This window comes from Schistocerca piceifrons, chromosome 3 (assembly GCF_021461385.2).
Source record: "Schistocerca piceifrons isolate TAMUIC-IGC-003096 chromosome 3, iqSchPice1.1, whole genome shotgun sequence".
In the NCBI taxonomy this organism is placed as follows: domain Eukaryota; kingdom Metazoa; phylum Arthropoda; class Insecta; order Orthoptera; family Acrididae; genus Schistocerca; species Schistocerca piceifrons.
The window spans coordinates 733,532,878-733,677,056 of NC_060140.1; the positions used below are offsets into that span (position 1 = coordinate 733,532,878).

At 42.3% G+C, this 144,179-nt stretch overlaps 1 protein-coding gene across 1 annotated transcript; it reads left to right on the plus strand.

The window, feature by feature from the left end:
* The first annotated feature begins 66,863 nt into the window (after positions 1 to 66,863).
* LOC124789016 (UDP-glucosyltransferase 2-like) lies at positions 66,864 to 104,406 on the plus strand. The gene is made up of 6 exons (XM_047256302.1): positions 66,864 to 67,049; positions 70,527 to 70,711; positions 76,839 to 77,298; positions 89,493 to 89,715; positions 89,808 to 90,027; positions 104,027 to 104,406. The coding sequence occupies exons 1-6, from the start codon at positions 66,864 to 66,866 to the stop codon at positions 104,301 to 104,303; spliced, it is 1,551 nt and encodes a 516-aa protein (XP_047112258.1). The 3' UTR covers positions 104,304 to 104,406.
* Positions 104,407 to 144,179: the final 39,773 nt, after the last annotated feature.

Sequence of the window (144,179 nt, forward strand, 5' to 3'; positions counted from 1 at the left end):
TATACAAACGTTCACTTAACAAATGTAAATAAGTACTTACTTAATCAAGTGAAAATAACTCCTTATGTAAACATGAGATCAGCCAACTTATTTTCTCTACTCACATAAGAGAATTGAATAGGAAATGCTGGGGAGTGTAGTCTATTTCCAGACCGAATAGCGAGCAGCATTTGTTGGTGGTCTGAGTCGACTTTCCCGGAACAACCATATAACCGCCATACAGGGTGACTAAGAATAAATGTGTCCTCTAACAATGTAGAGCAATTGCTCACAGATAATTTAACAACATGCATTTCTTGCTTTAGTATTGTTAATAACTCATATGTCTACTCCATGTAGTGTCAATGCACTTTGTGGAAAATAAACATACGCGAGGCGTGTTTTGCACACTGCGCCGCCATGAATAACAAGGCGAGCTCTGGAAGGGTCGTTATGACTTCGTTAAACATCCTGAGTTACTCTCTGTGACGTATTGAGGTAGAGAGAATGGGGATTCGCGTGATGACTCTCCAGTTTGCAAACCTACGACGGAAGGAAGCGCATGACCACAACAATCCGGCAGACCACCTTCCCTCATGCGGCTACTCCGCTCCCTTTTCTCCAGTCTCTCCCAGGCTGCCACACACCGTTCACCCACATTACTTAGATGAGGTACACTCACTACATATTTGTCCTTCTCACTTCATTTTACAGTCAACTCAGATTTAGCAGTCTTGATAATCTGCTTAGAATTTATATCTAAAACAAGGAGCTGCATGTCATGATCTGATAGTCCATTTATTATAGGTTTTATGATATGATTGTCTTATTTGCGGTGGTTGTTGTTTTTGTACTGATTTAGAGATACAATGACAGAAGAATGAATTTGTAATTACTTTGCTTTTAGAGAATTTACGTCTTTAGTCGTTTTTGGTCAGGTTTTTAAACGTTTATAACTCGGAAAATTTAGGCCTAGATCACGTCTGCCTAACTAGTAAACAATACGAAATGTGTTAGTTAAATACGATTTAGAAACGTTTAATTACACTTTCATTGCGACAATAGACATTGATGAAACTAGTAGCTATCTTTTTTAAACGGATTTTGCACTATCAAGAAAACTTGAATAGAATTTTTTGTGTTTATATCACGCAAAATTTCGGGTTACGTCGCGATTATCGGGACTTCAGCTAAAGAACAAGGTTTTTCAAGAAAAAGCTCTGCTGGGATGCTAATATTCAGTTGTGTGACAAGAACGGCCACTACAGAAAGTATACAAAACAAAGAAAATTTAAATTTGACACTATTTCCTTTAAAAAAAGTTAATACCTGAGATCTCACTCGGCGTCCGTTTCAGATGATTTCAATGATTCTTGACTGCCTGTTCAAATGCCTGTAAGTTACCGATCGCAGGTGACAAAATTAAGACCTTCAATGGGTTCCTTTCCAGGTAAATATTGATTTACCATGGATCCTGCACGAAACCGAGCGTTCGTGAAGTGTGGCCGAGTAGTGTGACGTCACAATTTATTTGCTGGGCCCGTATTTCTCGTTGGCCCCGGCGCATGTCGCTAGGTGGGCTGTAAGAGTCAACCACTGCAGTCCGCCAGTCGTGTCCAAACTGCCAGTGTGAGCACAGCAGTCGACAGGAAGTGTCGAGACACATCTTTACGGAGAATTCTAGACGGGACACATTACTTCGCAGGTGCACCAGCGGAAGATGTCACAACTCGGACAGCAGTACAAGCCAACTTGCGCCTTCGTAGCGATCGTTGGCATCCTGCGCTACAATCTTTGGCATCAGAAATGACTTTTTGTCCTAGTTCTATGGGAGCCTATTGCCTCGGTGAAATACATGACGCAGGACAGTTTCCAATAGTCTGGCTATTGCTATAGACCTCTTAAACTTTTTTAAAATCGATTTGCAAATTGTAAATAATATTCTGTGTCGTATTCAAGTCCAGTATCAGGATTTTCTATACATTCAGACGTTATATACGGATTATGATCGTTTTTATACGGATCAAATGCGGAAACAGTGAGTGGAGCTTTCCTTTTATAATCCATAGCTTTGCTAGTTTATTTACAGTTCGTGTAACTTATCGACCGCTTAGTTCCACATATTGGCTCCTCACGTCATCTGGGTAATACATTGCTTATGTCGCTGTTACGTTAGTTGCGTGTGTGAATTCCTAAGGGACCAAACTGATGAGGTCATAAGTCCATAGACTTACATACTACTTAAAGTAACCTATGCTAAGAACAGCACAGACACCCACGCCCGAGGGAGGACTCGAATCTCCAGCGGCCGGAGGGAGCGCAATCCGTGGCATGGCGCCTCAAAGCGCGCGGCCACTCCGCGCGGCTACGTTACTTCTAAAGTGGCTAAATGTACGCCGTTCATGACCAACTGTGAATCTTACGTATTTCAGAGCTTTGACCTAAGGACTGTGTTATAGACCAAAACCAGTAACCAAAACTAAAACTGATAGTGATCTAGACTACATTTTATAGAAATATTAACTACGATCGTTGTGTTACATAATGATTGGAGTATGAGAGTAAGTTGAACATAAAAGAAGTAAAAAAAATCATGCCTGCTTACCATTCAGATAGGTCGTCGAAATGTTTTCGTGGCATGAGAAGTAACCTATGACACGTGTTACATGCACCCAGGTTAGCCGAGAGCGCTAATGTGCTGCTTCCTGGACTCGGATAGGCGCGCCGGCCCCGGATCGAATCCGCCCGGCGGACTAACGACGAGGGCCGGTGTGCCGGCCAGCCTGAAAGTGTTGTTCTTGGCGGTTTTCCACATCCTACTAGGTGAATACCGGGCTGGTCCCACATCCCGCTCCATTTACACGACTCGCAGACATTTGCAAGACGTTCGCACTATTTCATGATTTACACTAGACGCAGACAGCTGGGGTACACTGATTCTGTCCCAAGGATACGTGGTGGCGTCAGGAATGGATATCTGGCCACCCCTTCGAATTAACCGTGCCAAATCGGTTTGTAACTGTGCCGACCCTGCGCAAACTGCGGAACAAAAGCTCAAGCAAAAGAATAATAATAATAATAAGAAGAAGAAGAAGATATCACAAGTATTCTTTTAGCCCAGATAACGAATATCAGAAATGTCGAATGTAGGGAAACAATCGTGTAGTCTCCAATTTTTGTACAGTGGTAGGGGGTAGCGCCACGTAACACACTAAAAATCCCGACCGGTGAGATGTGAGTGGGGCGTTTTTAACGGTCCAGTTTTTGCCTTGAATTACTCGAAAAGCGGGCTTCTAGCGAACGTGTTTCCCGATTAGAAGTTCAACTACATTAAATTTTCTACAAAATACTTCCTGCTATTTCTTCTATAGGACTAATAATTTCCGCTTGCAGGGATGGAAATATCGCAGGTCATTAAAGATATTGTTTGAATTGTATAAAATTAATGTTGGCTGCAAAATGAAGTGAGATGGACAAATATTTAGTTTGTGTCGTCTTTTGTTTACACACTGCCAATCTCGCGTCCTTGACAAATTTAAAACATTCTTTAAGCTTAATTACTCTTCTAAACTGACCATGAGTGAGAAATGTGCGCACTGTAATAGGGTAGTGAGTAGAGGGATTTGTTGCCAATCTGGTAGGAAATGGAAAAAAGAGCACATTGACACCGGTGTGTCAGACCCACCATACTTGCTCCGGACACTGCGAGAGGGCTGTACAAGCAATGATCACACGCACGGCACAGCGGACACACCAGGAACCGCGGTGTTGGCCGTCGAATGGCGCTAGCTGCGCAGCATTTGTGCACCGCCGCCGTCAGTGTCAGCCAGTTTGCCGTGGCATACGGAGCTCCATCGCAGTCTTTAACACTGGTAGCATGCCGCGACAGCGTGGACGTGAACCGTATGTGCAGTTGACGGACTTTGAGCGAGGGCGTATAGTGGGCATGCAGGAGGCCGGGTGGACGTACCGCCGAATTGCTCAACACGTGGGGCGTGAGGTCTCCACAGTACATCGATGTTGTCGCCAGTGGTCGGCGGAAGGTGCACGTGCCCGTCGACCTGGGACCGGACCGCAGCGACGCACGGATGCACGCCAAGACCGTAGGATCCTACGCAGTGCCGTAGGGGACCGCACCGCCACTTCCCAGCAAATTAGGGACACTGTTGCTCCTGGGGTATCGGCGAGGACCATTCGCAACCGTCTCCATGAAGCTGGGCTACTGTCCCGCACACCGTTAGGCCGTCTTCCGCTCACGCCCCAACATCGTGCAGCCCGCCTCCAGTGGTGTCGCGACAGGCGTGAATGGAGGGACGAATGGAGACGTGTCGTCTTCAGCGATGAGAGTCGCTTCTGCCTTGGTGCCAATGATGGTCGTATGCGTGTTTGGCGCCGTGCAGGTGAGCGCCACAATCAGGACTGCATACGACCGAGGCACACAGGGCCAACACCCGGCATCATGGTGTGGGGAGCGATCTCCTACACTGGCCGTACACCACTGGTGATCGTCGAGGGGACACTGAATAGTGCACGGTACATCCAAACCGTCATCGAACCCATCGTTCTACCATTCCTAGACCGGCAAGGGAACTTGCTGTTCCAACAGGACAATGCACGTCCGCATGTGTCCCGTGCCACCCAACGTGCTCTAGAAGGTGTAAGTCAACTACCCTGGCCAGCAAGATCTCCGGATCTGTCCCCCATTGAGCGTGTTTGGGACTGGATGAAGCGTCGTCTCACGCAGTCTGCACGTCCAGCACGAACGCTGGTCCAACTGAGGCGCCAGGTGGAAATGGCATGGCAAGCCGTTCCACAGGACTACATCCAGCATCTCTACGATCGTCTCCATGGGAGAATAGCAGCCTGCATTGCTGCGAAAGGTGGATATACACTGTACTAGTGCCGACATTGTGCATGCTCTGTTGCCTGTGTCTATGTGCCTGTGGTTCTGTCAGTGTGATCATGTGATGTATCTGACCCCAGGAATGTGTCAATAAAGTTTCCCCTTCCTGGGACAATGAATTCACGGTTTTCTTATTTCAATTTCCAGGAGTGTATTTTCGCTGGGGGGATGCAGTGGGGAGAATGTTTGGAGAACAGAAGAGGCTCGCTCCCGGAACTGCAGAATATTCAATAGGAACATTTTGATTGAGGAACAGGAAAGGAAAATCTGTGCCCTTCAGTCACAGTCGGAGGAAGCAAGGAAGGAACTCATAATGCAGCACACTTCAACCAAGGCCAAGAAGCCTAGGAATGTACAAAGTGTTGGGAAGAAGAAAGTGCTGCTACTAGGTTGTAGGCGTGGGTGAAGTGTAGGCCATCAGTTACAAGAAAGTTTAGGGGCAGCGTACCAGGCCACCAGTATTTTCAAGCGAAATGCAGGGCTAAGTCACGTGATATAGGACCTAGGGTCTTTATGTAAGGACTTTACAAAAGAGAAACATGTATTGATAGTGGGTGGGGCGGGAAACAGTTTGGACAGTAATAGGGCATATGACATAGGTGGTGACCTGGTCAAGATAGCTTCCCTGACTCATGGCACCAACGTACACATTTTTGAGCTGTTCTGGCGTCATGATCGACCACACCTTGATGGAGCTGTGAGGCAAATCAGTGTGGGTTAGGGATGGTTCTGAGGACAGCCAAATTTGTTTTCTCTGGTGCTCATCAGGACTATCAAAAGATGAGGTTTCACTAGGCGTGGTCTACACCTGTTTAGGGCTGGGAAGGGAAGATTGATACAGGTGATTCATGAAAGTATAGGGGGTGGTTCTCGGGTCACACATGGTTAAATAACTTGCTGTCATAGGTAGGAAAAGTAGGTCTTTTTTAGGATACTTCCAGACAACAGGTTTCCCTGCCTAAAGAATATCTCCAGCAGTTTAAAAAATACTGAAACAATCACTAAAAAACAGATTTTAACACTTCAAATATCACATATACCAGATGTTACAAAGAAAAACAAACCATTGGAACGAGTAACATGGGGCATTTCACTGGCTCAACAATCCTACATTAAAACATGCAATCAATAAAAAATAAAATACAACTATTAGAAGTTGAGCTCCAATCTTAGAAATTCACAGTAGTTTGTATTACTGAGCACTAGTTTAGAGCTACAGAAATCCAACATGTATTACCATTGTATGAAAAGGCAAACTTTTACTGCAGAACTACTTCAAGGGGTGCAGGATCATGCATTTATATCAGAAAAGGAACACAGTTCAAATAGAGACATGACCTCAGTACAGTAAGTGAAGACAAACAGTTTGAAATCTCAGCTATTGAATTAATAGGGCTTGATATCACCAAAATTAATCATTTTGTGTGTGTATAGATATCCCAGTGGTATTGTGGACACTTTTTTGAATAAGTTAACGGAAGTTCTAGATAAAGTCTCAAGTACAAACGTCAACATAAATCTGTGTGGGGACATTAACATCAACACTAATATCACAAATGAATCCAGCAGCACCTTCATAAACATCCTTCAAAGTTTTGGCATGTCCCTATTGGTCAATAGTGCAATAAGGGTTACTAGAAATCAGTAATTGACCATGTGGCCACAAATATGGACAGGGAAAACGTGATGTAGCTGTAAAAGACCTCGGACTATCAGCCCATCTCTATCAAATAACAACAGTAAAATCAGGCTACGAATCACTCCCTAAACTACAAGCCTTCAAATGGCATCTATCAGAAATGAAAATAAAAGATTTTTCAAAAGAACTAGAAAAATAAAGCTGGGATGAAGTGTATAAGGAAAACAATGTGAATATGAAATTCTCTAAATTCTCCACATTCTTTAAATTGAAATTTGGAAAGGCTTCTCCAAAAGGTATGCATGTCTGTATCAACATCTCACAAATACAGATGGATAACAGCAGGTATTAAGAAGTCCTCCCAAACACTTAAACATCTCAATTTCATGAAAAAGATTTGCAATGATCCAGTATCTTTAAATTTCTATCAGAGATACAAAAATATCTATAAGAAAGTGCAGATTGGTGCAAAAAAGTCATTTAATGACAAAATAATATATAATGCAAAGAATAAAAGCAAAGCAGCCTGGGATGTTATAAAAAAGGAAACGGGGAGAGGCAAACAAATGCAGAATAATATACTGCTAAGGGAGGAGGATAAGGTAATAAATGATCCACAACACTTAGCAAACTCTGTAAACTAGCATATTTCAAGTATTGCAGAGAAGTTACAGCAAAAATTCCCTAAAACAAATATAACACCTGTAAATAATTTTGCACTAAATACAATGATATTTCTTCCAACCACAGAGAATGAAGTCAACAGAACTGTTCAAAAACTAAACAATAAAAAGCCAGTAGGCTCAGATGAAGTACCAATGTGTGTACTGAAAGAATGTGTAGGGATTATACAAATATAATAAATGAATCCTTCACCTCAGGGACATTTCCAGAGAAGTTAAAACAGGCAAGAGTTGTACCTTTGCTTAAGAAAGGTAATGCAGAAGACAAAGCAATTATGAAAGACAGATTAATGAATTACCTGAATAAATACAATATTTTAAGCAAATCACAGTTCGGTTTCCAAAGTGGCAAAAATACTATGTCAGCCATAGTAGAAGTCACAAAAGTTATACTTGAAGCTCTTGATAAAGATGAATGTGTCAAGGGTATATTTTTGGATCTTTCTAAGGCCTTTGATACAGTCGACCACAAGATTCTATTAAATGAATTAGAAGCATTAGGAATAAGAGGGGTAGAAAATGATTGGTTCCGATCATACCTAACAGATAGGTTATAAAGAGTAGAGATAACACATGCTTCAAATAGCTCAAAACATTTAGTAAAACCCTTATCAGAATCAAAATTCATTAATATAGGGGTTCCGCAAGGTAGCATATTAGGACCGATACTGTTCACGTTAAACATCAATAATTTTCCCAGTAGCGTTACTCATGGTGAAAAAATTCTCTTCGGTAATGACAGCAATATTATAGTCACTGAGAAAACAAGTGAACTCCTTTCTGAGAAAGCAAATGAAACTCTCGAAGTTTTGATTGGTCAATAAGCAATAAAGTGACTTTGAACATAAAGAAAACTAATGCTATGAATTTCAGTTTGAAGAGGAAAAATGACAATGTTAAATTAAATGTAGATGGCACATCTATAGACTGTGTAACAAAAATTGCTAGGAATGAATATTGATTCTCAGTTGAAGTGGTGTGTACACACAAAGGTACTTGCAGACAGAATGTCATCAGCATTTTATGCCCATAAAATCCCATCATCAGTGTGTAACATGCAGTGACTTTTAGTTACATATTATTCATATGTACACTCAATTCTAAGCTATGGCATCCTTTTTTGGGGAACAAATGCACAAAATATGAACACAATTTTCATACTCCAGAAAAGAGCCTCAGAATAATAACCAAAAATACCAGACGAGTTCATTGTAAAGATCTGTTCTAAACACTGGAACTTTTAACTGCTCCATGTGAATACATTTACCAGTCAGTCGTAAACATCAAAAACAACATTGGTAATTACTGCACAAACAGCTCTGTCCATGACCATGCAACAAGAGATAGACTTAACTTACATTTACCAAGAAAAAATAAATGTAAAACTCAAAATAGCATTTTCTACCAAGGAATAAAACTGTACAATAAATTACTGAAAAAGATTAAAGGAATTGAAAAAATACACTTATTTAAAAAGGCAGCTAAAAAGTATCTGTTATGCAATACATTTCATATGTTGAAGGATTACTTAGATAAAACAGAGTAAGGGTTTCATAAAGAAATGTGATACAAATAAATAATAATAATAATGATTATAAAACTTCCAACATTCCACATAACACCTTCACTTTACTTTTTTTCCCTTCTTTATTCCTTTCAAGAAATACTTACCCCCAAGCTATGCATAGCATAAAACTAACACCTCTTCCTCTTTCTGAGCTCAACATGTCACTCATTTTGGAGGGATGCTGACTCATTTTTTCGGGATAGCAAATGGGAAGTTGCTGTACCGTAAATGGCACAGAGATCACCAGTATCTGTGTGTGTGTGTGTGTGTGTGTGTGTGTGTGTGTGTGTGTGTATGTTTGTATGTGTGTGTTTGCTAGTGTAGTGAGTAAAGTGTTACGAAACAATGTGTGTATAGTGTGTGCAGTGATTGATAGTGAGATGTGAGTGAACAGTGTGGCATTACATTATTTAATAATTTACTCCTAGCTCCACGCCGAAGACGTCTGCCGGCACTCATAAGGCCTAAAGTGTCACGTGGTGTGACGTACGCGCCACGGCCTGTCTTTGTCGTGGGTAGTTGCATGTGTAGATCCAAAAATTTCAGTAACATAATATATTGTAATCTGACTTGTTCCACATCATACCGATAAAATAATCGTGAAAATGATCAATGGAACATGACATAACTAAACTAAACTAACGTCACAATGGAGGTCGCACCAGCCTGCTGGCCCTCCGCCACCATTGCATTGATTGTTGGAGCATCCCCGCTGCAGCGCCGATTCCCGGCGGCTACCTGAAGTGACGCGTCACACAGATATTCGCACGTGAAATCACAGTCACAGTCCTGCCTGGATTCAAAATAATTGGGAAGCTTTTCATAGCTACGACAACCAAGCTTCTCTCCTGCAGGTAGACTCCTATAACGTGGTTTTCCCTATGATATTCATAGCTGACCTACTTTCTAGAAAATAAAAATCCAATTAATAGTCGCAAACAAGTTTTCCCCCTATACGTTGAAATCTATTTGTTGATGACAGGTATTTCCTTGTTCCATAGATTGACGTCACGATAAACATTTTGATGTTGACACACATCAACTTAACAAATATAGAACGCGTACATATGACACAAAAAGTATAAGTAAAAATAATTTTATTTGGCTAAATGGTGGTCAGTTGCAACCTTTTTAAATAACTTACTGTTTCCGTTCAAGAATTCCTCTATGGTGTAAATGGCTTTTTTTAATCGGAAACCCCTTTAATCGACATTTCAAAATACTTTGATATCCGTGTCATGCATACAGTATTAAGTTTTATTATTGCTTATTTCATCACTTTCTGTGCCACAGTGAGATTCATTAAAGAGTAATGCAGATAATTTTTTCCTTTGATATTGGTTATAACTCTACTACTCTCCAACTTAGATGGGTTATTAATAACTAATTTCACAAATGAACAAATGAACTTCGAGCTTGCAGTTGATATTCTCAGCTACCTAAAGAGATACTTGAAAGGTGTACATGTGTGAACTGGAAACATAATTCTAATTAATTTCTTTTAGGCAATGAATTCTTTTTGCTCAAGCGATGAGTTATCCCAGAATATTAGCCAACAAGATGCCAATGGCTGAAAGCATGCGAAATACATAAATTTACTGATGTCTACATCACTAAAAATAACCATTATTCTTATGGAAAAAGGAGCAACACTACCATTTTAGCAGGTCTACTATGGGTTTTTTTCCAGTTATGTATAGTATGTTTCCTACGCTGTTTGTTACTTCTTGTTGGTATACTAGTTTAGTAGGAAGTTTTTTTTATTTATTTATTTTTTGGCAGTACAAAACCGAATGAACAGCGTTTTTTCAAAGTTTAAAGCTGATCCATTTGTGCGAAACCATTTAGTAACTTCCAAAAAGCGTCATTAAGTGCATTCTCTGTTGATTTTATTTGTTTAGCTTCAAAACAATAGTTGTATCATCTGCGAAAAAAAAAATATTAAGGTAGTAGCAGGCCAACCATCTCACCCAGCTTACCATGCAAATGATGTGGCATTCCTGTTTGCATTACTCGAACAGTGTAAGGTACCTTCTTGCATTTTGTTTCTTAAATAAGAACTAAACCAGGCATTTGCTGAACTACTTAACCCAATAAACTTAACTTCTCTAATAGAATATAATGAGTGACACTACCAAATGCCATTGGTAGTCCATATAAGATCCCAGTTGGTTAGATATTATCATTTAAAGATTCTTTTATAAGCTCAGTACATATATATATATATATATATATATATATATATATATATATAGCCAACAAGATGCCAATGGCTGAAAGCAGCTCTATATATATATATATATATATATATATATATATATATATATATATATATATATATATAGATAGCTGACTTAGTAGAATGACCCCATCTGAAATCCGTACTATGAATAGTTAAGTATGTCATTACTACACTGGTGGGTGACAGCCCTGGAGTACATTACCTTCTTAAAAACAGCAGAAAATGAAATAAGAACTGACAGTGAGCGGTATTTGTCATCATCTGGGGAATCACTATTTTCATAGAGGCCTATTCTGTGTGGGAAGAAACCCTGAGTTAAGGATGCATCGTGACTAAGAACATTACATAATATAATTTCTCAACTTTTCATTGTCTTGTTGGAGATATTCACCCAATGAAGAGTCATAAAGATTTTCTATATTCCAAAGCAGGAAGTCAGTTTAATTTTTAATTCACGTAATGTCCTCAGTTTTGTTTCGTTTGTACAGTTTACTGTTTTTATCTCTCCTTTGAATTTTTTTGCACAATTTTACATCGTATTTTTAAAAAGTAATTGCTGAAAATACTTGCTAAACATGAAGGTTTTACAGTGCTCCTATTTTCCTTAACACACATAAAGTAATGTTTTATGGCGTCCTTCCATGTTTTATTTTAACAATATTTAGTAATGACTTTATTTTGAGATCTGATCTCTCTCTTTTGGACAATATGTTCATACTGTTGGAGTTTTTATGACTTTTATTAATCTGTTACAGTATTGTTTATAACATTATTTACTCAACAAGAATCTGGCATAAGAAATCACTTAAGCACGCTGTTTGTGATCCATAGGTATTAACTTCCATGGGACTGCAGTGTTATTGATAATTGGCCTACGTTTCCTCAATACTATTACCGAAAGTTATTCAGTCGTCAGGAATGTGAAGGACTACTTTCAAGTAGCAGAGTTCTTCTGCATATGTGGTTACATATCCCACCTCATCAAATGTAGCAACACAAATTCGCTTTAAAAAATCCTCATAAAACATTCAGAGTGACAACTCCCCTATGCCTGAAGCCAAAACACTGTGTAAATATCAAATTACTGCACCTGCAGTCCCATCAAGCAGGTTGATTGAAAATAGTTTCAGTTATGGTTTGTATGTACGTGAATTTCTTCGTAATAAAGGAGGTGCAATACATTACGACTACACACACTCCTCAATGTCGACTGACATTTTTATCAGTAAATGTCAAGTATCTGGTTTATGAATGTTATCAGGTGACACGAGTTTGAAAGTGAAATATCTCTTTTCATCTGTTTTCAACCACCATGCGTTGAATTGTTCCCCTCAGTGATGCCATGATGCAGTCGCTTCTGATGGAGGTTACTTGAAAAAAAAATGAAAGCTATAATATTATATTTCCATTCGTCCTCATTTTATTGGAAATCTGAAGATCTGATTTCCACGTCGCTTCTTTGAGTTTGGTTGTTTCGTCGTAAAGCTACACTTGGTTTTTGAAGAAGTATCCCAGGACAAGTACTAAATTTCTGTTCGGGTAGTGAGATAATGTTTCAAGGAATTCTCCGAGAGAGTCACTCTTGACAAAAAAGGCTGCTGGCGGCATGATTAAACCGAAAGCTGTTCTACGTACGCGCGGCGCCGTGACGTAACGCGCTATCTAGATAAGTGATAGTAAGAGAGGCAGCTCTGTCTATGTGTGCTCGCTACCTGCCCAAGCCAGTAGTAAGGCTGGGAAGCGATACCACGAGCAAGTCGTGGGCGCAGGGGACCTAGTAAGAGTGCAGCACGATTTCGTCGGACGCTCGTAAGCAGGTAAGACAGATACTTAGGTTCCAACAGGTGGTTTGTTTGCTTAGTCCCATTTGAGTTTCCAAAATGTGTGGTGCAGTTTTGCTTGTCTATTCTGTAATTTTTTCTGTATGTTAAATTTGTGTTGCCTAAACACGAAGTCTGTTCCTTTTAAATGTGTAGGGGATGGTTTTAACTGAACTTCTGTAACGGTTGAAGTTTCGTTAATAGCTGGTACATGGCGTAGATACCACAACTAAACTGATATTCCTGCACAGACAATGTTGGTTTGGAATGGAAAGCGGGACTCGGCGTCTTCCTATCCGGGAGAAGCAGTTTTGAGTTAACGGTGAAGGAAGACGCTCTGTTTGCGATGAATGACTTAGGATACTATAGTGTCAGTAATGAGACAGTTTTCGCATACGGCAAGGGATAACTGAGACTACAAAGTGATTCCTGAACATAAAACGTAGTGGACTGTTTTCAGTGTTTGCTATTAGGCGTAATTCCTGTGAATTTATGCAGAGGTATAGAAGGTTTGAGGCTGGTAGCAGAGCAGTTAAGAATCTGCACAATGGTTAGAACTCGGTGCAATATCAAGGCTCAGTGCAGCGGCGCCAGAAGGCGACAGAGCTGGTCCGCGGCTAGCAGCGAGGCTGCTAACACCATTTTTCGATTTGTAATGATTCTGGAGTTCGGGATCTAGCGTCCCCGGTGTACCTCCGCTCGTCCTGGCATCAAGCTACTGCCACACATTAGCCTAACGACTCAATTTTACGCGAGATTTTTGCGGTCGGGATCAAGTAAGACAGGAACACGAGTTTTTTTGGATAATAGTGAGGAAATTTAGAACAAATTGCTCTCTGAGATCTTGATTGTAACTCGTCGTGAATGAGGATGTGCAGTATATATTACATATTGATGAAATGACATATAATATTCGGTCATAGTGTCAGTGAAACGCCCATTCGAAATCAATGGCTGGTAAAGTGAAAGCGAACCAATCTTCAATATATAAAATCGTATATGTTAAGGAAACTTCATAAAACACTGTTGTGTGAACTGTTACGAACTCATGTTTTGAATCTCCATCGGATTGGCCTGACACAAGATACGAAGAAGGCTAAAGGCGTGCTTGTTACATGTGTAACCGGTTCTCTTAATCAACACGATTATGATACAGAAACAAGTGCACATTTACAAAGGTGATCTAAATTTTCCTTCTGCCTGTAGCTGTAGTACGCCCAGTAGTTGAGACAGATGGCAAGATATTTCTGCTGCTTGCATCGTATATTTTAGCTGTGGAGCAACATATCAGCTTGTGTAGAGACTCACAGGGACACAGGGACGATCAATTCTTCTCAGTCCATTCACAGAGTGACACGAGAGAAGAGGTGATTAACAGTAATATAAGAAATTGCTATGCAACTGGAACACGTAAATAGGTCGCTGACATGGTGACCTGTTGTAGCCAGGGTGAGCAGATGAATGTGATCAATGAACTAACAGTAATGAGTAATGCTACAGGGCTATGTATTATCATTATTATATTCTGAATGAATATAATGCGCCTTGTCAAAAGTAGGCGGATGTTCGATTAAAGAATGGCTTTGCGAACACTGAACAAGTAATCGAACTGTCTGCTCAACACAAAGTAAAAGCTCCATCACACGGTCGTTTTTATGAACTACAAATATTCCCTGTCACCTAAATGAAGAGTTATAATTAACAATAAGGTAAGATTAATCTGAAACTTTGTTACTTTTTGTATCCCGGTCTAAAAAATGGTTCAAATGGCTCTAAGTAGTATGGGACTTAACATCTGAGGTCATCAGTCCCGTAGGCTTAGAACTACGTAAACCTGACTAACCTAAGAACACCACACACATCCATTCCCGAGGCAGGATTCGAAGTTGCAACCGTAGCAACCGCGTGGTTCCGGACTGAAACGCCTACAACCGCTCGGTCGCAACGGCCGGCTCCCGATCTAACAACTGAATCACTCAGTCCCATTAGCAATACATCGAAATCAGCGCAAGAAATATGGTGAATCACAAGCAGCACTGTCTCGAGGGCTAAATTAAGGATCCAGTTTTGGCTCCAAAATCTCTTATCACTAAATATATAACACCTCCAGGTGCTTTAAGGAAACTAAGTAAAAGATAAATCACTTACCTCAGAACTACATCGAAGTAGGTACTCCATTCATATAACTGACGTTGTACCATTATCTTTTCAGGATGTCAATCACTGTTCTTGAAAATATTCGAAAAAAAGAGCTTGAATCCGAAATTAAGTTTCTGAGTTCAATGTCCTCCGGCTTTAAAAGTCAATATTAGTTATATGTACCCTTTCAAATAAATTGTAAACATTAACTAATTTACGTGTACAGCAGATTTGAAATGAAAATCAACACACAAAAATCGTTTCTTCTCGTTAAATACGTTTCCCAGGAGATTAATTAAATCTTATCGTCTTTTTCTGACTGGGGACAGTTTATAAGACACTGGTTTTGTTAAGTGTATGAGCATGAATCAAAATTCCATGTTAATTAATGATATAGTACATTAATATCCCTCGGACTGTTCAAATCACGACCTCATAAGGTTGAGACTTTTTCCTTACCTTTCAACTGATGTTGTTACTAGCTTTAATACATTAAGATTTTTAAACGAATTACTTGGGATAGAGCTCTGCAGCATCGTCGACAGGGCTGATTGCGGACTTTTGGTACAGAGCCGAGTGGAAGGTCTGACTCAGAGGCTCAGACGGTTCTGCGACGGTGTAGGCTGCAGATTCCTCGACTTGCGCCATATGGTGGTGAGGTTTCGGGTTTCGCTAAATAGGTCGGGTGGCCATTACACACAGGAGGCGGCTACACGGGTAGCAGGGGGTAGAGGTTATACTCAACAGCCTTGAAAAAATAATAATTGGCTCCTTCTACCGACACCCCGATTCAGATGATATAATAGCTGAACGCTTCAAAGAAAACTTGAATCTCATTACAAATAAGTACCCTACTCATGCAGTTATAATTTGTGGAGACTTCAATTCACCCTCGATTTGTTGGAGAAAATACAAGTTTAAAGCCGGTGGTAGACAGAAAGCATCTTCCGAAATTGTACTAAATGCTTTCTCTGAAAATTACTTAGAACAATTAGTTCATGAGCCCACACGAATTGTAAATGGTTGTTCTAGGCGGTACAGTCTGGGACCACGCGACCACTACGGTCGCAGGTTCGAATCCTGCCTCGGGCATGGATGTGTGTGATGTCCTTGGGTTAGTTAAGTTTAAGTAGATCTAAGTTCTAGCGGACTGATGACCCTAGAAGTTAAGTCCCATAGTGCTCAGAGCCATTTGTAAATGGTTGCGAAAACCCACTTGACCTCTTAGCTAACTCTGATCTAATAGAGAGCGGCATGACGGGTACAGGGGTTAGTGAACACAAGGTCATTGTAGCGAGGCTCGAAAGCATATCAACCCAAACCACTAAAAATAAAGGCAAAATATATCTATTTAAAAAGCAGATAAAAATTCGTTTGATGACTTCCTAAGAGAGAGTCTCCATACCTTCCAAACCAATTATGTACGTGGAAACCAGATATGGCTCAAATTCAAACATACAGTATCGACAGCAACAGATAGACGCATACCGCAAAAGTTAACAAGAGACAGGACTGATCCACCATGATACACAAAACACGTCAGAGCGCTGTTGCAGAAGCAACGAAAAAAGCATGCCAAATTCAGAAGAACGCAAAATCCCCAAGACTGGCTAAGTTTCACGTAAGCTCGAAATTTAGTTCCTAGTCCAATGCGAAATTCTTTTAATAGTTTCTGTTGTGACTTGGCAAGACAGCCAAGCCACTATGAGATAGCCGAAAGGCACGCGTTTAAGCTCACGCAGGCTGACGTGAGGTCTGGAACAGTTAAAGGAGTTGAGTCTAGTAAACAAAGTACGCAGCTTCTGGAATACTTAACTTTAATCCATAGTTGGTGAACATCGGTCTGACGGTACATGCATCACAAGATAAATAGCAAATGATAATGGCGCCTTGCTAGGTCGCAGCAAATGACGTAGCTGAAGGCTATGCTAACTATCGTCGGCAAATAAGAGCGTAATTTGTCAGTGAACCATCGCTAGCAAAGTCGGCTGTACAACTGGGGCGAGTGCTAGGACGTATCTCTAGACCTGCCGTGTGGCGGCGCTCGGTCTGCAATCACTGATAGTGGCGACACGCGGGTCCGACGTATACTACCGGACCGCGGCCGATTTAAAGGCTATCACCTAGCAAGTGTGGTGTCTGGCGGTGACACCACAGTTTCCACTATGAAAAATTGTCTCAAAATATGGCAGAAAACCCAAAGAGATTCTGGTGGGACGTAAAGTACACCAGTGGCAAAAAACAATCAATACCGTGAAACTTCCTGGCAGATTAAAACTGTGAGCCGGACCGAGACTCGAACTCGGGAAGGTAGGAGACGAGGTACTGGCAGAAGTAGAGGTGTGAGGACGGGGCGCGCGTCGTGCTTGGGTAGCTCAGTTGGTAGAGCACATGCCCGCGAAAGGCAAATGTCCCGAGTTCGAGTCTCGGTCCGGCACACAGTTTTAATCCGCCAGGAAGTTTCATATCAGTGCACACTCCGCTGTAGAGTGAAAATTTCATTCAATCAATACCGTCACTGCGCGATAGCGATGGAAATGTTACCGATGATGGTGCCACTAAAGCGGAGTTACTAAATACAGTTTTCCGTAATTCCTTCACGAAAGAAGACGAAGTAAATGTTCCAGAAATCGAAACCAGAACAGCTGTTAGCATGAGTAACATAAAAGTAGATATCTTAGGTATTGCGAAACAACTCAAATCACTTAAGAAAGGCAAGTCTTCCGGTCCAGATGGTATACGAATTTGGTTCCTCTTAGAGTATGCAGACACAATAGCGCCTTTCTTAGTAATCATATACAACCGCTCACTTGACGAAAGGTCTGTTCCTAATGACTGGAAAGTAGCACAGGCCACACCAACATTCAAGAAAGGAAATAGGAATAACCCATTGAATTACAGAACCATATCACTGACCTCAATTTGCAGTAGGATTTTGGAGCATATACTGTACTCGAACATTATGGAACACCTGGAAGAAGATGACTTATTGATACATAACCAACAAGAATTCATAAAATATCGTTCTTGTGCAACACATGAAGTAATGAGTGCTGTCGACAAGGGATCTCAGATCGATTCCATATTCCTAGATTTCCAGAAGGCTTTTGATACCGTTCCTCACAAACGACTATTAATCAAATTGCGTGCATATGGAGTATCATCTCAGTTGTGTGAATGGATTCGTGATTTCCTCTCAGAGAAGTCACTCACAGTTCGTAGTGATAGACAGTAAATCATGGAGTAGAACTGAAGTGATATCTGGCGTTCCGCGCGGTAGTGTCACAGGCCCTCTGCTGTTCCTGATTTATGTAAATGATCTAGGTGATAATCTGAGCTGCCCCTTTAGATTGTTTGCAGATGACGCTGTAATTTACTGTCTAGTAAAATCATCAGACGATGAGCTCCAATTACATAATGATCTAGAGAAAATTTCTGTATGGTGCTAAAAGTGCCAATTGGCACTAAACAAAGAAAAGTGCGAGGTCATCCACATGGGTACTAAAATAAATCCGATAAATTTTGGGTATACGATAAATCGAACAAATCTAAGGGCTATAAATTCGACTAAAGACCTACGATTTACAATTACGAGCAACTTAAATTGGAAAGACCACATAGATAATATTGTGGGGAAACGAAACAAAGACTGCGCTTTGTTGCCAGAACACTTAGAAGATGTGACAAATCCACTAAAGAGACAGCCTACATTGCACTTGTCCATCCTCTGCTGGAGTATTGCTGCGCGATATGGGATCCTTACCAGATAGGATTGACGGAGGACATCGAAAAAGTGCAAAGAAGGGCAACTCGTTTAGTGTTATCGCGCAATAGGGGTGAGAGTGTCATTGATATGATACACGAGTTGGGGTGGCAGTCACTGAAACAAAGGCGGTTGTCTTTGCGGCGAGATCTATTTACGAAATTTCAATCACCAACTTTCTCTTACGGTTGCGTAAATATTTTTTTGACACCCACCTACATAGAGAGGAATTATCGTCATAATAAAATAAGGGAAATCAGAGATCGAACGGAAAGATTTAGGTGTTACTTTTTCCCTCGCGCCGTTCGAGTGTGGAATGGTAGAGAAGTAGTATGAAAATGGTTCGATGATCCCTCTGCCAGCCAATTAAGTGTGAACTGCAGAGTAACCATATAGATATAGATGTAGATGTCTACCTATCAGCATATGAGCTTTCACCTTCCTGCCTTAAAGCTACAGGAAAACTCACGGAACGTTGAGAAAAAGAAGACCAAAAATGCATTTGGAATTCAGGATGTAACTTTCCATTTGAACTTTCAGTTGCCTACATACGGGGCCAAGGGCAAAATATGCCCCCTCCACTTCATTGCTTCCATCCCCCTCCCATCTTCAAACGCACCTGCCGCACTCTTCTCCACTCACCAGTCCTAAGTTATACCACTTTCTTGGGACTAGGCCAATCAGAGAACTTGTAAATCAATACACACACACACACACACACACACACACACACACACACACACACATACATACACACATACACACACATTTTGCTCTCTCAATCACAACCCAGTATTTTTGTAGCGATTAAAACGAAACAGTGTATACTCCAAAGCCGGTCATATTGTTTCCTTGTATCCTAAATTAGCACTCAGATACGACTATAATTCGATCTTTATTTCCCACTTGATGTCAAGGTACAATGGACCCTCAAATTGCATATCACAACGTTATTTTCACATCTAAATTGTCTGTATTATTGTTCTATGAAAGTACAAATATCCTGTAGTAGCCGGCCGCGGTGGCCGTGCGGTTCTGGCGCTGCAGTCCGGAACCGCGAGGCTGCTATGGTCGCAGGTTCGAATCCTGCCTCGGGCATGGGTGTGTGTGATGTCCTTAGGTTAGTTAGGTTTAAGTAGTTCTAAATTCTAGGGGACTTATGACCTAAGATGTTGAGTCCCATAGTGCTCAGAGCCATTTGAACCATCCTGTAGTACCCGGTTCCCCAGATGGGGTGAGCCACAGTCGGCCGTCTCAATGCACTTTCGTCTGTTTGAAAGTGCCCATGATCACACAAACGACCAAAACGGGCTTGAAATATTGCGTGATGCGGGTGGTGTCTGTGAGGAGACTTGTTTTGGTATTGCCGTGATGCTTCTCGACCGTTTCCATCTGCTAGGCAGCACACAGACACTACCTCGGCTTGTTCCCGTCGTGAATACCGAACCTTACTGCTGCTTACAGTACGCTGCGTCAAGCACACAGCCTGCAACAAGCAAGAAACACACGGCATGTGGTCAGAGGAACTTTCATTCGTCAGCGCCATCTATCCTGTAACGATACATTTCCAGACACATGTTCGTAGGACTTTTCTTCATCCATTTCCAGTCAGCAATCCGTCCCTGCACTTAGTCGGTTATATTAATGTTCACCTTATATGTGACTCCCTTATTAGCACAACTGATGTAACTTACAGGCTAAGGAGCCGGCCGGAGTGGCCGTGCGGTTCTAGGCGCTACAGTCTGGAGCCGAGCGACCGCTACGGTCACAGGTTCGAATCCTGCCTCGGGCATGGATGTGTATGATGTCCTTAGGTTAGTTGTGTTTAATTTGTTCCAAGTTCTAGGCGACTGATGATCTCAGAAGTTAAGTCGCATAGTGCTCAGAGCCATTTGAACCATTTTTTTACAGGTTAAGGTGCATTTCTCAGCAACTATAGTTCGACCTTTGTACCAAAGTTAAATAGCACTTTATTGAAACCAAAAACTGTCTGTAATACTTATCAAAACATGTAAAGATTAGTTCTGTCACAGTACAGAACATACATGGCTCACTTTATTGGCATTAATTGTGTTAATTACAGTTTAAGGTATTAATGATGCCTAAGGCACGACACTAGACCCTCAATTTAAGTGCCACAATGTTTTTTGCACGTCTAAATTGTCTGTAGTATTTGTTGAAATATATAATGATATAAGTATTTTAGTCTTAGATCCTCTTTACGCTATGTTACTTGTGGTAAAAAGTTCGAACTTTCATCACCCGAAATTTGTAGAAACTTTTCAGTAATGTATCACTTTACCATGCACCACTTCATGGGGGAAAAACTTAATAAATCATGGTAAAACAATTCACAGATTAATGGCCAGATGGCAGCGTACATAATTCACGTTAATGACAGTGTTACTAGCTTTATATTACCCTTAGTTCCACTTGTGAGACAAAAAAAGAACGTTGACTACTCGACAATTTGTTAGAAGATTTCCAACAACATTTTACCTCACTGTCAGCCATACAAGGAGGGGTAGAAGATTATACACGATGTGCTACACGAGGAAGACATAATTGACTCTGTTGACTGGCTTTATATCTGCTGCACTTCGTGCATGGTTCAGTGTACTTCATATCTGAACAGGCATGGACTATGGTTACCATACTGAGGAAGGCTATGACACTTACCAATCGGAGTTGTGGTAATCAAAGATCTCTAAAACGCCTGCAGATTATACCACCCTTCCTTATAACCACTAAATAATAACAAGAGCTAGATCCAAGAAAAGGGCTATGGCATCTTTAACCACTGGCGTCACATGAACCAATACTTTAGCACAACAACCAATACTAAAAATGACATGTAATTTGAGTGATGTTTGATGCTGTGTATAATCAACTTAAACCGCACATTTTCGTAATACGCAAGTATAACTACTAAAAACACTATGTACAACATGTTAACTTAAATGACACTTAGATTAACACGGCAGCTGCTTGATTGTAACAAAAGTCATGCTATGCTTCTATGAGTCTCAGGAGTTGGAAAAGTTCCACGCAGAGGTAAGTTTTATCTCTGATCGCAGAGGAAAATTCGATTTAGCACCAAAGTAAAATAACAGTTTAAAGAAATCAAAAATTGTCTGCATTATTTTCAAAATACTCACATCAAAAAGGTTTTGCATCACCTTGGTTCCAATTGGAATAGATATCAACATAATCATCATTTCCGCCCTTTTTATTGCTCATGAAAAACACACATTGCATGTTGTACTACCATGCAGCGAGACCTTCAGAGGTGGTGGTCCACAATTTTGTACACACCAGTACCTCTAATACCCAGTACCACATCCTCTTGCATTGGTTGTTGTTGTTGTTGTGGTCTTCAGTCCTAAGACCGGTTTGATGCAGCTCTCCATGCTACTCTATCCTGTGCAAGCTTTTTCATCTCCCAGTACCTACTGCAACCCACATCCCTCTGAATCTGCTTAGTGTATTCATCTCTTGGTCTCCCTCTACGATTTTTACCCTCCACGCTGCCCTCCAATACTAAATTGGTGATCCCTTGATGCCTCAGAACATGTCCTACCAACCGATCCCTTCTTCTGGTCAAGTTGTGCCACAAACTTCTCTTCTCCCCAATCCTATTCAATACTTCCTCATTAGTTATGTGATCTACCCATCTAATCTTCAGCATTCTTCTGTAGCACCACATTTCAAAAGCTTCTATTCTCTTCTTGTCCAAACTATTTATCGTCCATGTTTCACTTCCATACATGGCTACACTCCATACGAATACTTTCAGAAATGACTTCCTGACACTTAAATCAATACTGGATGTTAACAAATTTCTCTTCTTCAGAAACGCTTTCCTTGCCATTGCCAGCCTACATTTTATATCCTCTCTACTTCGACCATTATCAGTTATTTTGCTCCCCAAATAGCAAAACTCCTTTACTACTTTAAGTGCCTCATTTCCTAATCTAATTCCCTCAGCATCACCCGACTTAATTAGGCTACATTCCATTATCCTTGTTTTGCTTTTGTTGATGTTCATCTTATATCCTCCTTTCAAGACACTGTCCATTCCATTCAACTGCTCTTCCAAGTCCTTTGCTGTCTCGGACAGAATTACAATGTCATCGGCGAACCTCAAAGTTTTTATTTCTTCTCCATGAATTTTAATACCTACTCCGAATTTTTCTTTTGTTTCCTTTACTGCTTGCTCAATATACAGATTGAATAACATCGGGGAGAGGCTACAACCCTGTCTCACTCCCTTCCCAACCACTGCTTCCCTTTCATGTCCCTCGACTCTTATAACTGCGATCTGGTTTCTGTACAAATTGTAAATAGCCTTTCGCTCCCTGTATTTTACCCCTGCCACCTTTAGAATTTGAAAGAGAGTATTCCAGTCAACATTGTCAAAAGCTTTCTCTAAGTCTACAAATGCTAGAAACGTAGGTTTGCCTTTCCTTAATCTTTCTTCTAAGATAAGTCTTAAGGTCAGTATTGCCTCACGTGTTCCAGTGTTTCTACGGAATCCAAACTGATCTTCCCCGAGGTTGGCTTCTACTAGTTTTTCCATTCGTCTGTAAAGAATTCGTGTTAGTATTTTGCAGCTGTGACTTATTAAGCTGATAGTTCGGTAATTTTCACATCTGTCAACACCTGCTTTCTTTGGGATTGGAATTATTATATTCTTCTTGAAGTCTGAGGGTATTTCGCCTGTCTCATACATCTTCCTCACCAGATGGTAGAGTTTTGTCAGGACTGGCTCTCCCACGGCCGTCAGTAGTTCCAATGGAATATTGTCTACTCCGGGGGCTTTGTTTCGACTCAGGTCTTTCAGTGCTCTGTCAAACTCTTCACGCAGTATCATATCTCCCATTTCATCTTCATCTACATCCTCTTCCATTTCCATAATATTGTCCTCAAGTACATCGCCCTTGTATAGACCCTCTATATACTCCTTCCACCTTTCTGCTTTCCCTTCTTTGCTTAGAACTGGGTTTCCATCTGAGCTCTTGATATTCATACAAGTCGTTCTCTTATCTCCAAAGGTCTCTTTAATTTTCCTGTAGGCGGTATCTATCTTACCCCTAGTGAGATAGGCCTCTACATCCTTACATTTGTCCTCTAGCCGTCCCTGCTTAGCCATTTTGCACTTCCTGTCGATCTCATTTTTGAGACGTTTGTATTCCTTTTTGCCTGTTTCACTTACTGCATTTTTATATTTTCTCCTTTCATCAATTAAATTCAATATTTCTTCTGTTACCCAAGGATTTCTACTAGCCCTCGTCTTTTTACCTACTTGATCCTCTGCTGCCTTCACTACTTCATCCCTCAAAGCTACCCATTCTTCTTCTACTGTATTTATTTCCCCCATTCCTGTCAATTGCTCCCTTATGCTCTCCCTGAATCTCTGTACCACCTCTGGTTCTTTCAGTTTATCCAGGTCCCATCTCCTTAAATTCCCACCTTTTTGCAGTTTCTTCAGTTTTAATCTACAGGTCATAACCAATAGATTGTGGTCAGAGTCCACATCTGCCCCTGGAAATGTCTTACAATTTAAAACCTGGTTCCTAAATCTCTGTCTTACCATTATATAATCTATCTGATACCTTTTAGTATCTCCAGGGTTCTTCCATGTATACAACCTTCTTTCATGATTCTTAAACCAAGTGTTAGTTATGATTATGTTGTGCTCTGTGCAAAATTCTACCAGGCGGCTTCCTCTTTCATTTCTGTCCCCCAATCCATATTCACCTACTATGTTTCCTTCTCTCCCTTTTCCTACACTCGAATTCCAGTCACCCATGACTATTAAATTTTCGTCTCCCTTCACAATCTGAATAATTTCTTTTATTTCATCATACATTTCTTCAATGTCTTCGTCATCTGCAGAGCTAGTTGGCATATAAACTTGTACTACTGTAGTAGGTGTGGGCTTCGTATCTATCTTGGCCACAATAATGCGTTCACTATGCTGTTTGTAGTAGCTTACCCGCATTCCTATTTTCCTATTCATTATTAAACCTACTCCTGCATTACCCCTATTTGATTTTGTGTTTATAACCCTGTAGTCACCTGACCAGAAGTCTTGTTCCTCCTGCCACCGAACTTCACTAATTCCCACAATATCTAACTTCAACCTATCCATTTCCCTTTTTAAATTTTCTAACCTACCTGCCCGATTAAGGGATCTGACATTCCACGCTCCGATCCGTAGAACGCCAGTTTTCTTTCTCCTGATAACGACATCCTCTTGAGTAGTCCCCGCCCGGAGATCCGAATGGGGGACTATTTTACCTCCGGAATATTTTACCCAAGAGGACGCCATCATCATGTAATCATACAGTAAAGCTGCATGCCCTCGGGAAAAATTACGGCTGTAGTTTCCCCTTGCTTTCAGCCGTTCGCAGTACCGGCACGGCAAGGCCGTTTCGGTTATTGTTACAAGGCCAGATCAGTCAATCATCCAGACTGTTGCCCTTGCAACTACTGAAAAGGCTGCTGCCCCTCTTCAGGAACCACACGTTTGTCTGGCCTCTCAACAGATACCCCTCCGTTGTGGTTGCACCTACGGTACGGCTATCTGTATCGCTGAGGCACGCAAGCCTCCCCACCAACGGCAAGGTCCATGGTTCATGGGGGGGCTTGCATTGGTACATGCACGTATTCGTCGTGGCATACTATCCACAAGTTCATCAAGGCACTGTTGGTCCGGATTGTCCCACTATTGAACAGGGATTCGGCGTAGATCCCTCAGAGTGGTTGGTGGGTCACGTCGCCCATAAACAGCCGTTTCCAATCTATCGATAGGGTTCATATCTGGAGAACATGATGACCACTCTACTCGAACGATGTCTTTATCCTGAAGGAAGTCATTCACAACATGCGCATGATGGGGTCGCGATTTGTCGTCCATGAAGACGAATGCCTTCCCAATATGCTGCCGATATGGTTGCACTATCGGTCAGATGATTGCATTCCTGAGCGTTCCATTCGGCATGTTGTTGGGCCAAACTGTACCGCGCTGCATGGTGTCGTGGTTACAAAGATGGACCTCGCCATGGACGCCGGAAGTGAAGTTGTGCATCATACAGCCTATTGCGCACAGTTTGAGTCGTAACACGACATCCTACACGAAAAGCATTATCCAAAATGGTGGTGTTGATGTCGGGTTCCCTCGAGCCATAATCAGTAGTCAGCGCTCATCCACTGCAGTATTATCCCTTGGGCGGCCTCAGCGAGGCATGTCATCGAAAGTTCCTGCCTTCTCTCTATATCTCCTCCATGTCCGAAGAACATCGCTTTGGTTCACTCCGAAACGCCTAGGAACTACCCTTGTTGAGAGCCCTTCCTGGCACAAAGTAAGAATGCGGACGCGATCGAACCGCGGTATTGACCGTTTAGCCATGGTTGAGCTACAGACAACACGAGCCGTGTACCTACTTCCTGGTGGAATGAATGGAACTGATCAGCTGTCGGACCCCTTCCGACTAATAGACACTGCTGATGCATGGTTGTTTACGTCGTTGGGCGGGTTTAGTGACGTCTCTGAACAGTCAAAGGCACTGTGTCTCTGATACAATATCCAAAGTGAACGTCTGTCTTCAGGATTTATGGGAACTGGGGTAATGCAAAACATTTTTTTATGTGTATAAATAATTTTTTTTCTAAAACAGTACGAAACTCACTGCCACTACCAATAAAAGCTCCAGATTTAGGTACACTTGGCAGAGAATACAGTTCAATCTTTGTACCAGAGTAAAATATCACTTTAAAATGATCAAAACACTGTCTATATTATTTTTCCGTAACAGTAAAAAACACATGTAGCTTGCTTATTGGTCCTATTCATCTAACAGATAGCTGTACACTTGGTGATGACTTATGTATGTTGTCACGCAGCTGAAACTGCTTAACACTTCACTGAAATAACATATTAAACAGTAATTTTCACATCTGAATTTAATGCAGATTCATGCAGTAAGAAATGAGGGTTGCTGTGCTTCCAGCTATCCACTTTCAACTGCCTTTCAATGTCACACTAACACTGTAGTGACCTTATACTAGGTCATTAACTTTATTTTGTAATACAGATCATTTATCACCTCATGGTGATAATGCTAACATTTGCTGTTGCAAAATGGAGACTGCATGAATCTTTACTAAAGAGCGCACTGTATATTAGTTTTAACATCTGATTGTAATACACTTTTGCTACGGTTTCATCTAGCCTCTTTCAACTACTTTTCAGCCAATCATCATAGTGATCGTTATGCTACCGTATTAACTTAGCCGGCCGGGGTGGCCGTGCGGTTCTAGGCACTACAGTCTGGAACCGCGTGACCACTACGGTCGCAGGTTCGATTCCTGCCTCGGGCATGGATGTGTGTGATGTCCTTAGGTTAGTTAGGTTTAAGTAGTTCTACGTTCTAGGGGACTGATGACCTCAGAAGTTAAGTCCCATAGTGCTCAGAGCCATTTGAGCCATTTATTAACTTAATCTTGCAGTACAAATCGTTTATTATCCTCTGCTGATCATTCTAACTCATGATGTCGCACAGTGGATATAGGCATTCAATAAACTTCGACAGTCTTCCACAGATCAAACACGCCAACCATTCAGTAGTTATAAATCATAGTTTCCTTTCTGATAATACCATGTTCTTTAACCAAGAAAGACGTTAAAATTCAAGGACCCTATATAAAATCGTTGAGATGTACCAATGTCGTTGCTCACTCCTGAGTTTGTGATTTGACATAAAAATTTGTTAAACATCTTTATAATTGGCTATCCCAAGTGACTTGCTGTTGTTCGCGATCACATTGCTGTTTCCACGTACCAGCAGCCATCTGCCTCTAAGTTGTCCGATTTATAGCATGTAGTACAGAGCTGCGTAACATAACTATGTCGATGAGTAAGAAACAGTATGCTGTAATTGAGGGTTCGAATTCGAAGAGTTCGTCCCCTCACGGAGCTTCCTTTCCCTAAGCATGAAAATATCAGACTATACACGATCGCTGCGACATCTGCAACAATCTGATGCCGTGGATTCACCATTGGCGATCATTCACCATACCGTTCCGACTTCGCCCTATCCGAATTTCATCTCTTTCTTTAACCTAAACAACACCTTCGAGGTCTTCTCTTTCATAGAGGTGAAGCGCTACAAGCAAAGGTGAGGTTTGTCTTCGTCAATAAACATTCTATAGTGACGCTATCAACAAATTGCTCTCTCGTTTAGAGAAATGTGTTCATCGCCAGGGGACTGTGTTGAGAAATAAACATGTAGACGTGAAGAATAAAGATGTAGGACGTAAATAACGTTTGTTTTACTTAAAAAGCTTTTAAGAGTTTAGACGTAAAATGTTCAGAGGCATTAGTTTCCAGCACGTCCTCATACATTATGTTAGCTGTAAGTCCTATACTGTGTGTCAGTATACGAGAGAAAATTCAAGTGTCTTTGGACACGTTTGTATTTTACGTAAAACGTATTCTCAAGGAGCTGTATTTACAGAGTTGTTCTCCGTACACTCCAACACTTAGATTATTAGAATTAAACATCCCAGTTAACATTAACTAGGACTGTGTTGACATCTACCAAAGAAAAATTTGCAGCTAAAAAGATGAACATGTCGTAACTGTGGCATAGTTAAGACAAAAGACAGAAGAAAGTCACAGTTCTCTGTCAGTCCCTTCATGGACAACGGTTTCATGCGTCAATCATGAGTAGAGTTCACTTAAATACAGCCATTTCTTTATGCAGCAACAACAGAGTTCGCATGGCAATGCTGTCGATGTAGTAACTAAATGTTAGTATTAATTTACGCCAAACATCCACAGTAGCAGGAAAGACTTTATCTTCAATAGTTTCTTAAAGGTGGCTGATTGAACGCTTGTTAAAAAAAAAGGTAGATATGGCTCTAAGTACAGGGTGATTCAAAAAGAATACCACAACTTTAAAAATGTGTATTTAATGAAAGAAACATAATATAACCTTCTGTTATACATCATTACAAAGAGTATTTAAAAAGGTTTTTTTTCACTCAAAAACAAGTTCAGAGATGTTCAATATGGCCCCCTCCAGACACACGAGCAATATCAACCCGATACTCCAACTCGTTCCGCACTCTCTGTAGCATATCAGGCGTAACAGTTTGGATAGCTGCTGTTATTTCTCGTTTCAAATCATCAATGGTGGCTGGGAGAGGTGGCCGAAACACCATATCCTTAACATACCCCCATAAGAAAAAATCGCAGGGGGTAAGATCAGGGCTTCTTGGAGGCCAGCGATGAAGTGCTCTGTCACGGGCTGCCTGGCGGCCGATCCATCGCCTCGGGTAGTTGACGTTCAGGTAGTTACGGACAGATAAGTGCCAATGTGGTGGCGCTCCATCCTGCTGAAATATGAATTGTTGTGCTTCTTGTTCGAGCTGAGGGAACAGCCAATTCTCTAACATCTCCAGATACTGTAGTCCAGTTACAGTAGCACCTTCGAAGAAAAAGGAACCAAAAACTTTATTGGCTGAAATGGCGAACAAATGTCCAACTAAATGAAACTTTATAGCTCCCTTAATTCGCCGACAGATAGAGCTTAGCTCTGCCTTTTGTCGTTGCAGAGTTTTAAATTCCTAAAGTTGTGGTATTCTTTTTGAATCACCCTGTACAATGGGATTTAACATATGAGGTCATCAGTCCCCTAGACTTAGAGAACTACTTAAACCTAACTAACCTAAGGACAGCACACACATCCATGCCCGAGGCAGGATTCGAACCTGCGACCGCAGCAGCAGCGCGGTTCCAGACGGAAGCGCCTAGAACCGCTCGGCCACAGCGGCCGGCTACGCTTGTTGGTTAAACACTTGACTGACAGGGTGGCACTATAACAAATGTGGTAACACAATAAGAAATAACAAATAAAATTTATTAAGAGTTACAATATAGTACTTACGTTTAGTACAGTTGGATGTAATATACCTAATACAATGATATTTACATGGTTTCGCTGTCTGCGACAGTGTCACTGCAGTAATAGCAGAGCTGCAGACACTGTGTCAGTGGTCCCAGTTCTCTGTAAATAGCGACTGCTAAATCGGAAGCTAGCTTTTTTAGTGCTGTACTGAGCTGGCTGTCAGCTCTGAACTCAACTGTCTAACTGCTGGTTTTAAGCTGTGTGTCTTGGTGGGTCGTGTTTTGAAGTCTATCGGAAGAAGAATTCCCATATTCATTAGGGCAAGGTGGAGTTAGTGTAGTTTGTGGTTGACAATGATCCCTTGATCAGCTGTCCGCATCAGTGTACATATACAACGCGCAGAAAGTAGGATGGTGCAAGCAGGAAGGTGTCCACGTTTGTGAGTGCCATCTGGAGGATGCTGCATGGAATCGAGGGGCACCAGGAGAGTGGTTGTACCTGTGTGGTGGCGACCTCTCGCAGTATTGGTTATATACCTCTTGCTTGGTACATAGGACCTCTCCCCTGGGGAGAGAGGTAAAGTGTTGAAGCCGACCAGCTTCATTAGCTTCCTTCTTCCTTACTTGTCAGCATGTGTACATATATTACTCGCCTTCCAGTTGTCTGGGACTCCTTGGGAAACCCAAGAAAACCATGGTGAAAGGGTGACCAGTCAAGTGATCGCTACTTCGACGTCCACAGACTGGTTTAAAGTGGGAGGCGCCATGTCTGCTTCCACTGGTTTGCACAGGCTGGATGCGTCTGAGGCCCCATGCTGGAGGCTCTGGCAGGGATGGTTGCTGGCTCAATCGGAAGGTCCCTCAGGTGGAGGTTGTACACTACTGGCCATTAAAATTGCTACACCAAGAAGAAATGCAGATGATAAATGGGTATTCATTGAACAAATATATTATAATAGAACTCACATGTAATTACATTTTCACGAAATTTGGGTGCATAGATCCTGAGAAATCAGTACCCAGAACAACCACCTCTGGCCGTAATAAAGGCCTCGATACGCCTGGACATTGAGTCAAACAGAGCTTGGATGGCCTGTACAGGTACAGCGGCCCATGCAGCTTCAACACGACACTACAGTTCATCAAGATTAGTGACTGGCATATTGTGACGAGCCAGTTGCTCGGCCACCATTGACCAGACGTTTTCAGTTGGTGAGAAATCTGGAGAATATGCTGGCCAGGGCAGCAGTCGAACATTTTCTGTATCCAGAAAGGCTCGTACAGGAGCTGCAACATGCAGTCGTGCATTATCCTGCTGAAATGTAGGGTTTCGCAGGGATCGTATGAAGGGTAGAGTCACGGGTCGTAACACATCTGAAATGTAACGTCCACTGTTCAAAGTACCGTCAATGCGAGCAAGAGGTGACCGAGACGTGTATCCAATGGCACCCCATACCATCACGCCCAGTGATACGCATGATACGCCAGTATGGCGATGATGAATACACGCTTCCAATGTGCGTTCACCGCAATGTCGCCAATCACGGATGCGACCATCATGATGCTGTAAACAGAACCTGGATTCATCCGAAAAATAACGTTTTACCATTCGTGCACCCAGGTTCGTCGTTGAGTACACCAGCGCAGGCGCTCCTGTCTGTGATGCAGTGTCAAGGATAACTGCAGCCATCGTCTCCGAGCTGATAGTCCATGCTGCTGAAAACGTCGTCGAACTGTTCGTGCAGATGATTGTTATCTTGCAAACGTCCCCATCTGTTGACTCAGGGATCGAGACGTAGCTAGAGGATCCGTTACAGCCATGCGGATAAGATGCCTGCCATCTCGACTGCTAGCGATACGAAGCTGTTGGGATCCAGCACGGCGTTCCTTATTACCCTCCTGAACCCACCGATTCCATATTCTGCTAACAGTCATTGGATATCGACCAACGCGAGCAGCAGCGTCGTGATACGATAAACCGTAATCGCGATAGGCTTCAATCCGACCTCTATCAAAGTCGGAAACGTGATGGTACGCATTTCTCCTCCTTACACGAAGGATCACAACAATGATTCACCAGGCAACGCCGGTCAACTGCTGTTTGTGTATGAGAAATCGGTTGGAAACTTGACTCATGTCGGCACGTTGTAGGTGTCGCCACCGGCGCCAACCTGTTGTGAATGCTCTGAAAAGCTAATCATTTGCATATCACAGCATCTTCTTCCTGTCGGTTAAATTTCGCGTCTGTAACAAGTCATCTTCGTGGTGTAGCAATTTTAATGGCAAGTAGTGTATACACAAGTAGGTCTTCGGACTCAGTAGAAGAAGAAAGCCTATTAGTTCTGCCTAAATGCATGCGAGAGTAGTGTGACTTGATTAGATTTTTACGGCACATTATCTTTTCACTTGAACACTGAATCTCAAACATAACAATGCCGAACTGCCGGATACTATGCCTGGTCCCCCTTTCCTTTTTCCATAGTCTTAAACTAAAATGAGAGCCTGATCATTCAGTTGGGAAAAAAATTATATCGAGTGTTGTCGAGGCTTGGCAAGTGGATGCAGGAGTGGCTGTAAAATTGACGTTAAAGTTCAATCCAGATGTCCGTGGAGTTTGTCCGCTGGAGATTGTGCATCGTGTGAAGTGGTTATGCACTGCGGTAGAAAGGTCATTAAGGCATTGTCTTTATTGTATTGTTCTACCAAGTTCGTAATGTGCTCCTTGAAAGAGCATATGTTTCTTTCAGAGAGTCTGTTGGCTTCGGAATCAAATTGTGGAATCCGGAAGTGATTTCACAAAGTTGTTTAAATCCCTGAGAAGAAAAGTGTTTGCTGGTATCAGTAGCAATAAATTTCGGCGTTCCTTCAATTTGACAAAGCCTGAATAGACCTTTTGCGGGATATCGGAACATTTGGATCACAAATGCAAATTTGGAGGAACCGTCGATGAGGACGAACCAGCAGCTTCCGAGAAACTGTCCGGCAAAATCAGTATGCAGACTTGACCTAGTTTCTCATGCCTGTGGCCACGGAGAATATTGTCGAGGCGGAGCTGACTGGTATTTTTGACATAAGCGTCATGTAGCCTATATCATTTCAATGTCTTTGTGAATATATTACCAGTAGCAATTCTCTTTGGCTAATCGTTTGGCACGAGCTATTACGATTAGACCAGATGGGTTTGATCTTAGAAAAAAATGAGATATTTAGGCACACGTTGGGCAATTAAATTAGAGTTTTTGTGTACTAGTTTAGTCGTGAATCGATAAATGGAATGCGTGCTTTGCAAAATATCGGCACCGCATTCAGCTTCAGCGTAACAAGTGATTTATAACTTTTGATGTTCCTTGTTGCTTCGGAAAAATATCAAATTTTTGCAATAGATTATTCAACTTTCCAGACGGGACGTCAGCAGATTCGCTCCCTTATCGATGGTGAAGTCGGAAGCATTGACGAAATCCGATTCGAATAAATTCGTTGCTTTATTTAAATTTACACTTACAAATGTCACATGTGTCGTAAATTGTTTACCCTTGCAAACTGATCTTTCACTCGAATCTCCAGGTTGCTGTAACTCCAACTGGGAACTTTGACATTCCTAATTTTGGGCGCTCCTGGAGCTTAACGATTGAAATTAACAACCCCCTGTCGCTTTCAAAACTTATCGGCATTTTATTAAGTCGAAGAAATACATTGAACACCCTTTTAAGGCGAGCGAAGATGGCATTCACTTGACGTTTCGTCTGTGAAAGTTTACATTTTCATATGTACATTTTAAACAGTAACTGACTTTTCACTATTAAGCATTGTCATATACTTGAGAGTCTGCTGGTTTTGTCTCTTGTGGTTCATTTTGCACACCTTATCCTTTAGTCCAGCCTTTTTACAGTAATTAAAAAGTGCGTTGCTATAGAAATAATCGTCTCATTTGTGGCTTGCACCACAGCGTGAACAATATTCTTATTCCGGATTATTATCAGGCCGTTGTGACCGAGCGGTTCTAGGAGCTACAGTCCGGAACCGAGCGACCGCTACGGTAGCAGGTTCGAATCCTGCTTCGGGCATGGATGTGTGTGATGCCTTTAGGTTAGATAGGTTTAAGTAGCTCTAAGTTCTAAGGGACTGAAGACCTCAGCAGTTAAGTCACTTAGTGCTCAGAGCCATTTGAACCATTTTTGAAAAGGATTAATTAAACTTGTTTTCTGACTGTAGCGTGCACAGCCTGTGTTTTCCGTATCTGGCTCTGTAGATTGCTTTGCCGTGCCGGCTGTTTACAAATAATGGTTCAAATGGCTCTGAGCACGATGCGACTTAACATCTGAGGTCATCAGTCTCCTAGAACTTAGGACTACTTAAACTTAACTAACCTAAGGATATCACACACATCCATGCCCGAGGCAGGATTCGAACCTGCGATCCTAGTGGTCGCGCGGTTCCAGCCCGAAGCGCCTAGAGCCGCTCGGCCACTCCGGCCGGCTACAAATAATGGATAGTGAGCATAGTCACACTATACTGCTTCAGCAGGTACGTGCATTTCTTTACATGCCCAAATCATGGACAAACAATCTTGTAAAGAGGGGTCTGTTAGACTAAGCAAGTCCTTCTTTAATCTGTCAGCGGAGTCCACGACACGCATGTTGCAGATAATTGAGTCTGTAAAAGATTTCTTTCGCTGATCTCTTTCACAATAAAATTTACGTTTCCGAATCACACCCTGTGATTAAGTAATCCACTCTTCACAGCTGTGATCTGACTTCTCAAAATATCTCTTGAAGATCAGGGTAAGAGGAAGCCACTGGTTCACAAGTAGGCGACAATTTCTGAAGAGGTTGAAATACAGTGGGGCCTGCATATGCTAATAAAAATGATTGTCATTCTACACCATCAGTTATCTGATGCTTGAGATAATGCTGCTACAGCCGCTGGATAAGGTTGTTACACGTCTCAACGTTTCGTTCGAATGGCGGAAAGGATGCGGCGGCAGGTTTAATGACAGAGGTTTTCACTGCTGGTCGTCCTCCTTGCTTTCTTCAAGTTAGGCCAAGTGCGTCACCATGAGCTGCTCTGCATCTGACAGTTGCAGCAGTAAATGTAGTACCGGCTGAAGGAGGAATTGCGGTTGACTCATATATGAAATATATGCTCAGGGCAGTTAACATAATTCATAAAAATATTCATGGAAAGGGAACGGATTAGCAGTTCAAGAAAGTAATAATCAGAAAAAGAAGCCACGCAGTGTTGCCACAAAATTAACACATCTTCTACTGGCAAGCGAGTTTATGTTGGACATGTTATTTCCCGTCATGGACTGTGTGGCTTGTCCCAGCGGAGGTTCGAGTCCTCCCTCGGGCATGGGTGTGTGTGTTTGTCCGTAGAATAATTTAGGTTCAGTATTGTGTAAGCTTCGGGACTGATGGCTTTAGTTGATAAGTCCCATAAGGTTTCACACACATTTCAACATTTCATTGTTATTTACCACATTGAAATAGAAATAGCCAGCACGAAAAATTATATTAGATAAATAAAAAAAAATACATCCATTTCAGTGACATAAATACGACCATTTCAGCCAACGGTATATAGGAAAAGGTGCAAAGCATGTCTCTGGCGTAGTTGCCAGATTACGAAAACGATCATTGGAATTCTAAGGAAAGTAGATTCAATTAGGGTCCCTTCAATCTCTTGAGCGCAATTGACCGATTATTGGATACAGGCAACAAAGGCGCGGTGCTGCGCGTTTACCAGCTTCGTTGGCTTTGGCATGTTTCGCTGCAGTGCCCCTTCATTCCGTGTCTCGACCCGTTCAACAATGCCGAACAGTAGTCTAACTGGCCACTAATTGCTTGTTGCTACTTCTAAAGATCGGAGACGAGTAAAGGCGTTGCTGAGGTCCACCGCTGAAAACAAGAAGTGTTCACGACGGGGAAGGAGCACTTGGTACTATGAAACGTGCCCTTGGGAAAGTCACTGAAACGACAGTGACCGAATGTTTATCTTTTTTCTATTAACTTGCGCTTCACTGTGTCATGTCATGCACCTAAGCCGTTCTCAGTAATGTACCAATCCGTCAAAAACTGACAAGAATGTCGTTTTGAATTAAATAGCAGTAGTAAGGTCCAGCAATCATTTCTTATTAAAGTTATATTTAATAAATGATAGTATCTATTCGTGAGAAATTTGGTACCCAGATACTACAGAACGTGTAGATTGTTTTAGTAGCTCCCCTCGTCCTTCCGCAGGTGGGAATATACCTAATTTATCAGATTAAAGTTTGGTAGTTAAGTATTTAATAATAGCTGCAACTACACAATGTACCGGCAAATCACAGTTTTGTATCGAAAATCGTCTGATACACCCTAGTCTTTGGTCCGAGCATGATTTCTAACACACTCCCCACTAGGATCTTAATTATTGTCTTTTGAACTTGTATAAGGTCACCGATGCTGTTGCCATATGCCGACTCACACCGATCTTCGTTTGCATGCTACAGTTGGTAACCCCCTACACAACGTGGGAGTATATTGTGCGCTCTACTTACCATGTATCACTTAATAACGAAACAACTGCATCGTCTCATGGTAATTTTCCAACAGAACAGGTATTTAGAGAATTCATCGTGCACTGCAGCCAAGGCGGGTTCTGTCTTTGTAATACCACGAAAAGACGGTGGCACTATCACAGACATTTTGACGTACTTTAGAGGAAATCCGTCAAGAATCGGAACTTTTTCGTCCCTCGGAATGGGTCTCTCATCCACCGGCGAAGCTCGCACTGGTTAAGAACGATCGCTGCCGAAGCAATCAAAGATGATCTCTGTCACGGGGAACAAACTGCACACAAAATTCCAAGTCAGTGTCGAATAACGTATACTGGGCAGACGTATCACTTTGGTACAAGACAACTGTCACGAGAATTATAGTCACACGCACGCCTTCGCTAACAGGATAACTCCAGTGGCAGTGTACTCTGTTAGTACGTATTATCACATAATTACGTAAAGAAAATTATACCCTCAACTTTCTCCTTCAGTAATTGCATTAAAGAAAGCGATATCTGTGTACACGACTGACAATCCCTTAGCAAGGAATTCGAAATTCCGACACAGTACAGCTTGGACTGGGCAGACGTATCACTTTGGTACAAGACAACTGTCACGAGAATTATAGTCACACGCACGCCTTCGCTAACAGGATAACTCCAGTGGCAGTGTACTCTGTTAGTACGTATTATCACATAATTACGTAAAGAAAATTATACCCTCAACTTTCTCCTTCAGTAATTGCATTAAAGAAAGCGATATCTGTGTACACGACTGACAATCCCTTAGCAAGGAATTCGAAATTCCGACACAGTACAGCTTGGAGCTCAGAGCTTTCTACACTGAAGAACCAAAGAAACCCGTACATCGGCCTAATATCGTGTAGGGCCCCCGCGAGCACGCAGAAGTGAATGGACTCGATTAATGTCTGAAGTAGTGCTGGAGAGAACTGGCACCATGAATCCTGCAGAGCTGTCCATAAATCCCTAAGAGTACAAGGCGGGGTGGGGGTGGAGATCTCATCCGAACAGCACGTTTCAAGGCATCCCAGATAAACTAAATAATGTTCATGTCTGGGGAGTTTGGTGGCCAGCGGACGTGTTTAAGATCAGAAGAGTGTTCCTGTTCCTGTTCCTGTTCCTGTCTCTGGATGTGAGGTGGGTCGCGTTGTCCTGCTGAAATTGCCCAAGTCCATCGGAATGCACAATGAACATGAATGGATGCAGGTGATCAGATTAGATGCATATATACGTGTCATCTATCAGAGAGTCGTATCTAGACGTTTTGGGGTCCCATATCACTTCAACTGCACGCGCCTCACATCATTTCAAAGCCCCCACCAGCTTCAACAGTCCCCCGCTGACAAGCAGGATCCATGGATTCATGACGTTGTCTCCGCACCTGTACACGTCCACCCCCTCACTACAATTTGAAACGAGACTCGTCCGACCAGGCAACATGTTTCCAGTCATCAACAGTCCAAAGTCGGCTTTGACGAGCTCAGTCGAGGCGTAAAACTTTGTGTCGTGGAGTTATCAAAGGTACACGCGCGGGCCTTCGACTTTGAAAGCCTATATCGATGGTGTTTAGTTGAATGGTTCTCACGCTGATACTTGTTGACGGCCCAGCATTGAAATCTGCAGCAATTTGCGGAAGGTTTGCACTTCTGTCGCGTTGAACGATACTCTTCAGTCGTCGATGGTCCCGTTCTTGCAGGATCTTTTTCCCGGCCGCAGAGATGTCGGGAGATTTGATGTTTTACCAGATTCCCGATATTTACGATACACTCGTGAAATCGCCACTTCATCGCTACCTCGGAGATGATGTGTCCCATCGCTCGTGTACCGACTACAACACCACGCTCAAACTCACTAAAATCTTGATAATCTGCCATTGTAGCACCACTAACCGATGTAACAACTGCGCCAGACACCTGTTGTATTGTAAAGGCGTTGCCGATCGCAGCGCCGTATTCTGCCTGTTTACATATATCTGTATTCGAATACGCATGCGTATACCATCTTTCTTTGGTGCTTCAGAATATAATCAGATATCGAACACAAGTTTTTGGCGCGAAGACAATGTAACAGTGGAGAGTCCATGCAACAGCCGAACATTTTTGGTCTCCCGGCCATAGCAATGCCAAGCGGCAGCAAATCTGACTTGAGTTGTGTGCGGAAGGCTTCACATCGATTCCAAATTGGGACCCTCAATACGCCAAATTCACAGTGTGGAAAGTGCTCAGTTCCAGGGTCGTGTCCGTTGTAAGTCCGCCTTGGCCACCACCACCGGTGGTTCAAACTTGTCAGCAGTCAGCAGCAACTGCCAGCTCAAGTTCTCCAGCACTTACATCGAAAAAGAATTATGAAAATTAAACAATACGATCCATGCAGGACTGAGAACCTCTTTTTCACTGGAGTAATGCCAAGGTGAAGTTTAAGATTCAGTTAGTTATCCCATGTACCCTGCTAATCTTAAACATTCTTCTGTCGCGTTTCAAAAGCTCCGCTTCTTGTCTTGTAGAAGATTACAATCAAAGCATAACACCTTCCGAAAATACTTCTTAACATATAAACTTTCTTTAAAGTGATTGGACACTGAATTAAATTCAATGCCGACAAGTGATAATTTGTGGCGAACAGGGACATGCACTCAGATTTCCCGTTTTACTCGAGCAGTCGTTTTAACTGCTTTTTAACCGATTCTCTCGAGCTTCTAGTCGCGTCAAGTGGTTCAAAACCCACGAGTTTTCGGCCGAGTACTATTCGGGAATTGTGAAGTTGTGACTGTTTTTTTGTTGTTGCTACCGTGCTTATACAGCCGTTTACCTTCTGTAACATCACTTGCGCTTGCTCCAGCACCATATAACGTACTGTTTTCGTTGAGCGCCAGCTGCGCTCGCTTCAGCCTTCCAATGACCGGGTCCCAAGCCGTGCTTAGCTACAAGACCGTCGTCTTTATAGAGGGTGTTGTCACAAATTTTTATCTCAGTCTCTTCTTTTATTATGCTATCCCAGAAACTGTTAACCCGTGTGGTAACAGATATCTCTTCGAATGCAATACAATGTCTGTTTTCTAGAGCATGCTCTGCGACCTTTGGTTTCCCTGGGTACCGAAGGTGCAAACCTCTCCCGTGATTTACTCAGCGCTGTTCGATAGTACCCACAGTCTTTTTGACATAAAACTGTCCACACCCAAACGGTATTTTATATACTCCTGGCTTTATGAAACCAATGACGTCTTTTACAGGCCTCGTGAGTTGTCGAGCTTTTGTTGGAGCGCCGAAGAACAAATGTATTTTGTGCATCTTTAGAAGGTGGCTAATCTTTCCTGTTACTGAGATACAGAAGGGAAAAAACGCAAGTTTCTTAGAATCTTCCTCGGGGTCCTTCTACTTACGTGTTTTTGGAAAGGTGGCTTGTGAAATGTGGCGGTTGTTTCAGCCGCTTTCCTTGCATATTTTGCGAAAGCGGCTCAGTTTCTTCGGCAGTTTTACAACGATTGAGACGGCTTCCACTAGATGCACCAGAGTCATCAAAACAGAACATTTCTGCGACAGATGGTGGTAGCTGTCAGCGTGCAGGTATCAATCCGTGTAGGTGGGCTTTCATTAAACAGTGTGGCTGAGACACCCATTTGCTTTCCGGCGTACAAGGGCGTCAAGGAAAGGCAAGGCACCATCCTTCTCTTCCTCCGTCCTGATTTTGTAGGGATAGGATAGGATATGTTGGAGTGGGCGCACGACAGCAATGTCTTCAGCCCCTACGCAAAAACAGTTTGAGACGAGTGTCTGTCAAATGCACCAAACAAGAATGTAAAACAGCACGGAAAATGAAGGTAGCAAAAGTTAGAAAAGTATGTGCATAACCACACAGAAACACGGGACGCCAATATTAAAACATTGACTAAACAGGAAGATAGTGATATAAGGAGTTAAAACAATATAGCACATGACGTGCCTGACTGACGCCAAGAATAAAAAAGGAATGAGCCAGCCATTCTACAACACACTAAAACCTCCAGCCTAAAGACTTAGCCCAGAATTCAGACACATCACAAAATTTTAGTCACACTAATCTCATCATCAGCTAACACAGAGGGCAGATCCCCACTGATATTTGCTTCTACCCTTGCATCACGGTATAAAATACACTTTGTTAAAATATGTCGTACACAGATTTGCATGCCACAAGCAGCACAAAACGAAGGATCATCTTCCCTAAGTAAAAACCCTTGTGTAAGAGGGCAGTGCCCAATTCTAAGATGAGTGGGGGTAACTTCACCCACCTGAACAAAAGCCAGGAGGAACGCCACGGCTGGATAGTTGACTTCACGAACCGCAGCTTATTGTCCGTTACCGTCAGTCATTCCTCATCCCACAACTGCATGAACTTCCAATGTAGTGCAGAAACGGCAGCCTGAATGGAAATACGTTTTCCCTGCCGTTGGAGCTAGTATAGTTGGTCATATATCAGCCCTGCCAACTTCTCAGCTGGGTACACATACTGTAACGATTGTAAGGCTATAAGGCAATCGGAGCAGATGAGAAACCGTTTCTCCTGAATACGTCACATCTGCTCCATTGCCTTGGCGATCACGTGGAGCTCCGCTGAAGGAAAGGTACAGGAACGGTATATTCATCACAAAGGCGAATCCTGGTCAGAGAACACGATAGAGCAGCCAAGGGAATTCCCTTGCTTGGAGCCATCAGTGTGTGATGCATAGCTAAAAGTTTAAAAAACATAGTCTGAAATGTAAATATGGAGTATTCTCTTTCTTAAAATTGGTCAAGTGGATATAATACTTCTGGACTTCGGAGGAGCCAAGATGGAAATCTGCTCCAATCACCATATACAACATTAAGACCGGCCACAACCATCTCTTAAAGGCACTGCTACGGTCGCAAGTTCGAATCCTGCCTCGGGCATGGATGTGTGTGATGTCCTTAGGTTAGTTAGGTTTAAGTAGTTTTAAGTTTTAGGGGACTGATGACCTCAGATGTTAAGCCCTATAGTGCTTAGAGCTATTTGAACCATCTTAAAGGCAGTCCTGTGAGCGAATTCCATAGGGCCCCGTTGCCCCTTGCCGGTATCGATAACGCTTTTCCGTTAGACGCCGAGCAATGATATGGTATGCAGGTGTGTATGGTGTGGTCAGTATTTTACACTCATGCTAATAAATTAAGGATAATCCCGATATTTGGTGAAACCATACTCTGGTGGGCAGTTTGTGGGTTTAATCACCTCGGGGTATGACCATGCGCTGCATTTGATCTGCGGTCGTCGCATGGTGGCGCTGGCAGCAGTCCACATACGCAGAGATGTGTTGGTGCATGTCAGAGTACGGTGCAGCGAGTAGGTGTGCAGACGTTTTCAAACGTGCTAATGATGACTGTGTGTTGAAAATAGCTCAAAGAACACATATTGATGACGACGTTATGAGGGGTACAATACTGGGGCGACTAGAGGCTGGTCAAACACAGCAGATCGTAGCACGGGCCCTCCGTCTGCCACAAAGTGTGATCTTGAGATTATGACAACGATTCCAGGAGACAGAAAACGTGTCCAGGCGCTACAGTACGGGATGTCCACAGTGTACAACACCACAGCAAGACCGATATCTCACCATCAGTGCCCACAGACGGACACGGAGTACTGTAGGTTGCCGTGATCGGGACCTTACCGCAGCCACTGGAACAGTTGTCTCCAGACACACAGTCTACAGACGACTGAACAGACACTGTTCATTCACCCGGAGACCTGCAAGGTGCATTCCACTGACCCATGGCCACAGGAGAGCTCGTAAAGCCTGTGTCAGGAACGCAGTACACTGTCATTGGAACAGTGGTCCCACGTTATGTTCACGGACGAGTCCAGGTACAGTCTGCACAGTGATTCTCGCCGGATTTTCATCTGGCATGAACCAGGAGCCAGATACCCATCCCTTAATTTCCTTGAAAGGGACCTTATGGAGGTCGTGGTTATGATTGGTGCACGTACATCCCTGCATGTCTTTGACAGAGGAACTGTAACAGGTCGGGTGCATAGGGACGTCATTTTGCACCAGTGTGTCCGCCTTATCAGGGGTGCAGTGTGTCCCACCTTCCCCTTGATGGATGATAACGCACGGCCCCACCGAGTTGCCATCGTGGAGGAGTGCCTTGAAACAGAAGATGTCAGGCGAATGGAGTGGCCTGCCTGTTCTGTAGACCTACACCCCATCGAGCACATCTGGAATGCTCTCGGCCGAAGTATGGCTGCACGTCTTCATACCCGTACAACACTTTAGGAGCTCTGACAGGCACTGGTGCAAGAATGGGAGGCTATACCCCAGCAGCTGCTCGACCACCTGATCCAGAGTATGCCAACCCATTGTGCGCCCTGTGTACGTGTGCATGGTGATCATATCCCATATTGATGTCGGGGTACATGCGCAGGAAACAGTGGCGTTTTGTAGCACATGTGTTTCGGGACGGTTTTCTCAACTTATCACTAATACCGTGGACTTAAAGATATGTGTCGTGTGTGTTCCCTATGTGGCTATACTATTAGCTCCAGTTTTGTGTAGTGCCACGTTGTGTGGCACCGCATTCTGCAATTATCCTTAATTTATGTACTGTGGCTAAGACATTTTAAAACACTTAGAGCCTTAGGGGACCGTTTCTTCAGCTCATTAAGTTGTGCCAACCATGTAAGTTTTTTGTCAAATATGTGACCCAGAAACCTCACAGTGTCTTTAAAATTAAGAACAGTGTTCCTCAGTCTCATCTCAGAAAAGTTTGGAACGAGAACGGTTAAAATAAACACGCACAGACTTATCGGTTGAGAACTAGAGCACTAGACAGGCCTTTTAAGTACTGCTTTTAATAGCTACGGCAAAGACAGTCACATTGACGGACATCGTTCTCCTGCTCAAAGCGATGAGACATGTCGTCAGCGACTCGGTATCGAAAATACCGTTGCGAGAGAAAGGACGAAATAAAAATGAGAAGTCGTCCACAAAAACCACACTCGTGAAGTTGCTCGATGACAAGATGCCTCCAAATAGTATCGTACGCCTCCATGATGTCAAAAAATATACCTAGAAAGTGACGCCAGCGCAGGAAAGCCTGTTGTGTAGCCTCCTCCAGGGGGGCGAGGTTATCAAAGGTAGAGCCATACCTCCTGAACCCATACTGATAGCGACTAAGGAATTGCCTCAATTCTAAAATCCAGACAAGGTGGCGGTTGACTACCCACTCCAAGGTCTTTCCCACACAGCTAGTGAGGGCACCACTATGGTAACTACCCGGGCACGTATGGTCGGGAAAGTGACCTAACACGCAAATAGCTTTAAAAAGTGCGAGGAGGATATCTTTGTTTCGCCTTGTGAGGTGCCACAGTATACGGTAATTGATACTGTCGTGACCAAGGGACGCGTCACGAGCCGCGGATAATGCATGATCCTGCTCCCAAATGGAAAACTGGCAGTTGTAATCTTCATCAGTGGAGGACTGGAAGTCCAACCTGCTTCTCTCAGCTACTGCTCTATAGCGCTGTAAGCTTGGATCCTGATTGGTGGTTGCAGTAACTGTGCCAAAACAACCCGCCATAGTCTAGGTAAATGTCTTGCGGATTGGTTTGGACGCCATTCCCCATTACAGTAGCCATGGGATTTATCCCTCCTCTCCCAGAATTTGTCATGATGGCCTCCCATACAACAGTGTTCAGGAACTATTGCCACGAACTCTTCTTGCTCTCTTGAGTCTGGCGATATTTTATCCTCGCCACCCGAAATGCTGCCAAATTCTCTGAAGTCAGCCAGCACTTGAACCTACACAGAGCAGCATGCCTAGTCTTGATTGCAGAGTGGCATACTCCATCAGCGGTCAGGCTGCCTCTTTAGTTGCCCCATGGACTGTGGAATGAATGCTTCAGCGGCGTGGTGGATCATTTTGGTAACATGATCCACCCATTCCTCGCCAGTGACACGATGTTCAAACTGGGCTAGCTGACTATAAAGTGCCCAGTCTGCTCTACTGAGCACCCATTCCGGCGTTTCCTTTCAGGTTCCACTCAATCTGGAAGGTGAATCCAGACTGGATTCCCATTAAGCAGTGTGGGCAAGGGCTAGAGAGCAAAGCGAGAGGTCAGTGGCAGAGAACGAAAAGCACATTGTGCGTATTAATGTCACCACAGAGGATGAAGGGGTGGGAGAGCAGTGTAAGAAGGTTGTTTAGAACCTCTTCGTTGAGCGCATCACGTGGCGGCAGGTAAATGAAACATATTGTCAACGGATGGCCCACCTGCACTGATATTAAAACTTTTTGTAAGTTCTTTGTGAGAGAGGTGAGGAGTGGTAGTCGGTACTGACGAAAATACCTCCTATAGCTCTCTCTCTACTAAGTTCGTCCTTTTTGTGGAGTACATAACCTCGTAGTACAGGGGTGTACGACTAATTGAAATTAGTCTCCTGGAGATACAGTGGTCTATCCTGAGACAGTTGACGAAATTCCTCCACATGCGTCCTGAACCATCGATCACAGGGGTAGCACCTTCATCCTGTCTCTCCCAGGGTGGGCAGACTGCCATAGGTGGAGTTCAGTTGTGGAGTGAAATGACTCCCTCACACATACCTCATACTCCACCAGCTCTGTCGAAGAGTCAGATGAAGCATCGGGTAGGATCATAGTCCTACAGTTTACTACTTGATTTTACCTTCTGTTGCTGCTTTATAGTACCTCTTCTCTGTTTTGAGGGCTTTGCTGGAGCTGGAGAAGGTGTGGTAATCGCTGTACTGGGCTTCTGAACAGCCTCATCTATTGGAGGTGCCTGGGACTCTCCCACGTTGCCCACTGTACCTTTATCTGCTATTCTAGGGGGGGGGGGGGGGGGGGCTGTCTTCGAAATGTACTGACACATGATGCTGGTGTTAGTGTCGACACTCGCCATCTCCAGCTGTATGCAGGCACCAGTTTTCAGATGAGAATTCTGAAGCATTGATGCAAAAGATGTAGTAAATTTGAGAGGCTGCATGGACTTGTAGATCTTTTTGGTCTCACCATAGGGGTTGCGCTTTGTTGTTTTTATTTCCTGTACTTTGTGCTCCTCTAGAAAGATTCCGCACTCCATACTCAAAATAGGGTGGTTTCAAAGTAGATGATGCATTTGGCAGGAGGCAAGTAACTAACTCCTTCATGAGCGCCCTTATTGCAATTCCCACACATTACTTCTCTCTTACATCCTAGGGTTGCATGAACTTGATGTTGGCATAGATATTGTTGGTGCAGTCCAAGAATTCTCCCAGATTTTCTTACCCATGAGACCAGACAAAGAATGTGTCGTCGACGTAACGATAAAAGCAATTAGGCTTTGCAGAAGCAGTGTCCAGGACACGGTCCTCAAAGTACTCTGTAAATAATTTGGTCAATTTGGCTATAACTGGAGCTAACGGGCTCCCTGTTGTGACGCCGTCTGTCTGATTAATATATTCTCCATCATACAAAAAATACGATAACGTAAGACTGTGCTTAAAATTAATACAGAAGTGTCGTCAAATAACTGGAAGAGGAGATGTGTAGAATCTTTGATGGTAACACGCATGAATTATGATGCATTTATTTATTTATTTATTGTTCCATGGGACCAAATTAAGGAGAAGTCTGCATGGTCACGGAACAAGTCAATACATGAAATTATAACACAAAAGTAGAAACAGATAAAATGAAATATAAAAAACATATTCAGGCGACAAGTCGTAAGTTTAAACAAAGAAAATCAACAATGTAACACTAGAATTTGCTTAATTTTTTAGCTCTTCCAGGAGCTCCTCGACAGAATAGAAGGAGTGAGACATGAGGAAACTCTTCAGTTTAGACTTAAAAGAGTTTGGGCTACTGCTAAGCTTTTTGAGTTCTTGTGGTAGCTTATTGAAAATGGATGCAGCAGAATACTGCACCTCTTTCTGCACAAGAGTCAAGGAAGTGCATTCTACATGCAGATTTGATTTCTGCCTAGTATTAACTGAGTGAAAGCTGCTAACTCTTGGTAATAGGCAAATATTGCTGACAACAAACGACATTAAAGAAAATATATACTGTGAGGGCAATGCCATAATTCCCAGACTATTGAGTAGGGGTCGACAAGAGGTTCTCTAACTTACACCACATATAGCTCGAACAGCCCGTTTTTGAGCCAAAAATACCCTTTTTGAATCAGAAGAATTACCCCAAAAAATAATACCATACGACATAAGCGTATGAAAATATGGGAAGTAGACTACTTTTCGTGATGAAGTGTCACTTATTTCAGATACTGTTCTAATGGTAAATAAAGCAGCATTTAGTTTCTGAACAAGATCCTGGACATGAGCTTTCCACAACAGCATACTATCTATCCGAACGCCTAGGAACTCGAACTGTTCCATCTCGCTTATAATAAGCCCATTCTGTCTGATCAAAATATCGTGAGCTAGAAACTGTAAAAACTGAGTCTTACTGTGATTTAGCATCAAATTATTTTCCACAAGCCACGAACTTATTTCATGAACTACATTATTTGATACTGTTTCAATATTACACACAAGATCCTTCACTACCAAGCTGGTGTCATCAGTAAACAGAAATATTTTTGAATCACATGTGATACTAGAAGGCATATCATTTATATAAATAAGAAACAGCAGTGGTCCCAGCACCGACCCTTGGGGAATGCCCCACTTAACAGTGCCCCATTGGGACTGAACATCACTAACACTCTCAATATTGCGGAGAATTACCTTCTGCTTTCTGTTCTTAAAGTAAGAGGCGAACCAATTGTAAGCTACTCCCCTTACTCCATAATGGTCCAACTTCTGCAGTAATATTTTGTGGTCAACACAGTCAAAAGCCTTCGTTAAATCAAAGAAAAAAACCTAGCGTTCGCAACCTTTTATTTAATCCGTCCAAGACCTCACAGAGAAAATAGCATTTTCAGTTGTTAAACCATTTCTAAAACCAAACTGAACATTTGACAGAAAATTATGTGAATTTAAATGCTCCAGCAACCGTGCATATACAACCTTCCCGATAACTTTAGCAAACACCGATGGCGTAGAAATAGGTCTAAAATTGTCAACATTATCCCTGTCTCCCTTTTTATAAAGTGGCTTCACTACCGAGTACTTTAATCGGTCAGGAAACCGACCACACCTAAAGGAAAAGTTACAGATATGGCTAAGTACTGGGCTAAGATACATAGAACAATACTTCAGTATTCTGCTAGATACCCCGTCATATCCATGAGAGTTCTTGGTCTTTAGTGATTTAATTATTAACTCAATCTCCCTCTTGTCAGTATCATGGAGGAGCATTTCTGGTAACAGTCTCGGAACACTTTTTTCTAAGAGCGCTATATGATTCCCTGTTGGGACTAGGTTTCTATTTAGTTCACCTGCTATATTCAGAAAGTGATTATTAAGTACTGTACATATATGCGACTTATCAGTAACACGGACATTCCCGCTATGCATTGATTCTATATCCTCGACCTGTCTATGCAGACCAGCCACTTCCTTTACGACTGACCATATGGTTTTAATTTTATCCTGAGACTTAGCTATTCTATTTGCATACCACATACTTTTTGCCTTCCTAATAACATTTTAAGCACCTTGCAATACTGTTTGTAATGGGCTGCTGCATTTAGATTTTGACTGTTTCTAACGTTTTGATATAATTGCCACTTAGTTCTACAAGATATTCTTATCCCTCTAGTCAGCCATCAGGCTGCCTGTTTGTGCTAGTGCCCTGTTTTGAACGTTCTAACGGAAAGCAACTTTCAAAGAGCACGAGAAAAGTCTTGAGAAAAGCATTATATTTATCGTCTACTGTATCAGCGCTATAAACATCTTGCCACTCTTGTTCCTTGATAAGGTTAACAAAGGTCTCTACAGCAACTGGATCAGCTTTCCTAAACAGTTGATGACTATATTTAACACGCGTTGCAGCACAAAAATCCTTTAGAGCTAAAATTTGAGCATCATGATCTGAAAGGCCATTCACCTTTTCGCTAACGGAATGCCCTGCTAGTAATGAAGAATGAACAAAAATGTTATCTATGGTTGTTCTACTGTTCCCTTGCACTCTAGTTGGAAAGAATACGGTTTGCATAAGATTATATGAAATAAGGAGGTCTACCAGCATCCTTTTCCTTGCACAGTCACTTATACAATTAATATTGAAGTCACCACATATCACTAACTTTTTCTTCTTCTTCTTCGGTTATCAACCCACAGGTTGGTTGGCAGCAGCACACCATTCCGTTCTTTTGTCAACTTTCTTCTTCATATCTGCATAGGTCTGACACCCGATGTCATTTATTACTTGTTGAATGTAGCTTAATCTAGGTCGTCCTCGGCGAGTTCTTCCTTCAATGATTCCTTCTAATATTCTCTTAATGAAATTGTTATGCCGTAAAATGTGACCTATGAAGGTTATTCTTCTTTTCTGTATATTTCGCCAAAGAGATCTGTTTTCTTTCACTCTTCTGAGGACATCTTCGTTTGTAGCCTTGTCTCGCCAGCTGATTTTTTCCATTCTCCGGTAGCACCACATTTCGAATGCCTCTAATCTTCTCTTTTCTTCTTTTCCACAAGTCCAAGTTTCACATCCGTAAAGGGCTGTACTCCACACATAGGTTTTCATGACTCTCTTTCTTACGTCTAAACTAACATTTCTACTCGTCAGTAAGTTTCTTTTTCCATTGAATGCTATTTTGGCAAGTTGTATTCTGTTTTTAATGTCACTTTTGCTCCTTCCATCTGCTGTTATTTTGCTACCTAAGTAGTTAAATTCTGTAACCTGCCCTAGTTTCTCTCCCTTTATTGTTATTCGTATGGGTTCATTGTAGTTCAGGGCGCCACTCACCATCACTTTAGTCTTTTTCTTATTTATTTTCATTCCATACTGTTCTTTTAAGGTGTTTTCCATTTCATTGAGTGCGGCTTCTAAATCTTCTTTCCTTTCTGTAATTATGGCGATATCATCTGCATATCGCAACATATCTATTTTCATTCCGTTAAGTTTTATTCCTACTTCAATATTCTCTCTTATTTTGTCTATTGCTTCTTGGATGTATGCGTTGAAAATTACTGGAGATAGTGGGCATCCCTGTCTCACTCCTTTCCTTATTCTTGCTGTTTCTTCTTTGTTTTCCTTCTTAACTAAGGCTGTTTCATTTTGGTATATTTTAAAGATTATCCTTCTATCATTATATTTCAGACCAGCCTTCTTCAGAATTCTAAACATTTCTGGCCATACAACATTGTCAAATGCCTTTTCGAGGTCTACGAAGGCTATAAATACTTGTTTGTTTTTGGAAATTTGTTTCTCAATTATTAGTCTTAAAGATAAGATTGCTTCCCTCGTCCCTACACCGCTTCTAAAACCGAATTGGTCTTCACTTAGAGTGCTATTCAATTGGTTTTCAACTCTTTTCAAAATTATTCTTATTAGAATTTTTGATGCGTGTGAAAGAAGACTGAGTGTTCGATGGTTTTCACAGTCCATAGTAGATGCTTTCTTAGGTATGGGGAATATGATGCATTTCTGATAGTCTTCAGGAACTTCACCTGTTTTGTATATTTTCTGTATGAGTTGCAGTAATGTAGCTTTCATTTTGTCTCCTGATTTCTTAATTAGTTCAGAAGGTATATCATCAACACCTGCCGCTTTCTTATCTGGTAGTTCTTTTAGTGCTTTTTCAAATTCATCTTTCAGAATTGTGTCCCCTAGTTCTTCTTTCTCTACTTCTTCGCTTAATTCTATCATATTATCTGTTAGAGGGTCTCCTTGATATAGCTCTTCAATGTATTCTTGCCATCTCTTCAGCGTGTCATATCCAAATAGTACCTTGCCCTCTTTGTTCTTTATAGTTCCTGAAGATTTTACTTTCCGTTTAGCAAAGTTTTGTTTTATTGTTCTGTAGGCCAAGTCAGTTTTTCCTTTAACCATGTTTTCCTCCACCTCTTTACAAATGCTGTTGAGGTAATTTTCTTTTGCTTTCCTAGATTCTCTGTTTATTTGGTTTCTAAGCTTTCTATATTTGTTTTCGCTTTGCTCGTCAGAGGCATTTTTGTATAGTCTTCTTTCTTCCATTAGACAAATTATTTCAGGTGTTATCCACTCTTTCCTGTTTACCGGTTTGGCTTTCCCAATAAATTCTTCTGCTGCTTTATGTATGCCTTCTTTGATTTGTTTCCACTCCTCGTTAGTACTCCCGGGAATAATGTTTGATGCCATCTCATCAGTTTTCCGTGCATAAGGGATCACTAGTTCTTCAGACTTTAGGTTATCTCTGTTCCATACTTTGTTCGTTTTTCTCTCTAATCGCTTGAGTTTGAGTAAGCATTTCATCATTACAAGGTTGTGATCACTATTAATATCCGCAGACGGGTAGCTTCTGCAATCCTTGATTTGGTTTTTAAAACGCGATTTTACTAATATATAGTCGATTTGGTGTCTTCTAGTATCTCCTGGGGCTTTCCACGTGTACCTTCTTCTTTTATGGTGGTTGAAAAGGGAGTTCGCTATGACCAACTTGTTTTTGGCACAAAATTCAATTAGCCGGCTTCCTCTTTCGTTTCTATCTCCTGGACCATATTTCCCTACAATTCCGTCAACTTTCTCTTCTCCAACACTAGCATTCCAATCTCCCATTATAATTAAGTTCTCTTCACCTTTAACATAATTTATAACTTTGTTGATGTCTTCATACACTGTTTCTATTACATCGTCTTCTTCTGCCGATGTCGGCATATAGACTTGTACTATTACCGTGTTCTTTGGTTTGGTTCCAATTTTGTATTTCCTATAAAGTGAACCAAGTACCTCCTCTGGCTTTAGCGAAAATGTTGTGAAATCGGAGTCTGGGGATCTATAAATAACAACAGTTAGAAGTTTAGCTCCATTAAATTTAACCACACCTGCACAACATTCAAACAGCTTTTCAGTGCAGTACTTTGAAACATCAATTGACTCAAATGGGATGCCGTTTTCCACATACATGGCTACTCCCCCACACCACAAAGAGCTTCTAGAAAAGCTGCCAGCAAACCTGTATCCTGGTAAAGGAAGCCTCTGAATTATCTCCTTCTTTAAGAAGTGTTCAGATATACCAATAATTTCAGAGTCAACATCTATAAGCAGTTCACTAACTTTATCTCTAATACCTTGTATATTTTGATGAAATATACTAATTCCCTCATTACTCGGATACCTAAGCTTTGTCGAAAGAGGTTCCTTTGTTAGAGAGACTTCCCTTAAGCAGGAATACCTATCAGCTGACTTCAGTCTAAAAAAGGTGCAACTCTAACACCCACTACTGCAGGAATTTTCCCATGAGTGATCCCACCAACCCCACCTATGCTGTCACCTATAAGCTTTTCCAACCTCCTCTTCCCATACCTGTTGAGGTGCAGGCTATGTCTAGTGAAACCCGTCCTGCTGATAGACTCCACCGACACCACTGAAATGTGACCCATGCTTTCTGTCAACAGCGCACCCCCAAGTCTCATGTTATTACGTCTGACGGCTGTATTAAGATGAGGCCGATAGTGACGCTGAAACAGTTCCACGAAATGCACATTCGTGTTGCCAGGCTGAGTGGCTATCTTTTCCAGGTCACCATCTGTGTCATACTCCCCATCCCTATCAATACTATTACCAGCCCCACCCACAATCACTACTTGATCCTCTTTAGTAAAAGCTGATCGGCATACCTCCTTCTCCAAAACGAGGCATTTAATTCAACTGACAAGGTCTGTCATTTTCTTGGTGTGATGCACATGTGGAGTAAGAGATGGGCAAAATGTTTCACGAGTCTGTAAGTCGGCGATACAATGGTGCTGATGATGGGCTGAAGAGATGTGTTCTTCTTGTGAACCTTTGGCAGGCCATACAACAGAGGTGGTCGAGGCACCCGAGAGAAGACATTTTTAATGACAGTCTCTTCCAGTGAAATTTTTAATTACAATCTCTTCCAGTGAAGACGTCTTGAGAAATTTCTACATCTTCCTCATTATTCTTGTTGATGAGTCCCTTGATAATTTTTGATATGTCTCCTCCTCCAGCATTAACCAGATCTGACTGTGACATTGTCCTTGTGAGCTGGCAGAACTACAAGGAGAGGATCATTGCAAAGTTCATTAAGACCAACTCTTGCCACCGCCAAGGTTGGCAGCTTGAACGAATCCAAATCTTAATTATCATGGTGACGCATTAAGCAACTGCTCTAAGCTGTGCATTGACCACTCCGAGACCACCCTCTGTGGCAGGGGCATAAGCCACTCGCTGCTCGAATTTCGGAGACTGCAGCAAGTTGTTGTGGTGTTGTGGACATTTGTACATAGGCCTTGTAGCAGAGGATCATAGGTAATTTGTGCCATCTGTCGACTGTCACACGTAAGTATGCCCCCCCCCCCAAATATTTGACTGTATCTTGGATTTGATATAGGGCTCAGGAGGCCATAGATAGTGACCATCGCCCCTGACTTCAAGTTCACACAGCTTCCTGCTGCAGCACTGTATCAGGCAACCCATTCCCGTGAACTTTGGACTTCCTATGGTGTATGCACTAAATATACCACATGTGGGTGGCAGACGAAAGTATGGTTGCTCAACATAAGTCCCTACAGCTGGCACCACAGTGCACGTAACAGCAGCTGCATGGCAAGAGCATACGTAACAACTGAAAGGGGGCAACCTTGGCTCATAGAGCAGGCCATAGTGTTCGTGCCAGCTGGTCATTGATCTTAACACGTGAAGTCGCGCCATGCAGAAGGTGCAGGCGCCAGAACACATTAAGATGTTCTTGACGTACACTATCGGAAGTGTGGTCAAATATCATCAACACCAAGGCCTCACGCACACAACATGTTTCTGCCAGTGCAATGACACCACGGTAAACATTAAGTGCTGTCTGGATGTTACTGTTACCACCAAAAAAACGTCTGGTCATTAGAGACAACTTGGGATAGGACTCTCTGAATGCGGACAGCCAAAATCCTCATAAAGATCGGTAGCAGTCTACTCCCACCAAACTGTTTGGGAACCCATACAAGGATGCCATCGACAAAGACAGATGGCAACTGCACTGGAGTCACCAATCCTTGGTACATCATAACCAATGGGTCAAATGAAATCATGGAATGTACAATAAAACTCTGGAACGTATGATGAAACTCAATGGGAAACCTTCTTGGCCCAGTGATTCGTTGGCTGACACTTCATGGGGGGTGCCAGAGACGTACCCCATTGTTATGGGGTCCATGAGGGTTGGCACTGCATCTCCATCGAGAGTCCGAGACAGCACGGGGAGGACTTCATACATCTCCAGAGCATCAAAGTATCACGGTATCCTGCATTGTAGAACCACATATAATGATCCAAGAAGGCATTGGCGATATCCTCTTGGGCTGTCAGCTGTCGGCCATTTGGAATATCCAGCACGAGAATCAATATTGTCTGACATCTTCTATGGTCGCAGTTAATGTGCTGATTGACTATGCATGTGCTCAACTGTACACTCAAGACAGCAACATGTTCACAAGGTGATCTTTGCTTGCAACTGTCAGCGCAAAGTCCTGGCTATGGCGGCTGCGTGGACATCTTCTGTAGTAGCACAAAATGATATTCCATAGTGTTCTGTTGCCAGCACATTGCTTCTCGACCACAGAACATCACTGCGTGCCACAGAGCACCTTCTGTGCAATTGGGTGGGGCCAATTGGCGTTTCCTCCATCACTTTGGAGCCCGTTGTTTGCGGATATGAGCGCGAGTATCTGGTAGTAAGTAGGGGTCATGGCCGCTGGGGCAAAAGGATTGGTCCTCACCACCAAGTCTGCTTTGGCCAAATTCTCTTCCAGGGCCTTTCCCCTTCATGCTGCAAGGCCAGTGCCAGAGAGTGCTTGTGCAGTGCAGACTTTTCATCGGTAGTGCCCTGCTGCTGCTTTGGGGATGGTCAGAGTCGAATGAAGACGTTGCTTCTGTTGACAATACAGAATCGCTGTCAGATCAGGCCACATCTTCTTCTCCCCTAGCAGCGGCTGCACGATACAACATTGCAAACAGCTAAATCAGAGATGTCCCTCTTGCCCTCAGTCCAAACATGTCTTTGCCTTATACGATAGTAAATTATGATGGCATGGCATCTGCCTGTGTTCAACAGAGTACACGGTAACGTAAGCCCCTTTTTCAGCCTTATGGGCTATCGTGGAATCATTGGGTAACAAAGCTGTGATCACGATCTCTGCTGACACCTCAGATGGCAGCTCCAATACAGGGACCGTCCTCTGACCGAGACATGGATGTTCGACTTTCACAGGGCCAGTGTGTCAAGCCGAATGTCTAAATTGAAGGTAGCTCATCTAATTGAAGAAAGCCGCATTGTCCACCAGTTTCACATAGAATGCTCCACTCACGATGCAGAAGTCAATCCCTACTAGCCCACGATAATAAATGCGACAAATGTCACCTCATAAGAAATGGTCAGTTTCCAACACTTTTGGTCACGCATACTCGGTCGTAATGCTGAACTCTAACGACGATTTGATGATAATGTCATGGTGCGACAAAGAAGTAAATTGCATGTTGACAACCGTAAACCACAACACCACCACATGCACGTTATCTCAGCAGGGATGCAGGCAGGACATCTGTGCTGCTCCCTTGCCAAAGGCAGGGTGAATGACTTCTGCTATCCAGACACACTTCCATGCGTATAATTTAAACCTTCATTTGATCTTAGCAGAATTCTCATTTTCAGGACTACATTATTTTCTGCATGAAATGTATTCGCAGTTGCGAATGAGAAAAACCATCAGCTATACAAGGGAATTAAGGCAATGAAAATTTATTCCAGACTGGGACTCGAACCCAAATTTCCCAATATACGGTAGCAGTCGCCTTTTTTAATCACTTTGGCTATCTGTGTACAACTCAGGACCAGACACACACTTCCATACGTCGTCGTTCATACGTCACAACCCGCTCTCATACACATTACGTAATTCCTGTACAGGTTCGGGACAATTTCATTGAAACTCTCTGCCTGGCATCGGCTGTGAAACATGATATTGCAGTGCCTGTGTTGTTAAGAAGTTCGATGCAACGTGCCTTCGCCCTCGTCGAACACTGCATCGTCCTCAGTTTTGCCTTTTTTGCCCTACATTTTCCTGAAACCCAAACTAATCCACCCTAAGATCGGCTTCTACCAATTTTTCAGCTCTGCTGTAAATAATCGGCATCATTATTTCCCAATTGCGATTTGTTAATCTGATGGTGTGGTAGTATTCACACCTGTCAGCAATGCAGCTACCATATTTGGATTGAAATTATTAACTTATTTTTAAGACTGAGTGTCGCATCACGGAAAAAGTTTGATATGGATGGCTCTCCCAAGAAATACATTAACTCTGAGGAGATGTGGTGTATTACAGGGGCATAGTTTCGACTTAAGAAATTCAATGCTCTGTCAGATCCTTCTCACAGCACTATATCTACCACCTCATCTTCATTTACTTCCCTTTCACCTTCTACAGTATTGTTGGCCCTTCTTCATAACACACACAAACACATTTTTAATTTTTGTCTCTAAGAATGGTGTGCATTACCTGAGAAATAAATCTGAAATAGGTATTTCTCTCAGGTTCTGATCAAGGCTTTCACAAGGTATCCTCAGTCATAGGACAAAAGCCAAAACTGGAACACCCCTCCCAAATGTTTTCAGTTGGGTTTCCCTCTGCCTCCCTGCCAAACCGCTGGAATCTTTAGCCTAAAAGAACCGCGACTCTGTCATGTGCCGGATGTTAAGTTGCCCTTTCTGTTGATTGGGAAAAGAAATGAAAAGCGTAAAAACAGAGAAAAGTTCTGTATCCTTGCCATGAAGTTCATTTCACTTGTATAATCTACCTTCTTCTTTTAGTTTTCCTTTTCTTTCCTTAGTACTTGCATGATATCTGAACTCTTGATATTCATACATGTGCTATTATTTTCACCATGGGTCTCTTTTACTTATAGGTGTATAGGTGCATAGCTTCCTTCTGCAGCCCTGCTTTTGTCTTTGAATCATTTCTGGTCAACCATTTTGTACTTACTGTCGATCTCATTTCTTAGATGTCAATGCAGACACGTTGACGTAAGGCAGACTTAGGTTTATAGCATTTGTAGATTTGGGGAAATCTTTCAGCAGTGTGGACTCGTTGAAAGTTTGAAGATAACATAAATAAAGTACAGGGAGCGAAAGGTTATACGCAATTTGTACAGAAACCAGCCTGCCACTACAAGATTCTAAGAATTCGGAAAGGAGGATGTAATTAAGATTGGAGTGAAACCATAGTGAAGACTGTAGGGCGATATCAACAGTAGCAGTAAATGGTGTAGCCGAGTTAGCATTTGATATACTTAGGAAGATACGGTAGAGAGTGATTCACTGTGAAAAGATCAGTGATAGGATTGCTCTATCTGAATCGACAGCAAACCAACACCGACAGCAATAGTTCAAGTACACATGTCGATGACGCAAGCAGAAGATGAAGAGATAGTGAAAGCATTTGATGATATCGGACAGGTGATTCAAGATGTAAAGGGAGATGAAAACTTAATGAACATGAGGGACTGGAATGAGGATGCAGACGAAGGAGTAGAAGAACTATTGGAGAACATGTGCTTTGTAGTAGAAATGAGAGAGGAGAAATGATAATTGAGATCTGCAACACATTTCAGCTAGTACTAGCGAACACTGTTCAAGAATCACAACAGAGGAATTATACTCGGAAGTAGCCGGGAAATATGAGATGATTGCAATTATATTACTTGATGATCAGGCAGAGATTTCGAAGTCCAATATTGGTTTTTAAGGGGTACGCAGAAGCAGATATAGACTCAGATCCCAATTTAGCAATGATAAAGAGTAGGCTGAAGTTGAAGTTCAAGAGTATTGTAATTATGTACCGCATTGTTCGTTTTGGACTGTAGTGGATTATTTACAACAAATTTCGTGAGGGAATAGATATACTGTGAAGCAGTAGTGAAAATGCCCAACTCCTTAAACTGATGTCTGCAAGACGATCGTGGGTAAGCACGACATATTATTCTTACAGCAAGTTTTTCCGCTATGCAAACTTTCTTTCCTAAAGATGAATTACCCGAGAACATTACTCCATATGACATTATTGAATGAAAATATGTAAAATATATATTCACTAACTGATTTGTCTCTCACCAAGATTTTGAATGATTCTAAACGCAACTCTGGATGAACTAAGTTGTTTTAGGAGTTACAAAATGTATTTTATTTTTCAATTGAAATACTCATCGATATGGATCGCTAAGAATTTTGAAATTTCCATCGTATTTATTATTTCCTCGCCATGTGGTACACTTACCACTCTAGATGTGCAGAACTGTATATGTTGTGTTTTTCTATAATTCATCGTGGAACCATTTGCAGAAAACCAGATACTTTAGGAAATTTGTTTACCATTTCTTCTGTTTCTGTGTGTCTGCTTCGATTGATTATGTTACTAGTGTCATCTGCAAGATGAACTAATTCTGTTTGTTATATATTAGAAGATCGTTTTCATATACGAGGAACAGTAGTGGACCTATGACTGAACCTTGGGGAACCTCATATGTAATTGCTCCCCAGCCAGAATTATGTCCCTGGACTATATTGCTTGAATTACTAAGTACAACTTATTGCGTTCTTTTTGTTGACTATACCATTAATCCCATATAACGTGATTTTATCTAGGAGACTAACATCATTCACACAGTCGAATGACTTAGAGATGTCGCAGAAAATAGCAACAGGTGTTATTTTATTATTTAATGCTCGCAAAATTTGGTGGGTTACGCGTAAATGGTATTTTCAGTAGACCAACTCTTCTGAAACCCAAACTGTGTTTTGCTAAGGGCACTATTGTTGTTAAGGTGAGACACTATTGTAGAATACATCAACTATTCAAAAATTTTCTAGAATTAAAAACGCAGTGAATCAGATCGGTAGTTATTGACATCTCTCTTATCACCTTTTGGAAATTTGGAAATTTTTGGTAAAGTGTTATGGGACCAAACTGCTGAGGTCATCAGTCACAGTATATTTCAGTTTGTCTGGATAAATGCCTTGCGTTATTGATGCATTACGTATTTAGATTGGGCTTATTACATAGGGACAAATTTTATTACTCTATTAGGAACACTATTAAATTCGAAGTTCCCTTTTTTTTGCTGGAATGCGTAATTTCCATAATTTCAAAAGGAGAAGTTGGTGATACATTCGTATGATTCAATTTTATGGGAGTTACATTTCCATCATACTGCTGTGACTTTTTTCTCTTGAACTGTTTATCCCTAGGCTTCCTTCTACAACTACGAAATGAGTATTAAACACATTTGCTACCTGTGCCTCATCATTGCTGTTAGTAATGAGGAAAGACTGAAGGAAAAACAAGACAATATTCATAGTATTTGTCGACCTGGAATAAGCATTCGACAGTATGAAGTGCTGCAAAACGTTCGAAATTCTGAGAGAAGTAAGAGTAAGCAATAAAGATCGACGGGTGACGTAGAATATATACAACGAATAAGCGGACAGTAAGTTTGGAACCCCAAGAAAACAGTGCTCGGATAGAAAAGGGTGCAAGACAGAGATGTAATCTTTCGCCGCTACTGTTCAGTCGGTACTACAAGAAGCAGTGAGGGAAATTAAATAAACATTCAGGAGTGGAATTAAAATTCAAGGTCAAAAGACATCAATCATAAAGCTCGCCTATGACATTGTCGTCCTCAGTTAAAGTGAGGCATAATTGCAGGATCTGGTGAACGGAATGAACAGTCGGATGAAAAGAGAATTTCGATTTGGGATAAAGTGAAGAAAGAAGAACGTAATGAGATGTAGCAGAAATGAGAACAGCAAGAAACTTAATATCAGGTTTGGGGATCATTAAGTGGACGAAGTTCAGGAATTCTGCCATCTAGGCAGCAAAATAATCCATGATGGATGTATCACGGAGGGCATAAAAGCAGACTGTCACTGGCAAAAAGGGAACATCTGACCGAGAGAAGTCTACTGATATCAAATATAGGTCTTAATTTGAGAAAAATTTGCGAGCATGTACGTTTGGAACACATCATTGTATGGTAGTGAAATATGGACTGTGAGAAAATCGGAACACAAGGAAATAGAAGCATCTGACATGTGGTGCTACTGAAGAATGTTGAAAATTAGGTGTACTGATAAGTTAAGGAATGAGGAGGTTTTCTGCAGAATCGGCGAGGAAATGAATTTATGAAGAACAGTGACAAGAAGAAGGGACAGGATGATAGGACATCTGTTACAACATAAGGGAATGACTTCCACGGTATTAAAGGGAGCTGTTGAGGGTACCTTCAGTAGAGGAAGAGAGAGATTGGAGCAAAAAGAGGAGAAGGAGCGTAAGATCTGTGTCCTTCAAATGCAGTTACAAGACGCAATGGGGGAACTAGATAGGTTGAGGATGGTGAAGGATGCTGGGGAATAGGAAATTGCATTTGGTAATAAGGCAGCTAGGAGGAGGAGATATTCAGACAATTGTTCTTGGCGCATGTGCAATAGATTTGACCAACTGTCAGAGTCGAGTGGAGAGGAGCCTCTTGTAGATATGCAGGAATAGGAAACATGCAGCAGTCCTCAGCAGTTAGGGAGCCAAAGTCAGCTGCAAACTCTACAGAAAGAAGAAGGTTCTGCTGATAGGTAGTTCGGATGGTAGAGGTGTGGGCCAGTAGTTGTAAGAATGTTGAGGAAGGAATAAGGTCACCAGCAATGTGAAACCTAGTGCATTTTTGGCTCAGGTGTCTGACAGCATAGTGGAATTATGTAGGAATTTTACAAAAGAGGATCAGGTAGGGATCGTAGGTGGAGCTGGGAAAGGTCTTGATAGGGACAGGGAATATGATGTAGGTGATGACCTGGTAAAGAAGTCCACTAATGTGCATTTCATGCAGCTGTTTCAGCGTCTTTATCGGCCTCATCTTAATGCTGCTATTAGGCGTGTTAACATGGGGCTGGAGAAGGCACTGATGGTGGAGGGCATAACTCACATTGCAGTGGTGTCAGCTGAGTCTATCAATAGATCAATTTCCATTATGCGTGGCCTGCACCTAAGTTGGTATTGGAAGGGGAGGCTGGCAAAGGTTATAGGTAGCAATGTAGTGGGTGGTGGTGGGATCACTCCTGGGAAAATTCCTGTAGTAGTTGCTGTTAGAGCTGCACCTTTTTGGAATTGAAGTCAGGTGAAAGGTATATTTGCTTAAAGGAAGTCCCTCTAACAAAGGATTGCTTTCAGAGAAGGAATTATCATATTTCATCAAAATATAAGACATACTAGAGGTAAAGTTAGTGAAGTGCTTATAGGTCTTGAGACTGACATTACTGGTATATCGGAACACCACATAAATAATATGACAATTCAGAGGCTTCCTTTACCATGATACACACTGGCTGTTTTTCAATAAGTTCTTTGCACAGTGGGGAAGTGCCCATGTATGTAAAAAACAGTGTTAATTTTTAATCCATAGATGTAAAATGGCACTGCACTGAATAGGTATTTGAATGTTGTGCAGAGCAGTTGAATTTAGTGAAACCTGTACTTATTTATAGGTCCCCTAACTCTGACTTCAGAACATTTCTGCTCAAGCTAGAGAGGATTTGTGGTTAGCTTATACGAAGTACCAAAAATTAGTTATATGTGGTGGCATCACTATTGATTTTTTCTGTGCCTGTGCAAGAAAAAGGATGTTCGAAGATTCCCTAAATTCATATGATCTGATTCAGATTGTGTTTTTCCAACCACGGTGCAACAGCCATAGACAATATTTTAATTCATTCTTCATTACTAGATGGGAATCCTGTCAGTAAAAGGGTAAATGGCCTTTCATATCATGATGCTCAAATTCTAACACTAAAAGGCGTTTGTACTCAAACAAACGTTATATATAATTACAAACTATGTAGTAAAACTAATCCAATGGCAACAGTGAGATTTTTAAACGTCGTTAAGGAACAAGAATGGCAGGGTGTTTATAGTGTCGGTAACATAGATAACAAATATAATGCTTTCCATAACACATTTCTCAAGCTATTTGAGAGTTTCTTTCCATTAGAACGTTCTATACAGGGTAATAGCAGTAAAAGGCGGCCTGTGTGGCTGATTAATAGGATAAGGGTATCATGTACGACAAAGTGGGAATTATATCAGAATGTCAGAAGCAGTGAGAATCAGGCTACATTAGCCTATTACAAACAGTATTGTGAGGTGCTTCAAAATGTTATTATGAAGGCAAAGAGTATGTAGTATGCAAATAGAACAGCTAATTCACAGGATAAAATTAAAACCATATGGTCAGTTGTGAAGGAAGTGTCTGGTCAACAGCACAAGGTCAACGCCATAAAGTCAGTTGGTACTAAAAATATTTCTGTTACTGATATGTCAGATATGTTTCCAGTATTTAACAATCATTTTCTGAGCATTGTTGGTGAATTAAATAAAAACTTAGTTTCTGCAGGTTATTCTCTTGGAAAATGCATTTCCATGACTGACGTCTGAAATACTCCTCTGTGATACTGGCAAGGGGGAGACTGAGTCAATAATTATATCACTGAAGAAACCTCGTGGATGTGATGGGGTGGCTAGCAGAATATTCAAGTAATGTGCTGAACATGTTAGGCCTGTACTTCGCCATATTTGTAATTTTTCGTTTAAGAATGCTCAGTTTCCTGAACGATAAAAGTATTCATTAGTGAAGCCGCTTTATAAAAAGGGATAAAGGGGTAAGGCAGATAATTTTAGACCTATTTATATGCAATCATTGTTTGCTAAAGATATGGAAAAGGCTGTGAAGTAAGGATGATTGATCATTTTATATCATATAATTTGCTATCAAGTGCACAGTTCGGCTTTAGAAGCTGTTTAACAACTGACAATACTATATTCTCTTTACTCTGTGAGGTACTGCATGAATTAAACAAAAGGTTTCGAACGTTAGGCACATTTTTTGATTGAACTAAGGCGTTTGATGGTGTTGATCACAAAATATTGCTCCAGAAGTTGGACCACTATGGAAAATGGTGAGTAGCTCACAACTGGTTCACCTCGTGCTTTAACAACAGACAGCAAGAGGCCATTATTCACAGTGTTGAGGCTGGCTATGGCATAAGATCTGAATGGTGCATGGTCAAATGGAGGTATCCTAGAGATCAGTGTTGGGGACAGTCCTGTTCCTTATTTATATAAACGATACGCCCTCTAGCATTATAGGTAATTCTAAAATATTTTTGTTTGCTGATGACACTAGCTTGGTAGTAAAGGATGTTGTGTAAATTTGGTTCTGTTTGAAATTGTGCGGTTCATGATATAAGTTCGTGGCTTGTAGAAAATAAATTAACGCTAAATCACAGTTGGACTAAGTTTTTACAGTTTCCGAAATACAATTCATCAAAAGATAACGTTTCAGTTTCACAGAATGGGCATATGACTAGTGAAACTGAATAGTTTACATTTCTAGGTGTTCAGATATATAGTAAACTGTCATGGAAAGCCCACGTTCAGGATCTTGTTCAAAGACTTAATGCCGCCATTTTTACTATTCGAACTATATTTGAAGTAAGTGATCGTTCTACACGAAAATTAGGCTTCTTTGCTTATTTTCATTCACTTATGTAGTATGATATTATATTTTGGGGTAACTCTTCCCATCTCAAAGAATATTTTCGGTTGAGAAATAGGCAGTTCGGGCAAAAGTTGTGTCGACTACTCTTCGCTAGTTTGGGTATCCTGACATTGGCCTCTCAATATATATATTCTTTAGTGTCGTTTCTTATTAACAATGCCAACTTCTTCCCAAGAATAAGAATATAATACTAAACAGAAGCCGAATCTGCACTTGGATCGCAGTTCTTGACTCTTGTGCAGAAATATGTACACTATACTGCTACATCCATTTTCAATAAGCTACCACAAGACTTCAAAAATCTTAGCAGTGGGCCACGCACTTTCAAATCGAAACTGATGGTTTTACTTGTGGGCCACTCCTTCTATTCTGTCAAGGAGTTCTTTGGAAAATTAAGCTGATTCCTATGTTATATTGTTGATTGTGTTTACTTAAACTTATGGCTTGTCTTGTTTTGGGTTTATAAACATTTTATTTAATATGTTATAACTTTTATGTTGTAATTTCATGTACTAACACGTTCCATGACGTTGGAGATTTGCTCCTCAATTTGGTCCTACGAAAGTAGACGTGTAAAATAAATAAATAAACAGTTGAGGATGTGTGTTGCAAGTGGTAGTCTAAGATGAAAATCTTAGCACAGGAATGGAATGTGGCGGGTCGCATGAAACCAGCCAGAAGACCAAAAAAAGGGAAAACCTTTTCACTCACTCCACTCGTCTTTATCTACGAAGTTTTGACAATTTTTTTGATCTGGAGATAATTGATAGTGTTGTTGCGAACACCAATACATATATAAATAACAAGAGATCGTCTGTGAATTATGCGAGAGACTGAGACTGCAGAAATACTTCTGCTTCTGAAATAATGGCTCTCTTAGGAGAACTGTTTCTCATTGCTGTACAAAAAGGAGGACACACAAACGTCAAGTGCACAGGAATGATTCTTGTCAGGACAGCATTTAGCTACAAGCGCTTTCTGTTCTTGCTCCAGTCACTGAGGTTTGATGATAAGTTAACGAGACAAGAGCTGTATGCAATTCCAAAACTACTGCCATCTGCGATCTCCACTCTGCATTTTTGAACAACTACAGAAATAACTACAGCCCAGGGGATTTCACAACCATAGACGAAATGTTTGTTCGTTTTCTAGACATTGTGGTTTTGTGCAGTACATGCCCAATAACCCTATCAAGTATGGTTTGAAGTTTTACGCAATGTGTGATAGCAAAACTTTTTACATTTGTAACTTTGAAGTATACTGATGCAGACAGAATGCTGGGCCGTATTTTGCATCTAACCAGTCTATGCATATTGTGAAAAGATTAGATAAACCAATCAAAGGCACTCACAGGAATGCAGCTATTGACAAGTGTTATAGAAGTTATCCTTTACGGCAGTATCTTCTAGAAAATATGCTAACCTTCATAGGGACACGGAAAAAGAAGGAAATTCCTCCGGAATTTTTGCCAAACGGGTGGCAAGAAACTAGAAACTGTCTTTTCAGATTTCAAGATCTGTCTTGTTTCGTGCCAAACGAAAAGAAATAATCCTGCGCTTTTTCTGTCGTCAGTACAGGAAACTGATGAAACAGACAGTTCTGCAGTAAAGTTTGTTGTAAATATGGACTAAAATGCAACTAAAGGTGGCGTAGATACTGTTGATTACATGTGTACATCCTACTCCACTCAGAAGACAAGAAGAAGCTCGCCCTTGGCCTTATCTTTCCGGTACCGGTACTTGGATATTGCTGGAATTAATTCCCAAGTGGTGTTCTTCGTAAGTAACCCAGATAAATGGTTCATAAGAAGAACATACCTCACAGACGTCACCGTCTCCCTAATGGAGAGTCAGTTGAAAGAAAGGGCTTAAATCTTTACTTTGCTAAGGGACATCCAAAATTTCTATCACCCTATCGATTAATCCTCATAAGTAACGATGAAGTTGCTAGAAGGTGTGGAAGGTGCTACCTTTGTGGTGAAAAAAGAAAAAGAACTGCAGCGACTTGCAACAGCGGTAAAAGATTTGTTTGCAGGAATACAGTCACAACATTGTGACTTGTAATGACTGAAGAGTTTCTCCAGAGGAACCAAGTGTATGATTCTTGATATGTGTTCACGACATTTTTTTGTTAATTGGATGTCTTGTTCTTTGCTATGAGTATACAGTATTTCCATTTCTCCTCACTATACATTTTTGTAACACTTGCTTTAACAAAGGCCTATAACAGCACTGAAACCTGTGGTTACGAGTATATCGATCTTACCTGTAGCTCAAAACCTCTTCTACGAGGGCTATCCACAAAGTACATTACGTTTTGGAATTAAAAATAAATAAAGTATTCGAAATTTTTTTGTTATATACAGATGAAATCCACACTTAAATACTATTTTTCTACATAGTTGCCATTTAAATTAAGGCACTTATCGTAGCGATGGACGAGCTTGGAAATTCCTTCGTCGTAAAATTCGGCCGCCTGCGCCTTCAACCACGTGGTTACCTCTTCTTCTGGGACAGAAAAGGTGTGATTTTTGTGGATTTCCTGGAATGAGGCACTACGATAAACTCTCAAAGGTATTGCAAAACTCTGCACAACCTCAGAAGAGTAATACAAAACAAGCGCAGGGGAAAGTTGGGCTCAAAGATCTTGCTGACTCACGACAACGCCCGGGCCCACACGGTAAATGCCACTCGCGAAGTTCTCGAATCTTTTAAGTGGGAGTTGTTTCCTCATCTGCCGTACAGTCCCGACCTGGCACCGAGCGACTTCCACTTATTCCCAGCAATGAAGAAGTGGTTGGCTATGCAGCGTTTTGATGACGACGCACAGCTTCAAGAAGAGGTAACCACGTGGTTGAAGGCGCAGGCGGCCGAATTTTACGACGAAGGAATTTCCAAGCTCGTCCATCGCTACGATAAGTGCCTTACCTTAAATGGCAACTATGTAGAAACGTAGTATTTAAGCGTGGCTTTCATCTGTATGTAATAAAAAAAATTCCAATACTTTACTTATTTTTAATTCGAAAACGTAATGTACTTTGTGGATAGCCCTCGTATAAATCCTGCCAGAAAACTAAAACAATTGTCAGTTAAACGGTATTTGATGTTAGGCGTCACTGGGTGCCGCAAGCGCCCGCTGGCGTAATTATCTTCAGCACGCCTGCAATAGGGATATAAAAACTCCATTTATATCCTGATTCTTGAAATCTGGAATACTCTAGCAGCGTAGCCTTTGACCTTTATGATGGTGACCTGGTAGTTAAGGAGAATTAACACAATGGGAGACATCACTTTCATGTACCACATTTAATTCACATCTAAGCTCATCACAGGTCTAATACATCAAAATATTGTCGCACCTTATTGTAGTAATTTGGACATGCAATCCACACTGTAATCCACTGATTGGTGCAATTCACGTGAGCCTGTACAATCGGCACTCCATACTTTTACATTCAATTTTTGGTGAAAACAAATACTTTATATCGCTAATTGGTATAATTAACAATTTACTAATAGTCAACCCACGGTGAAAGGGACAAACTCAGCCAATATTACTCCTAATCTACTATCCTCTGCTACGCCATCACAACAACCACTCGCTGCTAATTTTGGGCCTCAGTCTCACTGTCCATGCACTCTAGATCTTTATAATCGATAGTTTACCTCCTTGTGGCGTATGTGAGCGAATGATCATCTCTTACAGCATTGAATCATCTTATTATATTGATTACATACAAGCAACTAGCAGACACATAACTCTTCAATGCCGCGATTTACGTCAGCCGACAGGATCACATGGGCACATGCTACTGGTTCTATACCATCAACAAGTCTCCAAGACATCCCCAGTGCTTTTAGAAACGTATATTTTGTTATGTGAGCTTACTATATGTTCGTCACTGGTGATGTACATAGCGCTTTCTTTTAAACCACCACTGCTAGGTGGTAACTATGAGGACAACATTGCTGCTGGCAGCTGCCTACCTGCTGACACTGGATGACAGGTGTCTGGGGGCCAGGATCCTGGCAGCTGTGCCGACCCCATCCATCAGCCACCAGTTGCCGTTGAGGACTGTACTGCTGGAATTGGCCAGGCGTGGTCACCAGGTCACCTTCATCACCACCCACCCCATACGGGTAAGTCAATCAGCACTCTCTGCCTTAAATTTTATAAACATTCAAGACTTCCTCAGCCTTCCTGAGATAGACTGAGAGATATTCCATGGTGACTGGCGCCGTGAATACCGAAATTCAACTGATGAATGAATGCCAGCTATCCATTTGCATTGTATTATGTTCATCACACAATTTTAATTAAAACACGCTCACTTTAACCGAGAATGACCGAACGACCTCACCCAGGCCGCTTGAAGTATTTTGAAGATTTATGAAGTTCAAAGAATGTTAGATAATAATTTTAAATGAGGATCTTCACAAACTGAGCTGGTCAATAACAATTTGGTCCACATCTCGGCCACACACAAGCCGTTATGTGGCTTGGTATTCATTAATACAATTGTTAGATGTCCAGCTGAGCGATATAGTCCCAAATTCTCTACAACTGGCGTGCTTTATTGTCAAAAATCCGAGCTGGTTGGACGGCCCCATCCATAATGCTTCAAATGTTCTAAAGTAGGGAGAGGTCCGGCGAAGTTACAGGCCAAGGTAGGATTTGGCAAGTACAAAGACAAGTCGCAGAAACTCCATGTGCGTTGGAAATTATCTTTCTGAAAAGTAAGCCCAGGACGGCTTGCCATGAAGAGCAACAGAATGGAACACAATACTGTCGACGTACCGTTGTGCTGTAAGAGTGCTGTAGATGACAGAGGTGTCCTACTATAAAAAGAAGTGCCACATCATACCATAGGACCACAATACGGGTAACAGGCGTGCTGGTATCCCAACCCTGTCTGTGTCCTCTCCAGATTCATCTTCACTGGTCATCAGGACTCACCAATGAACACTGCTCTACTCCAGTCAATGATATTCCATACCAAGGCGAATAACAGTTTGCTTAAGTGCTAGAGATGGATCAATGCGTTATTGAAGTTCTTTCTCTTGAATAAGTTATCCAGTTTTTTGTAAATTTGTGATCATTTGTTTGTATGTACATGTAACTTACATCTAACGAATTCCATCACAGTCAGAGGATTCATTCGGAGTGCATAGTCTTTTTTTCTGAAATTGCAATCAATTGTTTTACTGTGCAGGTACATCACATCTTTCTGTTTCCACCCCATTCGGATAATTCCTTCGTGGAGCATCTTTTTGTTTTGTTTTAGAATTTATGTATGTCTGCCAAACATTATCATTAACCCTGATGACCAGTTCCATTTGCTAACAATTATATTCTGATGACTTAAAATTATTATTGTCCTTGTAATGTACCGCAAAGAAGGTACAAATTTAATGTCAGTTGACGTAGTGTGTCTGTAGACTGTAATACACTAATTGTGTGTATACTGGCAAATACAATGTCAACATTTTCATCCAATCCTTTGTCTAGGGATGTTTAGTGACAGCCAGCACATCACCTAACTTCAATATCTAATAGAGTGAAATTATACTATTTCCCTCAGGCCTGATCTGTACACTGATATACGCTTTTCATCCTATCTTGGAATATGACGTCGTTAAATCGTGTAGCAAGTGGAAATGAAAATGCTACCGATACAGCATCATAGAATTCACGAATCGCAAACAGAGTTAAAACATTATCTTATCAAGAATATTTCAACAAAACTGGCTTGACATTTCTACTTATATTTAAAAAAAAGAAACAGAAGTACTTTGCTTGTTAATGGCGAGATAACAATTCTGATAACAACTAAGTCGGGAAGGGGGTACAGAGAAAGGAAGCTGGGCTCCCTCTGTCCGAAAAGTACACTGGACTCTGTTGCTGAAGTGCGCATTATAGCAGTATTTAACATATTTTACGAAATCCTTATTTTTTAGCAAATTCTTTTCACTAGCCAGAATATTTACCCAGTCAAGATAGCGGGGAATGAGGCTTTATGGATATTGCAGCAAGTACCGAACTTCTGACTGCTACTGTACTATTTCAGACGTATGTGGACAAGGCTCTTCACTGCAAGAAGGAAGTTGGCTAGTTGGTTGATTTGGGGGAGGGCACCAAACAGCGAGGTCACCGGTCCCATTGGATGAGGGAAGGATGGGAAAGGTAATCGGCCGTGCCACTTAAAAGGAACCATCCTGGCATTTGCCTGAAGTGATTTAGGGAAATCACGGAAACCGTTAATCAGAGTGGCCGTAGTTGGGATTGAACTGCCGAACGCTGCAAATGCAGGTGAATCGAATCACGAGCGGCGAGCCCTACAAACGCGGTTTCTCCAAGCAGATGCAGCGCTCTAGTGTAAGAATAGTAAATAGTGATACGAGAGAGAGTGAAAAATTTTAGACATTGTGGTGCTATGTGGCTACAGTAGTCAACAGGTTCAGCAGTAGCCTAGAAATTCGGAGGACGGAATACTCGGCATGAGGGAGGCTATGTTGTGATGTTGGTCTGAGGAAGGCCATCGCAAACTGTCAAGCGGTATGCAGGCCAGCCACCTATAAAATTCTGTAGCTGTGCTACCACAGAATTCTACAACACTGATCCAGTACACGCTGCAGCTCAACACGGCGTTACCTCAGATAATGACATGGGGGTGGGCTGACTTTTGTCATTACAGACCCAGCCATCAGCTGGTCCTGAAGCTTCGAGACTTGGAACTGGACATGCTGAGACAAGGCCACCCATTGGGTGCCACTGCCTGAAGCTCCACCCAGTCTCTGAGAACTCTGAGTTCAAATCGGGGCATCTGAACATCCAGTCAGCTGCCTTGCACTGTGCTCTGTGCAGGCTGAGCCCACTGTCTAACCACACTGTGGTTGACTATACTTGACTGAGAAACTTCAACAAACTACATTACTGTAAGATCCAAATATTGTGAGTAAAGTGGTACTTTGCAGCCATACAGTGAATGTAGTTTGATTGCCTATAACATGGATGGATTCCATTGTTTTGGAAAAAAAGTATATGTTTTATCAGTTATCTTAATTTAATGCCACTGTATGCTTAGCTACAATTAGCTGACAATAAACCAGCAGTTGTTTCCCACAAGATGTAGCAGCATCACCCTGGGCAAACGCTGCTACACATGATGCACCACATATTCCCATAATTTGAAGTGGCAGGCAAGACTCAATTCTCTCGCCTCCTTGCCCATCCATCATTATGCATCACGAACTTTCTTCCATAGTTTCAAAAATAAAATTTTCTAAATACGTGAAAATGACCTTAGTGGTCACATCGGTCATAGCTTCACAGCATCTGAAGCCCCATCTGAAAGCGCACATTAGACATTGTGAATGACACTAAATGAGGAAATCTAAATATATTAAGAAACGACGTTCTCCTGCTGTAATGCAAAGAAATATTAATCTTTGTAGTAAAGGAATAAATCTGGAAACAAATATAGTGAATAAGTTACGTTTTTATTTCTATTGAATAAAACTGTACAAAACATTTTATGTTCATTGTGCTGTCGGGCTATAGAGGACTGTTATTTTCTCATCCCCTCAACTCAACTAACATTTCCCTACTTGTTTCAGGTTCCTACTGCAAACTACTCTGAAATAGACATTTCACCAAGCCTTAAAGTATTCAGAGATGTGATAGATTTCAATGACTTCCCTGATGCATCGTCTCCTGTGGCCTTACTTAAATTTATTCTTGATATGAGAATATATGGGTGCGAATTTCAGTTTGGTTTGGAACCGATGAAAGAGTTCATGAAGTAAGTTCAGCCTAGACTTGTTTGTTGTGCTATAAAAAATAAAAAAAATATTTTATAACTATTGCTAAATCTTAGTGTTAAAATATCCGTGAAATTCTCCTTTATATGTGGGAATGAACTTGGTGTTCTTCTGTTGTATGCCGTTTCAGTGGATGCCTAAAGTTTTATCTCTGCAAAACGACATCAGTTATTACCTGCATCAGACTTAGAATCAATCACACAGTTGGATATTGCCTGCCATGGTCCAAAAGTAACATAAAAAATATCGCTTCAGCAGCAATGCTATAGCGACTGCAAAGTAAACAACGAGTTAAGGCAATCTGCAGTCTACACATGTTGGTGCAACAATCGTTTGGAACTACATCAAGTTCAAGATGTCTTTGTTGGGCGGCACTGTAATTGAGGAATCAAAGATTGTGCTGGAGTAAAATTTCAAAAACGCAACATGGTGGGGAAGCAAAAACAAATTTCAAAAGATCCAAAAAAATTCGAGAAATACCAGACACTGACATTATCCCAGTTAACATTTGTAATTCTGCGCTCACATGACCTCCTGTTTCCAGCTATCCACAGTGTAGTTTCTTACCTGGTATGTAAAGACAAAGCGCCAGTCATACCAGTACTTTACATATCATTAAAACGAAACAGCCATTTGTAATGTAACCCGCAGCAGCCAAGCCAAAAGGTATTTGAAATATGTAATTTTCTGCTTTATATTCAAAAGTATCTATTCAAGGAATTACATAAAAGTATAATTCGCACGTGGAAAGTACGTCAGCAAAACATACACACACACGTATATGAACGCACAACTACACATTACCTTTACGCCATGAACTTAGAGGCTGACCAACACTTGAGAACATACGAAGTTCGATCTCAGTACCATACATGGTGTAAGGCAGAACAGACATTCAAATACGTTCATCATCTAAATTATTCTATAATGCTTGTCAAGTGTCACAATGTTCTTTCGAAGTCTGAAACAACTGCAAAAATACGTAAGCCACATGTTGCTTATGTCAATGTTATTTCCACTTTTGTCACAAGTATAGATCAATAGCTCTTTCTTTCTCCCCCCCCCCCTCTCTCTCTCTCTCTCTCACACACACACACACACACACACACACACACACACACACACACCATTATGATAATTCCAAGCATTACAATGGTACCCCCACATCTAAAATTCAGTTTCATCTAAGGCTATGTTATTGATGGGTTGTACAATTAACTAACATCAACTGACGATTTTTCTAGTTTTCCTGTTTTGCTCCATATTAACAAGCACCATTTAGGGGAAGAAGATAATGTATCATGTTACACACTAGAAATATGTAATAATTATTAGTGATTGGCAATTATTGCTTTTTATTACAAATGGCTTAGCATTACTCAAGGTTATGTACATAAACAAATTTCTAGAAAGGCTTCATACCTACCCGAAGTATGATGCCAAGCCTCACTAAATGATTTAAAGTCTGTGTTTCATATACCGGTAACTAACTAATAAATTACACCAAATATGTGAAATATGTAAGCACACAGGTAAAGGAACTTATCAAGCGCCATTATAGAATGGGAAGAATGTGTTTCATCGATATCTTGATAGCAATGTATTACCTAAGCTGCATATTTTTATAATGTATAAGGAGAACTTCACAATACCAAATATTTAGATACAAAATAATATTGACAAAGACAGTGGTGGGATAAGACAGAGATACAAAATATATTGGTAAACCATTCCTACAAAAAAGCTAGTATTCGCTTCCTATTTCCCCATGGAAAGGGAACAAGTCAGGCTCATAAATCACTTTAAGCTCAGTATATGGCATCTACATGTGATATGTAAATATAGCAATGCATGGAATATTTCGTCACAATTCTGCTGTAACCTGACGATGTATAGGGAAATTTGTTACAATTTTAGTGTGACACAGTGATGTATGGTGGGGTGAAGTGTCATTTAGTTCCGAATGTGGTACTGATTAGTACTGTTGATTACAGAAAGGAAGGGAAATACAGTCATAAACGTTTCAGAGTATTTTGAAACGATAGTTTTCATCGCTAAATGTTACAGCCTTCATCAAAAGTTGATATTGTACATAATCTCCAGTACTCCTAGATTAAATGTAATAATAAGAAATATTATCTTTTCAGTAACAACAATTATTTGTTTCTAGTGTAGAAAATGGTATAGTATCTTCTTTAACTCTAAAATGATAACTTATGACATGAAGCAGTAGCGAAATTTTTTAAAAACATGAGGTGATGAAAGGTCCTTCTATGTACCACCAGTAACAGCCTCAAGTAGATGTACTATTGAAACACCAGTATCTTCATGCATTCAGATGTGCAATTATCATTGTAGTACTCAATTTCAGTCATATTTTAGGTGTCAGTTGAAACACGATACTAACATTGTGACACTTATCTCTTCCAGTAGCTGACACTCACAGAACAGTAATACCAGGTAACTATTCGTTAATGTACTTGTCTGCTTAATGCAGTATTATGGTCAATATGTGTTTTGTACAGTCATGAGTTCTTCCAGTTTGTTCTGTCCAAAGCCTTTTTAGGAATAGAAACAAAGTTCAAACATTACATCGATATGAAAGAATGGGGGACACACATCAACAACATACTGAACAAGAAAGGACTGGAAGCGAGACCAGAGGGCATACAGGATACAATGGCACAAATAACTACGGAATGTGTCCCATTGGCCACGGAAGAGATCAAAGATGCCATTAATTGCACCAAGAACGAAAAAGCTGCAGCCCTGACAGACTTTATAGCGAATATTTAAAAGACACTACTCAACTACTAACGCCAATGTGGACAAAACTGTACAATAAATGCATAGAAACATCCTCCATTCCAGAACAGTGGAGACAGCCATATAATGGGAAAAGAGACGCTAAGGATCTTAGCAAATAAAGAGACATGGCCCTAGAAAACTTACCTTTGAATGTGTTCACAACAATAATAACAGAATGAATAAAGTAAACAATCGACGAACGCCTCCCCGAAAGCCAAATGGGATTCAGGAAACGAAGATTAACTCTGACTGTAATAGAACTCCTGCTAAAGAGAATTTGGGAAGCCCTTGAAGCCGAAAAGTTTTATGTAGTATTTATAGACTTCACAAAAGCCTTTGACTTTATAAACAGAAAATTAGTGACCAAATTACTGGACGAAACTCTAAGTGAAAGTAACATATGGACAGGAACCATAAGTGCAGTACTGCTATGGAACGAAATAAGGACCTCGGTCAACCTCTCCCTCTCGGAGCCGACACTCGAATCAAACGGCGTAAATTCAGGGCGATCCACTGACTCCTCTGTTATGTATACTTGCAGCTGAAGAAGTTTAATGCATACCCCAAAGGGAGTGTGTAATCTCATATGCATATGCAGACGACGTTGTCATAGACGCAATAGACATTGCAAAGTTACAAGAAACGATACGGAAGCTTGGTGAATCGAACATGGCTTTGAAATAAATGTGACATAAACAGAAACAATGGTGCTCCGAAATAGAGGAAGAGCACCTGCATCAGCTGAGATCTTCATACAGAAGAGAAAACTGAAAATCGTATTAGACATCAAGTACTTAGGGATTATAGTACAAACAACTGCAAAGAGTTTCTCAAAACACGTAACAAAGAAGGCACTGCAAGCAATAATGGCAATCCATGAAACAGAATACATTAGGTCCATCAGCCTAGAGATAGCTGTGGCATTATTCAGAGCCAAAATCTCCCCAATACTGACGAACAGCATAGAAATTATAGGACCGCATCTTACAGTGAAAAACCTAACGACACTAGAAAGAGCAAAGGCTATCTATATAAGGACAGCAACTGGAGTGTCCAAAACAACGCTTCCAGACCTGCTGGCGAGAGCACCATCCGTCATTGAAGGTCCATGGACAAACATGATGCTACCCATCACCAGCGCTTCGAGTGCCTACAAAAAACATTGAAGGAAAAAACCGAAGACGTACATCCAGAATTTTACAACACAGGTGCCATGATTGACCAAACATGGGCAAAGTAAAACTTCGAAATGAAACATGTGATCACCAGAATGGCAGTCCAAGGTTTCATATCATCAACCAAACGCAACGTGTGAGTGTAAACTGAGTCATCAAATATGCAAACGTTACCATGAAGAGCTCTGTACCAAAAGGACATGGCCAATAATTGACTATGCAAACCACAATAAGTGAAATTTCCAATTTCTTGTATAATTATAATTGTACTTTTAACTTTTATGACTATTTGGTTGCAATAAATTTGTTATTATAGTATTACTCATTGCATGCCTCAAGTGTTTTGTACGTGTTTCACTATCTGCTCATTAGCACTAGCTTATGCAGTTAAGGTGAAGAAAACGTATTTTTTCGACATGCAAATATCTTTTAACTTGGCTTCATTTCTACGTAATTCAGGTGATGCTTACTCTTTCTTAATTAGTCCTCCACATTTAACCCTCAAGTCTGCACAATGATTTTCATAACATGAGTGTGTGTATGGTGTGCTTTGAACATATGTAAAGAATAACTGTCTTAATGTTATCAACGCAATCCTGTAAGAGCCAAATCATAGTTTAATGTCAGTTTAATTAAACAACGACAAAAAACTTTCACTAAAGCAATGTTTCATTAATCAATAATGAAACGAACTTCAGTTGTACTACTCTGTTGCCAGGGACAGGCGTTTCCCCATATTAATGACCCACTCAAAGCAATAAACAGCACTGCTGCGTCGGATCCCAGCCAACCGCTTATTCGATTACTCATTATCCCGTAGACAACTGCATCATTTTGGGATTGTCGTATTAGCTCGTAACGTGGGTCATTTTCTTTCACCAATCATAAATTTTTCCCGAGCTAGGTTGCTGTTTATTTTGTATTGGATGTACGATAACACAATATGTCATTGTGTTAGCTGAAGCAATAACCAAAGATCAGGTACAGCTCGCGATTGTGAAACAACAATGGTACGGTGGAAAACTATTTTATCTTGTTTAGTGCACTTTATACATAGGCGCGCCCGCTCGAGAGTTAACATGTTACATACATACAAGTTGCCTATGTTGTTTGTATTTTACGAATTTGCCGCAATATGACGTGTCTGAAATAGGGGCATGGCGTGAGACGTCACTGATAAGCGTTTATGATGATGTCATCGAAAAGTGAGCACCGCTTGTGACGCCATCTGCGGGGCACTGAGCTGCTGACTTGATGTCGCAAATCTAAACAAACTGTGCCTGAAGACATATAGCCCTTCTGCTGCTGGTGGTGGAAAATCAAGAGGTGAATGTTGAGAGTTGCTAGGAAAAGCTAGAAAACAAACGATGGTTCAGAAAAGAAATGATAAAAGTAGATCTTATTCTAACAATGATAAAATAAAAAAGGAAATGAATTTCATCTGTAGCTCTGCAAACAGACGAAATGCTAAAGGAAGTCTTCAACATTATAAAACACGCAAAAGAAACATGCATGTATGCAGCTGGAGATAACGAACCGGAAAGTGTAGAGGATGCTTTTATCGAGAAGATGATACCAAATGGATCACGATCGTTATGCATGCAACATAAATGCTACGGTAATGTATTCTCGTCTCATATATATTCTTTGACGAAGTAGGAAACATGTTTGTAACAGCTTGTAGTGTATACCATACAACGAGATAAATATCGGCAGCTGTGTGCACCACACATCGAATCTCACACCTTTATTACACGCCAATTATATGTTCGTCATGTGTATAGCATCGTCCACAATGTGTTTCCTTTATTTAACTAATTAAATGATTTAATGTCACAGTATAGATTTTCAAATGCAGGAAGACGTCATTCTTTCGCATCGTCGCTTAGTTAACTACCATTGTTGATGCATGAAGTTAAAAGAAGTCAACATCACTACCGATGATTCTAGTGACCCTGAACATTAAAATTTTACTTTCCTCAGTTTTAGTCATGTGTGGGAACGATGTTCCTACTTAATATTTGAGTTCCATGCTATTACTTCTTTTTATATAATACGTATAAACTGATTTCTTCGTTGAACATTTCCTGTTAAGATGTCATGAAAATTATGTTTTATCTTTCAGATTGGAGCAGAAGTACGATGTTTTCATCATAGAGAAATTCGGATTCACTTGCTATTATGGCTTAGCGCACAAAATGGGGTCTCCACCGTTAATTGGATACACTTCTCTTGGAATTACGTCACTTAATCGGAAGACTTTCGGCAGTCCAATTAATCCTTCCTACATCCCCGACTATAATCTCGGATACACGGACCACATGACCTTCTGGCAGAGAATGTACAACGCTTACATCTTAATGCGATCGCTGGATGTTGAAGAGAGAGTTCTGTATGGGAAAGAGGAAGAGGAACTCAAGAAGTATTCCGGTCCCAACCCACCTACCGTGAAGGAAATGGATTACAATTTCAGCCTCATGTTGGTCAACAATCACTTCAGCGTGAGCTACCCTGTGCCGAACACGCCAAATATCGTCGAATTAACTGGAATCCACATCCAGAAGGAGAGGAAGCCGCTGCCAAAGGTATTTACAAATGTACTACAGAAAATGTGAGATGCTGCTCGTCAGAGTCAGGTGTTAACGTTAGAAATGGCTGAGAGCCGTAAAATAATGTGCTAAAGAAACGTTAACGGCTTACTGGGAAAATATTACATATTTATTTAGTTCTCTCAACTCACTTCTGTGTTATAAAATGTATGTTATTTCAATTTCCATATAACAGTAGCAAAGTCATCCGCATATCTTCTAATGCCTATACTTAGGTCTCAAAAAGGAAGACAACGGCGTGAGACCGTAGAAGACCTAACAGTTTCATTCTTTTTGTGCAACTGGGGAAAGGCGTTGCTTCAAATCTAACATCCATAAACACATTCTGCACAACAAATGTCCAGACATACATCCAGTAAACGCTTTGATAATGTCATCAATTTCATTCTACGGCTTTCCATCTCTTCATGTTTGCACACTTTCGAACTGCTACGTTCTTGAAAAAGTATATACTTAGAAAGCAAGTGCCTCAAGAGATATTAAATTGAGGGCAACCGGATCTGTATAAGAAAACGGAAGATCTGTGGACCACTGATGATATATTTAAATCGTTTCATTACAAACAGTCATTAGCGGTCATGAAAGGCGAGATATGATTTTCGAATGGTCGTACGCGAGGTATGATCTGAAACACTTATGAAAGAGCAAGGTTCATTTTTTGTAATAATTTTTTCCTATATGATGATCCAATATGCAAGAGTATTTTAAATGACGGTAACTGTAAGTGAAAACGTACGTCACTTCTGTCCAGAAAGTAAAAACACAGAATAAATGTACGACTCATGCACATATCGTGATGTTGTTCTACTTTTTTTACTTTTGAAGTTTGTTCCATAGGTATAGCGGTAAAGCAATAAATTGTATTGCAGAACTGGGTTTCATCTTATTTTCTTCTTTCAATAGCACCAGGACCAAATCATGAGCTAAAATATAGACATGCCAATTCATGGACTTATTTACACATGAGAAAGAATTAACAACGTATAAAGATTGCAGATGAAGATGCTACAGAGCAAAGATAATCACCACTGACATGAGGAACCAGATGTATAATGACAGGAATTGTACTGCAATTTGTGTTTTGTGACACAGATAAAGAAATGAACCAGTACATGTGAATTCGAGGAATGTTAGCTTAAAATAAGAAGTGCAGGGTAATGAAGAATAAAAGTTATGTGTTAATGTGCAGTGTGTCAATAATATTTACAAAGTAAAAATGAAGTTACTAAATATGTAAAGTTTAATACGTCTCTTATGGTATTAAATTAATTGCTAGATAGTATTTATCACATAGAGCACTGGGTCTGTGAATAATGAATTAGATGTAAATATTTTATAGGTGACAATACAAGCTCACTAGTACAGGTCAGTAGTAATATGAATTCAAGGTTAGCATGAGTGCAAACATAAAAAAAAACTAAAATTTTTTTTTTACACAGTCAGTTCTGTTTATTATTCTTTGGAGGTAGGGAATTATTGGCAAATACCACTATTTCCTGAAACTTCCTGGCAGATTAAAACTGTGTGACGGACCGAGACTCGAACTCGGGACCTTTGCCTTTCGCGGGAAAGTGCTCTACCAACTGAGCTACCCAAGCACGACTCACGCCCCGTCCTCACAGCCTTACTTCTGCCAGTAGCTCTTCTCTTACCTTCCAAACTTTACAGAAGCTCTCCTGCGAACCTTGCAGAACTAGCACTCCTGAAAGAAAGGATATGGCGGAGACATGGCTTAGTCACAGCCTGGGGGATGTTTCTAGTATGAAAATTTTCATTCTAGACCACTATTTCCTACTGAAAAACCATTATCGTTACTTTGAATTATCTCCAAGTTCTCTTCGATATTTCTCAAAGTCAATATTAGAACACAAAGCAAACTTAGTTTGGCCAAAGTTCAAAAACATTCTCTCCAAATCTGCTCTCAGAGATCCTACTTGTTTATTCTGTATGGAAGTTGAGAGGACTCACATTTGTCCTTCTGTACTGCAGGTTCCTTGTGGGGAGATGTTATGGTTTTTGATAAAGCTTACACTTGCTGTAAAACTTATTTTTGTAGGAAACTTCTAAAATGTTTGGCAGGTTTGTGATAAAGTTTCCCTAGCAAGGACATGGCTACATCATTTGTGGTAGATTTATCAAGCTCTTTTGGTAACACAGGAATTGACAAGTGGAAAGTGAAGCCGGGTGGCGAGTTATTTCTTGAATTTGCTTTGATGTAATGTTTGCCAGTATAATAGGTATTATAACGTTCGGTTCATGCTATAGCTTTAACAATAATAATATCCCTTAGTTAACGTATTTTATAAACTGGGACTTTAGTCACTCCATTGAACATTCTATTTTGTCCATGTTATGTATTTTCTTAAATAATTATTTGTATTTGCAACAAATTTTTGTGCCCGTAACTTCTTTGTCTAATCACTGCAGATGTCTTTCATAAATTTCTTACAATTAACGTCAGCCATAATATTAATTATATTAAATTAATTACACATTTTCACTGATACTGTACTTGTAATTGTCACTAGCAGATGACAGGTTAGCGAAATGTAAGGAAGTGTAGTTTAATTCAATGAGAGAACCTTTATAGCTTTTTAAAATCTATTCAAATAAAATATGCTTTAACCACACTATCGAGACACAGTGTCTGTCACAAATGCACGGAGTATCTCGGCACACTTTCCAGCTGATGGTTACCTGTCCACCGTCCCCATCCATGTCATCCGTGCTTGCTAATTTTAGGATTCCCACTGGAGGTCGAACGATACTGTGCACCTGCACTGCAAGTTGTGGATTCACTGAACATCGAGGTGACACAATTATGTGAATGTCTGTTCTTTTGGACATAACTTAAAGAACAGATACCACACGGAATCTGTAGCTATGACACAAATTATGTGTACTGAGAGAGAAGGTGGAAGAAAATAATGGAAAAGAAGGAACTGATGGTATCATTAGTATCGAGATTTTATGCAGAATCGGCAGAAATGAGTGAAAATTGTGCCGAACGGGGAGCCAAACCAGGCATCTCTAGCTTACTAGACGTCCACACAGTCATTGAAAATATGTGAACTATCTCTTCATGCTCCCCAGGTGACGCCCACTCCTACCGAGAGCCACATATCCACAGTCCTCCATCGTCGCTTTCTTAGATTCTCACTGGAGATCGAATGATATTGTGCTTCCACACTGAAGGTTGTCGATTGACTGACAATCAAAACGATTCAGTTATATGAATTTGTGGTGTCTGTACTTTTGGACATGTCTGAATGAATAGACACCTTGGAGAATCTGCAGGTGTAATGATGAAGATGATGTCCTCCTCGCCGTGTCCGGCGACAGCGACTCCGTCAGTCTTCTCTGTCCTTGTTGTGGTAGGCTCGGATGTGGCTCGCGAATCCGAATTTCGCTTTGAATATCCTGTTGCATGAAGTACAGTGAAGTTGACCAGCAGAGTTGTAAGTATACGTGTAGACAGGCTTGAGCTGAGATTTTCGGAGCTCTCTTTTAGCATCCAGGTTCATTAGACGCTTTTGCTCGAATTGTTCGATGCTCTTATGTACAGTTGATCGCCACTTCGATCGGCGCAGTGCTAGCTCCTCCCAACGGTTGCTTGGAATGCCACAGGCTGCAAGGTGGCGTTTAATGGTGTCTTTATATCGCAGGTGTTGACCACCTTTCCTCCTCTTCCCGCACGAGAGCTGCGAGTAGAACACCGCTTTAGGTAGCCTACTGTCATCCATGCGTACTATGTGACCACTCCATCTCAGTTGATGTTTCATTATTAAAGCTTCAATACCAGCCAGTTTCACGCGGCGCAAAATCTTCGTGTTTGGGACACGGTCTTCCCATTTGATGCGCAGAATTGATCTCAGACATCGAAGATGAAATTTATCTAGCTTCTTAATGTCAGCTTTGTAACAGCACCAGGTTTCCGAGGCATAGAGTAAGGTGGATAATACTACTGCTTTGTAGACTGCAATTTTTGTTTGTAGTTTGAGATCATGTGATTTCCACACTCGGTCATTAAGCTTACCGAAGGCTGAGGCTGCGCTGGCTATACGCGCTGCCATTTCCGTTGTCAGGCTGTTGTCACTTCTAATTTGGCTTCCCAGGTATTTGAAATTTGACACATTTTGCAAGGGTTTGTTATTTATCTCAATACTGGAGTCATCTGCATTAAGACCTCTAAGTGGCTGTTTGAGAACTTGCGTCTTAGTGATGCTAATGGCTAAGCCAAATCTTCTGCAGGAGGCATTAAGCAGATTTATGTAAGTCAGAAGTGTTCCGCAAGAATTAGCCATCATGCATACATCATCCGCGTAGAGAATCTCTAAGATGGATAGTTTGGTTACGCGACTTTTTGTTCTGAGGCGAGTGATGTTGAAGACACTTTTGTCTGTCCTTGTCTCGAGATTAATTTGATTACTACAGGCTTCGGTCGAGTGAGAAGAGTGTGAGAGCCAGAACACAGCCTTGTTTTACACCACATGTCACGGGAAACTGTTCTGAGAGCTTGTCCTCATTGTGGATTTTTGCCATCATGTTTTCATGAAACTGCCGAATCAAACTGACAATTTTGTCAGGGCACCCAGTTTTCTTTAGTATGATCCAGAGAGCTTCCCGTGGGACACGATCAAAAGCTTTTTCCAGGTCTACAAAGCACATGAACAAAGGCCGATGTTGCTCTAAGCTTTTCTCTTGCATTTGTTGGACAACAAATATGGCATCCACTGTGCCTCTGTTTGGGCGAAAGCCACACTGGGTCTCTGGTAGCAGTTTTTCTGCAAAGTGTGTTAACCGGGTGTTAATTATGTGGGCAAGGACTTTTCCCGCAGCTGAGAGAAGAGAAATGCCCCTGTGGGAGCTGCAGTCTGATATGTCACCCTTGCCTTTATATATCTTGGAAATACAAGCATCTTTCCAGTCTTGTGGAATCATTTCATACTCCCAAATCCTTAAGATCAGAGCAAACAATGGTTTCTTGATGTTTGGCCCCCCATATTTATATAGCTCTGATGGCAAGTTATCTAATCCTGCTGTTTTGTCATTTTTCAGCTTAGCCAGTGCTGAAATGAATTCATCGTAGGAAGGGACATCCGCAAGTTGTTCCTCAACTGGCAGGTCTTCAAGTGCTTCTATGTATGGAATATCGGTTGTCTGATGGTCGGGATTAAGAACGTCATTAAAATGTTCCGCCCACCGAGACAGGATGTCACTCTTCTGCGTCAGCCGACAACTTTTATCTTTGTTATAGACTGGTGCTATCTTCCCAACTCTTGGACCAAAGATAGTTTTCAGGGACTCAAAGAATCTGCCCGTTTGGTGTGTGTCGGCATATAACTGTATTTCATTTGCTTTATTTGCCCACAAACTGTCTTTGAGAGCACGTACCTTCACTTTCAGATTGTAATGCGCTGCTCTGCGCTTGTTATCATCAGGGGTGCGAAGAGAGGTTCTGAAATCATTAATTAGCTTTCTGATCTCTGGATCTGAATCGTCAAACCAGTCCTGGTGCTTCTTCTGAGGCTTTCCCAAGACTTCTGAAGCACAGCCACGCAGTCTGCTAGCGTATGCACTCCACTGGCAGGGGCAGATTCAGATATCAAAAGGCCATCGACACCAAATTTTTCATCCAGTTTTTCTCTCATAGTCTGATTATTGGCCAAGATTTTGCAGGACAATTTTGTTGGTATTTTGTGTGAAGCTCGGCGTGGTGCCTTCAAAGTTATCTTTAATTTGGACCTCACGAGTCGATGGTCTGTCCATCCCTGAGCGCCTCTCATTGCACGTGTGACCAGTGCGTCACCAAGATCTTTTTTCCGTATTATCACATAATCCAGAAGGTGCCAGTGTTTAGATCGCGGATGCATACATGTCGTTTTATATTTTTCAGGCAGACGAAAATATGTATTTGTCAGACAGAGTTCAAACTCGGCACATGGAGTTAGAAGATCCAAACCATTCGAGTTGCATTTTCCAATCCCATGGCGATCGAGGACTCCATTCCAAGCACTGAAATCATTCCCAACACGAGCATTAAAATCACAAAGTAACAGAAGTTTATCTGCAGAAGGAATATCCCTAAGGACATGTCGGAGGTCTTGGTAGAACTTGTTCTTCTCTTCATCCGGAGATGGTGCGTATACATTAATCAAGTGAAGATATTTCTTGGATGCCAGGTGAAGTCTGAGTGTTATTATTCTGTCACTTTTACCTTTTGGGAGTTCTGTTAGTGATCATGCCAATTTATTGCGTATGGCAAAGCCTACCCCACTTTCCGCCCTTTCAGTGGATGATTTTCCACTCCAGTAGTAGGTATAACCTCCGAGCGGTTCACATAACTGTCCAGAGTCACTAAGATGTGTTTCACTTATGGCGGTAATGTCGATGTTATATCTAGCCAATTCCCTTGCGATAAGTCCTGTCTTTCTCTCTAGGCACTGATTATGGTCGATATCCTGTAAAGTACGGACGTTCCTGACTCCAATCATTAGATATTTAAGGTAACTGTTTATTTTATTATTTTTTTGACCGCATATGTTAGTGAACAAGTGACCGCAGTTTGCCACTTGTGCTGGGTTGAGACGGGCTATGTTTAGGCCACCTTTTCTAGGCCCCTCCCTGGATTAGGGAAAGCAGAGCTATCCTAAATAGGGCTGTTTTGTCGTCTGACGAGCTGCCGAACCAGTCCTCCCGTCTCTCACGAGTACCAGAACGACCATCACCGTCTGACCGCCTAACGTGCAGAGCACCAACTAAGGTTCAGGTACACCAAACCCTTGCCTCACCATCAGTACTCCATCGCCGCAGGACTTTCAAAGCTCATAGTCCATTGAAAATTTGCCGGAGTCATCTGCGCGTGAAGGTATTTAAAGTGGACAAGCAGTTGCGCAGATGCAGATCCACTCTCTCGTCCTCTGCCTCTGGTTGGCAGTGGATCGTAGGGCCGATACGACTGGCAAGAGGCAGGGGATGCAGTGAATGGCCATATGCCACTGGAAGTATCCTGACATACACCCTTAAGGCACATCACAGGTGCCTTGCTTCGTCGGTACAGAAGCCGTGAGTGTTTACCTATCGATATTACCCGCCTCCTACACCGATGAAGAGACTGACAGAAGGGAAGAAGGAAAGGGAAGGAACCGGAAGGGAAAGGGAGGAAAGGACGGTAGGTCGTTGTGAGGCACACTTCGTCTGGCTCCTCTGCTGAGACCTGACTGGCTAGGTTGAACCTGCCAGTAGCTACGCTACCACCGGTATAGCTCTCAGCATCACAGGAACACGCAAACTCTCCCACCCGCACGGACAGTGCTACGATAAGGTGGTGCCTCCAGGGAAAGCGCAGGTGTAATACATATTATCTGAACTAATAGCTGCAGGTTTCATGCGGTGTCTGTTCTTTCGACATGTTAGAAAGAAAACACATTATGCATTCATATAACTGATTTGCCTCGGTCGCCAATGAAACCACAATCTTCAGTGCGGACGCACAATATTGTTCGACATCCAGTGGGAATCTAAAAATTACTGACTGTGTAGAACATGGATGGGGACTGTGGACAGGTGGCACACAATGGGTGTGGAAGTGAATCAGGCAGCATACATTTACGATGAACACTGTGTCAGTGTGGAGCAGTGGTTAACGCAACGCCCTAGTAAGTCAGGGATCCCAAGTTTGTGTTCTGACCCAGCACAAATTTTCATTCGTCGTCACCTATTCTGCATAAAGCCCTGATGCAGCTGAATCGTCAGCTCCACCCCTTTCCTTTTCTTCAAAGTAGGTCTGTGCTTTGATAGTGCCACGCAAAACAACAAGGTGTGTAAGCCCCCTCGATGAAAAACATGACCACACCATAACACCACCGCCTCCAAATTTTACTGTTGTCAGTACACACACTGGTAGGTGAAGTTCACCGGGCATTCGCCATACCCACATCCTGCCATCGGATCACCACATTGTGTACCGTGATTCGTCACCCCACACGATGTTTTTCTATTGTTCAGTCGTCCAATGTTTACGCTCCTCACACCAAGAGAGGCGTCGTTTGGCATTTACCAGCGTGATGTGTGGCTTATGAGCAGCCGCTCGACCATGAAATCCAAGTTTTCTCACCTCCCGCCTAACTGTCATTGTAGTTGCAGTGGATCTTGATGCAGTTTGGAATTCCTGTGTGATGGTCTGAATAGATGTCTGCCTATTACACATTACGACCCTCTTCAACTGTCGGCAGTCTCTGTCAGTCAACAGACGAGGTCCGCCTGTACACTTTTGTGCTGTACGTGTCCCTTTACGTTTCCATTCCTCTATCACTTCAGAAACAGTGGACCTAGGGAGGTTTAGGAGTGTGGAAGTTTCGCGTACAGACGTATGACACAACTGACACCCAATCACCTGACCACGTTCGAAGTCCGTGAGTTCCGCGGATCGAACCACTCTGCTTTCTCACGATGTCTAATGACTACTGAGGTCGCTGATTGGTAGTACCTGGCAGTAGGTGACAGCACAATGCACCTTGTATGAAAAACGTATGTTTTCGGGAGTGTCCCGATACTTTTGATCACATAGTGTATCTTGCTCAGACATTCATGCCTGGATTGCGTTGTGTGAGGCTTCACTATTTGTGTCGTGATAATAGTTATTAATTTTTTTATTAAATTATATTTAGAAAAGACAAAGATTTCCTGCATGCTGTGATATGTTTAGATGTTTACCCACTGTTTTGACAAGCTTAGTCACCATCGTATGATGTGGGAAGAATTGTTTCGTGAAAATGTTCTTTGATCTGAATCGGAGCCATATAACGAGCTCCAGTGATATATTCTACATCTGCATATATACTCCTTGAGGCACTGTACAGCACATGGCAGAGGCCACGTATTCACGTATTGCCAATAGTATCGATATTCGTTTTTTATTCCATTCATGTACTGAGCGATGAAAAAATGATTGTCTCCATGTCTCTGTAAGTGCCCCAATCTTACTTAACTTAGTCTCATGATCTCTGCATCAATTGTATGACGTTGGCAGCCTAATAGTCGCATATTCTTCTTTGGAAAGAGATTATTTTACATTTGTCCAACGTGAGAAATATGACGTCTTTATTTCCGGCGTTTCCTATTTAAGTTAACCTAGCATTTCTGTTTCTCTTTCATATGAGCTGTACCGATCTGATACTATCGTATCAAACGTCTCTGAATTCGTTACGTGCCTGTTGCCATGCCTGCTTTATAAGAAATCCAAACACTGGAACAACGCTCTAAAATAGGTCGCACTTGCGTCCTACACATAATTTACTAACCCCTCAAGCAAATCTAAATCTTTCACTCACTTTCTTTAATACGGATTTTACTTGAGTCTCTCAATTGATATCACTTGTTAGTATTACCCCTAAAGACTTATAACTATGAGATGTGCTCCAGATGTTTGTCACTAGTCTTGTAAGCAGATACTGTCGGTTCCTCCTCTTTGTTGTACGCGTTATATCACGTTTATCAGCGTTACGAGAGAGCTGCCATGCTGTCCATCGAGTGAAAGTTTTGACGTCATTCTGATATTTCTTGCAGTTGTCCAATGACTAAATAATGCTCTACATAACAACTCCGTCAAGTAAAAAATCTTGTAATGTTCCTGATCCTGTCCGCTTAATCGTTTATACTTATTTAGCCGTGGTTAACCAACAGTGAAGATCATCGTTCACACCGGTTGGTTATAATTAAAGTGAAGTCACTCATGGAGGCCCAGTGTAGGCCGTAATAATCGTATGGCAGCGAAACTGGGTAGGTATACCAATGCGTTAACGTGGAACCGATTAACGCTGTAAAACAAATTAGTTTCAGTTGTGGCCATCAGATGATAGTACGACATCCACGCTGCCATTAGGCAAACCATAGCATAAGTGAATGGTATGGCTATCGAGAAGAGAGACCATGAACTATTAGTGAAACTATTTTATGTGAACGGCAGCTATTGCATCGCTGCATTGATATTCGCCGACTGAAAGGTCTGAATAGAGGCCCGATGCCATTAAATGGTTTAAAGAAGGTGATAGAAACAGTTATTTACCAGGTTGCTGTTTCTGTAACTGACCATGCTACACGTCCCGGGTAGTGTTAGTGCTCGTGCAGTGTCACGAGAGTTGTCCATCCCATGGACAACAGTACAGAACGTTTTTCAGTCCCTAGAATGAAATTTTCACTCTACAGCGGAGTGTGCGCTGATATGAAACTTCCTGGAAGATTAAAACTGTTTGCTGGGCCGAGACTCGAACTCAGGACTTTTACCTTTCACGGGCAAGTGCTCTACCAACTGAGCTACCCAAGCACGACTCACACCCCGTCCTCACAGCTTTAATTCAGCCAGTACCTCGTCTCCTACCTTCCAAACTTCACAGAAGCTCTCCTGCAAACCTTGCAGAACTAGCACTCCTGGAAGAAAGGATATTGCGGAGACATGACTTAGCCACAGCCTGGGGGACGTTTCTAGAATGAAATTTTCACTCTACAGCGGAGTGTGCGCTGATATGAAACTTCCAGGCAGATTAAAACTGTGTGCCGGACCGAGACTCGAACTCGGGATCTTTGCCTTTCGCGGGCAAGTGCTCTACCAACCGAGCTTCCCAAGCACGACTCACGCTGCGTCCTCACAGCTTTAAATCCACCAGTACCCCGTCTCCTACCTTCCAAACTTCACAGAAGCTCTCCTGCTTTTCAGTCTATTTTACACTGATACCCGTACAAGATCCAGATGGTGCAGTAAATGTTACCTCAAGATCCGCAACAACATTCTGAATTTGCTCTTCGGTTTCTGTCATGGATCGAAGTTGATGACGTGTGGCCAGGCAATGTGGAGTGAAGAGGCACATTTCACTGTACAGGACAGTACTAACACACAGAATTGGTGAATTTGGTTTGCTATTGAACGTCGTGTTGGTCACGAAGAGCCATTTCATTTGCCGTATGTGATCGTGTGGTGTGGATTTACAAAGAGGTTTATTTTAGGTCCGTTGTTCTTTGAAGAGAATACACACGTAGGGCCTGCCAGGTGTACCGTGACATCTGCACATTATGTCACTCGTCCAGTGGAACATCTGCTTAATGCAGCCTTCCACAAACGTGGTTTTTCCAGAGGATTCCCAGATGCAGGACCTGGAAGATCACCTGGTGTCAATAACTGTAACTTTTCGCTCTGGGGATATCCAAAAGAACCCATTTGCCAGGGACGCCTTCGATCTCTACTTGATCTTAAAAGCAGTTCACAGGAGGGACACGTCACTCAGATTCCGCCGTAACTGCTGCGAGCAGCTATTGTTACGCTTTTTACGGATACAGCTTCTCGTTAACATCTCTCAGCAATCTGTGTAAACAGCAGTTAATAATAAAATCAACATTATGCCTTTCACTCTTGTCTGACCTTTCCTGTCCACGTCCCTTTGCTAACCCATTACGTACGGAAACATTTCTATGCATGTTTCTTCCGTTCACAGCGCCTGATTTCCCCTGGTTGACAAAATTGGAAATTATGTTTTCAATAGTAAATCGGTTACGCATTAACGCGTTAGACTATCTACAAAGTTTCGCTGCAGTACGATAATTACAGCCCAGCTGGACCTCTGTGAGCAGCTGTACTTTAATTATAACCTCCCGGTACTTTGTTACTGCAGCAATAACATTCTTAGACCTGACCGCTGGGTGCCAACTGCCTATATTTGCCATGATTTGGATGAAACAGAACACTCCTTCTTCAATGCGCAATACGCTAGTGTGTGACTAGGGCCTCCCGTCGGGTAGACTGTTCGCCGGGTGCAAGTCTTTCGAATTGACGCCACTTCGGCGACTTGCGCGTCGATAGGGATGAAATGACGATGATGAGGACAATACAACACGCAGTCCCTGAGCGGAGAAAATCTGCGATCCAGCCGGGAAGCGAACCCGGGCCCTTAGGATTGACATTCTGTGGCGCTGACCACTCAGCTACTGGGGGCGGACAATTCACTAGTAGAAACACATCACTGAAGATTGGACGCTGTATTAGCGGCGTCATACACCGTTGGATTTCTTGAAATGTACAACAATATTTTTCTGGAGACTTTTGGCATCATATAGGACAGCTTTATGGCTTTTGAAATGTTAAAGGTTAGTGTCACATGTGAAGCGCATCTGTGTATCAGGACGTGAGGGACTTCCTGGACGGTGCCAGGGACGGCGTGGTTTACTTCAGCCTGGGCTCCAACGTGCAGAGCAGTGCCATGCCTCCAGAGACAGTCCGCGCCTTCCTGGACGCGTTCGCTGGAATCCCGCAGCGTGTGCTCTGGAAATGGGAAGCAGATCGATTGCCCGGTCAGCCCGGCAACGTGATGACCGCCAAGTGGCTACCGCAGCAGGACGTGCTGGGTGAGTGTGCGGACGCCCTCCACTCTAACGGCCTGCGAGACTGCCGAGCGTAGAGATTACTGTGAATAAGTGACGTCATTGTACTGTTGCAGCTCATCCGAACGTACGTCTCTTCATCACTCAGGGAGGACTACAGAGTTGGAACGAGGCAGCTTATTTCTCTGTGCCCGTCATTGGGATTCCTTTCCTAGGAGACCAGGTTTACAATATTGAAAAGATGGTCAGTTTAGGCGTTGGACGAAGGCTGGATTTAAAAGACGTCACCAAGGACAGTGTTCTGGAAGCGGTGCAGACAGTTCTGGAAGACAAGAGGTGAGGAAATTTGTTTTTTAGTTCTCCAGTAGTTCGTAGCACAAGGATGTTGATCTCCCTTCCAGCTCCACGGATTTAGTAATAGTAGTATAGTGTCCTGATTACTTGCACACTTGAAAATATGGTTCATATTTGTAATGGCAAGATTCTTCAGACGTGCTGCCTATTTCAGAAGTCGGGAACCCGCATCACATTAGCTATGTTCACAAACTTCGTGCAGATTTACGTTGAAATGACCATCCTCCAAATTACAAGGATTTTCGTATATTACACATATTGAAATGAGCGTCACCCTACGGCATTTCCGACCTTACAAAACATTCTCATATAATACGATAAACATTAATCAGCTGATGACTTTCTATCATCATGTACATTTGTTAAAATAAAAAAAATAAGAAAACTAAGTAGATACTTCCGCATACATATGTCTTGTGTATCAAATCAAAGTTTATAAGTTTATTTTTCCTGCTCGTTTGAGTGGTGCTATTGACTTTTATGCCGCACTTATGTAGTTTACAATACTACCATCTCAATTGGAGATTTGTTTCTGTGGAAAATAATAGTGTTTAAAAAACTTCCTGACAGATTAAATCTGTGTGCCGAACCGAGACTCGAACTCGGAACCCTTCTTTGTGCGAGCAAGTGCTCTATCAACTGCGCTAACGAAGCACGACTCACGACCTATCCTCACAGTACTACTTCCGCCAGTATCTCCTCTCTTTCATTCTGCAAATAATGTTTAATTTAGCACAGAAATAGCTTACGTATCTAAACACAAATACTCTTAAGAGGTATAGGATATTGCATATTCATGTCAAAATAGATTTAAGTTTGAAATACTTTCATTTCTGATTAATTTGACTGAGTCCTTTATCCAAGCATCAACGTTCTCGATACGTTTACGGTAGGGTCTTCCTGCATCAGACTGTATTCATTGTGTAGTTCCGCTACTGTTCGACGTCTTGTGTATGTTTGTAGCACCTTTTGTTTACCAGTAGTGTTGTCAAAGTGTTTTTGTAATCACTGCATATAAAATTAAAATTAAAAGCAAATGTTTGCGCAGCACCATGCACTGAACTTGTGGCGTCCAGACGCACAGTGATAGCTTTTTTGTTATGTATGTCCATTGTAATCGGAAAATTTTTCTGTATAGTACTTGAGAGCAATATTTTGTCGTTAGACGAAGATATCGCGAAAGTGGGCCATACGCTTGCCGTCGGCGTGGTCATCAGCACCCCTCCTGTAACTACCAGGCCGTTAGCTTCAATTTGTAACAGTATATTAGTAAGACCTTTCGTTTGTGATTCCAGTTGAATATGTTGGAAGTATTGTCCTCATCACATCACACAGCTCCCGAACCACATAAAGTTCTATCTGAATCCTCGATTAGCCCCGTATTCATATGCCAAAACGACGTTTTTGAGCTGTGTTATTAACAAAGTTATCGTGACGTATTTGTCACGTTACTAAGAAAAGCATTCGTTAGCTTCAGTTGCAAGTGCTTCAGAGACCGTTCATTGTGACATGTGACGGATTTAGCAATATCTAATGAAAAAACGATACTTCTAGTGCCGTGTCGAAAGTGTCTATTAGTAATCTTAATCTGAATTTTTCTTAACTCTCTCCGTATTCTCTCTCTGTATGGGCGTATAGACGATATAAAAACTGAAATTGTGCATCGTATCAGACAGTTCTATAAGTTTCTGCAATTGTTACAAAAATATTCCTTCAACGAAAAATCGCACCTTTTAACGTTAAATGTTTCAATTTATTATATAGCTGCGTAGTCATACTAGATAACTACTTAGGCGTATTTTGCTTGCTGATCTTGATCATATTTTCGACCACATAAATACTGTCCATGTAACTATTTTGTGTAAACAAAACTATAAAAATGCAAATAATATATTTTGCTTTTGGCAGTAGGATGTCAGCTTGCAAGAGTAAACAAATGTCTGTAATGCCTACAAAAGTTTTGTTTTAGGGCGTTGCAGTATAGAAGTGTGTAGATCACAATAAAATGTATAATGTAGTGAGGAAGCGAAGGACACGGGAACCACTATAACATAGAACAACTTGATAACCTAAAGTATTCGTCTCTTTACTTTCTAGTCTTTTGTTGAACGGGCTACAGCTTGAGTAGTGCTGTATCGTACCATTATAGGATAACTACGTAGAACAAAAATGTTACAATTTTAGAGTTTCGTATCTCAGTTAGTAAAAATGGAACCCTTACAGGATCACTCTTTTGTCAGTCTGTCTGTCCGGCTGTTAAAAACGCTTTTTCTCAGAAACAGGCAGACAAACCAAGCTGAAATATATCACACATTAAAGTCTACGGTCCCTTGTCGGTGTAACAATGTGAAGCTTCTAAGTCAGTGCAATCGAAGGATACCGCCATGTCTGTCACATATTTTGATACTCGCAAACTCACCCATCGAAACCTGCAGGGTACTGTCGTCTACCTACAGTCACTAAATTTTGCAGGAAGCAGAGTTTCACACTAAAACCAAAGGAAAACATCTGAAAATTGTTAATTTACAATTATATCACGGTAAAAAATAATTTTTTGTCTTTTGTTATCAGACTGTCTGTCCGTCAGTCCATCTATTAACTCTAATTTCTCTCAGGAACGGGGAGACGTATGAACTCGAAATTCGTGACATATGCTAAGGTCTATGGTCACTTGACTTCTAAGTTGGTTTACCAAAAAGATATGGCCATTTATATCACATGTATTGATACAAAGTCACTCATTAAGACCTACATTTACTTCCCTGTGACCTAGAATCACGAAATTTACTAAGAAGCAAAGTTTCGCGGTGCAATCAAAGGAAAAAACCGAAAATTGTGAATTTGTGATAATATCACACAAAAAATATTCCTTTGTCATATGTTATCCGAATTCAAACTTAAAATTGAAACATTCTGGGAACACTTGGAATCCTTGTGACCGATGTCTTGCCAGTATCAATGTCGATAATAGGCAAATATCGTCAAGATTCTCGATTCCAAGGCTGATTTAAGTTTGTACGGAACCCTCAGTGGGTGGACCCTACTCCAACCTCGCGTTTTTTCATATATGTATACACATTTCATGATATGAAGTGAAATATATATGAGCAAACACTGTGAAAAGCACTCATGAATGTTGCTTTATGTACCTGTATACATAACTTAACTAACATTGTTTCTTTCAAATCATATAAAAGTAGTTTTGCCCGAAATTTTAGCGAAAGTAATTCAAATTTGCAGAATACTTTTCAACACAAAATACAACAACTTAAAAAAATTAATGAGAAACTCAAAAAATAATGGTCACCAAACACTGCTGCTTGTGATCATGACATGGGTCACTGGCACCCAATAAAACTTACAATTTTCGATTCAAAATAACATTATTTCGTCTTACTATCAGTGTCTTCGATCTAAATTCTAGGATACTCAGTGGAGATTCCCAAATTTTTTGAAGACACAGTTTGACTTTCTTCCATATAACGTAAGCTCAGCTGCACATAAACTAACTTTTCGGTTGCTGCGGGAGAAGACCTGTTTCTAATTGTACTATGGATCCTCCGACGGGACGACCAACTGCGCTCGCTTGCAGCTGTGGAGGATGGTACACTGAGAAGTTTGCATGTTAAAACGGATCAGTGGCTGACATATACACAATCCTTTCCACCAGGTACAACGTGAGCCATACTCACCAGCTGATCGCACACTATCTAAGGGGAAGAAAGAATCTCAAGCTCTAAATTGAGGGCATTAGCTAGCATACGCCATCTTTCATTTTCATACACTCGCACACAGAGCTGAGGAACTGCAATGCAAACCTTTTATAGACATTAGTCACTTTATGCTATGGATCTAACAGATTTTCCGCTGCATGTATAGGCTGGCAAGTGGCTGTTGTTTTGTGTTTATAATTTCAGGTATCATACATAGCTAGTCATTTGGAGATAGCATTGACCAATTTTCTTTTATAAGGTCCATCTCTACTGCAATTTTTGTAAAGAGATGATGCATATCTGACAACAGGGCATTGTTAGACTGAATCTGAGTGGTGGCAGTAGACGCTGGTCACAGTAAGCGAGTCGTTTGGTCAAATTTCCCCCATGTCTCCTCCTTCGACACAGCACTTCTTACTGTGTTATCTAAACGAATTGATGGGGAAACAATGGATTCTAAAGTAGCCTCTTTGTTCTTTATCAAGCTATCAAAACTTATTAAAACTCCAGCATGTTGGTGGCGTAAGTTTCAAAGTTACAGCCGAAATCCTGTAATTTTCTGTCTGCTTCGATTCCAGCAGAGCATGTGATACATGACTGAATCTGAATGCTTTGATTATTTTTTGATTGACAGGTACAACCATTATGTCTATGATGAGGAGACTGATGCTATTAGCGGCACATCCTACACATGTTATACGCATGTACTATTCTTCCACTATTCTGTAGTCACCCTGTATATTTCTCTCATTGTCGGTGATCACTGCCATGGACTTTTCGTCCCGTATGTCTTGAATTACTGTCCTAAGGCCTGTGATGCTATGTTGTACTCTTTCTCCGCACTCAACAGAGCGAGTACTCTTGAAAAAAGTCGGTTCATGTGTCGTGGCAATGAAATTAATCACTTGGTGTCAGGGACATCTATTCATACATTATTATTTAAAACGATAGCATTTGATCGCTTAATCTTATCTGTGACAACAGCATGAACACTTTGATATTAAGCGGTACCAATGTTGTACTCATACACTGACGATTAGGTGACTCGTAGGCAGGATCAATTAAATGAAAAGCTTTCATCCAGCAGTGCATCTCTAGCATTGATAAGGAGGATCCAAAATCATAAACAGCTCTAGGGACGACTTCATCTCTCTCAGAAATGATTGTAGGAGTGCGCCATGAAACTGATGATGTGGTGTTCGAGAGACTAGACTCGTTATGAGGTGAGGTCGCAGATACGGACATGGTCGTTTCATTACATGTTTCAGATGCTGTCCTCCAATTTTTTTCTTATCTCTGTATAGGTTCCTGTGTCACACGTTTCATGGATTCTGGACAGAGCCTACTCTTTTGAAGGTGATCTCACTGCGTTACGATGTAGTGCTTCCTAAGAAGTTCACGCGGCTTCTGTAAGGCCGCTGTATTGTACAGTTTCCACACCTCCGAACGGTGGCGTATGCTGAAGAGTTCCGATGGATTCTCACGTTCCGTAAATTAAAAATCATCACCAATGGTTGTCGAAGACTTCATCATCATTCTACCTACGGCCTTGTAGAAGCGAAGGGAGGAGCGGACAGGGTTTCGGCGCACTATCTTGCCCTTTGGATGGGAAACTGCCCCTAAAGAAGGAAGAATCAGCAATGATAATTGTATGAGTATGCAGAAGTCAATGGAAACCACTGCATTAAAGACACATAATATGTATCCACAGGATATACGGCCTGTAATTGAACTAGTATCATGATCATGGCAAAAGATTCCGGCTAGTCACCCTTTGGGATATCCAGCCGGGGAATGCCAAGGCGAGGTGACCATGGGAAACAGATTAAGTAGCCAACGAAAGGATAACGGTCTACGAGTCTGGACGTGGAATATCACAAGTCTCAACGTGGTAGAGAAGCTAGAAAATCTGTAAAGGGAAACACTAAGGCTCAATCTAGAAATAATGGGGTCAGTGAAGTGAAATGGAAAGAAGACAAGAATTCCTTGTCAGATGAGTTTATGGTGGCACCAACAAATGCACAGAAAATCGTATCTCGGAAGTAAGATTCGTTATGACTAGGAAGATAGGGCGGAGAGTGGGCTTGTTCTCTGCAGAATCGACAGCAAACCAACACCGACAACAGTAGTTCAGGTATACATGCCGACGTCGGAAGCTGAAGCTGGAGAGATAGAGAGTATATGAGGATACTTAACGGGTAATTCACAACGTAAAAGGAGATGAATATCTAATAGTAATGAGTGACTGGAATTAGGTGTAGGGGAAGGAGAAGAAGAAAGATTTACCGGAGAATATGGGCTTGGTATTAGAAATGAGAGAAATGGTAGACTAATAGAGTTCTGCAATAAATTTCAGTTAGTAACAGCGAACACTCTGTTCAAGAATCGCAAGAGAAAGAAGTATTCTTGAAGAAGGCCGGCAGATACGGGAAGATTTCACATGGATTACATCATGGTCAGCAGAGATTTCGCAACCAAATACTGTATTGTAAGGCGTTCCTAGGAGCAGATGTAGACTCAGATTACAATTTAGTAGTGATGAAGATTAGATTTAAGTTTAAGAGATTAGGCAGGGTGAATCAGTACGCAAAGAAGTGGGATATAGAAGTACTAGGGAATGAAGAGATACGCTTGAAATTCTCTGAGGCTTTAGATAATGCGGTAAGGAGTAGCTCAGTAGGATTTTCTATTGAAGAAGAATAAACATCTCTAAAAAATGCAATCAAAAAAGTGTACAGATGTGTGTGAATTCCTACGGGACCAAGCTGCTCAGGTCATCGGCCCCAAGACTTGCACACTACTTTAAAGTAACTTAAACTAATTTATGCTAAGAACAACACACACACACACACACACACACACACACACACACACATGCCCGAGGGAGGACTCGAACCTCCGGTGGGAGGGGCTGCGCAGTCCGTGATATGGTGCCTCTAACCGCGCCGACACAATCACAGAAGTTGGAAAGAGAAACATAGATACAACGGTGGCAACTGATAAGAAGCCCTGAGTAGCAGAAGAAATTCTTCACTTGATCGATGAAAGAAGGAAGTACAAAAATTTTCAGGGAAATTAAGGAATACAGAAACAGAAGTCATTTAGCAATGAAATAAATAGAAATTGGAAGAAAGCTAAGTGAAATGGCTGCATCAAAAACATGGAGAAAGCGAATAAGAAATGATTGTCGGCAGGACGGACTCAGCGTATTGGAAAATCAAAACAACATTCAGTGAAATTAAAAGCAAGGGCGGTAAGATTAATAGTGAAATGGGAATTTCACTGTTAAATGCAAAAGACAGAAGAGATAAGTGGGAGGCCTTTATCAGGGGGAAGACTTACCTGATGACGTGATTGAAGAACAAACAAGAGTTAATATAGAAGAGATAGGGGATCCAGTGTTAGAATTTAAAAGAGCTTTGGAAGACTTAATATGAAATAAAGCGAAAGCGATAGATAACATTTCATGAGAATTTCTAAAACCACTGGGGGAAGTGGAAACAAAAGGAGTGTTCACATTGGTGTGTAGAATGTATGAGCTTGGCGAAATACGATCAGACTTTCAGAAAAGCGTCATCCACACAGTTCCCAAGATAGTAAGAGCTGATAAGTGCGAGAACTATCACACAATCAATTTGACGGCTCATGAATCCAAGTTGTTGATAAGAATGATATACAGAATGATGGAAAAGAAAACTGAGGATCAGTTCCATAACGATCAGTTTGGTTCTAGGCAGTTCTGACGTTACGGATGATAATGGAAGCAAGACTAAAGAAAAGTTAAGACACGATCATGGGATTTGTCGATGTAGAAAAATCGTTCGTCATTGTCAAATGGTGCAAGATGTTCGAAATTCTGGCAAAATTAAGGGCAAGCTGTAGGGAAAGATGAGCAATATACAAAATGTACAAGAGCCAAGAGGGAATAACAAGATTGGAAGACCAAGAACGCAGTGCTTGGATTGAAAATGGTGTAAGACAGGTCTGTAGTCTTTTCCCCTACTGTTTAACCTATACATCGAAAAATAAATAATGGAAATAAAAGGAAGGTCAAGTGTGGAATTAAAATACATGGTGTAAGGATATCAATGATATGATTCCCTGATGACATTGCTATCCTCAGCGAAAGTGAAGAAGAATTACAGGATCTGTTGAATGGAATGAATAGTCTAATGAGTGCAGATTCTGGACTGAGAGTAAATAAAAAAAAAAGACGAAAGTGAAAGTTAACCCCTCGTTTATTAAGCTGATTAATTTTCATGTGAGAAGTATCTCCCTTTAATACAAGCGGACGCACTGTCCCATGGTTCCCATTTCTACCGCTATGGGTCTAATTCTTTCAATTAGGCCCGATAAATTGAGATGTGGGTAATCGAACCCGCTGGGAAAGATAGTATTCTCACTTAAAAATGAAGCTACGGATAACGCAACAACGGTGAATTGAGATGGAACAATACGTGCACATTAGGGACTGTAAGACTTTCTTTTTTTTTTTTTTTTGATACTATGAATTCAGTTAGTCGCATGAAGTGCATAATCCAAACAATGGATATGCCTGGATTGAAAATTCATAGAATATGATCATTATCTCAGTGGTATGGATGAAGGATACTAAATAACGCTGAGAGAGAATTTCAATTATCATTCTGATTTATTTCGATAATATTTAATAAAACTAGCACTCACTACCTCTTGCATCTCGTCATACCGGAAACATAGACAACACTTCGTTGTCAATTACATCCACTAATGATTAAAATGGGTAAAAATGAATGTTACTGAATGGTGGCCTCATAACACCATTTAGTTATTGTCACACCTATTTAACGCGCGGAGAAGGAAAGGATACCACCTTTCACACTCTCAAATATTACTTGTGTTACTTCACATGCAGTACCAAGCGGATAACATCATGTTGAAACCGCATATTATGCAGCCGCAATGCAACGTGAGCGAACCAGCCCAGGCTTCATGACTCCACATTATTCATGCTATGATTAACGAAAGGCAAATCTGGTGACTACCGTTATGAATGCTGGCAACACGTGGCCAAGTTCGACAACAAAGAAACGAGTAAAATAAATCGTTGAATCATGGAAAATTTATATTGCTTGTATCTGGAACTAAACTATGCAACAAATGAAACATTAATGAACCTATGTGCTATTGACCTAAGAACAAGAACCGTTGGTTCATGCCCTCAATCACCTCGCGCCCAAGTCCGCTAGTTGAAACACATTAATCTGAAAAATTTCTACAAATACAATATCGCTGAACGTTTCCCGGTATTAATTCACACCTGAACATGTTTCATAATCAATGTTACCCCAAAAGACCTACATTATGAATAACTTTTCTCACCATCCATGACGAGCGCCGCACCCATGCGTCCGTCTCGTTCAATCGGCGGCCCTAGAGTGTCCTCACATGGCGCGTTCCAGGACCAACCGCCAATAGTTCAAAAAAACTGGTGGTGGGGGTAGGACCTCAGTGAGAACCTCACAAACTCTGCCTTGTTCATCCCCACTATCTTTGGAATCACGAACTATCTGCCGAATCTGCTCACGTTGTTATGTTGGTGCTAAACTACCCTACAACTACTATCTTTGACTAACACAGATTAATATATATTCCATGCATTATTACGTTTATCCGTCCACATACATCACGGGATCAAAGGATGAGAGAGGAGGTGTGATACTGTAGTGTAACGATGTCAGTTTTGTATAAATGATTTTCTTTTGACATATGACCATGCGCAGACTTCGTCACCAACGTCAGTTACAAAACACTTCAAAATTATTTAAACTCTTTTTAAAGTTGTCTCTGAATGGTTCTTGAACGAAACTGTAATTAAAATATCATCCTTTGAGTCGCATGCGCAGAATTACGTCACTCAGTCCAGTTGGTTGGTGCAAACTTTTTTCAATTTAGATGTCTTGTGTTTCTTCTCATAAATTATATTAATGCAAGTTATCTGCTTTAATAAATATTAAAACCACATTGAATAAACTTTTAAGACTCAAACTCGCGTGAATGTTGTCAAAAATTAATAATCTTGTCAAATAAATCAGTAATCCTTCTTCCTTAATATAATTCTTCATAAATAAATTCTCGGAATACGTATTTAAACTTTTGTAGTATACACTAGTTTATTATCTTCATATATACTACATATAGACGTGAACCTGAGCCATGACAGGATAGGACTGAACATTTACAACATGATTAAACTTTCTGTGACGTCATTGTTGTAGAAACATTACAAATTCTTATTTTTTCAGTTTTTAGAAGCACGACGCAACAACTCGGTTTCAGGATCTTCTGTTGCTCTTTGGCTGTCGACCCGCGACGTATAGTGGCCAGCAATTTTCTCACTGGTCCCGGCAGTGAAGATGCTGTCTCCGATCGTTGCGCCGCCCTCTCCGTACATGAAACATAAAAATAAATACAAAACTTTAGATAATTCACAACCATTACAAATATTACAAAATACATAAACAAAACACAAAATTAAACTTATATTCAGCTGCAAACTGGGGTGACACTGGTGGATGGGTGACGCTTCAGTTTCGCGTCCCACTACAATACCAACAGAAGAAAAAATATACACGGAAGCATTCTTGAATCCAGAGGTTAATTAACTAGGCGAAACATTGAAAGGACGCTCTCGGCGTAAAATGAATTATTAAACATGTAGAAATTAATCAGTTAGTTAAATGAAGCGTAAACCTGTGACGTTTCAAAGGGAATGAGAAGTAGCAGAAATGAGAACAGCGAGACACATAATATCAGGTTTGGTGATCACGAAGTAGATGAAGTTAAGGAATTCTGCGACTTAGGCAACAAAGTAACCTTCGATAGACAGAGTAAGGAGGACATCAAAACATAGTAGCAGTGGCAAAAAGGATGTTCCAGATCAAGAGAAGTATACAAGTATCAAATATAGGTCTTAAATTGAGAAAGAAATTTCTGAGAATGTACGTTTGGAGCACAGCATTCTATGGTACTGAAGCATGGACTATGGGAAAACGAGAACACAAGAGAATCGACCCATTTGAGTTCTGATGCTGCGGAAGTAAATTAGTTGGACTGATAAGGTAAGGAATCAGGAGGGTCTACACAGAATCGGCGGGAAAAGGAATATGAGGAAAAAGAAGAGACAGAAGAGTAAGAGTTCTGTTTAGACAGACAGTGTAAGTTCCAGGGCATCAGAGGTTGTAAGTGCTACTCTGAGGTGAAGAGGTTAGCACAGGAGAGGAATTCGTGACTGGTTGCATCAAATCAGTCAGAATACTGATGATTCAAAGAGAAAAAAAAAGAAGATTATGCTGTCCTTTGTACATCATGGAGACAGAATTCATGGGACAGCGGTATGCAAGTACACAAATGGCTGTAGTATCTAGTACAGAAGGTATAAAGAGGCAGTATACTAGCGGAGCTGTCATTTTTACTCACGTGATTCACGTGATAATGTTCCCGACATGATTGTAACCGCACAACAGGAATTAACAGATTCTGAAAGCGAAATGTAGCTGTAGGAAGACGCATGCTACATTCCATTTTGGAAATTATTAGGAAATTCAGTATTCTGTGATTCCCAGTGTCAAGAGTGTGCCGAATACACCAAAGACCAGGCATTACTTCTCACCAGGGACAAAACAGTGGCCGGCTACCTGCACTTAACGGCCGAGAGTAGTTTGTCAGGAATTGTCAGTGCTAATAGACAATCATAACTGTTTGAGATAACCGCAGAAATCAATTTGGGACATCCGACGAACGTATGCGTTAGGACAGTGAAGCGAAATTTGACGTTAATGGGCTTTTGGTACTAGACGACCAACAAGAGTGTCGGTGCTAACAGCACGGTGTCGCCTGCAGCGCCTCTCTCGGGCACGTGACGCTGTTGGGTGGGCCTAGAGGACTGGAAAACCATGACCTGGTATGATGAGTCCCGATTTCCGTTGGGAAGAGCTGATAGTAGGTTTGGAGTGTAGCGCGGACCCCACGAAGCTGTAGATCCAAGTTGTCAACAATGCACAGTGCAACTTGGTGGTGGCTCTGTAATGGTGCGGGCTGTGTTTACGTGGCATGGAATGGGACCTCTTATCAAAATGAACCGATTGTTGTGTGGAAATCGTTATGTTCGGCTACCTGGAGACCATTTGCAGCCATTCGTCGCCTTAATGTTCCCAATCAACGATGCAATTCTTATGGATGACAGTACACCTTGTCACTGGGCCACAATTGTTTACGACTGGTTCGAAGGACATTCTAGACAGGTCGAGCGAATGACCCTGCCCCCCAGATCGTTCTCCATGAATCCCGTCGAACATTTATGGAACATAATCGAGAGGTCATTTTGTGTACTAAACCCTGCACCGGGATCACTTTCGCAATTAGGAACTACTAGACACCAGCATCGCTTAGTATTTCTGCAGAGGACTTGCAGCGCGTTGCTGACCCTATTCCATGTGGAGCTGCCGCACCACGCCGGGAAAAGAAGGTCAGACACGAAATTAGGAGTTATCGTATGACTTTTACCACCTCACTGCATGCTCCCACTCAGTCTCTAGACTGATCACCACTTCCGATTTTTCAGGGGAATCTAAAAACTCACCGATCGAATACGTTAGGAGAGCGTTCGAAAGGAGGTAACGTCCGATATGCACGCAACACACATTACTTACATGTAGGTAGGACCTTAATTGCCCAAGCGTAGTATGAAAACTACCGTAGCCTACACTTACTTTCGATAATCTACATTAGCCTACGGTAGTTTTATAACTTTAGATCCAGCCATTGCACTCATAAACTGTTACTACTAAATCTTAATCCGTCACATTCTCTAACTTCTTGGACTTCTGGTGAGCAACCGATGTGGAATCAGATTTTTAAGTCAACATGACAGCAGCAATATCCGCAATCTTTCAACCTCTGATATGTAGATTATATGATGGGAACTCAAGGGCCACAAGGGTAGGCTCCGGTTATGGCATTAGTGTTATTTCGCATCTTTCTATTCAAAAACCTGCTTATGACAAAGCAGTTTATATCAGAATTTCATACAATTTTAATGACGAAAAATGTAGTTAATATTTTTGTCGATTTAGTTGCTCTAGAGAGGTAGAAGTGATGGATACTATCATCAATGTATTATGTTTAAGTGCTGATTTTTATATTTGGTAACTTGATACGTACGCAAATCACGCACATCCCGCAAATTTAATTCATCAGGTTCCATGGGCTACAAAGTGTCCATGTTACTTCATCACAGAACGAACCATAACATAATACATAATTGAACCAACCATAGCATAATATGGGGAGGGGCGATATGCAAATTCAGAAATCAAAGATGATGAATATCACAACAATAAATATGTACAATAGTATACACAATGAATAACACTTGACAGTACTAAGTAGTAAGCTATTGTGAGGAATACGTATACAGAATAAATGGACTGATGCAGAACGAAGTCTTTCGATTTTGGCTTGAAAATCTGTGTTGGGTTTGTATATCTTGAGTTCTCCAGGAAATATTTTAAATGTGGAACCTACAAAATAGTGCACACCATTCTGTGCAATGGTTAAAGAAGTGTTATCCAAATGAAAATTGTTATTACCGATTAGTGTTCACTGAGTTTGTGGGGCAGTTCTTTCTGACTGAGTCCACGATTATTTACCACAAATGCGACAAGATTTATGTGTACCCAAAGGGCACTGATGAATTGTGCAATACAACAACAATGGCCTCCATGAATATCATGTAGTACCACTCCACAGCATTCTGATTTTTTTTTTTTGTGAGTGTGCAGATTACCCAAAAGTGTAATAAAGTGTAAGGGTGCTAAATAAACTGGCTTTTGTGTTTCAGTTTCTGCGGTAGAGTTGATTATTCTTAAGGTAAATTTATCGCTAGTCAGTTTCTGCTCCGTATCCTGAAAGCGATACCGTCAAGAAACCCTCTCATGCAGATACCTGTCAAGAGCCCCAAAAATTTCTGGTATTTTGCGTTTTTGCTCTGTGTAAACTATTATATGCGCGAAATTTCACTGACCATTCGCTCCAAATGGTGTTTTGATGTCGTCAATGTGTTACTGACATAGGCAGACATTATTTTCAAAAAAGTCACACTCAGTTTTTATAAACATTCAGTGATTCTATCTGATAAAATACTCTATACAGATCACTCTTAAAAGGTTCTGTTTGGCACAGCCACAGCTCTATGACTTGTCCAAATGCAATTCCCTTTCCATTTGCAGCTACCAGGAGAACATGAAGCGCTTCTCCGCCATCTACCGGGAGCACCAGAGCACGTCCCTGGAGAGGGCGGTGTGGTGGGTGGAGTATGTGATCCGCCACCAGGGGGCGCCTCACCTGCGCAGCGCAGCCCTCGACCTGCACTGGTGGCAGCTGCTGCTGCTCGACGTCATAGCCTTTGTACTGGCTGTGGCAGCTGTGGCTGCCTTTTTGCTCTACAAGCTGACTCGATGGCTGTTCACGTGGCTCAGTCGACCCAGTAAACTAAAGAATCAGTGAGACTAGCGGCGTGGCGTACCTCTGTCTCGACAGTCACCGTTTTCTGTGCGTTTGTTTTGTGCAAACTGGTATATTCCACGTAAGGGAGCGACTATCGAAATCGTGAAACCATTGATGATACTTCATCAGGACCTTTAAGAGTTCATAAAGGACATCTTAATTACAGACAGTTATAAACAGGTTTGCTAAAAAACTAACTCGTTGTGTGCTGCTGTATGAAGTATATCGCTGTAGTTTTGAATGACTGAAACGTGTGTGCTGGCAGACATGTGAATCTTGTGATTACATATTCGGTTAGGATAACATAAATCAATGTCTCGCAAACAATGCCTCAAAAGTCTGTTAAAGTTTGGAAATTCAGTACTTGACGTAATAATATAGATTTATTGAAACAAAAAAGGCACAAAATGACCAATAGATGGCACTTCATATGATACAAAGGCAATAATTAGCATAAAAATTGGTTTATATCAAATATAATGTTCTTTATGCCAAATGCTCAGCATGTTGACTGTCATTCATCAACAATACCTGTAGCCGAGGGACGATGTTGTGAAGCACACCGTACAGTATATCAGTATATATGGTGATAAATTGCTGTTGGATGTCTTTTAACATCCCTAATGAGATCGGGTGATCACGATGTACTGTACTTGTGACTTCAGGTAAATAAACAATAAATAGTCACATGGACTGTGGCCTGGGGACATTGGAGGCCAGGCATGAAGGAAGCGTGGCACAGCACATGGTGATCGCCAAACAATGTGAGCAAGAGATCTTTCACAAATGTAACAGTATGGTTTGCTGCGCCATTCTGCATAAAAGTCATACCCTCCAGCAGCTCTTTATCAGCCAGGATAGGAATAATGCGATTCTGTAGCACATCTGCATACGTCAAACGCTCAAGTGGTGTCACTGACGTGTTGTTGGTCAAAGCCGAATTTCGCACTCGTGTTTGGTTTTAATAAAATCCCATATCATTTCAAGCACGTGATTCAAGTTTTACCTCTCTACTTACATTTTTCCGTAAAATAATTCGTTTTCAAATGATAGCAGATTTTGGATCACCCTGAATGTTGTCACTGAATGAACCAAATCTCATTAGCTCCTCGTATATTCAAGAAGCCCATACTGCTACCCTTACTGTCACTGGAGTAGTCTAAAATGTCTCTGCCATAAAATTCAAGTCATATTTCTTTTATATTCCATCCTTTGTTGTCCATAACTCCTGGTACCAGTAGCGAAGCTCTAGTATTGTTAACTCACCATAGCAGTAAGTGACTGCGCTTACTGGCGCTCTCTGAGGCCGAAAAACTGAAGACCAAGCGGACAAGTCCCCACTCTCTCTGCTGCACTACGTCACAGGAAGTGAAGTGGAACACAGGTATGAGTCACCAATAGCACTACGGCAGCAGTACCATTCTTCCAGGAAAGACAACTGTGCCCCCTCCCTCCCTCCCCACACAAATGTGCTACACGATGTTCACTTTTCAAACGAACAATACTGGCGCTGGATTTCTTGTCCAGTTTTGTTATGTGAGCAGATAGTTTGACTGACCGAAGTTGATGCTTATTTGCAGTCGTTAACGGCAATGTTATGTGCGATCAGAACAGCTCAACAGCTGGAGCTGTCGACAGTCTGCCACACTGAAGAGCCTGCCCCAAGTATAATATGTTGTCAATACGTATTCGACAATGTTGATTTCACTGTGTGTGCAGCCCATGGCTGGAATATACACTCAAGCTCATAAATTAAGGATAATTGCAGAATGTTGTGCCACACAACGTGGCACTACACAAAACTGGCGCTAATAGCATAGGCACATAGGGAAGACATACGACACAGATCTGTAAGCCCACGGTATTGGTGATAAGTTGAGGAAACCGTCCCGAAACACATGTGCTACAAAACTCCACTGTTTCCTGCGCATGTACCCGACATCAATTTGGGATATGATGACCATGCACACGTACACAGGCGGCACAACGGGTTGGCATACTTTGGATCAGGTGGTCGAGCAGCTGCTGGGGTATAGCCTCCCATTCTTGCACCAGTGCCTGTCGGAGCTCCTGAAGTGTCGTAGAGGTTTGAAGACGTGCAGCGATACGTCGTCCGAGAGCATCCTAGACGTGCTCGATGAGGTTTAGGTCTGGAGAACAGGCAGGCCACTCCTTTCGCCTGATATCTTCTGTTTCAAGGTACTCCTCCACGATAGCAGCTCGGTGGGGCCGTGCGTTATCATGCATCAGGAGGAAGGCGGGACCCACTGCATCCCTGAAAAGGCAAAATGACGTCCCGATATACCTGGCCAGTTACAGTTCCTCTGTCAAAGACATGTAGGGGTGTGCGTGCACCAATCATAATCCCACCCCACACCATCAAACCACGACCTCCACACAGGTCCCTTTCAATGGCATGAAGGGGTTGGTAACTGGTTCCTGGTTCACGCCAGATGAAAACCCGGCGAAAATCACTCGTCCGTGAACTTAAGCTGGGACCACTGTTCCAATGACCATGTACTGTGTTCTTGACACCAGGCTTTAAGGGCTCTTCTTTGACCAGGGGTAAGTGGTTTGCACCTTGCAGGTCTCCAGGCGAATAAATCATGCCTGTTCAGTCGTCTGTAGACTGTGTGTCTGGAGACAATAGTTCCAGTCGCTGCTGTAAGGTCTCGAGCAAGGCTACCTGCAGTACTCCGTGGCCATCTGCGGGCACTGATGGTGAGATATCAATCTTCTTGTGGTGTTTTACACTGTGGATGTCCCGTATTGTAGCGCTTGGACACGTTTCCTGTCTCCTGGAATTGTTGCCATAATCTTGAGATCACACTTTGTGGCACACGGAGGGCCCATGCTACGACCTACTGAGTTTGACCAGCCTCCAGTCGTCCTAGTATTCTGCCCCTCATAATGTCACAATATGCGTTCTTTGAGCCATTTTCAACACTGAGTCACCATTATCACGTCTAAAACGTCTGCACACTTACTCGCTGCACCGTACTCTGACATGCACCATCAAACCTCTGCATATGTGGACTACTGCCAGCGCCACCGTACGACGACTGCAGGTCAAGTGCACCGCATGGTCATACCCCGAGGTGGCTACGAAGTCTTTCGCGACGTATTTCTTGAATAAAAATCTCTCGGTGTACATGCCGCGTCAATTCAGGATAAAACTCCAAGCTTTCGACCACTACCTCCATGGCTGTCGTCAGGGCTAATACTGACTGTAGTGAACTAGCGAGTCTCCCACTTTTATATGCAAAGGACGGCTTCTGATTAGCTGGAATACGTCATAGCAACAGCGATATGGCGCGTAGGGTAGTGGTGCCCTCTACTTCCATGGATGTAGTTTCTATCCCGCGTTGCTTGTAGCGCCATCCCTTGAATCAGGAGGTAAAGTGCGGGAAGTTTTTCTCTGCGATTTTTCTTTATCCAGTGCACTCTTCCAAGTGTTGCTAAGTGCATAGCCGTCGTCTCTGATAAAGTTATTATCGCTAAGTCTAATTTCGACTGCTTCCCGGACCACAGAGTCCCAGTAATTCGATGGGGGGCTATTATTCTGGTTTCTTCAAATAAAATCTTATGCTGTTAAGGTGGCTATGTTCAGCCACCGCTGGTTTTTCCAAATACCTGTATTTCAGGTGGCGCTGGTGTTCGATGCAGCGGTCGCCAACGGTTCTTGCAGACTGGCCCACGTAATTCTTGCCGCATTCGCAAGGAATAGTATAAATTCCCGGCACTCTTAAGCCGAGACTATCTTGGACTGGTCTCAACATTTCCTTAATTTTCCTAGGTTGTCGGAAAACTGGTTTTATTCCTTGCCTCTTTAGGACTCTGCCTATCTTTCTTGTTGTAGCACCGCAAAAAGGAAGCCACGCTATGTGTTGGTCCTCTTCTTGTATATGGCCAGCATCGTGTCGTCCATCCGGCTTTCGCTCCACCAACAAGCCGTATGGACGACTGGGCCATTCTGTGTACAGGAAGCCAACCCATAGAGACTTATATCTGCATAGCCACAGCTTCCATCATCCGTCTCAGAAGATAGCTATGCTAAATACTTTAGTACACAGAGCCAGGACTATTTCCGACAAGGACCATGTCGGTCCCGAGATTAACCATTTGACGACTGTTTTCGAGAGGAATGGTTATACTGCCGGTGAAATTAAATCAGTATTGTGCAAGAAAGCATAGCGCGGCCGCCTTTGTGCGGTGCTACAACAAGAAAGATAGGCAGAGTCCTAAAGAGGCAAGGAATAAAACCTGTTTTCCGACCACCTAGGAAAATTAAGGAAATGTTGAGACCAATCCAAGATAGTCTCGGCTTAAGAGTGGCGAGAATTTATACTATTCCTTGCGAATGCGGCAAGAATTACGTGGGCCAGTCTACAAGAACCGTTGCCGACCGCTGCATCGAGCACTAGCGCCACCTGAAATACAGGTATTTGGAAAAATCTGCGGTGGTTGTTTTTTTTTCTTTATTGTTATTTTAATCATCTAATACAAGGCGGGCTGTCAGCAGCCTATTACGCTGCTCTTCAGCCATGAGTGGTACAATAATATGGCATATAGGTGGCACAGATAATACAATAAAAACGGCGAGCAAAAACTGAAGACACGAAAAACAATAAACATGAAGCCATTCACGCTGGATGAGAAAAAACACTAACACTGGTTGACACGGCGCACATAACACGGATGACTGCGACGGCACAGGTGAACAGTGGTGGCGTGACGGCGAAAGAACACTAAACACAAAACGAAGGCACACACACGAGACACTGCTGCCGATGATCTCAGGCTCGCGAATGTCCACTGACCGTGTATGAGTCCGGGGACCTGCCAAGAGAGGAGGCGGGGTGGATGGGAGAGGGAGAGGGGAGAGCAGAGATGCCACAGGCAGGGGAGATAGGGGGAAGGGAGGAAGGGGGAGGGGAAGCCCAGGGGAAGAGGGGTGGAGGAAGGGGGATGGGGGAAAAGGAGAGAGAAGGGAGGGAGAGTGCCTAAAGGAAAAGACACAGGAAGTGGGGGGAGGATCAAAGTTGATAGGAGGGGTAGATGGAGGGGAGGAGGACATCATCAGGGAGGGGGAGCTGGCGGAAGCCACCTTGGGAGAGGGTAAGGAGGGTGGAGAGATGGAGACCGGGTGGGACGTGGGAATACAGGCGCGGCAGCGGGTGGGGGTGGGAGAGGATGGGTGAGACAAGCGGGTGAGGAGCATCAAGTTTACAGGAGGTGTACAGGATGTGTATCCTTTCAAGGAAAAGGAGGAGGTGGGGGAACAGAATGAGATCATACAGGATCCACGTGTGGTGGGGGAGACGGAGGCGATAGGCGAGGCAGACAGCATGGCGTTCAAGGATTTGAAGAGATTTATAAAAGGTAGGGGGGGGGGGGGGAGATCCAGGCCAGATGGGCGTAACAAAGGATAGGGCGGATGAGGGATTTATAGGTGTGGAGTATGGTGGAGGGGTCCAGACCCCATGTACGGCCGGAAAGGAGCTGAGGAGACGGAGTCGGGAGCGTGCCTTGGCTTGGATTGTCCGGAGATGGGGGGGTCCAGGAGAGGCAACTGTCGAGGGTGATGCCAAGGTACTTAAGGGGGGGGGGTGAGGGCGACAGGACGTCCATAGATGGTGAGACAGAAATCGAGGACGCGGAAGGAAGGGATGGTTTTGCTTACAATGATTGCCTGGGATTTGGAGGGATTGAACTTGAGCAACCACTGGTTGCACCAAGCGGTGAACCGGTCAAGATGGGATTGGAGAAGGTGTTGGGAACGCTGCAGGGTGGGGGCGAGGGCAAGGAAGGCGGTATCATCTGCAAACTGGAGAAGGTGGACGGGGATGACGGCGGCGGCATATCCGCCATATACAAAAGGTACAGAAGGGGGGAGAGGACGGAGTCTTGGGGCACGCCGGCGGAGGGAAAAAAGGTGTAGGAATCCGTGTTATGGATGGTGACGTAGGAAGGACGGTGGGAGAGAAAGGAGCCGATCAGACTGACGTATTTAATGGGAAGGGCGAAGGTTTGGAGCTTGAAGAGGAGACCGGAATGCCATATGCGGTCACAAGCACGTTCAAGGTCCAGGGAGAGGAAGATGGCAGAGTGACAGGAATTAAGCTGTTCAGAAAGGAGATGCGTGAGGGGAAGGAGAAGGTCATCAGAAGAGAAGGACGGCCGAAAGCCACACTGGGTAACTGGAAGGAGGCAGTGCTGGCGGAGATGCTGGTGGATGCATCGGGTGAAGATAGATTCCAGGACCTTGCTGAAGACCAAGGTAAGGCTGATGGGACGGTAGGAGGAGACAGCTGACGGCAGTTTACCAGGTTTAAGGAACATCAGAATATGGGAGGTTTTCCACAGGTCGGGGTAGTAACTGGTGGACAGGACTACATTGTAGAGCCTGGACAGGGTAGAGAGGAAAGAGACAGGAGCTTCACGGAGGTGATGGTAGGTGATACGATCGTGACCAGGAGCGATGTTGCGTTTTGTGCAGAGTGTAGCAATGAGATCCTGTGTAGTGATAGGGGCATTGAGTTCCGTGTGTGCAATGTTGTCCAAGAACTGGAAACCAGGTGTGAGGGGAGGGACAGAGGTGTCAGTTCGATCGCAGACATCCGGGAAGAAGGAATAATCGAACTGGGGATCGTCGGGGATGGAAAAGACATCGGAGAGGTAGGAGGCAAAGTGATTGGCCTTACTAAGGGTGTCAGGGGAGGGGTGATCATCATGGAGAAGAGGACATTAGGGGGAGGGTTTAGTTCCAGTAAGGAGAGGGAAGGCTGACCAGAACTTGGACGAGTTTTAGGTAGGGTAGCATTTAAATGGGTGCATGTCTGTCGCCAGTTCTGGCGTTTCTTAGCCATGAGCAAATTTCGAATGTGTCGCTGGAGTTGCCAGTGGCGTTGTAATGTGTCCGGGTCATGTGTGTGGAGGAAGGCACGGTAGAGACGACGGGATTCATGGAGGCGGAGGACGGCCTGTTGGGGTAAGGTAGGACGGTGGGGGTGGATGACGACAGTAGGGACGTGGGCCTCGACTGCCTCAGACAAGGTCTGCTGGAGAAAGGAGGCGGCATGGGTAACATCGTCAGGGTGGTGCTAGGCGAAGGGGTGGCTATCAACCTTGGTGGACAGGGTATCCCAGTAGGCATTCCAATTGGCACAGGAATAGTCATGGACGTACTTTGGGGGAGGGTCATCACGAGGGTCGGGACGGGGGTGACGACCATCTGAAATGGTGAGGAGGACAGGGAGATGGTCACTACCAATAGGCTCCAGGACATCCACTGTTATGCGGCCAAGGAGGTTAGGGGAGGAAAGGATAACATCAGGAGTGGAGTTGGATTTGGGACGGGTGTGCTGGGGGATGGGGATGAGGTCTCCTTGAAGGGAGGAGAGGAACCGATGCCACTGCTGTAACTGGGCGGCGGTACGACTATGGATGTTGAGGTCGGCGGCGATCACGTAGGAGGAGAAGGTACGGTGAATGTGGGAAGCCAAGTCGAAGGGAATAGGGGCGTTAGGGCGGACATAGATGGTGGCGCAGATGACTTTAAGGCCGGGGAAGAAAAGACTAAGGATCAGGTGTTCGATGGGGTTGGGAAGGAGAGGTTGGTGCCGAACTGGGATCTGGCGGTGGTGACCAATGGCAACTCCACCACGTGCAATCGGGAGGGGATTATCAGAGCAGTGAAGGAGGTAGGGCGAAATATGGATGGTGTGGTGGGGTTAGAGAAAGGTTTCATTGAGGAGGAAGGCATCCACACAGTGGGTGGCAAGGGTGTGCAGGAAGAGGTTCTTGTTGGCGAGAAGGGAGCAGATGTTGTTGAAAAGGATATGGTGCTGTCACGCCATGACAAGGATTTAGACGAGGGTGTCAAGGCGGGAGAAGGTAAAATGGGTCTGGTTGCTGGAGTAGGTGGCATACATTTTTAGGTGGAAAATGGAACAGGCGGCAAGGGACATCTGTTGGAGGGTGCGGGGGCGCTGGATAGGATGAACATTCTGAAGGATGATGGTGAGGAATCTGATGATGTCCTCAGCGGTAGGAGGTGGGCGAAGGGAATTGCAGGGCGGGGCTGGGGGCGTCCAGATGGTGGACAGGAACGGTGAGTTCAGGAGTGGTAGGAGAGGGTTGGGCCTTACATTTCTGGGAGTAAGTATGACGAGGGAGGTGACAGGTATTACAAGAGGGGGGAACTGGAGACTGGAGCACTGCCATAAGAAGTGGGCTTGCATACAGTGCAGACAGGTGGGAGCCTTGCGGCACTCAGATGTCGGGTGTGCATTATACCGCAAGCACCTCTGGCAGTGGAGGGACTGAGGAGGGGAACAGGAAGGGTCAACTCGGTAGCTTTGGGGAAAGAGAAGGGCACCCTCCTTCAGGAGACGGTCTATGGAGGGGGCATGTTCGGAAAAGATCCGCATAAGGCAGGTGGGGCCGGCTGAGTTGTGGATACAGCAAACCGCACACACCTCCAGATGGGGCTGAACCTTGAGCTCTGCCAACACCTCCTCCTCCATGATCGTCGGACTAAGCAGAGTGATCATGGCAGTGAGGGTCGGCAGGCAATGCGGGGGTTGGGGTTGGCGGGAGGGAGGTGGGGAAGGGGCAGGGGTGAGGGAGGCATTAGGGCCAAAGCGGGTGACAGGGATGCGGGAAAGGAGATCTGTGTGAAGGGTAGGGCTGGTGGAGGAGATGAGGACCGAATCATGGCGAGGAGTGAGGAGGGAGATGGGGCCACCGGGAAAATGCTGGCGAAGGAAGAGGGTGAGGTTCTGGGCCTCAAGAAGGGAGGGATCAGGACAGGAGAGGAGGTAGTGGTAGGAGGAGGGGGAGGAGGAGAAGGAGGAGGCAGGAACTGGTGGCGAGACATCCATGGCATCCTGGACAGGGGAAGGGGGGACGAGGCAGAGCCTTTTTAGATGCAGAGGAGGGAGGGGTGGCACTGGGGCGTTTGACGGCAGCGGAGGAGGTGTGGGGGATGGGAGCAACTGGAACGTGGCGTGGAGGGGCAGGTCCCAGTGGTGGAGTGGGCGCCGGAGATGGTGAGGGCGATGGGGACAGCGATGATGAAGACGATGAAGAGGGTGAAGGGGAAAGTTGAGCGAGGGCCGTGGCCCTCCAGCCACCACCCTAGCGGGGGCCGCGGAAACGGAAGGAGCAGAGGGAGGGAGTGGAGGGAAGGGGTCAGAGGAGGCGAGGCAGGGAGGAGCTGGGGATGGGGCAACAAAAAGTGAGGGAGACAGGAGAGTGAGGAGTGGGGGGATGGACTGAGGGGGGGGGGTTGGGCACACCTTGTGATAGTGGTGGCGGCGGCGGAGGGAGATGTGTATACGAAGGCAGTGGTGGTGGCTGTAGTGGTGGTGGTGGGGGTGGGGTTTGGCATGGTGATAAGGGGAAAAACACAGGACAGGACAAAGAAGCAAACGAGGGACAGGCAAGGCGACGAGAAACACAGAGACAGAGAACGATGAAGGAGACTGGGCCGAAACCCCACTCTGCTGCTGCTGGCGGGGGGGGGGGGGGGTGGCGAATTGGCTGGCTGGCCGCTGCTGCTGCTACTGCTGCTGCTGCTGCTGCTGGCTGGCTGGGTGGCTGGCTGGCTGGCTGGCTGGTGGGACCGCTGCTGGCTGGGACCGCTGCTGGCTGGGACCACTGCTGGCTGCTGGCTCCTGGCAGCTGGCTGCTGGTTGGGACCGCTGCTGGCTGGGACCACTGCTGGCCGCTGGCTGGAACCACTGCTGGCTGCAACCGCTGCTGCTTGCTGGCTGCTGTCTGGAACCGCTGCTGGCTGCTGGCTGCTGGCTGGACCGCTGCAGGGTGGCTGGCACCTGCAAGAGACCTATCGCTTCGATTATAGCCAGAAAGGCACAATCGAAGGGCGGTATCCTTCCGGATTACCGCCGGAGATGGAGTGGTGGCTGAACATAGCCTGCTTAACAAGCATAAGATTTTATTTGAAGAAACCAGAGTAATAGCCCCCGCATCGAATTGCTGGGACTCTGTGGTCCGGGAAGCAGTCGAAATTAGACTTAGCGATAATAACTTTAACAGAGACAACGGCTATGCACTTAGCAATACTTGGAAGAGTGTACTGGATAACGAAAAATCGCAGAGAAAAACTTCCCGCACTTTCCCTCATGATTCAAGGGATGGCGCTGCAAGCAATGCGGGATAGAAACTACGTCTATGGAAGTAGAGGGCACCACTTCACTTCGCGCCATATCGCTGTTGCTATGACGTATTCCAGCCAATCAGAAGCCGTCCTTTGCATATAAAAGTGGGAGCCTCGCTAGTTCCCGACAGTCCGTTTTAGCCCTGACGACGACCATGGACGTAGTGGTCGAAAGCTTGGAGTTTTATCCCGAATTGACCCGGCATGTACACCGAGAGATTTTTATTCATACCCCGAGGTGATTTAAACCCGCAAACCGCCCACCAAAGCGTTGTTTCACCATGAATCACCATTATCCTTAATTTATGAGCATGAGTATATCTCACAGCATGAGTAGTATCACATGCATCATCTCAGTCTCAATTCTTGCATCATCTGAAGAGGCCTAGAGACTGAAACTGGCTCTCTCTGCAACAGAAGCAGGTCACGTAGGTGTTTTAATAAGTCAGGCAACGCGTTACAGTAGAATACCGCTCTAGACTTGAACATGATCAGTACTATCCCAGCAGGCGTTTTCACAAGCAACTTGCATGATATACTGTGGATATATGTTAAGTGGCTGCGCTAAGTGCAGCCCACTCTACAAGTGCCAGCAGTTCCTCGATGGAAGATATTTATGCAGTCTAGCAGTAACACAGTTAATGGTGAGAGAAGTGCAGTAACTTTCTGGCCCTTCATTAATTCACCACTAAGTGTTTACAACAAGCTTACACAGCTTTACAGCACACTGTCGACAACAGACAGCAACTAAATGTCACGTTTATCAACCCAATCCCTTTCTCACCCACAGTATCCAATAACTGACAACATTACACTTCCATATTAAATACTCCTCAACCATTATTTGTGGGAACGTGTTTTATATAAAAGATCACTTCATTTTGTCATCTGTCTTCCGACTGCTCTGATGCAGCCTGCTACGAATTCCTCTCCTGTGCTAACCTCTTAATCTCAGAGCAGCACTTGCAACCTACGTCCTCAATTACTTGCTGGATGTATTCCAATCTCTGTCTTCCTATAAAGTTTTTGCCCTATACAGCTCCCTCTAGTACCACGGAAGTCATTCCCTCATATCTTAACAGATGCCCTATCATCCTGTCCCTTCTCATTATCAGTGTTTTCCACATATCCCTTTCCGATTCTGCGTTGAACCTCCTCATTCCTCATCTTATCAGTCCACATAATTTTCAACATTCGTCTCTAGTATCACATCTCAAATGGTTCGATTCTCTTCTGTTCTGGTTTTTCCACAGTCCATGTATCACTACCATACAAAGCTGTACTCCAGACGTACATTCTCATAAATTTCTACCTCAGATTAATTCCGATATTTTATGTTAGTAGACTTCTCCTGGCCAGGAATGCCTTTTTTGCCATAACTAGTCTCCTTTTGATGTCCTCCTTGCTCCGTCCGTCATTGGTTATTTTACTGCCTAGGTAGCAGAATTCATTGTCTTAATCTACTTCGTGATCATCAGTCCTGATGACAAGTTCTTTACTGCTGTCATTTCTACTACTTCTCATTACCCTCCACGGATTGCGTAGCCCCTACCGCCGGAGGTTCGAGTCCTCCCTCAGGCCTGGGTGTGTGTGTGTTGTTCTTACCATTGGTTAGTTTAAGTAGTATGTAAGCATAGGGACCGATGACCTTAGCAGTTTGGTCCCTTACGAATTCACACACATTTGAACACATTTCAACTCATTACCTTCGTGTTTCTTCGATTTACTCTCAATCCATACTGTGTACTCATTAGACTGTTCATTCTGGTCAGAGGATCATGTAATTCTTCTTCACTTTCACTCGGGATAGCAATATCATTAGCGAATCGTGTCATTGATATACTTTCAACTTGAATTTTAATTCCTGTCCTCAACTTTCTTATATTTCCATCATTGCTTCCTCGATGTACAGACTGAACAGTATGGGCGAAAGTCTACATCCTTATCTTACGTCCTTTTTAATACGAGCACTTCGTTCTTGGTCGTCCACTCTTATTATTCCCTCTCGGCTGTTGTACATATTGTATATGACCCGTCTCTCACTATAGCTTATCCCTACTCTTTCCAGGATTTCGAACATCTTGCACCATTTTACATTGTCGAACGCTTTTTCCAGGTCGACAAATCCTATAGCGTGTCTCGATTTTTCTTTAGTCTTGCTTCGATTATTAACCGCAACGTCAGAATTGCCTCTCGTGCCTTTACTTTTCCTAAAGCCAAACTGATCGTCAACTAGCGCATCCTCAATTTTCTTTTCCATTCTTCTATATATTATTCTTGTAAGCAACTTGGATGCATGAGCTTTAAAGCTGATTGTGTAATAATTCTTGCACTTGTCGGTTCTTTCTGTCTTCGGAATTGTGTGGATGAGCTTTTCCGAAAGTCAGATGGCATGTCGCCAGGCTCATACATTCTACACACCAATGTGAATAGTCGTTTTGTTGTCACTTCCCCCAATGATTTTAGAAATTCTGATGGAATGTTATCTATCCCTTTGCCTTATGTGACCTTAAGTATTTCTTCTGTTATCCATGGTTTCTTCTCAGTTACCTTCTTCGTACCTATGTTTTCCTTCCCAACTTCTGTGATGGCCCTTTTTAGAGATGTCCATTCTTCTTCAACTGTAATGCCTACTGATCTATTCCATATTGCTGTATTCAAGCGTATCTCGTCATTCCTTAGTACTTCCATATCCCACTTGTTTGCGTTTTGATTCTTCCTGACTAATGCCGTAAACTTTAGCCTGCTAAATTGTGATCTGAGTCTATATCTGCTCCTGGGTACGCCTTACGATCCAGTATCTGATTTCGGAATCTCTTTCTGACCATGATGTAATCTCACTGAAATATTCCCTTATCACCCGGCCTTTTCCAATTACACCTCCTCCTGTTGTGATTCTTGAACAGGGTATTCGCCATTACTAGCTGAAAATTGTTATACAACTCAGTTTGTCTTTCTCCTCTCTCATTCCTTGTCTGAAGCCCATATTCTCCTGTAACCTTTTCTTCTACTCCTTCTCCTAAAATTGCATTCCAGTCTCCCATGACTATTAGATATTCATCCCCCTTTACACAATGTATTAGCCTTTTAATATCCTCATACACTTTCTCTTCCTCTTCATCTTCTGAATCGTCATACTGTATTACCCTTTCAATATCCTCATGCACTTTCTCTCTCTCTTCATTTTCTGCATCATCATACCGCTGATCATTGCTGATTCTTCCGCCTTTATGGGCAGATTCCGACCCCTAGGACAAGATAGCGCCCTGAACCTCTGTCTGCTCTTCCGCCCTCTTCGACAAGGCCGTTGACAGAATGAGGGTGACTTCTTATGCCGGAAGTCTTCGGCCACCAATGCTGGTTATTAATCAAAATTTAAGCAGCTGCGGGATTCGAACGTTGGACCGAAGACTTTTTTGTTTATGAGTCAAAGACGTTACCCCTATTTTTCTTGTAATAGTGTGTGCCAGACCGAGGCTTGAACTTGGGACCTTTGCCTTTCGCAAGAAAGTGCTCCACCAACATCTTTTTAAGTGAACTTATTCATTTATTCCAACAATCTTACAGTTATCTTACATAGAAAGATACAAAATATAAAAGTAAATAGGAAGTTCAAATGATTCGGAAATTTGATAAATAATTATTGTCCACCATCTCTGTCTGAACTGTTGGTTATATGTCATTCACAAAAACTTTTAGTGTTTGTGGAAAAATAATTAATGCCCTTGAAGCGCTTATGTCACTGATGTGCATATTTTTTGTTTTAGAAATGAATTAAATAAGGGTATGAATAAAATTGAAAATGTCCAAATGAAAATGACATAACGACATCGCTGATAGTACAAATACAAAAGAAACATGCTCCTCTTGTAACGAAATGAAATTCAAGTCAGGGGGGGGGGGGGTCACCTGATCACCACCCGACGTTCCGATAGAACAATACAGCCATCTATCGACCCGTTCTCCACACGTTGGCGTAAGACTGGGTCGTCTTCTCGAAAATTAACTAAGGTTCCGTTAAGTGTGAACGATGTCTGTCTAGCCTTACTTCGTCTTTCTCATCTCTCACCCGTCACACCACATCTGGCGTCAGTAAATGTTCGCCGCAGATAATTAGTGAAGTCTTGCCTATATTTCTTATGCTCCTGCAGCTTCGCGTGTCCATCCAGGAGAAAATGCCAAAAATCCATTTTGTCCTTTTCCGATTCGTCGTAGACTTAGCCCACAACCATTCCCCGTACCTATGTCACTGCATTTGTTTTATGGACCGGAAAATAAGATTCTTGGGGGAAAAGGAGTGTGTCCGATGAATTTGTGTGAGGGGTGGTGCGTAACAGGAACGCTAATATTTGTCGTGCCAAGTGCCATACCGGAGCCGCCCCACTACATGCTAAACGATGTTCATCAGTGTCCACTGTTGCACAGGTTAAACATAATGGAATGTCTGCCAAATGAATCGCATGCCGCCGTTGGTTCGTTGCGAACTTCCTATTTACCACCACATACCATGTCAAGTGGACCGACGTTGGGAGGTAAAAGTTCCGTATAATGCGTCATATCTGTCGCCAGTTCTTGTCTGGGTACTTCTTTTCCAGGGTATTCCTGGGGCACCGGCGCAGTAATATTTGGTACACATCCCGCGTTGTTGGCAGCCTCCCCTAGACAACTTAACAACTTAAAAGAAGTACTTACTTAAACTGAAAGTAGCTCCACTGTGTAAAAACGACCTCAGTGAAATTAGTTCGTCCACTCGCATAAGAGAACTGGACAGAAATGCTTGTGAGGTATAGTCAGCCTGAAAACTGAATAGCGAACAGTATTTGCGATAAAGGAATTCACCTTTCTCGGAAAAACCCTACAACTGCCGTGCAGTAAGACTAAAAATCAACTTCACCTCTAACAACAGCGAGGAGCAGTGGTTGCCAGACTGTGTAGCGTCATCTCCAGGTGGAAAGTGGGGGCGCTAATGGGGTACAAAGGGCGGGGGGGGGGGGGGGGAACGTGGTATATACGTATATAAGTGACAAACAATTACGTTTATCGTTTCCTTCGAACAAACAAGATGTCCTAGATCTGAATTGAGTTTCGCACGACGTCGATGTTACACCAGACAGGCTCGCAACGATGAAACCACGGTCATATTTTTAGCATTATTCCAAATGATCGGTTGAACTGGGCAACGTAGCGGTCAGCGGAATCGCCAGTTGTTGGCTGCACAGTGACTGTGTCCGTAACTACTGCGCAGTGCAAGCTTCAGCTCTTGCACCTTGATGCCTCCTTACAGAATTTCAGCCTTCGCGAGGGAGACTTGACCACATTATGAAGCGGTTCCTGGTTGGTAACAGACATGAAGACACCACTGGTCCATCTACTGCCATAGGGGTGGGAGATACTCAAAAGGCGAAAACGAGAAGGTGTGTTGAGAAATACGAGTATTTGTTTGCTACGAAAACTACAGTCAATTATGAAGATCCGTCTGTAGTGTGTAATTTGTTTAATCATTTTAGCTGCTGATAGCATGCAGCCTATCAAGTTAAAAGTACATCTTGAAATTAAACATCCAGAATCAACGGAAAAACGGAAGAATTTTTTCATGAAGCTAAATGTTTTATTTATTAATTTTACTTTTTTTTTTTTTGAGCCATCAGTCTTCTGACTGGTTTGATGCAGCCCACCACGAATTCCTCTCCTGTGCCAACTTCTTCATCCCTGTCTTCCCCTACAGTTTTTGCTCTCCACAGCTCCCTCTAGTACCATGGAAATCACTCTCTGATGTCTTAAGAGATGTTCCATCATCTTGTCCCTTTTCCTTGTCAGTGTTTTCCACATATTCCTTTCCTCTCCTATTTTGTGCAGAACCTCCTCATATCTTACCTTTCAGCCCATCTGCTCCGGTTTTCCACAGTCCATGTTTTATTGACTACCCAAAATACTTTGCTGAAACAACGAATGTGAATTATAAGACTCTTTTAGCCTCTTACCAGATTTCAGATATGGTCGGTAAATGCAAAAAACTACACACGGTTTTACCGGCAGTGTTTAATATAATATCAAAAATTGAAAAGTATTCTAGTCTCCAATGACACACCGCATAGAAGAAAGACATTCCTAACGATTTGCTCGAGCAGTTAATCGATAAACTGTGTAACAACTGTCTGCGCTGCAAGTGGACGGAGCGACTCATATTCATAAATATGCTCTATGATTGCATATGTTCACTTCTGTGATGAGTTTAACATTCGAGAGCAATTCCTTTTCTGTGAGCCGATACTGAAAAAAGCTACAGCCCGAAGCTTTTCTGACATGATGAAGACTGAAAGCCTAAATTGAAGTCGTTACTTCATATGTAGTATGGACTCTATGCTTGATACACTCATGTTCAGAAAAAAAACAGAACATCTTGAATGACTAGAGATAGGACGTTCATAATCACAGGATATATACAAGTACATTAGTATGTTCTGCAGAAACGATTAGCATTTTAATCACCTCGTTTCAACACTTGACGTGTTTCCAAGTAGCAAGGGTCGCCATGGACCCTGATAACTTGATCCATTCCTGATGGTATCGACGTATATAATGCGCGAATGGCGTCCTGTGCTGTGGCTATAGCACAGGATGCCATTCGCGTATTATAAACGTCACACACCTGCATTCATCTCATTCCAAAGTTCATCTCTGGTGGTTTGCACTGGGTCGCAGCACTGCTCCCGTCGTTTCACAATAACCCACACATTTTCTATTGTCGACAAACCTGGTGATCTGGCAGACCAGAACAAAAGACTGTCGTCCTATGGCACCAAGAAGGCATATGTTCGTGCAGCAACATGTGGTCGCAGGTTGTCTTGCCAAAAAATGGCGTCTGGGGTGTCGTGCAGAAAAGGTGTGGCTATGGGCGTGGCGTAGGTTACATTGGTCATACTGCCGTGGACTCGCATCGACTCTGAATTTTGGTTGTACCCAACAACACACCACACCCCAGGCACTGTATGTCTTGTGCGAATGTAGTAACTTCGATGCTGCTTCCCCTGTCTGCGGAGAACTGAAATGCGCCTAGAATTTTCAAACAAACAAAACCTCGATTCGTCCGAAAACACTATCTGATGCCATTTCTTTGCCCAGTGACGTCGTTCCTCACACCATTGCCGTCTAGCATATTTCTGCACATTCGTCAAATGTAGGCGGAGAAGTGGACGACGAGCACGTATTCCATGGCGTAACAAACGGCGTCGGGCTATTACCCCTGATGGTGTACGATGTGTTCCACTGTTCCACGGTTGAGCCAGAACCGAGGAGGACGCAGATCTGTCCTACAAGCCTTTCGGATGAGGTGTCACAGTTCGGGGGTTGGTCTGGGGCCTGACCCATTTCGTCGTGTTCTACGGCCTTCCGTGAACAATTTGGCACACAGCCGTTGCACTGCCCCAAACACTTCGTCCTACGCGAGCAGCAGTTTCCCGGATGGATGCATCACGTTCTCTCACGACAATAATGCGTCCTCTTTCAAACTCACTGATTTGACGGAAAGGTTCACGCATACGTCTGCGAGGCATCCTGCACTTCTGCTCAAGTCAAACTGATCCATCACCCTCGGTTTATAGCGACAACGAGAGCCACATATACATTTTACCGTTAGGTGGTGCTGCGCCGCGATATCGATGTTGACCTTGGACCCGCAGGTCGATATACTTCAGATGCTAATTATTTCTGCAGAAAATACTAACGTACATGTCCTGTGAATATGAACGTCCTATCTCTAGTCATTGACGGTGTTCTATTTTTTCTGAACGTGTGTGTACATTGGGAGGCTACAACCGCTGGAAAACTTACCCCACCACTTCACGCAGTGCTGCAAACGGTTAGGGAAACAATAAATATTATTACGACAAATTTTATAAATTCGAGGTTTTTTAAAGTACTATGTAAGGAGACGGGAGGTGGACACACTCAACTGCTCATTTTTAGCAATGTTCGATGGCTTTCAAGGGGTGTGTACTATAAAGAAAGTCATAAACTGAGGAATGAGGTAGTCTGATTCTTAAAGGAGAAAAGTCGCTCTGTGACAGAACGTTTCAGCACTGGAGACTTCCTGTTTAAAACGGCTTACCTCACTGACGTTTCTGAGAAACTAAATATTCTTAACATTTTACTTCGTGGTAGCCAAGCAACTGTACTATCTTTGAATGAAAAAGTTACAATGGAGATTAAAAGTTGCCTTCTTCATCATCTTGCAACACTAAAAATTTGATTCGAGAAATATTTCAGCAACGAATTTGATACATTTAATTTAATTAAGAATCCATCCATAAATGCTCCTGGACAATCGGGTGTAAATGAAAAAGAGGGAAAAACTTATTGATCTGATGTCTGATACTTCAATGAAGAGTACATTTAATGAAGTGTGTTTGTTGCAGATGTGGATACATATTGGCAAGGATGATCCAAAATGCAATGAATATACTCATTAATTTTGCAACAACATGCTTGTGCGAGACTGACTTTTCAGCTTTGGCATCTCAAACTACCGTCCAAAGCTATATGTAAGCAAAACCCTTCGAGTGGCGGTTTCTGTTATTACACCACATCTTCGGAAACTTTTTTTCCAAAAGCTAGCTCATCTGCCACACTGAACTTTGTAATTTAAATTGTTGATGCTCTTGCAATCTTTTGTTTGGTAATTGTAAATATTGTTCATTTAAAATTTTTTGAATAAATGAAAATCTGATAAACAATTTGTTACGTATTTTAGTTCTAATAATTAACATACTTTTGTTTCCTGTTGCGTAAAATTCTTGTAAATTGAATTTAGTAAAACAAAGAATAACGCAAAGAAAGTAAAAAAAATGACTATGTGGAACAAAGCGCACAGATTTACGTAGAATCTGCCCACGTGCGTTTCTTGCTTTATTATTAAGTCATATCTGTTGTGTTAAAAACATTTTGTGGAAAACAAACGCCACCGAGGTGTGTTAGCACACTACGCCGCCCTGACGAGGCGAGCTGTTGAAAGTCGATATAACTTAGGAAATGCCCCGTAGCTACTTCTTGTGACGTATAGGGGTAAAACTAATAGGGATTTAGAGACACATGAAGGAGGGCAAATCACGACCACAATCCGGCTGAAGGCCTTTCCTCACGTGTGTTTAATACCCCGACGCCCCACCTGGTATTCTCCAGGCTGTCATATCCCCACAGCACAATTTATCCCTTAATATAGCTCTACTGCACTTGGATGAAGTACACACATTAAATATTTGTTATTAAAGCATTTGATTTAACGGGTAACATAATTTTATTTCATTCAAATAACATTTTTATTAATCTGCAACTTTTTCATCCTTGCAATGTGGAAAATATTATTCCTAGAAAAAAAATTAATAGCAATTTTTGTACAAAATACAAAGTACTTTAATTCATAAACATTTTCGCCAGGACAAACGGTTTTCTAGTTATTCAAGAAAAGAATAGGACAGAAAACTATAAAAAATACAGTTAAAAGTCCGGCCCCTCCCCCCAACCACTTTGTCACACTCCACTGGACAGAATTTTTAGTGTGTGTTACATGCCACGTACCACTGCAGAAAAATTTGCTACTGCAATAATTTTTCTCCCATTTGACCTTTTTTGGTCTACGGTGACCGGGCTGAAATAACACCTGTGATATGCTGTAAGCAAATAAAAGCTGATGACTGGACCGTTGTTTCTGGTACCATTCAGCAAACGGTGATCGTATGTAATATTTCTATAAAAAGCAGTCCAGATTTCAACAGTCAAGATTTCAACAAATATTTATTTTTGATTACTGACTTCGGTCTATAAGAGCCTTGACCAAGGCTCTGAAATACATAACATTTATAGTGGACTATATACGACATATAATAATTATCCACCTTACAAGAAACATAGTAGAAAATTAAGTTACGATATAAAATGATGTTATGATTACCTGATATCGTTACTGGAAGTGGGAGGCAATCTTCCATATTTGAGAGTCTAGTATCCTTTTAGAAAACATTGTTGCCTAGATCACTTTTTTTACATATATAACGATATTCAACCAGTTAATGGCCATCTTCAGATCCATAATCCCAGAAATTGTAACATATTAGACACTGTATAGTGAGCCGCCCTCTGTGGCCCAACGGTTCTAGGGGCTTCAGTCCGGAACAGCGCTGCTGCTACAGTCGCAGGTTCGAATCCTGCCACGGGCATGGATGTGTGTGATGTCCATAGGTTAGTTGGATTTAAGTAGTTCTAAGTCTACGGGACTGATGACCTCAGATGTTAAGTCCCATAGTGCTTAGAGCCATTTGAACCATTTGAACACTGTATAGTGTATTGAGTGCCCTGTACTCTACATAGGGAGAGGATCACGCGCTATCTGCTTCTTAGTAACAAATTACGTTACATAGCGTCACATGAGTCCTAGGCTATGGCTATTTGTTCATAACAATTTAATATTACTTCAGACGAGGCACCAATAGAGACCACACCGTGTCAGATTTGTAACTTCTCTCATTCTTCTTCGATTCTAGGTATTTAAGCAATTTTTCCACATTTTTTTCGAATTTTCTTCAATTTTACGTATTTTAATTCATTCTCATATTTTTACGTGGTTTCCCATAACTATACGAATTTTTCCACATTTATCGAAAGTTATCCAATCATGTCAGATCCACACCACTGTTCGAGACATTGCGTCGACCTCATGAAGCTCTTAGCGAATCACAACGCCACATGTGTCCGAATTGTTTATCGTTGCTATTGCAGCACCGACTCCTCCCCTTCATCTTTTATAACTGGGGCACCTGAGTGGGCACCACAGGGAAAAGTTGTGCTCTTGTTAATAACAAAATATGTGAAGTGAGATTACCAGAGGTCTATTTGCTAATAACAATTCAATATTATGTCAATTAAGGCACTAGTAGAGATAACATCCAGACGGATATGTAAATACTTTTATTCTGCTCTAATTTTACATATTTTTCACTCACTTTCCTCAGTTTTCTGTATTTTACCCAATTACGCGAGTTCCAACCCACGATGCTCGCGGTCAATCAAAATGCAGCAGCGGCCCGATTTATTTATCATTGGTGGGCCACCACTTCATTATTAGTGCGTGTGATTCATAGTGTATGTGCTAGAAACGTACACAGTTATCGAAATAATGATGCCATGGTAAATTCCAACAAAATGTACTGTTTTTATAAGAAATATCACACCACGATAGGTTAGCCCCCAGCCAAAGCGCTGTACAACGTTAGATTGTGTGATATCATAACAAAAATTCTGAGGGTTTCGAAACAAAGATACTATTTGATGAATTCTTCTCGGGTTATCAGCCGAGGGGTGGCTGATAACCCGAGAAGAATTCATTAGTGGAATACGCCAAGAAAGATTGCTATCGCAAAGATCCTATTTGTATAATACCAGAATGGAATAGATAAACAACCCGCCAAGTTACCACTACATTACTAGATTATGTGACATCGTAGTAAAATTGTGATGCTTCTAACAAAAGGTACTGTGCGTGTAGCATAACGCTACAAAATAAGCATCAGTATCTGCAACAACCCACACCAAAGCATGTCACCTGTAGGTAGCCTACCATTCTAATCTTTGTATGTGAATTATACCCACGACTGCGAACAATGATGCTTAGAGAATGGTCATCACCAATGACCGGGACATTTGCAAACTGTCTAAGTCATCATCTCCAGCATGGTGACTAGTGTCAAAGGCACTGCTACCAAATCAAGCATTCAAGATGGAAGCATTCCACCTAGGCAAACCAGTCACAATTCGCAGACACCTACACTCTCACTAGAGGAAATCTGAGGACACCTTTGCAAATAAATGTTGATGGTAGTCTAAGCGCCAAGTAATCCCTTCGCCACCCTTCTTTCGCTCTAGACCAATAAGAAACAAGATCCCCTTTCTCACCGAACTATCATGCTTTTACAACTTTCGTATACGCATGGGCAATTTCAGCGCAGTAGCAATCAAAAATGAAATGAAGACAACTAATTATAATTACGATACCCTAAAAAAATTAACTTCGCAATATTGTTAGATTGTGGTGATGCTTTAAGGCTCATAAATGGAGTCCTGTAAGAACACTCACCATGGACGAGATCCACCAGGGCTACAAGGCAAAATAAAAAAAAAAAAAAAACAACGTAACTGTCGCAATACTCCTGGTGCGACGTCACTATAAGACTCTTAATAGAAACGGAAATAATTCAAAGTATTTCACCAGATCTGATAAGATCGTTATCTGAGCTTGAACTCGCTGTGTTATCCTACTTTGATTGTCATGGTGACCTTGCTCTTGAGCAACGAATATGTTAAACAGAACATAAACCTATTGCATGGAGACACCAATAATTTAGTGTCATGGTAGGAGCAGCTCCTCTCAATGGTGGGCCAATGTAGCGCCGTACAACGCCCAGTACTCGATGTTCGGAGACGTCGTTGCACTGCAGTGTCTAATCACAACCTTCGTACTTGCTATCTTGACAGCCTGCTTCATTAGTACAGCCTGAACTCATTTACAATTTACTATGATAATAATGACTTTAAAAGAAGCATGCCACACAAATACAGGGGTTCCATGACAATCTTTATTTAAAAACCGATAGACCGTAAAATTCAAAGAACTAAACTACTTTTTAAACTTAGTCGCAAGAGTAAAACTAAAAAATGACGTAATATTATCTGTTTCTATCTGTTCCCACAAATCTAATAAAATGCTAACTCGTTATGAAACCAAACTTTTGTGTATGCATATCTGTCATGAAGAGTTTGGTTAAAACCATGTTCTTGTAAGTAGGCCGAACTATTTACGTTGAAAAGGACGTTAAAACTGTAAAATGTAAAAACAGAAGTACAGTTCATCAAAAATACAATGTTTTGGCTAGCAAGTCATAGAAATGTTTTTCCATGCAGTCAGTCTGTTCATTTAACAAATTTTCAGACGATCTCTTACGATGGCTATAAATTTCTATTTCTTCTAATGCATCTCCTCATAATCTTTACGGAGCTTTACGGAATTATTTGAACTCTCATTTATGGCACCTATTGAGTACTCACTAACAGATGGTCACCAAAAATACCTGTAGATTTACTGCTTGCTACTTCTGTGGTATGTTCTTTGAATCGGATACACATATTGTGACCTGTCCATTCCATGTATTATTCTCCACAGATGTTATATTTAATATTGTCAATACCATTCTGCTGGTTATATATAGTTTGTTTCAGTTCCATCTCTGAGGACATCCTGTTAACATAACTTATATTAATATGTGTACTTCGAAATAAACTATGTATCTTGTCTGAAATATTGCCCATACACACCACAGTGACCATGCTGAATGTTTCTATGGCTGATATATTTACCTACCTTTGTTTTATCTAACCTGTCTTTGATTTATCTTATTAAGAATGGTACCCACTACTCCAGTATTGTAGTCACTGGCTCTCGTAGTTTGTTTCAAAATTACGATAACCTTCTCAGTATCTCAAGGGCATAAAGATAGTTGCGAAATTCTGTGGAACATAGAAATAAGGAATACTTTTTTATATTTATACCGATAAATGGAGCCTTATATCTTCCCCATGAACCATGGACCTTGCCGTTGGTGGGGAGGCTTGCGTGCCTCAGGGATACAGATGGCCGTACCGTAGGTGCAACCACATCGGAGGGGTATCTGTTGAAAGGCCAGACAAACGTGTGGTTCCTGAAGAGGGGCAGCAGCCTTTTCACTATTTGCAGGAGCAACAGTCTGGATGAATGACTGACCTGGCCTTGCAACATTAACCAAAACGTCCTTGCTGTGCTGGTACTGCGAACGGCTGAAAGCAAGGGGAAACTACGGCTGTAATTTTTCCCGAGGGCATGCAGCTTTACTGTATGGATAAATGACGATGGGGCCTCTTGGGTAAAATATTCCGGAGGTAAAATAGTCCCCCATTCGGATCTCCGGGCGGGGACTACTCAAGAGGACGTCGTTATGAGGAAAAAGAAAACTGGCGTTCTACGGATCGAAGCGTAGAATGTCAGATCCCTTAACCGGGCAGGTAGATAGAAAATTAAAAAAGGGAAATGGATAGGTTAAAGTTAGATATAGTGGGAATTAGTGAAGTTCGGTGGCAGGAGGGACAAGACTTTTGGTCAGGTGAATACAGGGTTATAAACACAAAATCAAATAGGGGTAATGCAGGAGTAGGTTTAATAATGAATAAAAAAATAGTAGTGCGGGTAAGCTACTACAAACAGCATAGTGAACGCATTATTGTGGCCAAGATAGACACGAAGCCCACGCCTACTACAGTAGTACAAGTTTATATGCCAACTAGCTCTGCAGGTGATGAAGAAATTGAAGAAATGTGTGATGAGATAAAAGAAATTATTCAGATAGTGAAGGGAGACGAAAATTAAATAGTCATGGGTGACTGGAATTCGAGAGTAGGAAAAGGGAGAGAAGGAAACATAGTTGGTGAATATGGATTGGGGCTAAGAAATGTAAGAGGAAGCCACCTGGTAGAATTTTGCACAGAGCATAACTTAATCATAGCTAACACTTGGTTCAAGAATCGTGAAAGAAGGTTGTATACATGGAAGAATCCTGGAGATACTAGAAGGTATCAGATAGATTATCTAATGGTAGGACAGAAATTTAGGAACCAGGTTTTAAATTGTAAGACATTTCCAGGGGCAGATGTGGACTCTGACCACAATCTATTGGTTATGAACTGTAGATTAAAACTGAAGAAACTGCAAAAAGGTGGGAATTTAAGGAGATGGGACCTGGATAAACTGAAAGAACCAGAGGTTGTACAGAGTTTCAGGGAGAGCATAAGGGAACAATTGACAGGAATGGGGGAAAGAAGTACAGTAGAAGAAGAATGGGTAGCTTTGAGGGATGAAGTAGTGAAGGCAGCAGAGATCAAGTAGGTAAAAAGACGAGGGCTAGTAGAAGTCCTTGGGTAACAGAAGAAATATTGAACTTAATTGACGAAAGGAGAAAATATAAAAATGCAGTAAATGAAGCAGGCAAAAAGGAATACAGACGACTCAAAAATGAGATCGACAGGAAGTGCAAAATGGCTAAGCAGGGATGGCTAGAGGACAAATGTAAGGATGTAGAGGCTTATCTCACTAGGGGTAAGATAGATACTGCCTACAGGAAAATTAAAGAGACCTTAGGAGAAAAGAGAACCACTTGTATGGATATCAAGAGCTCAGATGGGAACCCAGTTCTAAGCAAAGAAGGGAAGGCAGAAAGGTGGAAGGAGTATATAGAGGGTCTATACAAGGGCGATGTACTTGAGGACAATGTTATGGAAATGGAAGAGGATGTAGATGAAGATGAAATGGGAAATACGATACTGCGTGAAGAGTTTGACAGAGCACTGAAAGACCTGAGTCGAAACAAGGCCCCGGGAGTAGACAACAATTCATTACAACTACTGATGGCCTTGGATAGCCAGTACTGACAAAACTCTACCATCTGGTGAGCAAGATGTATGAGACAGGCGAAATACCCTCAGACTTCAAGAAGAATATAATAATTCCAATCCTAAAGAGAGCAGGTGTTGACAGATGTGAAAATTACCGAACTATCAATTTAATAAGTCAAAGCTGCAAAATACTAACGCGAATTCTTTACAGACGAATGGAAAAACTAGTAGAAGCCGACCTCTTGGAAGATCAGTTTGGATTCCGTAGAAATACTGGAACACGTGAGGCAATACTGACGTTGACTTATCTTAGAAGAAAGATTAAGAAAAGGCAAACCTACGATTCTAGCATTTGTAGACTTAGAGAAAGCTTTTGACGATGTTGACTGGAATCCTCTCTTTCAAATTCAAAAGATGGCAGGGGTAAAATACAGTGAGCGAAAGGCTATTTACAATTTGCACAGAAACCAGATGGCAGTTATAAGAGTCGAGGGGCATGAAAGGGAAGCAGTGGTTGGGAAGGTAGTGAGACAGGGTTGTAGCCTCTCCCCGATGTAATTCAATCTGTATATTGAGCAAGCAGTAAAGGAAACAAAAGAAAAATTCGGAGTAGGTATTTTAATCCACGGAGAAGAAATAAAAACTTTGAGGTTCGCCGATGACATTGGAATTCTGTCAGAGACAGCAAAGGACTTGGAAGAGCAGTGGAACGGAATGGACAGTGTCTTGAAAGGAGGATATAAGATGAACATCAACAAAAGCAAAACGAGGATAATGGAATGTAGTCGAATTAAGTCGGGCGATGCTGAGGGAATTAGATTAGGAAATGAGGCACTTAAAGTAGTAAAGGAGTTTTGCTATTTGGGGAGCAAAATAACTGATGATGGTCGAAATAGAGAGGATATAAAATGTAGACTGGCAATGGCAAGGAAAGCGTTTCTGAAGAAGAGAAATTTGCTAACATCAAGTATTGAAAGTATTTGTATGGAGTGTAGCCATGTATGGAAGTGAAACATGGACGATAAATAGTTTGGACAAGAAGAGAATAGAAGCTTTTGAAATGTGGTGCTACAGAAGAATGCTGAAGATTAGATGGGTAGATCACATAACGAATGATGAAGTATTGAATAGAATTGGGGAGAAGAGGAGTATGTGGCACAACTTGACAAAAAGAAGGGACCGGTTAGTATTACATGTTCTGAGGCATCAAGGGATCACAATCTTAGCATTGGAGGGCAGCGTGGAGGGTAAAAATCGTAGAGGGAGACCAAGAGATGAATACACCAAGCAGATTGAGAAATGTAGGCTGCAGTAAGTACCGAGAGATGAAGCAGCTTGCACAGGATAGAGTAACATGGAGAGCTGCAATAACAACAACATCGATAAAATGGTTTTATATTAATTAACATACCTTTATTTGTACGTTTTCTAAATACAATGAACTCATGTCAACTTTTATTAGTTTATCTTCTTCATGATTACAGTGAATTGTATTTTTGGACGTGTCCAGAAGAACAGACACCACGCAATCACGTGTTATCGATTTCATCTTTAGTCCTCTTGTAAGGTATTATAGTATCATCAAATTATGTTTTATACTAAACGGTTTTGGCTCAAATTTACGTCTTTCTAGAAAATTTGCATTCGACATAGAGAATGAACCAGCCAACAATCCTTCAAAGGTAGCAGTATGGACCAAAACAACAACAAAAAGTCAGCAAATTTGGGCTCTAAGATGCATATTTTAAGAGCTATGTCTACTCGTTAATTTTCGGTGCAAAGAGCAATATCTCTTCTATAGCAAGCTCTCTACTCAGAGGTACGGTACTGTGGACCAAAACAAGAAAACGTGTTCAATTTGTCAAGGGTCTTGAAGTGCATACCCTAAGAGCTATGATCACCAGTTCTTCTTCGGTAGTGTGAAACACATCTCTTCTGCTAATGAAGCGCTCATGCTTCTTAGAGTATACATGTTTACTACCACCTCTGAGGGTTTATCGGCGGAGTTTTAGTTCACCCTGTAGCAGATGAGTATATCCGCTACTGTCCCAGAGAGTGAATTGGTCTTAACCAGTCCTTTTTATTGACGGTATGCACACATAAAAAAGTTTTGCACACCTCGATTCTGTAACGGGGTTTTCTCTTTTGATGCTAGTCAGTTGTCAGGATGAGCGTTACTGCAAATGGCGTTAGATTCTAAAGCATTATGACAGGGTGAGAAACACTAAATAAATTACTTTTTCTCTCTTAACAACATGTGGGCAGGCTGGGTTCTTCCTTGGCTCGGGTATGAGGTAGAATGAAACAGAATTTTACATAAGATAACTTTTATTGAAAGATTTCTACACTGGTTTCGTTACTGGATTATTCTGGCTGGGAGAGCGGCAGCTGTGTCGTTTGTGAAGCCTTCTGCTTGCGTGATCGGCGGCGTCTGTTTACGTCAGGCGGTGTGTATCTCGTGTCGCCGTTTCTCCCAGTTGACTGGAGACGCGCATCGTGCTGTGGCCCATTTAATTGTTGAGAACGAAGTCGTGAATCGGATGGTGATACCTTGGATGTGGCGTCCCAGTGTTGCTCTCTCTATGCGGCCACGTGTGACAGTGTTGTGCGTCGGCCAGCGGAGCGGCGCGTCAGGGCAAGGCCAGTGTCCCAGACTCGAACAACGGACTGCAGCTTGTTAGTCTTCTGCTGTCAGATCTTCATCCCAGCTCACAGGTGACTGCTGATGTGAGGCCGTCTCCCTCCCGTCCTCACGAGTCGCCCGGGTACGTAAAAATCAGACTTCAAATACCTTCTAACTTATGTCTTCAGGCGGCGTGGCTGCTGCTTGCTATTCCATTACAGCGGCGGACTTGGTGCTTCTGTGTACGATATAGTCTCTTCCTGCATGACGGTCTTCAGCACCGAAACTGAACTGAAAACTACTCCTGTCAGGACCACTGCGTCTCGCGTATTTATTCACTTCAGTTCACTGGAGGTGAACTGCTTCACGGTCATTGCCTCTTCTGTCAAATTGAAAAGCTTCTCGAAGAATCTTCTTAACGTCGGTCATTGGCTCTTGGAATGTAGGCGAGGGCCTTTGATCACATGTGTCAACTGAGAAACACGTGAGCCGGTTCGGCGATGCCCTGACGGCTGAATCGACAGCTTCTGCTTATGTAGGGAGGGCGATGGCTTCTCTTGAACGTGCTGACTTGCAAGCGCCATAAGTTGCCAATGCTGCTCTGTCCGCTGTTTGCCAGTGTGCAATTGTTTTAAATTAAACTAAGTTTTTCATTTATTTTCTAATTTCTACTTCACATTGATTTCACTAATTTATTTACCTATCTTAAGTACCACTCAACAATTCCGAGAGTTCTGGAACCTGTACAGAAACTGGAATAGAGATCAACGTAAACATCATTTCCACTCATTTTTATTGGTGTAAAGACAACACATTGCATGTTGTACCACCATACAACGAGACCTTCAGAGGTGGCAGTCCACATTGCTGTACACGCTGGTACCTGTAATACCCAGTAGCACGTCCTCTTGCATTGATGCATGCCTGTATTCGTCGTGGTGTACTGTCCAAAAGTTCATCAAGGCACTGTTGGTACAGATTGTCCCACTTCTCAATGGCGACTCGGCGTAAATCCTCAGAGTGGTTGGTGGGTCAAGTCATCCATAAACAGCCCATTTCAATCTATCACAGGCATGTTCGATAGGATTCATGTCTGGAGAACATGCTGGCCACTCCAGTCGAGTAATGTCGTTATCGTGAAGGAAGTCATTCACAAGATGCGCACGAAGAGGCCGTCCATGAAGACGAATGCCTCGCCAATATGCTGCCGATATGGTTGCGCAAGTGGTCAGAGGATGGCTTTCACGTATCATACAGCCAACACGGCGCCTTCCATGACCACCAGCGGCGTACGTCGGCCCCACATAATGCCACCCCAAACCAGCAGGGAACCTCCACCTTGCTGCATTCACTGGACAGTGTGTCTAAGGCATTCACTCTGACTGGGTTGCCTCCAAACACGTCTCCGACGATTGTCTGGTTGAAGGCACGTACGACATTCATCGGTGAAGAGAACGTGTTGCCAATCCTGAGCGGTCCATTCGGCATGATGTTGGGCCGTCTGTACTGCGCTGCATGGTGTCGTGGTTGCAAAGATGGATCTTGCCATGGACGCCAGGACTGAAGTTGTGCATCGTGGAACCTACTGAGCACAGTTTTGAGGCGTAACAGTACGTCCTGTGACTGCACGAAAAGCATTACTGAACACAGTGGCGCTGCTGTCAGGGTTCCTCGGAGGTAGCGGTCATCTACTACAGTAGTAGCTCTTGGGCGGCCTGAGCGAGGCATGTCATCGACAGTTCCTGCCTCTCTGTATCTCCTCCATGTCCGAACAACATCGCTTTTGTTCACTCCTAGATGCCTGGACACTTTCCTTGTTGAGAGCCCTTCCTGGCAAAAAGTAACAATACGGACGCAATCGAACAGCGATATTGACTGTCTAGGCATTGTTGAACTACGTACAACACGAGCCATGTACCTCCTACCTGGTGGAAAGACTGAAACTGATCGGCTGTCGGACCCCCTCCGTCTAATAGGCGTTGAACATGCATGATTGTTTACGTCTTTGGGCGGGTTTAGTGACATCTCTGAATAGCCAAAGGGACTGTGTCTGTGATACAATATCCACAATCAACGTCTATCTTCAGGAGTTCTGGGAACTGTGGTGATGCAAAACTTTTTTTGACGTTTGTAATATTAAATCACTTGTATTCTGGATTTTACGCTTACCATCATACACAAAGATCCGTCAGTCTAAGTGGTTTACATGCATTAGGCGTCCAGTGGTAGTGATTCTATGCCCATGCTAATCTTTACCCCATTGACATGCCATGAGCAGAGGTACCTGTTCGGGACATGTATCCCATATTGTGGAAGTGGAGTTAGGCGGTGTTACTGCCGGCCAGTTGTTGTTACCTCGGATTATGATTTGCTTCACACTGACCAACTTATCAGGGATTTCAATTCACAGTATGCGACGGAAAATATTGTTATCAGTACGCTGTTGCCCATTATGGTATTCTATTGTGGCAGGAGTTTTCCGCAAATCGGCTGAAGTGACACTACTGCACAGGAAAATTTCATTCCTAGGCCGAGGCAGAACTTAGTTTTCCCAACGTGAGACGCTTTCCCACCAGAGAGCACAATTATTATATTGTAAACAATTGCACCCATTAAAATTCTCACTATATTCTGGCTGATTCTCATGTCAGTCCCACTCGTTCGGTGATCACTTGCCCCACCCGTTCTTTCAGCCTGTGTTCCTTCTCAGAGTTGTGCTTCGCCAATGGCAGCTTGTGACACAAAGCACAATCCTTCTTGTCAACAAAATTAATAAAAATCTTCCTTAAAATCTGCGGGTCTGTGAATCAATTCCCACTGAACAGTCTCTAGTAATTCCGACTCCTCCATTAGTACGCCCAGAGACCCATTCAAGTGCACCAACCGACTCATCTCTGATAGGGACAGTCTTTTCATGTAACCAATTTCGCATCGATATTGAGACCGGTTGAATAATTCATTTTTCAGCTCCTGCCTACTCCACATACAAACTTTATCATTCTCTCGGACATGTTGAAGTCACCAAATGCACTCACATTTTGGTTCGTCCGTATTTGGGTATACCGTTCTAAATTACATATTATATATTTAATTTTTGAAGCGTCAGCTATTCCCTCAACAATCAACAACATGGTATTTTCCTTCCCCGGAAAAGCACTGTACACTCAGAAGCTGAGCAACCGGGTTTCCCATCTATATTCCTGCACATATTGCCACATTGTTTACCATGCTGCACGGCTGTGAAATTTGTTGCTTGCGATCCAACTCCTCTCCCACTATTTTTTTCGAGTACAGTACACCACTCCATTGCATTCGGGAAACCAGTCTTTACATTTTTCTTTCAAACTTTAATCGTGTCAACCACATATGCTACAACAGATTTCACTCCTGTACGTCATCTCGCATTTCATGTTTTGCACCCCAATGCGTTTAGCCAGATCTCTCTCTCTCTCTCTCTCTACTGCTTCAGTTTTAACTATTAAGCTAGTTCCACTCAAGCCATTTTCTATTATCTGCAAGCTCCTTTATGAATTTAATTTCATCCCTGCAATGTCGTTGCTCATACTACAGGGTGATTCAAAAAGAATACCACAACTTTAAAAATGTGTATTTAATGGAAGAAACATAATATAACTTTCTGTTATACATCATTACAAAGAGTATTTAAAAAGGTTTTTTTTTCAGTCAAGAACAAGTTCAGAGATGTTCAATATGGCCCCCTCCAGACACTCGAGCAATATCAACCCGATTCTCCAACTCGTTCCACACTCTCTGTAGCATATCAGGCGTAACAGTTTGGATAGCTGCTGTTATTTCTCGTTTCAAATCATCAATGGTGGCTGGGAGAGGTGGCCGAAACACCATATCCTTAACATACCCCCATAAGAAAAAATCGCAGGGGGTAAGATCAGGGCTTCTTGGAGGCCAGTGATGAAGTGCTCTGTCACGGGCTGCCTGGCGGCCGATCCATCGCCTCGGGTAGTTGACGTTCAGGTAGTTACGGACAGATAAGTGCCAATGTGGTGGCGCTCCATCCTGCTGAAATATGAATTGTTGTGCTTCTTGTTCGAGCTGAGGGAACAGCCAATTCTCTAACATCTCCAGATACTGTAGTCCAGTTACAGTAGCACCTTCGAAGAAAAAGGGACCAAAAACTTTATTGGCTGAAATGGCACAGAAAACGTTCACCTTAGGCGAGTCACGTTCATACTGAGTTGTTTCCCTCGGATTCTCAGTGCCCCATATACAGACTTTGTGACGGTTGACTTTCCCATTAGTGTGGAAAGTTGCTTCATCACTAAACACAATCTTTGAAACGGAAGATTCATCTGTTTCCATTTGAGCAAGGATAAAATCACAGAAATCGATTCTTTTAATCTTATCAGCTGCAGACAGTGCTTGAACCAATTTCAGACGATAAGGTTTCATAACTAACCTTTTTCGTAGGACTCTCCATACAGTTGATTGTGGAATTTGCAACTCTCTGCTAGCTCTGCGAGTCGATTTTCCTGGGCTGCGAACAAATGCTTGCTGGATGCGTGCTACATTTTCATCACTCGTTCTCGGCCGTCCAGAACTTTTCCCTTTGCACAAACACCCATTCTCTGTAAACTGCTTATACCACCTATCAGGAGGTTTAACACCATACTTCGTTCGAAATGCACGCTGAACAACTGTCGTCGATTCACTTCTGGCGTACTCAATAACACAAAAAGCTTTCTGTTGAGCGGTCGCAATCTTAGCATCAACTGACGCTGACGCCTAGTCAACAGCGTCTCAAGCGAACAAATGTACAACTAAATGAAACTTTATAGCTCCCTTAATTCGCCGACAGATAGTGCTTAGCTCTGCCTTTTGTCGTTGCAGAGTTTTAAATTCGTAAAGTTGTGGTATTCTTTTTGAATCACCCTGTACTTTTCATGCGTCCCATTTCTTTACTTAATCCTGTGAAAGAGCTCATGACTGCTCCTGAATGTGAACAGAAGATCCTTTTCAGAACCAGCCTTAAAAATGACTTCACTCAACTCTGAAAATTTATCAGCAGATAAAGAACTTTTACTCCCTGACATTTGAGTAAATGCAGAAGTTATATTTAAATCTTGCAGGAAACTCATAGAGGACTCACTAGCCACAGACAAAAACCCAAAGGCATGATATTAGCTTCAAAAAGACCCCGTGAACAATACGGGAGAATGGCATGAAGAGCAGCTATGACCCATGTAGATAATACAGAAATTTTTACAATCGAATTGGGTTATTTGGGGGAAGAGACCAAACAGCGAGGTCATCGGTCTCATTGGATTAGGTAAGGATGGGGAAGGAAGTCGGCCGTGCCCTTTCAAAGGAACCATCCCGGCATTTGCTTGGAGCGATTCAGGGAAATCACGGAAAACCTACATTAGGATAGCTGGACGCGGGATTGAATTGTCGTCCTCCCGAACGCGAGTCCTGTGTGCTAACCACTGCGTCACCTCGCTCGGTAACAATCGAATTGAAGACCTACACAGTGACCTCCAGCTACAAGCCACCTGGAACAGATTCCATGTTTAGGGGACCAAGTACCTTTCAAAACCAGTCAGTCGAGTTTATAACCGGAGATTTCGAAATTAACAGTACAACATGGGGCTGCCAAGGGATAGATTCCAGTGGAGAAGAATAATCCATCATATAAAGCCCTATAGTCACTCAGTTTGAACATCGTCTATCATCCACCTTACTCTGCCGAGCACGGAGCGGCCGTAGTTTCCTACCGTTGCACGCATCACCGGTCATAGCGGTGTCCCTCTGACGTCACTACTATTGTTCGAGCAGACCTTGCCCACTGGTCGCAGACACCCGCTACCCGGTTGTTCCTTTGCGCCAGCTTCTAACGTACGAGAATTCACCTCATTTGCACAGAAAATTCGCCAACTTACAATTGTATAATAAAAAAAAAAAAACGCAGCGACTAAATTGAATTGGAAAACATAGGGAATTCACGTTCTGGGAAAGAGATTAAATAACGTGAGATTTTATGATGATATTGTTCTATTAGCAAGTACTACAGAAGAACTTCAGCGAATTTGCATTAGTCTGCCCTGGCACAGTCTAAAAATGAACTACGATTAAACCAAGATCATAGTGAATGAATGAAATCGGGGGGGAATATAGGTGTTGGAAACACACAATTGCAAAGAGTCATGTGGAGTATGTATATCTGGTTCAACTCTTAATTATAGAAGGCAACTTAAAACTTGGAATATTTCGACTTATTAAAGTGAATTGTAAGTATACGGAAGATACTCTTCAGTTTTCTAGTCTGAGATGGCGGTTGAGCTGAAGAAATCAATTTCGACCAACGTATACCATCAGTAAACGTGTGGCTGTGCGACCGACGTGGACATTAAATACTTTTAAAGTTACTAAACCTATAGTATCTCTATTAGCAATGGGAGATCAATGTTGGGCTACACAAAGAAAGAATGGAGGCTGACATCCAATTACGTCAATGGTATAATGGAAGGAATAAATACCTCGAAATGGCAGTGAACAGCTCATATCTCTAGAAAAGAGGATGGTAGGTGGTCAAGACACATACTAGATTGTATTTAAAAGTACCAAAAATACCGACGGGCAGAGACGGCCTCAGTTGGAAACGGGAAGCTAAGATCGGCTGAAATGGAAGAACCTGCTGGGACCCTATGTTGCGCTCCTGCTCAAAGAGCCCACATCACCATGTGACTGAACAGGTTCAAGACGATAATGATGATGACGACGATGATACCACGATCATTATGATGATGATGATTTGTATAAAATCATAACAGAAATTCTCCTATTAAAAGAACAAAGTGGATTCTGGAAAGTCCGTTCAGGCAATGATAATGTATTTACTACGTAAAGAATTTTCGAAAACTGACGAGAGGTCAAAGTAGAGACGAATGTAGCTTTCATTCACTTAGAAAAACTTTTGAAAATACTAACAGAAAGAACCTATGGGGCGTAATGACTAATGCCGGATATCCTCTCATTGAAGCTACAACATGTTTATTCAAGAATACAAAAGTTATAATAAAAGTTGACAATAATAAATTAACGAGAAGCAAGGTTGTAGCCTGTCACCAGCATCATTTAATGTGATTATAAATGATTTAATTAAGAACTGCTGGCAGGAAGTAAATCTGACTATACAGATTAATAAATGTAAATACATTAATATTCTTATCCATCCATATAGTGCAACAATTTGGGAAGAATGAAGATGAACTACAAAAATCAATATTAAAGTAAATACATCAGATGAAAAATAATATAACCTTCATATATCAATAAAAATCGTAGCTCGTCATAAGAAATCCCAGACTCATCCAGTCCCCCCCCCCCTAAAAGTTAATGATAGGTAATACTCCATCCCCCGCCCCCGCTTTTGAGAACGAATGTCAAAGCATATGAATAATGATAAATAAAACATTCCAAAACAAGATACAGAATGACAAAAAAAAAATTAAAATTTTACGAAACATTGACTACACCTGTATTGGAATATGGAAGTGATTCATGGATCACTGAGAAACGTGATAAACATAAACGACAACAGAGAAATGAGATTTATGTGTAAATCTACGTGTGTTAACAGAGAAAACCATACAAGAAATGAAGGAGTATTAGGAATCAAGTACGTAATGATAACGTTAATGAAAAGATTGAAGAAAATAGAACATTATGGAGACATCACCTACGAAGAATGATTATAGAGAGGATCTCAGGAGTAACTATGGATCCAGAAGAAAAATCATACATGAAAAAACCAGAACGAGGTGGCAGTGGAAAGTGAAGATGAAACAGGCACAAGTCCATTAACCTTGAAGCGCAGAAGAATGAGCAGCATCGTAGTCATTGGATGAGCTGTATTTCTGAGGAAGTAGCAGGTTTTCCGGGTGGCATTGAACGTGAACTCTTTTAATATCACTTCCGATACCCAGCGCTTTTCCTGTTGCCCTTCCCACTGCAGTCTCTTGAGCTCCACCACACACTCACGATGGCTAAACAAACCTGTATCAGTCGTGTTTGGACTTCTGCATCTCTTCTCTATCACTTTCTTGGGAGCAACCTCTTCCATGCATGCAATGAACTCCCTTTATACTCTATCGTAAACCAGTGTCTGGCAACAGGTTTCCCATTCCGAGATTTTTATGTTTTATTTCGTATCAGAAGCAAACTAAAACAGTATTGTATACATTACTTCATTACATTTCTACACACACAATGGTTTATAAATTAAACCAGTCAAAGAATAAAAATGGCCGCGCGGCGTAGCCGCGTGGTCTGCGCGCCTTGCCAATGTTCGCGCGGCTCCCCCCGTCGGAGGTTCGATTCCTCCCTCGGGCGTGGGTATATGTGTTGTCTTTAGCGTAAGTTCGTTTAAGTTATATTAACTAGTGTGTAAGCCTAGGGATCGATGACCTTAGGAGTTTGGTCCCATAGGAACTTACCACAAATTTCCAAAAGAATAATATATACATATACTTAGATTATGTTAACAAACATTATGCCCAAAAATTAGCAACGTCCAGTGCAATTTTTGTAACATTTACAAGACCTTCCATAGTGCACACAGTTGGACGTAATGTACATTGTAGCATATGTGATGATGTCTGCACTGCAGCTCCACAGTCCCTCTTGAGAAAGTCCACCTGGAAGCCCCACCGCTGCAGATTGCTCTTCGATCTAGTGACACAGGAACGCAGACGAGTAAGTGATTTCCATATGGACCATTCTTTTCTCTGTGTGGCCTGGGGAAGAGCTTCTCGTAGAATCAGTCACTCCTCCAGATGCTGGCATCTGGCCTACCATCTCTTCTCCTGGTGTTGGTATGCAGTGCCAGCGTGTGCTTCTTTGCTGCAAAGAAAGCTCTTTCTAGTCAGAAATCTTTGATGTGCCGGTTGATGGCTGTGTAGTGGATGGGCTTTGGATGTTAATGCCTTTTTTCATTTCATTTTGTGCTGCTGTATCCCGTCGTATGTCCGGAGGAGCTATGCCAGCTAAGCAGAGCAGTTTTTCCACGGGTGTGGCTCTCAGACAACTCATGAGGATAGTACATGTCTCTTTCAGAACAACATAAACTTCCCTGGTGTGTGTGGGTCTGCACCATATTGGGCAAGTGTACTCAGCTGCAGAGTAGCATAGGGCTAATGCGGATGTCTGCACTGTATTTCGCCGTACTTCCCATGTTGTTCGTGTCAGCTTCCTAACAACATTCTTCCTGGCAGCACTTTTTGCTTTGTTTGAAGCAGTGCTCCTTTTATATGAGGGAACGGTCCAGAGTGACCCCGAGATATTTTGGTATCTTGCAATGCTCTAGAGATGTTCCTTCCCAATCTATCTGTAAGGTTCTGCTAGCCTGTTTGTATCTACGTTGGAAAGCGCAGGCGATTGTCCCTGTAACAGACATACAATTTTTTCAAAGCATCCGTTAGCTTCTGCTCCACACTCTCAAAGTTATATCTTTGAGCTGTGATTACACGGTCATCTGCATGTATGAAGCTTTGTGTTCCTTCTGGTATCGGCTGGTCGTTAGTGTATGTATTTAACAGAGTGGGTGCCAGCACACTGCGCTGTGGCAACCCAATTTTATGCTGCCCCAATCTGCTTCTTTGTCCTTGATATTCCACAAAATATCTTCGATTCTGCAGTAGATTTCTAATCATACAGGTTAATTGGTAATTCTCCGTGAGTTTTTATAACTTCAGGAACAAGAGTCTATGGTTGACAGTGCTGTAGGCTGTTGAGAGATCTACAAACACAGCTCCTGTGATCTAGCACCTTTCGAAGCTGTTCTTTATATGCTGTGTCAGCTTCAACATCTTTCCCGTGCAGGTCTTCCCTCGTCTAAATCCTGCTTGTTAGGGGATCAGTAATAGGTCTATCAGATCTGTTACTCTTGGGAGTATCAGCATTTACAACACCTTATACAGGTGGCATAGAAGGGAGATAGGCCTATAGCTTTTGGGATGACTCCGGTCTTTTCCCGGCTTACGTATAGCTATGATTTTTGCTTTCCTCCAGGATTTAGGTATCTTGCAGCTCTTGATACAATTGTTCGATAGTTCGAGTAGCCAGCACTTTGCGCCTGGACCAAAGTTCTTGATCTGTTCAGTTCTTATATCACCTACCAATGATACTTTCCCGACTTTGCACTTGTTTAGAGCCGAGTCGAGTTCGTTCAGACTGAAAGATCGAGACAGAAAGTTACCTTCTTGCTTGGGATCCCTTTCCAGGCTTCGTCTCCCGATTTTACTGGAACGGTCAAGTTTACCATTTTTCAAGAGCTGGTATGCAATCTGGTCTGCCTTCACATTTGTATGTGTAATTGATTGGGAGAAATCGTTGTTGAGACGTCTTAACACACTCCAGGCCTTTTGGCTGCTTCCACTCATCTCACATTCTGTCAGTAGTTTAATGCACTTTTCTCTTTTCGCCTCAGAGATTGAGGGGAGAGTACTCTGTGCAGCCAGATAAGTTTCCTCGCTATAAGGATTTTCTTCATATAGCCGGTAACATTGGTCCAGCAGAGCAGCTCTTTCGAGTGTCAAGCCCTGCAGATACATTGGCCTACACCCTCTCGAAATAAATTCCCGGGTGCAGTATTTCACAATTTGAACAAAGTTTCCATACTCTTCACATATGGATGGCACAGAACTAATCTCCTTATCCAGCATGTTAGAAAATTTCGTCCAATCAGCTTTCTTGAAGTTGTATCTCCGTTTGAAACTCACCTCTTGTGGCCTTATTGCTGGGAGAGCTTGACACAGCAGTGATCTGTGTGACATCTTCGGTATGGGCGAGCACACTGGTTTGGAGCACAGCTGTGCCGTGTTTTCACTCACAAAGAGGTAGTCAAGGTTAAATCCAAGCTGCCACCTGCCAGTGTTGAAGGAAGGGGGTAGCTTGCTGTCGTGTATAAGAGGCTACTGGCAGGATTCAGACCAGGTGAGGACTGCTTCGCCGGCCGCTGTGGTCGAGCGGTTCTAGGCGCTTCAGTCCGGAACGACGCGGCTGCTACGGTCGCAGGTTCGAATCCTGCCTCGGGCATGGATGTGTGTGATGTCTTTCAATTAGTTAGGTTTAAGTAGTCCTACGTCTAGGGGACTGATGACCTCAGATGTTAAGTCCCATAGTGCTTAGAGCCATCTGAACCATTTGAGGACTGCTTCCTCATTTTCATTATCTTCAGCACATCCCCACACGCGACTATGACTGTCGTTATAGACGTCTTGCTGTTGTGGACGTTCTTAGGTGGCGTAAAGGAAAATGCGCAGAAGGGGGCTTATATACAGAGGTAACCACACAGTTACTCAACTCCACTGAAATAACTTCGATATTATTTTCTACAGTGCGATTGGCACTCATTATCTAAAGCCCTGGTCTTACAGATATGGCGCTTCCGTACTGAGAGTGAGGTATTTCTGCAGTTAATTTGATGCCCAGTATTTTTGGTGGTCTCTGTCGCCCTTCTTTCTCTGTGGGTCTCTTGTATGCACAGGATGTCGAATTTTTTTGCCACGGCATAGTCTGGATAACAAATGTTCTTTGGCTGATGATACGCCTTCAATATTTATAGAAATCC

Excerpts from the sequence above, each read along its gene's own strand:
- LOC124789016 (XM_047256302.1), top strand. The coding sequence starts at position 66,864 with ATGAGGACAACATTGCTGCTGGCAGCTGCCTACCTGCTGACACTGGAT. Across the intron at positions 67,050-70,526 it reads TCACCACCCACCCCATACGG|GTTCCTACTGCAAACTACTC; the intron begins GTAAGTCAATCA and ends TACTTGTTTCAG. Across the intron at positions 70,712-76,838 it reads CCGATGAAAGAGTTCATGAA|ATTGGAGCAGAAGTACGATG; the intron begins GTAAGTTCAGCC and ends TTTATCTTTCAG.